General features: G+C 37.0%; 2 long non-coding RNA genes across 2 annotated transcripts; one reads left to right on the top strand and one right to left on the bottom strand.

Annotated features, from left to right (window-relative positions):
- Positions 1-14,519: 14,519 nt before the first annotated feature.
- On the bottom strand, positions 14,520-88,816 carry LOC138105840 (uncharacterized). Its single transcript, XR_011148727.1, has 6 exons — positions 88,735-88,816; positions 87,099-87,137; positions 86,735-86,775; positions 32,438-32,522; positions 23,385-23,450; positions 14,520-16,136 (listed from the first exon to the last, which is right to left on the bottom strand). It is a non-coding gene; the product is annotated as an uncharacterized lncRNA (long non-coding RNA).
- LOC138105839 (uncharacterized) lies at positions 80,032-85,975 on the top strand. Its single transcript, XR_011148726.1, has 3 exons — positions 80,032-80,149; positions 81,605-83,482; positions 84,623-85,975. It is a non-coding gene; the product is annotated as an uncharacterized lncRNA (long non-coding RNA).
- Positions 88,817-144,179: the final 55,363 nt, after the last annotated feature.

Consider the following 144,179-nt stretch of genomic DNA (forward strand, 5'->3'; position numbering starts at 1 on the left):
ATATATATTTATGAATACGTATACATCAATTAAGTCATATTATATAATAAATATAAAAAATATAATTTTACCCAGAGAAATCTGCATTTAAAATTTTAAATAAATAATCAGCATAGTACACTGGCAGTAAAACCTCTTCCATCTGTACCATAAATATATATGCTCAGATTCAACTTCTTTGTAGTATTTGTGTTTACTAAAAGATAAGCTCTTTTTAGTATCAAAAGTAAATCTATGTATGTATTTTAAAAAATTTGGATATAACACAAAATTAATTTCAAGAAATTGCAGCTATAAGTACCATATAGAACTTTAAACAACAGTGGATGGAAATTATATAATGTTTGACATTTTAAGTTCTTGAAAAAGAACATTAAGACATTAAGTCTAATGATGAATTAATGAAATTAAATAATCCTGTCTTCAAAACTTGTCACTTACTGACCTCAAACTCATCAACTTGGTACAGCTCATTTTTATACAATAGACTTAAGAAAAAAAATTGATCAAATTAAATAAATAACTTTTGTAAATAAATAATTCTGCAATTATTTTTAAATTGAGGGTTTCTTTGGCTTCTAAAAAGAGGAAAGGAAGGGATTAAAATTTGGTGGAGTGTAATTTATAAGGCTTAAATCAATACATAAAACAATCAAAATAATTTTTGTAGATAGTTTGTCCTTCACTATTGATTTCTACCATAAAGTTCTAGAACTTATAAAGCATGACCTTTCCTTGTTCAAAAATAGGAATATTTTAAAACCTCTCAATGTTAGACACTGCAAAATAAAATTAGATATTGCAAAATAAGGTGATCATCATTGTATAGAAGTGATACTGCAGAAGTGTATGAGGATAACGTTAACAACTTAATATTATGTAAATCATATGCTGGAAATGGGGAAAAAATATGCATTTCTCTTTGTTAGTTCCTGAAAAATGGAAATATTATAGCTGCATACAAGATAACATGATGATATTGTGGCTTGTGCTCTGTAAGAGCACGTGTCTTCTACGAGATTTGTGAAAATGGTGACAGTCACTCTTGAATGTTACTCGATGATCTAATCAAAGTTTAAATCTGTTCCTTTTAGAGTCTGAATTTTCTTTGACTTTCCTGACTACATTCCCACACTTCCATGACTTTACAAACAACACAGGCAATCACAAATGAGATATTTTTTTCCTTCCATGAGTATTCCAAGTGATTCAAGTATTGCATATGAAGATACACTTCCATGATTTTACCCCAGAATTCCAAATATCAAAGTGCCTTCTCATACATACGTTACCTCCAGTACCTGATCTCCACCTGTACATGTTGGGAGTTTCTTTTTGTTGTGTTTTGTTTTGTTTTTTAACTCAAAGGACTAATGTATTCTCAGTAAATATAATTCCTAGGGTATCTGTGGGCTAGAACTACAGGTTAAACCCTTAACCTTGCTAAAAGAAACCCAGTGTTCTGAGGCTTCCAACTGCATTGAGTTTTCTCCGCACTGGAGACTTCTGGTACTGCTCCTACAGCAGCACTTCTCACAGGTGACAGCCCTTAGTCCTTTCATCACAGAAGGATCCAAAGAAGTTTTGAGATATTAGAAAAAACAGTTGACAGCAGCTGATTTCTTCCAAGGAGGAGGCCTAATGCCTTTGACTGTTTTAATGCCTGGAAGAATCTCCAGTTCTTCCATTAGCAAAGAAAAAATATTTACGTTTAACTACTAGACTTTTTTCCTCCTTTGTCACTGATTGAGAAGAACATGTCAATATGGGGATTTAAAGGTATGTTTCAAAGAGGACTGGCCTAAAACACAGGGTTTTTCCCTTCCAACAGTTCTTACTGCCTGTGATTGAACAGGCCAAGACAGAGAGTGAAGCACTCCTGGAACAGCAAAGTCAATAAGCATAATTACACCTATCATTTCATAGAAGGGAAGCCTACATAGGTATGAAAGAGATTGAGAAGTACAAGGGAAACTTTCAAGGTGTAAATACGTACTATGCTAAAGAAGGTGAACTGGTGTATTTGTTTTCTGAAGCCTTGCAACACTAACAATTCCCTTTCCATCAAGAGACCTTTACACTTGGGGTTGGGAAAAAAAATATCCAGACCACCTGTTAGGAAGCCTGTGTTATAAGGCTTTAGTATTTCACCTTGTCAATGCAAATAGTTGGTTAGTTTCATGAATCATAGAACCCTCTTACCACTAATTCATTGCTCTAATGAGTGTGTATTAAAAAATAGTTTTCACAAAATAGATCTTTTCCCATACTTTGAAATTCAAAACAACAGTTCGTTCCTAAAATCAGGATAATTTCATTTGTAGTAACAAAGATTTTATGCCACTTTGGATTTATAAGTGAAACCAGCTGAATTAAATGAAAGAAATTTGCAAGTGGAGCAACTCAACATAATTACTTCAGTGCTGCTCAGCATGGCCACAGTGGTGTCTTCCAGTCTTACCAGATCCATGGGAATCTGTACTGAGACCTTTCAAAGTCAAAGGAGCTCTGAAGTACACCCAAGATGCTGATTGCCAAAAATGTGAGGAAAGTTATGCCCATGTGTCTTAGAAGAAAAAGGAGAGGATATTTAGATTAGTGAACTGGTAGCAAGGGCTGATGAGCACAAATCAGAGGAGCATATAGATAAACAGCACTTAATGAATTATGGAAGAGGCAAAGAAGTTTTTGGACAACTCAGACAGGCATTCAAGATCTGGCTGGCTATAAATATGAGCAAACTAGAGTTACGATCAATAAGGTTTCTTTAAGAAGTTTCAAATGACAGTTTGACAATCTGTTTATCAAAAAAAAAAAAAAAAAAAAAAAAAGGATTGATTACCACTATCCCCAAAATCATTTGTATTATGCTTCTTTTTGCTATTACACTATTGCTTACACCTACATTTAGTTCTATACAATGGAACTTAGGTTTAGTTTAGATATTTCAAGGAAAAATCACATATTAAGTTTTAACTACTATCAAATGTTTCATAAATGGGATGCCATACATACAGATCTATTTAAGGCATTTCAAAGAACTCTTAACCTCTCTGAAAAATATATGACTGAGAAAAAGCTACAAAAATACAAAAATCATGTTTCTAAACCATATTTAATTATACCATTTGGAAACATTAAAAATAGTTTTAAAAAGACACACTGAAAAGCCACTACTGTAAAGATTTGGGTCTGCCTAACTGGTACGTCTAGACTCATTAAATGTCAAAATACTAACTGTCTCTTATTTTCAGAACACAGAAATGTATATTTTTCATGTCACAGATGCCAGAGGTGAAAAGCAATTTAATTCCAAGCTGGCATGATATTAAAAAGAACTGCTGCAGAGATTTCAGGAACAACAAACCCACTTCAGACCTCAGGGAAAGCCTGCAGAGAAGTGTCCTTACTAAAATTTAAAAAGAAAGGCTTTGAACTACAACATGGAAACAAATACGGACATTTTCTGTGAGCTCAAAAAAATAAAAAAGAAAGGGAATAGATTATTCCAAAACGGAAATAAGGTCCTGGCACCTCAGCAATAAAAAGCTCACAGGACCAAATATGTTTAGTCTCTTCTCTTCATGTTTAGCTTCAGTTTTGACTAAGAAAATGTTATCCTTTCAGATCAATAAATCTTGGTAATGGCCTCTGCAGAAGTCAATTTCCACTTTTTTCTATACAGTAGGGAACACAGTATGAGAGACTCAAAGATTTATAAACCTTATTGTGGGGCTGGGAAGAACCGCAGGTTAAGTGCAGATCTTGCCTCATGAAACTTCAAAAGATAGTGAAAGAGGAATGAAGGGAAATTAGGGCCAAAAGAGATGCTGATCGAAAATAGAAATTTAGGATCTTCCTTCTTACACTAAAGCTCAAAAAGCCTAACAGTGGTTCACTAGGGAAAGAACCCTGAAAGCTGTAACATTTCTCTCTTTTTTTTTTCCTTTTTTTTAATTTTAAACACCGGGCTGTACTCCCAAGGCTTGGGAGCTACCAGTAGGCTGAAGCCAGAACACAACCAGCTATGTAATGACTTACCAACATGAAATAAGGGCTTCAATCTGGCTTCAATTTAAATGGAACATGTCTGCCTCCTGTGGTTTACCAAGCTCTAGTAATAGCCACCTTATCTCATATGATGTTTTCACGTGAGATGGAAAATGACACCATAGAACCACAGGGAAATGTAGTCCTGGGTCCCCATACATATGGGGGAAATGGTCTCGTTGAGACAGGACTAGAGGATGGTAAAATGCTTTGGCACTAAGCTTGGATGAGCAACTGTCCATGCAATTTTACTGCAGCCTGCCTGACAGAGTCCTGTCACAGTTGCACAGTCAGTGAAAATGGCATCCTCCCAGACACATTTGGAGCTGACTTCTGCAGCTGACCGAGGATAGTAAGCATGATATATGCAACTACCTTCTTTGCAGTAAGAAGAGAGTTTGCTTGTATAAAGGGACCACATGCCAACCACACTCTAGATCAGAGAAAAGGTGTTGGGCATTTTATTTGCAAGTATAGCTGAGCTGTACAGCCAAAGGAGTAAGGATGGCATCAAATGGGTCAGTGGGAGCTGTGAGAGTCTGCAGGCTTTAAAATGCATGTTCTGTAAAGGAAGCCACCTCTCCAGAAGACCACCCAGACAGTACCCTCCTAAAACTGGCACCTTGGATAAATGTAGGCAGTTTTGTGGAGTTTTACTGAAAAGACAGCAGGGTACACTACACAGCTGAAGGCAGAGGTTTAGGTAGCTGGGATGTCACAGAATGAAACTAAAATGAATAATATTAGATAAAATACATGCTACCTGGCCCCACCTAAATGTTAGCTCCTACACTAAGTTGGAAGGGTAATCCGTAGCCATGGGCTCTTCATTCCTGTTTCTGTTGGTCATAATGAATGGAACTAGGTGATCTCTTAGGTCCCTTCTAACCCAAACCATTTTCTGATTCTATTATTCCATTCAGTAATTGCCCGGAAGCATCAATGGAGCTTCTGGAAGGTCTGTATAAGTGACCTGTACAGCCTGCTGGGGTCCTGCATCTCCTCCCACCCAGCAGTACCTAAACAGTGGTATGTGAATGAGCACAGAGCTGACAAGGTAGCCTGCAGGGCAGCAGAAGGCCAAATTGGAATGGATAGGAGGATTTTGTCGGTTTCCCAGGTAGTGTCTGCTCTTAATTGTCCTGATATGTGGAAAAGAAATTGTTAATTCATTTCATTTAGCATGCTGTAAGACTTTAGAATTCATAGTGCAAGTTTTATTTATGTAAGAAAGAGTTGCACACAAATAGTCCTGCTAAATTAACGGTGACTATGTTCACATCTGTGCAAGCTTTATTCATATTATCAGGCTCTTTTAAGCTCTATTTGTATACAGTACTGTGAAGAATATCTTTGCAATTCTGCAAGGGGAATACATGCACTTTCATTTCTGGTTTGCAGACACTAAAAAAAAGGGAGTGAAAGAAACAGTTTGCTGCAGAAGAAATTATTATTTTACTTTTTTTAATCAAAGAGCACTTATCCTATTACTTCTTACTAATCCTAAATGCTTATCGCAAAGGCAAAAATTGACATTAGAGTTTGTCACTGTTATAGGATATGGATTACCATAAAGGCAACACAAAACATTAAGGCACAGAGCTGTTAAAAAAGGCCTCCTGATTGGCTCTACAATGCAGGCATGTTTTTTAGGAAAAACTCCAAGTATTCTGATGGGTGACCCAAGGCAAAAGACAGCAAAGAATTTAGAGCAGGGAAAATGTTGTTGTACTGTTGAGAAAATAAACAGACACTTAGGTCTGGCTTCATTTCTTTCTGTCACAGTAACTTAATAACCATGATCCACTGATTAAACACCACTAGCAAATTAGGGCAATTATATTCCTTATTCACAAAGTGTTTGTGATAGGAATGTGCAGAAAATTTTACCTAGAAAGTAGAGAGGAGAAATTGGTTTACAAGCTATACCTCAAGAATTGCTAACCAATTTTTTTCAGAAAGCAAGTTTTTTCCACTGTTTCTATTGAAAACGAAGACTGGAAGACTGCTAGTGCCTTTCAGAAAGTTATGAGCATTTTGAAATAATGAGAAAAATTAAAAAAAAAAAATTTCAGTGTGCACTATGAATTCAACTCCTTATTTTTTCAGTTAGAAATAGAGTTATAATAAAAATGTTCACCACTCATGAGATATAACAACTTGCTTGACATTGGATGAGGGTGTGGGCAAACAGATAAACAATGCAGGAGAAGTGCTAGTCCAGATTGTGGTACATATATTGAGTAGTTAGGAAGTCAATAAAACTCTTGCAGTTTCTGGCTAGCTTTTCCTTGATTTCCCCCTGAATATTACAGGGCTGGGAAAGGTATGTCCTATGGATCCAATCATCTCCAGTGATGATATATTTCCTGTAAGCTGCAACACAGGAGAAAGCATAAGGAACAAGTGTCAACTGATCCTACTTTATCCTTCTCTGTGTTCAGTGCTATACAGACAATTTTTGTGCCTTTTCACAATATATATAGTAGAAGGATCAATGACTCTGGTTCTCTTATTTGTAGAACCGTTTCTGGAGGAATGCAGGGATGATAATCTGTCTCCCCTGTAGAGCATTAGATGAAAAACTTGTAAAGAGCATCCTTAGAAAAACACCTTGTAACAGGAAAAGAATAGAGTTGGCAAAAGGAGAAGTAGGTTTCTGCCTTACTTTTTACTATTTAATACCTCAAAGAGTAAGCATGGCTATTCCAGACATTTAATGAATTATCAAAAATTACACTCCCCACTCTACCTGAAGAGTACACACAAACACACAAAGAGGCATCATATCTGACTGCAACTCTCACAGTGGACTACCACTATCTGCATTTTGAGGTTGATCACAGCAGCTCCAGTTTAACTTATATTTTTCTGCTCTGCTATATTGTTGCATGTCTGAGCTCATCTGTGTTTCATCCTAATTCTGTACTACAAAAGAACACTAAAAATATAACTAAAATTTTTTTGTAAATTACATTTCTAAGGGTCCTCTGACTTTTGCTGAATTCAGTGATATTTAAGCCATAGAGTGCTTTATCTACCCTTTTCACTCACTTCAACTTTCCCAGCAAATGAGAGAAGTAAGCCATAGGGGTTTTTTGACTTTAAAAAGCACTTATTTTCTAGAAAGTCAGAACAATGGAAACAAAGTGTTTCGAAAAGTATCTGCTGCTCACTATTGTACTTCCAGAAATAGCACAGGAGCCTGAACTGTTCCATTTCCCATAGTTTTAATTCCTTAGTTTTCTTTGAAAATTAACTTATTTCCTTTCCCACTTGTATTATGATGTCATACCACAAATTAGCTATGACAGGACATCAAAGAAATGAACAGATCACCTAATTCTCTGATCTTGACAGCAATGTGAAGAATATTTTCATGAATCCTCTATTTCAACTTTGTATGCTGTGGGGATTGTCTGACATTTAGTAAATGCTATCATCTTGATTTCCAGAATTCTGTTCAGGGTAGTAAATCTATCCCCAAACAATCCACAACATAGCTGTTTTTTCATTTCCATGCATAGCTAAATTAAAGTTTGATCTGTGTGGGCTTGTAATTGTTTTGCAGACAGGAGTGGGTTTTTTTTTGGGGGGGTAGTTTGTTTGTTTGGGTTTTTTTGTTTTTTCTGTTGATGTTATTGTTTGTTTGGTTTGGGGTTTTTGTCCCCAGAAATGTATGACCTGGGAAAAATGAGGCAAGTAACTGAAGCCTGTATGTGCAAAGGAACAGGTTTTCTTTTCATGGGCTATTTGAACACTGTCTGCCACGTTGAATATATTCTCATTCTTCCTTGCTCCAATTTTGCTAGCCACAATCTGCTTCAAACAGCAAAGTAATATTGAGGAACCCTATATTTAGTCTTCTTGTAATATGGCATAGCAGCAGGAGAGGTTTGGTCAATCAGCTGGAGCTCTGCTATTTCCTTGGTTGACATTAGCTGGAGAATCTCTTTTCTCGAGAGGTGCAGAATCTAAAAATTACTCTTTAAATGTGACTCTGATGTTAGAAGACTTCACTGAGGGGAAGCCACCACTGGTTGATTTAAAAATGCAAATTGAAAAACTTTTTGACTTCAGAGATGACACACAGAAATATGCTCCAGATTTGGAGCATGTGCTTCATCATTTCTGAAGACTGTCAACAAAACTTTCCTTTTACTACTATTTTCAGCTTACTTAAAGAATGATAAAATCACACAGATATTTCTTTTCTTCTTTGGAAAAAAACTATTCCACTTTCAGAAGCAGGATTTGGAACATCTAGTCTCCCAGGAAAAATATGTTTAGGAAAGTACAATTTTATCTGATTTCATAGTCCACTGGCAATTGCCAGCATCTGCAATAAACACTGGCCAATAGGCTTATCTGCTCAATTTAATGAAAACAAATCAATAGAAAATCCAAATTAGGTACCATAGTGTCTTAAGTAGAAGAATCCTACTACTCACACATGGCTCCCCATTCTGAATGATGCTTTGGGAATGTGAGGCAGGCAAGCTCATAGGTCGATGCTGAAAGGTATGACCCTGCTGGCCCCATATTTTGAAACATGCCAGAAGCCTGTGTACAAATAGTGCTCTTTTCCTCACTTCACAAATTTCAGCAGTTTAACAAGTCCCTGAGTGAGGCAGAATGCAAAGCCTCATCCAAAGCATCACAACAAGAAGCTGGAAACCCTCTGGAGATCTGCAGTCCGCCAGTGCCTCCACCCTGCTGATCTTGTCTAAGCTGTGCTGAATGAAGGTCAACCTTTCAATTAATGCCTATTCCACCGTAGCAAATTGCTTTTTTTTCCTTGAATTGATATGATATAGGAGACTTTTTTTATTATTAATAATTTAAAGGTTCTATCTTTATTCCCTTATCCAATGGCCTGCTTTAAAGCATTAGTGGAGAATACTAATAGGGCTACTTTCACATGGGATATGTTGGTGTAAGAGATAGTACCTATAATAAGGTTGAGCATGAGGCATAGGTAATCCCTAGATACTTTGTGATATTTGATTTGATTTGTGGTCCTTTGCAAAAGAGGCAAAACATGCTTGAACCTGATAAATGTCCTGTAAGAGAAAGAAAAATGTCTATCGGTCAGAGAACAAAATTACTCCCGAGGGGATGTGTTGCTTTAAGAAAGAATATTTTCCATATCCAAGTTATTGCTAATAGCACAATGAGCTAGGGAAAGAGACAGAGAAAGGTCAGATTTAGATGGCTCTTCAAGCTCCTTCTATTTAGTCTGTAATAATGTAGTGTAATAAAATTTTACAAAGAACAAAATCTTCCCATAAGTATTTTATTAACTATTAGCAAGTTTGGAGTGGCTTAGTTAAAACACTGCTACCTTTATGCTTTTAAAACACATCAATAAACTTCAGAAATTTTTTATTTCTATTTTCCTTATACCTTTTCCTGAGAGGAGCCTATATTTTCATTTACAGTTTCATAGCACCTAAGATTTTGGGATACTGCTCTTGCTTGTCGACAATTAAATTGTTGCTGTGAACAGCACTGCAGCTAGCGCAGTATGTCTTGCAACTGCATTCTTCAAGGCTCAGACCAATAATGGCAGAGGATATTTTTAATAAAGAGAGTAGGCAATGTTTTTCCAGTTCTATTTGTCAAATAAAACGTTTATTTCTCGTCAGCACAACCTTGACTTAGCATCCAAACTCTAGCAACTTGATGACTTTTTGAAAGAGACAACTTGAAGGTTCTTAGCATCGGAAGTTTTTTGTTCTCCATCCCTACCTGTTTGGCTTCAAGTACCTTGAAGTTTGTGGATGTTAAAACACTACATTCTTGAGGAATAAATACTCATATATCTAATAGTGTAATTATTATTATTATTATTATTATTATTATTATTATTATTATTACTAAGACAATCCTTCTGTTCCACAAGCACAAACAATTTTTTGGAATTTTTGATGATATGGTTCTCAGTGCACTCATGAAATTGGAAGAAGTTTATTATTGAGAGAAGATGAAACTAGCTGAATATCAGTGAGACTGATGCAGCACAGCAGACATATCTCACACAGTGTTGAAGAGGCCCCCAAAAGTAAGGAAACCTTCTGGAGATGACAAATAAAAGATAAGTTTTCAAAAGCATCTTTATGATTTGCATAACTGGGCTATTTCTACTAACCATTATTCAGACTTTAAAGTAGAGATCTTTCTAGATGTTTAAAGTAGAAAAATGTCATGACACAACTGGTGGTGAGACAGTATATCCTAGAAGAATATAGGACCAAAGAAGCTGTGTACCTCAGAAGAGAGACGTCTAGTACTCTGTAGAATGCCAGTCTTGCCACCCCTAGGGTAAAGCAGTATATATTCCCCTTTCCATAAGCTAAATCAATAACATTAATTACTTTAACTAATGAGTGTGTTTCCATAGGAAAAGGCTAAAAAAAGGGAAAAGTACTTGAAAAATGACAACACAGACATCTTTCACATCTTGGTGTTATGTCTTGAGGTCTTAAATCATTACAGGAAAAGAAATGACACTGATTGTCCTATCCTCCTCTTGAAAGTGGCTGTCAGAAGGACTTCATCACACAGACACTACATGCAAACTTACATAAATGCACAGAGAAGGTTTGCACTAATTTTGTAGTTATCACCAGCACCGAAAACACTACTCTTCCTTTTATTCTTTTCGATAAAAACTGCAAGCATCTCCAAACTTTTCTCATTAACCTCTCTTTTCTTTACTGATCAGCATCTTTTCCACATTGTTGGGGCCATTTTCCAAACAATTGTTTGAGGGAAGGGGAAAAGCCAAAGCAATAATGGGCTCAGGGTCACAATTGAGACTGTTCCATATAATAAGCAAACCTGAAACAGTAAACTGAGAAAGAAAGAGGGAAGGAAAAGGAGAGAAAAGAAAATGCTGACTTGGGTCAGGGGTCAGCTCTCTGATCTCATTGTCAGCGCCTCTGCCTTTTGCGTTATGGAATTTGTCTTTCATTACCCTGTCTGCCACTCTTGTCAATACACCCTGAAAAGACTCCTCAATAGGAAATTGTAAAGTTCTGGTTGAGGTAACAGGGGGAACTACCCGCTGAAGCCAGCTTGTGGCTCACTGCCGTTTCCTGGGTCTCCGCTCTGGTGCCAGTCTTCCCCCTGCATTGCCCAACAGAGCATCAACAGGGACTGTGAGGGAAGAGGGGTTACACAGCCCACCCCACCCCACTCCACCCCTTCCTCCCTGGCAGGGCATCCCTGCTGCTTGAGGGAATGTGGAGCTTTAATATCTAAGCCCCTCGAGTGCTGCAAAGACAAACAATGCAGGAACAGCCACTAACACAAAGAACATTGCAAAATCATTTGTTTCACTAAGAAAAATAACATAATGATCTTCTGAAACAAGAGATGAGGTAAAATGAAGACTCTGAGTGTGGTAACAGGAACTTTAAGCGTCATCTACAATGAAGATATTTGGTGCTGGTTTATTCCCTCTAACTTCCTACCTTTAACAGACTGGGGATTTCCGTCATAGTTGAGAGAGTTATAATCTCCCCTGACATTTGTACTACATGAACCTATACTGAAGGCTTTTCCAATTGAGTACTCAATTATCATTAGCACTGCTGAATATCCCAAGGAGAGTTTTTATTTTATACAAATTAATGAATGACTTTCAGTTTTCAAACCAAAATATCTGTACATTAAATTCCATTTGGAATGCCAGATTTTGTTTTGTTTTCAGTTTATCCTTCAATTTAAGCTATACTGTACTTAAAGGCTTTATTTTTTTTTTTTTTTTAATTGGAAGTATTTTCTTAAAATTGGTGTAATCTACCCAAATTTGTGATGCAAACCCTCAATTTGGTTATATGACTGGTGAACTTATAATACCCTTCACTGGAAACATTTGGTTGAAACAAGGAATCACATGCCCACTCTGTTTCTGAAGTTCCAGCAAACTAATTAAAGCTTTGCTTTTCCTCAATAACAACTTTTATTTAGACACAATCTAGATCACTGAATTTTAAGATGTCACTGTCCTTGGAGGTACACAGACCTCTGAAGCCACACTTAAGTCTCTGCATAGCGGTACTCGTAAATATGCTAGGATATGTCTATTCCAGTTGCAAAACACTGTCTAAGTTTACCAAGAAGAGTTGTAGTATGGCTCATTGAATACAGGCTTATTCATCTTATACTTCCTATACAAGGGACATCTCACTGAGGAGGATGCTTTAGTTTCTGTAACACTTTCTGCAAAAGTCCAAAGCAATCCAGTAGTGCTTTTCCTAAGCAGTTTAGTCTTATCAGCTTAAGAAAGTATTCTGATATCATTCTCTGTAGGTTGATTACTTTCTCTACAGTTCCTCAGTCAGAGGAAAAAAAGATATCATTAATAAATTGATCTACACCAAATTTTGACATCACCATGATCAGGAGTTGGAATAAGGGAATGAAGGGAAGATGGGAAGATGCGTGGGGTGGGGTAGGGTAGGGTAGGGGAAGGAAGGAAGGAAGGAAGGAAGGAAGGAAGGAAGGAAGGAAGGAAGGAAGGAAGGAAGGAAGGAAGGAAGGAAGGAAGGAAGGAAGGAAGGAAGGAAGGAAGGAAGGAAGGAAGGAAGGAAGGAAGGAAGGAAGGAAGGAAGGAAGGAAGTTGTTCAAGAGGGAAATAATTCATTCTTAGTGAGAATTAAGAACATGACATGAGGCCAATTTGCTAGCCTTTGGAAAAAAGGAGAGGAGACAAAAGATGTTGTCATGCTCAAGCTTGTGACATTGGTGTGGGTTATGCTCTGTCAGACATGTGAGAAGCTTCTCACAGAAGCCACTCGTGTTTCCCCCCTTAGTAGCCCCCAATTACAAACCTGGCCATCCAAACCCAATAGAGCTATTCAGGAAAAAAATTAACAAATCTCAAATGATCAAGGGAATTTCTTCATGATAGGAAAATTTGGACTGGAATTTTTCTCCCTAAAATTGATATGTTCTCATTCACAGAGAAATTATTTTTTGACCAGTCCTATTGTTTCTGTTTTGCATAGTCAGATTAGTTTATCACAATGGATCTTCGTATCCTAACAAATCCCAAAAAGGGATAGAGAATCTGAGCCAGTCTGGAATTTTTGAAGATTACCTTAGAAATGAGAGCTCTTAATTGTTGTTTGGATCCCTGAATATCTTCTCATCACTCCCCATCCTAGATGGACAACTAATTGTGCTTCAGATGTTAAGCATCATAAAATTGTCATGTAATACTATCTTCTGTACTTACCGAAGTGCAGTTACTGGAGACTGTCCATCAGTAGGACAGACAATCCCACTTTCATAGTCAGGTGTATTTAGCAAAGGTCAGTATCTGAGGAGGCTTACATAATAAAGCCCTTCGGGGGCACTGATGTAGAATAAATACTATCAAGCTCATTTGGAGAAAAAGTAAATGACACAGGTGTCCCCCTCAGACCAAAGCAAGCTGATTCATCTGTTACAAAGTAGTTCCAAATGCTGATACAAAGGTGAGCTTTGGAATGTGAAAATTTGGCTTTTTCTTTTCCTCAGATCTTTTTATGTGCTTGCACCAGAGTAAGAAGGCATAGTACTGTCTTAGAAAAAAGTACTTGAGCCATTTACCTGTATCTTACTGGTAGGTAAAAAGTCTAACTCAACTCAAAAGTCTAACTGTGCCATTTCAGTACACAAAAGTGAATTTCACCCACAGCAATTCCACTAGCCAATTTACCAACAGATGTTGTTTTACAAGGAGATCTATTAAATAAATTTGTCCTTCATTAATAGATATTATGTTATAAACTTTCCCCCAATAGCTTTCCACAGCACACTTGCTCCCAATTTGGTTGAAGTCCAGTATTTGCTATAAAGTGCAAAATACTTGGCTGCTAACTAAAAATATATAGCAAGCAAGAAACACTTTTTAATTAATATAAAAGAAGTAGTTGTATTATTAACAGTGGTACTGGGAAAAAGTCAGTTTTATTTTTCCTCCTAAATTATTATTATATGTCTCCCACTGCTGGCATTTTCTTTGAAATAATCGTCCTTTTTCCAAAAGGTAATGGATACTTTTACCATCCATACTTTCCCTTTATGAGCATTTATAAGCCTCACTGCACATACTTTATCCAACAGGTAAGGTTCTACCTTATAAAAAAGCAATTTAGCTTTATAGATTTGGCAATACTGAACACTTGGTTAAATGAAGGCTGCCTTATTTAAGAAATGGCACATCTGAAAAGGCCTGTTATCACAGCTTTAAGTCAATGTAAAAACACTATCCAGTACACTGCTTTGATATGGATGGAAACCATCGCTTCTGGCATATTCTCACATTGGTGGGTGCTGGAAATCTTTCGTATATGCTTCTGTTTAGCTGGAGAAAACATGGTGTATATCTTGAGGATGATTTTTTTATTTAAAACTGTGTTCTTTTGTTAAGGAAAACATTTGTACAGAAATTTGATATATTGATTGCTCAAGTTTTTAAGACATATGGTTTTTCAAAATAAGGGACTTCAAAGGAAGCATTTCTAGAACAAGATTGAATCATAATGAAATTTTATGGTATTAAATGTTACACTTTTCGTATTCCAATCTTAGCCAATTTAACATTCAGACATCCCAAAACTGTGTTTATTTGAAAGAAAAACAAGTTAGAAATGGCAGAAAGTGGTAATTAAATACTAGGGTTTATAATGTTAATGAGATTAACATTTTATAACAACCTCAGGTTATTTTATATTATTTTTAAGCTGGCAGAAAATAAAGTATGCAAATACTGGGGCATTTGAGGGTCACTTCAGGAGCTGTGCCTACAGTCATTTTTTATTAGCACATTAACTGACTGACTTTAAAAGATAATCTGTTAAACAGAATAAGAGTATTTAAACCTTAATAGGAGTCCTTTATTTGCATTCAGCACACAGCAGCATCTTGTAAAACTCTTCAAATTTTTTTTTTTTAGTTTTCTTTTTGGCAGGGGGTTAGTTAAAATTAATATAACTTTATTTTATTTTGTGGTTTGGTTGGGTTTTTTTCTTCAGAATGGGGTGGGGGTTCTGGTGTGTTTTTTGCTTTCAGCTGGGATTTCTTTGTCTCTTAGTGATAATTTAATTTGAAAAGGAACAGATCTTAGTCTTCAAAGCAACAATCTCTTCCTACTTTTGAAATGTTCCTGAAGATATCTAAAAAACCTTTCAGCTTATTTGTCCTGGCGATCCTTTTGCAATAACAAAGTTGGGGCAGTTTCTTACAACTCTCTATTATTGCATTTTGCAAACAATTTAGTTGCCAGTCCTTTAGAGCTGTTGTCACCCATAATCCTCTCTTGTGTACCATTGACAGAGTGACCTTCATACTCACTGGCTCATCCATCATACAATGAACTTTTCACTCTACACCATGCTCATCCCTTCCGAGTAAGGAAAACCTTTGTCCACATCCCACTTTGCCATTCACTGGAGATTCTGTACTTTTGCAAATGTGTATCATGAGAAATGAAAAAAGGAGGAAGTGGGAAAAAATCACTAGTTCAGCACCTTTGAAAGTAAGTGCAGATGGCTAGCTTTAAAGCACATCTATCATTCTCATTTGGAGCTCTTTATCCAATAGGCCGCCCCCACTTGTGCTGCCCCACTGGACAGAAGATACCTAGTGAATCAGTAACAGTGAAAAACTAATTGCCATTTGAGAAATGTGTTTTCCCTGCATTGCAGGATGCCCTGAAATCCCTAAGTTTAAGGATCCTAATGAAAAGAGTTTGGTATTTAAATCATAAGCAAACTCTTTAAATGAAACATATTAATAAATGAAGATTAATTGATACTTTCTACCTTTCGTAATTGGCAAAGTTTGCTTTCAAAATGGCTACACAAAAAATTATTAAGGACAAGGGATTCATCCTGTTCACATATTAATGTGCAGGGCCTTGAGTACTCCTTCATTAAAATATTTCTTGCTCCTCCAGAGAATAGGTCAAAACATTCAATTCTGCTGCTACTGTAATCTCAGGTTTTTAAGTCACCTCTTCAGCTGCTTATACTGATATGTTCCATACGGATATAGAACCAGCAGAGAGTATCAATAACTCTGTGGTGCCCCTGGAAAAGAAAAAAGGAAATGTTTACCCTTAAGTGAGCACATGACACAATGGAATAGAATATGAAGTGGCTTATTGGATTCCTATGACTTGCTATTGTTTTACCAGTAGGGGCTTTTTAATTTTTTTCACAGATTTTAAGAAAATTTTTAAAATAATATACATCTATTCATTCTTTTAAATTATATATGAGACAATAAATTGTAGAAAGACCCCAAGCTTAGAAAAGAGGAAGAGGGATATTGAGCTGTATAGCTGATGCGAGAAACTGACTGGCAATGGTACATCAGTGACATTTTCAGATAATGACTGTAAGTAGATTTGGCTATGTTTAAAATTTTGTTTCATCTTCTTCATGAAGGTAGAGTTATACTGCAAACATTTCACATTTGCTATTATTTTCCACAATTATATGCAAGCAAGTTGGCATTAAGTCATAAAGTTTGCAAAAAAGACAAAAACCAAAAAAAACACACCCCAAACAAGACAACAAACCTTTTAGACTAATACCCATGACAGGAAATATAATTAGGTTATAAATGCCCTGTGAACATCTTTTTCTTTTTTGCCCATTTCAGTTGAGAGTCCTTCTACTTTGTACCCTAGAATTTTAGTGTCTTTATAAACCCAGAATCATGGACTTGAACTCTCTCTCAGAGATGTTGACATAAGGCAAATTAACATAGCCTGAGTAACTTCCACCAAAGAAAGTGAGTAATTACAGCACAGGAGCAAGTATCTCACTCAAAATCATTCACTTGCCAAGGTTTTGTCAGGCCTTACACTCATTCACTGGTATTTTCTCCAACCTTGCCTCCTAGGTGCATAACCTGTGAAACTGCAAAACTTTATTTCCCAGTTGCATATATTTTCTCATCAGAAAGATTTCAAATTTAAAAATTGTGGCTTTTAGTTGTATCTAAATAGGTGAAAAATATAAGAGAGTAAAATATTTTTAATGTAAACCTTAAGTAGCAAGAGTAGTAAATAAGTTGAAGACTAATTTGGGCGTGCATGTTTATCAAAAGACAATTTTATTTTATTTTTTTTTAATTACACTCTTTCCTCTTCGCTTTAGTGTATATGGACTTTTTAAAATGAGTTTGTGTGATATATGTGTGAGGCAAGCCTGTCTTCCCTCCTTCTATGGGTAAATTATATTACTACTTTCTCTACAAGTTCATAATAAACCATGCACAGATTTGAGAGTGAGCTTCAGTGGATTAAGGAAAATTACTTGTGGTAAGAACCTATAAAGTACAAATGCCTTTGAAATATCTCTTTAGACCGTATTTTTTTAGGCCTAACTTCCACTTTGTTGGGATGAAACTGTTGCTGCCCAAAGAATAGAAGTACCTCTTAGTTACAGTGGATGCCAATGCAGAAGATATTTCTCATTTCTACTGATTAGCAAAACAAGGAGCTGTCAAAGTAGACAGGATCTGTCAGGCATTGGGTAAGAGGAAGTACACAATACCTGCAAGTGGAGTACACTTGCTTCTCTTCAATATGACATGCACTTGCACTCGCCTGAATGTTTACTGGCCAAACATCTGGGACCCTCCTGCCCAGCTCAGAGACTGAATACACACAAGAAATCAATTTGCACCTCATCAGTATAGCTGTGAGGTTAAAGTTGGGATTCCCCTCCCAATATGTTAATGCCACAACGAGAAATTACAGACGTCTTATATCTCACCTGTAGACAAAAATCCTCTTTTCAATGTCAACAAAAGCATCAGCTACTGAGAATCTTAGCTTAACCATTGAAACTAATCTCTATATAACTAATAAAAGTCAGTGAGGACTTTATCATTGAATTTCCATTCAGTTACACAACCAGCATGCAGGGTGAATAACAGAGAAGAAACAATATACTGTGGCATTTCTGAAGGGAATGACTGTAACAGGAGACCAGCATGAAGGAAAACCTTTTGCAAGTAGAAAGCATGGTACCAAACAGGTTGAGTTAATACTGTTTGTGCTGTTTTTCTGCCTTGTCTCTCAATCTTAAGTCAGCTGAGCAGCAGCTTTCTTAGTGGGAAAAAACAGGAGGAGGTCAGGCGGAATGACCTCCCTATTTTGTCTCCCAGTGGCCTGCCTCCCATTTACTACACCTTTTGACATCCTTAAGTAGATATCTCTTTAAGTGTTCAGTCAGTAAAACAAACTGCAATGCAGGCAAAGGAAAGGGGGGTGGGGAAAGAAGTGCACACTCTAGGGCTCAGATTGAATGTGAGGCATGCACAACCTGTAAATGCTTCTTATATCTTCAGCCACTGATCAAAAATAGTCTATTATTTCATGTATTCAAGAAATACTAATTTACAGTTTACTAACCAACTACTACAGCTTTCCAACTGTGTCACTGAGAGCCACTTGGGAGAAATGCCATACTCTAAAATAAGCTCTGGAGCTAAATCTCAGGGAAATCTCTATTGAAATTTGTTAATTCAGCAGCAGTATTTTGGATGTTAATAACTTGACTAATCAACTCAGAGTGAGGAATGCTAGTGTGTACTGAACAAATCCACGCAATTCACATATAAGAAATCAATTCATTGAGTAATCGTGGTAGTACATATGTGAGATGTGTTATAATGGGATCTATGGCTTGTAGTATATTATTTCAAGAGTGTTGTGGAAAAGTTCCAGATGTTCTGTAAAACTTTTAAGAGCTTTTTCAATTTTTAAATTACACATTTCTCATCTCTTGCTATTATCGATTAATTAAGCAGTTTAAATATTATGCTATGAAAAGAAATTCTTAAATAAATATCAGATGCAACTCATGCACTTTAAATAATCAGAACCATAAATTTTAATACCCTGGATGTACCTGTTTTAATCTGTAATCCCTAAAAGAGAAACTGGAAAGATGTGCATAGCATTTAGGACTTCAATAATTGGTAGAGAATTTTACAAAAAAAAAGGATTTAAAACATTCAAATATTACCATGAGCCCTGTTCAACATATCAAAACATTGCTGAATTTTTAGTTTCTCATAATTCTTACTAATTTATTCTCTGATAGTCACAGAGTTAAAACTGACAAGTTGAAGCTGACCTAAAGTTCTTATGTTAATCAGTTAATTTCAACATCCATATAAACTGGAACCCCCAAATACACAAATTTTTTCTTGAAACAATAAGTATTTTTGGAAGATCAGACTCATAAAGCTGCAATTGGGTACATACTTTCCTTTCAAGTTTAATTTTCTTGAATGACATTTCCTTTAAAAAATTTGAAAATGAAATTGTTTTTCATTATCTTTTTGTGAATCTTTCTGTGCAGCTCTCCATGCAGTATGTTTTAAAGCAACTTCCCAAATAGAAAAACTACTTTTTTTCCCAGTACTTTCTTATTCAAATTTGTCATTTGTAATACAAATCAATCCCTACTCAAAAAAAAAAAATCTCTAGGTAAACAAATTATTAAGTTGTTGTATGTTGTTTATATTAGTGAAACATGTTGTCTTCTATTGTGACACATAACAACTGGTTTGGGCAAGCCAAACTAGGTTTTAGCGCTGAATCAGAAGAACGAAACAAGAAAATATTAAGAAATCAATTTTTGTCATTAAGGTGAGCAAATATGAATGAAATGCAGAGATACCGAGTTTCAAATATGCTAATAACAAAAGAATTCAGAAAAACTAAACATCACTGATACAGTTAAAGAAGTAAGTAATTAATGTTAGCACATCGCACATACTGGGAGAAGGCAACACAAAATGTAGATTTGAAGTCTCTGTTTCCTTTGAAATTAAATCTCTGGATAACAATAAATGGCACAAAAGATCCTACCTGGCTTCGGTCAAAACATTTTAACAAACTCTATTTTTTCAGTTAGTTCTTTGGCAAAGCTAAGCCTTTCTGCAAAGACATATATATTTATAAAGCTTCTGATGGAAGAATTACAGAGGTTCGTGGCTTTATGGTATATCTGGTTGTTTTAAAACAATCTTCTTTAGGGAAAATACAGGAATTGTGTTTGCCCTATGGATCCAGTCAGCTGCATCAGCAAAATGCCACTCACCTATTAAGCCCTTCCAAAAGGAAAGGTATTTAACTCAGACTAGACAGTGTGATGACATGGCTTCCAGTGTGGCATTATTCAGCATCACACTTGCAGGCAGAAAAAGTCCAGGACAGCCCCTAATGATGGGAACATTTCTCTAGAAGCAAAATCATTATATTCTCATGGTTAGGCAGCCTGACAGCACACTGCCCATAGTTCAATCACCAGAAGATACTCTCTCTCAGATATATCCTTTCTGGAGAAATGTGGAAGAATGCAGGAATCAGCCTCCTCATCCTAAAAACTGTGTACAAAATTCTGATACTTTAGAGCATGCTATAGGAAATATGACGACAGGATATATTGTTTGGACACTGCAGATATAACCATCCCTGAAATATGTAAACTTCTTTTTTTTAATACATCTTCTGCTTTAGATGTATTAAAAGAACAGAGTTATTTTATGTTCTCTCTTTAAAATTTTGACAGTCAGCTGATCATAAAAATTTCCATTTTTTTGTCTACATTTGAAAAATGAAATTTATTTGCATACTTAGACAAGTTTACAACACATTGTGAAAATGCTCTGCTTTTTTCATGAACAGTTATTTTTAAAGCAGCTGTTCCAGTTTGGCCAAATTTAGAAATATATCCTCTGAGAGAAGGCAGGTCACCACCACCCCTCCCCTCCCCACATTTGGGAAAAATAAATTTTCCTTGAAGGAAAGTGAAAGAGATAAAAACTATTTATTTAACAAACACACGGGAAAGGGATAATAATGCTAAATAATAAAATCTCTCGCTGTGGAGAAAAACCTGGGAAAGTGCTCGAGTGTTCGAGTCCTCCCTTTGGTCTCCTCGGAGCTGGGGCTTGGCCCAGGGCCAGGCCCTCTGTGCCCGGTGGAAAGTCCTCCTGATGTGCTCTGATATTGAAGCAGTCCAGTAGAAAAGGGAGAAAATACGAAACTCCAGGGAAGGAAAAAAGTTCAACTCTCAGTCACTCTCCAGAGAAAAGAAGCTGAACAACTGGCCAAAAGCTGACTGGAAAAACAGCAAGCCGGGTGCTTCCTCGCTCCCCTGCCGCAGCTGGAAACAAAGTCCCTATCTCTATGTGACCTTGAACAAGCTGCAAACTGCTTTGAAAAAGTTTTGCTCATTTTTTCCTTCCCCCTCTCAGGCTCAGTTTAAAGGCATAGAAAGGCACAAAAATTAATTTCTGGGCATAGGGCAGCAATATGGGATACACATCATAAAGCCACCCCAAGACAGCAGCTTATATAAGGGAGATGCTACTAACAAAATTTTCTCTTCAGTGGTTAACACATTTCTTAAACTGGCCTTCTGAACTTTGTATTTTCTCTTCAAAATGTCCCATTAATTCCTATTAGGGAGCTACTAGTAAAGAAAATTGCATTTTAACTTTTATCAATCTGTATGAGTAAATGTTAACCATTCTCAGTTAAAAGCTCTCCTTTTAGCTCCACTCAAGTGAAAACACCTAAAGCAGTGCATACGTTGGCAAATCATTCAGAAGATTAATGCACTTAGGCCTGTACAAAGAGTTAGAGATGTGTATTAGCATTATAGATTTTAATTTGAAATGATGTCAGTCTTTTCTCAGCTGCATTGTAGTGCAAGGACTGCCATCTGCTTATAATAATGAATCTGACAATCCACGTAAATGTGATTTGCTGCTTCTTTTGCCAACATAATGGCCTGGATATTGATCCTAATGGTGGAGCAGTTGCTGCCATTTCATTCAATAGAAATGGGAGGAGAGGGTGAAAGAGAGAAATTTCCAGGATTCCTGCTGGAATGACAGTTAAGAACAGAGCTGTGGAGTTTTCACTATGAGAGGGGATGAGAATATCCCTTATTCTCTTTTTCTTTTCCCCTGGAACAAACCCTAGAACTTACAACTCCAAAAAGGAAACAAACAAAAGTGAAAGTGAAAATCTGTAAGGAAAAAGAACCCAGAAAAATTAGAAGATAAAATAAAGCCTCCCTGTACAGATGTCCATTTTTCCTCCTGTTTCTGATGACAATCAAGATGGCATTTGGGGGAGGAGGAAAGAGTGCTATAATACTGTAAGGCATTGTAAGGCAAGTTTGGAGCCAGGCAGTGCCTCTTCTCTGTGCTGTAAGAATGAGATATCTGAGGTGCAGCTTTTTGTCTCTCTCTAATTCCTTCATGAACACTTGCATCCTTGAAGAAAGGCATTGGATGGCAAAAGCTAAGTGTCATTCATAAATCACAGATCTCAGAGGAAACTTCTCTCCAGCTAACAGTAGATGCAGAGATTTCATGCCTGCCATTTTCATCACCTCAGTGTGGAATTTCAAGTGTCCCTCAGGATGGCTTTCCTCCAGGAAATGAAACCTTGTTTCCCAGGAAGTGCTCAGACTTGGAGCTGCCTACAAGAGAGGCAAGGGGCTATTTCCCTAAGCTACAACCATTATTATGTCTAAGTTAATTCCAACTCCACTGTTAATGTGATTTGTGGGCCCAACAGTATTACAGTACCTTTATAAGAGAGTGCATGGCGTTTCCATGACAGCCAGGAGAGGTAGGGATGGAAAATGCCATTTAAGATAACCCAGAAGTGCTTGATTGATACAAGACATAAGGTCAGAAGCTTTAAGTATCAAACTCCAGTAATACTCAGTCCGATTTTCTTTTAAAAGGGAAGTTTACAAGTAATAGCATGTCAATTTTTAATAGATATTAACCAAAGGAGATAAAATATAAAGGTGTTGTTAATTTTACCTCAAACAGTTCCTGGACAAGTCAGTGTGACTTCAGTGACTGAAATAATAATCTCCGTGGCAATTTATAGTGGTTGCTCACACCTACACTCAAATTTTACACCATAACAAAGAGTGATATATGAAGCAGCTTATACATAACTGCATTTCAGAACTGTTCCTTTACTTCCAACAGCTTTAACTACTGATTTTTCAGCTTTCATTTCTAACCTTGAAGATTGGTACATTCATAAATGGAACAGGCACTGCTCATTTCAAGATATCCTCAACAATCCATCATCTTCATGTCATTTGATCTCCCAGGACTACAGTTTTCAAAAAGTGTGCTCAAAGTGTAAAATCACCTACAAGTAAGAGCTGCAGCGTGCATGTAAAATTTTTGTAATATTCTATCAAGGCTGATCACAGAGCCTTCTGATTTAATATAGAACATCCTGGAATATCTTGCATTTTCTGCCTTACCTGAAAGAAATTTATTTCCCACAGAGCAGTGCAGCACTGAGTAAAAGACAGTAAGAGGAAGAGAACCTACACAAAAATGGTGAATGGGAAAGAAATGGAAGAAAAATAGTTAATTCCAAAGCTCTTTCCAACAAGCTTATATAAGCATAAAACTTTTCCAAAACAGCACCATTCTTACTCTCCAATCTTTTTTCTGATGATGGGTGATAATGAAAACCACCAGTGGTTCTCAGCTGACAGTCAGAAAAACCCACCTGCCCTGAGAAAAGTAGGCAAACAGAATTTGGCATAACCATAGAGAGGTGTTATTCTCTGAGTATAAAATGAAGGTAACTTATTACTAATGCCCTGTGTGACTGACATAATACATCTCCAACTGGAAAACATCTTTCATCTCAGAATGAGAAAACTGTTCTCTCATCTTCACTCCTATTATTCTCGCCCAGTGTTTCTGCTCAGGTAGCAGCAGACAAGTGGCTTTAACACAGGCTCTTCATATAGTGAACCTTCATCTTTCTGCAGTGAAGATCTGCTTTCCCACAGGTGTTCCCCAGTTTGCTCTCCCTAGAGCTGCATTTCCAGTAGTTTTCTTTTTCTGAGAAGAAAGGTCAGGTTAAAAAAAAAAAAAAAAAAGTTAAAATTTATATCACTCCAGAATTTCCCTGTGTGGAAATCATTAGGTAAAACCTGTTTGCAATCAGAGTGGGTGCTTTTAGAGGATGGGGATTGGATCTGGATGCCTTCTGTCCTCTTTGGTTAGTACCCATTAGCCATATTTCACTACTGTTTAAGCTACCGTCAGCCATCCAGATGTACATCTTTTATTTTGATTCAACCTTCTGAACTCCCCTGTTATAGGAAGAAGAACAACCATTTTAGTTAGGTACAAACCCATAGGAAGAGAACTCGTGTTCCAATCCCAGTTTCTGAGGCTGTTGGTGTGTATGCTGCAGAATTTCAGGACTAGCTTGTTTGTATCTCAATAAGCTTTTCCAGTAGGCACATTTTCCTGATGAAGAACATTAAAACTGAAATAAATATATTTAAATCTGATGAAATAAATATATTATTTTGGACATCTCTATAATTTCTTTTACATTACACCAATATTTGTGTATTCATGTGCATGCATATGAGAAAAAAAACCCCTCAATATACATAGTCTAAGCATATAGCAGATGTTTATTTATAGCTTGGGCATATGCCTCAAACTAGATAATCCAGCTCCAGGAAAGAGTACTGGGAAAGCTTATTGCATGGTGACAAACACAAAATACTTCTTCACACAAGGAAAATCTTCATTTTCCTTAAAAAATAAATTATTATTAGAGGGAAAAAATGTTCAGCTGGGATTGGAACAAATGCATCTTCAAAAATACAAGTGATGTGCAGCTCTTGATTATGAAGGTACCCTACCAAATCTCTCCCAGATGTCAAGTGAATGTAGAATCACAGCAGCACATTGTCTACTCTGAGGTACTGCCCAGAAACATCCACATTTTATAGAGTCATAGAACATTTTGGGTAGGAACGGACCTTAAATATCATCTAGTTCTAACTCCTCTGCCACAAGGAACCTTCCACTAGATGAGGTTACTCAAAGCCCCATCCAGTCTGTCCTTGAACATTTCCAGGGATGAGGCATCCAGAGCTTCTCTGGACCACCTGTTCAAGTGTCTCACTACCCTTGCACTAGAGAATTTATTCCTTATCTCTAATATAAACCTTTTCTCCGTTTAAAGCCATTGTCCCTTGTCTTATCCCCTATATGCTTTTGTAACAAGTCCCTCTCCAGCTTTCTTGCAGGCTCTCTTCAGGTACTGGAAGGCAGCTTTAAGGTGTCCCTGGAGCCTTCTATTCTCCAGGCTGAACAATGCCATCTCTCTCAGCCTGTCTTCACTGAAGCAGTGGTCCAACCCCCAGATCATCTTCATGGCCCTCCTCTAGACTCAAACTTACTGTTTTGGGCATCATTAGCATCATGTCCTTTTGAATATTATTTTATGAGAAGTGGAAGAACACCAAGACACCTAGAATATTCTTCTGCAAATTAAAACAGAAACACAGATTTTCTACCTTATGTGGAGCAGAAGGAAGTCTGGACCTGTGTCAGGTCTGAACTCTGCCAGCAAACCCCTAAGGGGCCAAAACTGAATAGACTCCATTTGTCTGACAAGAAAGGACTTCATTTTGGAGAGATTTTTCAAGGCTTCTGTCCAGGAAAGTTATAGAAAAAAAATGGTACAATGTTCAATTGTAATTGTCATTTTTTTGTGATACATCAGTAAATGTCTGGTATAACATTATACCTCCTAGCACATCTCATTCAAACCCTGCCTCTCTTCTTCAATCTAACAAGACCTCCTTTTTAGTAATCCCAGTTAAAAACACTGAGTGGGAAGAGCCCATTTTTGAGTTTACAAGTGTAAGCAGCCAAGAAGGTCTTTGTGGAGGGAAAAAAAAAAAAAAAAGTGTTTGTTGGTGTTTCTTAATCAGCAGAAAAGGAGCAGCTGTCAGCCTGCCGGAATTCAGAATTTAGATGAGCTTTGAGGCCACACTTCTGCTACCCTGCATCTGGTTTGGAAACAAAGAACAACCTGGCTTTGGTTGCTCTCATCTTGTAAGTACAACTACTGCATAGGTAATTAACACTCCATGATAAGGGCTTAGTTTTGCCTATCTTCATTCCTACTGACTCTTCCACAATGTAAATCTTCTTCCCACTTTCATTTAAAACAAAGGCTATGCAGAGGAAAGGAAGCCCGAATCTTTTCTGATGCTGAGGGGAAGTGAGGTAAATCTACTCTTTTAGTTCACTTCCTGGAGAGCACACAATGGTATATAATACTTTAAATGTATTTTTTAATCTTATCCTTAAAAGAGGAATAGTACTTCTTCCTTTCCTCTCTAAAATGTTTAGGGATTAACTGTTTTTGTGAAGCACATTGGTAACTAAGGGCAGTATTTTTATGGTATCATAGAAACATAGAATGGCCTGGGTTGGACAGGACCTTAAATCATCTAGTTCCAACACTCCTGCCACGGACAGGGACACCTTTCACTTAGACTAAGTTGCTCAGAGCTCCATCCAACTTCTCCTTAAACACTTGCATGGATGGGGCAGCCACAGATTCTCTGGGCAACTGGTTCCTGTGCCTCATCATCATCACAGTAAAATATTTTTCTTAATATCTAAAATCCAAATCTACTTTCTTTCAGTTTGAAGCCATTAACCCTTCTCCTGTCAAACACTGCTGCTACATGAGCAGTATTGTTTCAATATTAGTATTATTTGTATATTAATATAAAGCAATATTATTTGATGTTTTATATAATATGAGTCCATTTGTTGTGTCTATAAGGTGATAAGCAGAGATTCACCTCCACACAGGATTGAGATTTCTCTTACTCTTTGGTCATTTACAACAAATTAGGCAGAATTCATTCAGAACTGCTGGGTACAGGCCCTGGGGTGAATACTGGGCTTTGTGGGCAGCAGAGGGGTAGATGTGACAGACTTTTGCCCTCTGTAACTTGATTACACATGGTCAAAACAACTTGAACTTCTACAACTTCAGCCCATGAACTCATCATGAACCATGGATTTTTGAAAGCTAATGAAATCCAAAGTTCCAGCAAGAAGGACATATGAAGGCAACACTGTCAATAAGATAAAGAAAAAAATATAACAAACCTGTGATTGTTCTGTATTTTAACACTTATGACTGATTTTTTTTTCCTCTGTAATTTTAGGAATTGAACCCAAGTGCACAGATATCTTGCAATCTTGTAAATTGATTTTTAAGTCCTAGTAAGCAGACTTTTTAAAACATATTTTCTCATAAAAATGCTTAGAAGTAGGAAAAAATAAAATCCTAGTGAGACAACCAAAGTTTGTAACTTTGTTTTATTTCAGTTTCAGTATTTCACAGTCCTTTTCTGCTTAACTGTCAAGTGAAAGATAAGGCTGTCATACTGTCTGAATAACAAAAGAAATACAATTTTCCTACACTAAAGTGTACTGGCATTGTGCCACTGTTAAAATTAAATTTGTCCAATACCAGTTAGCTGCAGCAAACATTTTTATGGCAATAGTTGGCAAAGAGAAGACATCTTTCTGGGGTTTTGTGTTGCTCCATTTCTCTGAAACAATGGGAAGAATTGACATTGTCTAGTCAGTGTAGAAGATAGGCTGTCAAGTAAAGCAAGACAAATGTGATGTCCTGACTGATTATTTCCTTAGATACTAAATCAATGAGCTTATTATCACAGCAATTACATTACTAATGTAAACAGATGCTATGTGTAGAAAACTGGTTAACAATAAGGTAGGCAGAGTGCAGGGTTTTTTTCTGTTACACAAAAAAAATATTTGGAGTGTGTTATACCTCAAATAACATTCGATCTTCATATGTATCAGTCAACTGAATATATGCTCTATCACGTGGTTTTACATGTAAGAGAGATGTACTGTAAAAATGTACAAAATTAAAGTTTTACTTGTGTAGTCTTTATTACCAACATTAACGTCCTTATCTATATCAACTATTAATAAAATTCAGGGATTCTGAAATAAAAAAGAAGCACTAAAATTCTGCTCACAAATTAACTCTGCCAATTTTCTTGATGCAACTTGTTATTTAGTTTATAATGAAATCAAAGGGGGGAAAAAAGCAATATCCTGTACAACGGCTAAAATTAGTTTCATATAATTCAACTTGATTTTCCTATCCATTCTTCTATTTTATAAATAGCTATCTCTGAATTTCTAAAGCCTCCTCAGTTCTGGTAATTTTATATGTGCTTTAGATATATCTAGTATGCATAAAATAAATCACTATAAATACAACAGCATTTATAAAGAGATGTCTTTTTAGCAGAAGGCAGTTCCGAAACAATTCAATCAGCTCTTAAGCTTTCTGAATACAGGTGGGTATTCAGGATATGCAATGCATTAATCCAAAACAGTAATGGGGAATCAAAGTACATTGGTATGAGACTTCTATAAGAAAGGACCATTAACCAGTATTTGACCTAATAGCAGGACTCTTCTGCGTTATACTGTGGTCTTTTGAGTCAAAGGAGTGGAAGGAGTCTAGCAAGTACTAATGAAGAACATATGGAGCTGGTCTAGATATAACAGAGATCATGTCAGAAAACAACTTGTCAGAAAACACTGCTTCACCAAGTGCAAAACTTTAAATGGGAATGCTGAGAACAGAGCTCTCACTACAGAGAGTTTTGACTCCATTGAATGCAGACAGTGAAAAACTTCAGATTTTTTTCCCCTCAAATTGGATTAAAAACAAATGGCAGATAACAAAGCCTACGATTTCTCTTTTCACCACTTTTAGTATATATATATATAAAACAATGAAAGAAGGAGTCATATTTCCCCCTATTTTACTATTTCATGAAAAAATGGACATGTAAAGGTTCCTGCTCATCATTGCAGTTTAATAACTCCAGTTATTTTCTAAGGCCTTTTTGAAGCAATAAATCTTTTTCTGAATCATTTAGGAAGGCTCTTTAGGCAAATTGTGTTCACTATTTTCTACAAAAAGCTGAGTTCTAATCAAAAATAATCAAAAGAGCAATATTTCCTCAAAGGTTAGTGAACTACTACTTGGAACACCAGGAATGAGCCAAAAGTTCCTGAGCTACAGCGACAGGACACATATGTCTGTGAGCATTGCCAGAGTTTATTTTCATGAGATCTTGAAATGCCCCAACAGTTGGAAGTAGATTGCTTAAGATAGTTTCATTCTAAAAATCCATTACATACATATATATATATATATATATATGTTCATGTGTACCAACAACCTCAAAGTGCATTTTTTCTAGTCTGACACCTGATTCTGTATCATTGGAGAGAGAAGTACTGTCACTACTGCACCACTGAGGAGAGTGGGTGCAGGACAAACCTCAGCAACAACACACTCACACACTCAAGCATCTATTCACAGGCAGCATAAGATTTTTAGTCTTGTCAACTGCCAAGATAATTTTTCCCTGGAAGCCAGTCAAAGTAATTTTTCTTTTGTGGAGACTGATTTCCATGACAGATATCAGTCTCAGCTGTTTATAGTCATATGTACATTTTGTGCTAACTGTTATCATCTGGAACTTTTCATTCAAAAATAAACCATTTCTGTTAAAGTTTAAAAAAATCTCTTGGTAAAAAAAGAGATCAAGTGGAAGATGTTGATAAATTGCAGTCTTCTTATGGAATATCTAATACAGAATGAAATACCCTTAAATTGACAAATAAGGAAAATTACAAATGTACTTATTTTTAGTAATTAAAAAAAACAACTTGGTACGTCTTTGAAAATGTCAGGGAAGTTTCAGGTAAAAGACTCTGTCAAAAGTTACTCAGAGACCACTCCCAATTAAAGAGAAAATAATTTGCAGAAGTTCAAAAGTCATTAAGAATTCTCTATGCAATAAATAAATCTTCTACAATATAATTTTCATTTATTACATGTGGCAGATATAGTGCAACTATATCTTTTAATATCTGTTAGCTTTAATACATAGCATTGGTCTCTGTCTTTAGAGAACTTCTCTCCCTCCTGCAAAATTTAATTCTGCTGCTTTTGAAATAGCAGAACAAAACAGCTCCTTTTTAAAGATAATTTTTGATGAAAGTAATATGTCTTTGTTTAAAACAATAAACTAGGCATATCATTAGTGACAATGTCTGTTCTTTGTGAGTGAATACCTCCTTGGCTTTCCATACACTGGTTACTACTGCTGAGTTTCACTGCTCATCCAAAACATCTATGAAGAAGATGAGTCTTCACTTCCCCAGTTTTCTCAGAAAATAATTATAAGTTTGGCTCAGATAACTAGGGAAATATTGTTGCAATGTTTCATCAACTTGTTTTAAACTTAAGTGTAATTTGAAGTGAAAATCTTGAGGGAGGGGTGTCAAACATTCTTTCTCTTTTCTAGAATTTTTGAAGTCTTGAGAAAAATGTTCTAGGTAAGAGTTTGTCATTAAAGGTAAAGAACCACTGGTTCCAAAAAGAAATGTTTATAGTCGCTGGTAGTCGTTATTCCAGTTTTCCACATACATATTTCATAATCCATTAATTTCTGATACTATTATATAGGTTGCTATATGCTGCAACTTTATAACTTCATTTTTATTGCAAGAGACATAAATATTTGTTCTGTGAGAACAAAGTGAGACCAAATAGTTCTGCCATATTCAGCACTTGTGGAATCTCTGTGTTTTCTTAACATATATTCACTTTACTAATTGTATGCATTAGAATCTTTATGATAAAAATCTTAAAATTTTAAAAATGCTTTTGAAAATCCATCATTTTTATGCCTCTCAAGAAAATATATGACATTTTGTAGATGAAGCTGAATGATATTTTTAAAGAAATGGCAGTATGTATTTATTACCTCTATCAGTGGTTAATAAATAAGATAAAGGTTTTAGTTTTGTGGTTTTAATTTCTTTTAAAATCATGTTTTATTACATTGGACATAATAAATCAAATTGTTTGCTATCTCATCCACTGTCCTAGCAGTTCTATTGATCGGTGATGAATGAGTCCCCGAATTGCCTACTGTGTGCTCTATTCATGCTCACTGCATTGCTTGTTTTAGCTACGCTTATTGTGAGACACAAAAACAACCCCAAAGTAAAAACAGCAAAGCTGAAGGTGTGGGAAAATTAAGAAGCTTTGCTGAGGAAGGTCAAACTTTGGATAGGCTGAACAGATCTGAAATATTCTAGAGACTGACTTAAGGTGTGAGACATCTGCCTTTCATTTTCTTACCGTATCTTAACTCAGACAATTGCAAATCAAAAACTAGAGGTCTTTTAGAAGTTGGATCACATACTGAGGAACAAAAGGAAATTTTAAGTTGACTCAGGCAACAATGATAAACATATAGAAAGGAGATATCCTCTCCTCTCTTTTTATTGTACATATGCTCCTCAACAAAGTATTTATAAAAATAAGTCCATTTCTTCATGACTGGTTTTCTACTTTGTTCTTTCACACTCTTCTAAAGGCTCATCACCCCTCATGACATTGAAACCCCAGTGCAGCACTAGATACTCGTTGTGCTCAGAGAAGACACACCAGATCCTAGAAATGAGGCAAAGCCGAGCAGTGTTTAAATCACTTTTTCTTATTGCTGTGTATAACATAATAACAGATAATTGCTAGAGAAGCCAGTTTTGAAGCATGGCTTCAAGAGAGCTAACATAGGTTTCACTTTGCCTGAAAGATAAATTCCATTCCAACTTCCTAAAAGAACAGCATCTAGAAAATAAAACTGATTAAATAATATAATCTCTTTATTTTTCTGTGGTCAGCAAAAATGGGCTTCTCCATTATGCTCACTGTTGGGGAAAACAACCGTTGTTTCCATCAATACATACACAGGCAGCAAAAAAAGGAAAAAAAGTAGCGTAGTGTCTTGTTTCTAGGATATTTTTCTTAGAGTTGGAGAAGACACATATTCAAAGCCAAAAGCTCTAACACAAGATTTAGAATGTAACTGCAGGAAGCTTTGTTTAAATATTTGGAATCTAAAATAAAAATTAAAAAAAAAATATAGAAAACCCATCTTCTTTTTTTTTTTTTTTTTTTTCCCCTGAAGGGCTGAAAGGCAGCAGCAGCTCATCACTTCTGGAAATTTGGCTACTAATAGATTCTTGATACAGATTTTAGGAACTAGATTCTCTCTTTCACCAGTCTTTTGCCTTGCTACTGTTATTTGTCTCTTTAGAATCTCAAGCAATTGGATTTAAACTTGCAGTTGATTTAAGGTAGAACTTCTACACAGTATTCCTCTCACTCCAGTGGATTTTGGACATGGAAATGATCCATGCACTTTTGCACAGTACATGACTGTAGAGAAAAGTAGAAAATGCTACAGACAACTTGAAGCACTTCAAAGGAAAAATACAAAAGTATAACTATGAGAAAACTCAATAAAATCACTTAGAAGTTTGGAATACCAATGGCAATAATGAAGCATGAATCATGTGATAGTGGTCAAAGTTTTGTATTACTTACAATTCATCACTGTCAGAATTTTCAGACTGTTGTACATTTGTTTAAATATTTTCTCAAAGATCTCACCATTCCAGGCACTCAGACACTATAAAACACATAGAAGTTTGTTATAAAATAAGCATAATTAACATTACATTCTCTTGCATCACAGAGTAGCATAATATTTGCTGGCAAAAAAAAGAAGAAAAATTTAGAAAAAGATATTCAGATTTTCATTTATAAAAGTTTAAAAAATTCTACAGTGTTTAGAAACTACATTCAATTATCCATGTGTTACGCAATTTAATTTTCATGTCCAAGCCCAGATTACCAGCAGAGCCACTGTGCACTTCCTACAGCAACCAAAAGATGTTCACATTCAACCCAGTGACCCTCTGATGATGATTAGTCCTAAAGACAGGACTGACCGTGAGGAATTTTTTCCCAGGTTGGCCAATATTATAATCCTTGCTTTGCACAACTTGCTTTGTGTCACTGCTTTATCAAGGTGAAATAGTTTTTCCTTAAAAACATAGGTTTGATTTTCTACAGATCAGGTATTTTGGACAACTTCTTTCTGAAGGAGACATTGAATCAGAACTGGCTAAAATTCTTATAGTTTTATGTTATTCAAAAAGTAATTCCACTATGTAACCTTTAACAGCTAAGTTTAACCATGCACAGATGCAGCTGCTACTAAAACATGGAGCAGAATTCATTCCAGACAGTCATTATCCTAGATCTTTGAAGGCTATGGAGGAAATGAGTGTAGAGCTTCTAATAAAGCATTTACAAGCCAATTATGAATTTGTGTGCATTTCTAGACTAGAAAGACTGGCTACTAAACTGACATTCAAAAGAGCTAAACAGTATTATGCATAGATAAAAATAACATGAAATTCCAGCTTTTACCACAGTTATTATACACTAGTGTTTTATATTTGACATGGTAAAGTTGTACATGAAAAGGTATATTCTGCTGTGTTTACCAGGAAGGATGATTTTGCTGCTCAGGGATGCATTATTTATTTATTGATCAGGAGAAGAGCTACCTGAAACTGTGACTTTAATTATCTATCTTTGCTACCGTTGAGTAGGCACTGGACAAAGGATACTGCCCTCTTTGAAATCAGCACATAGGCTAATTTACTGATAATTCTAAGAGATCTGGGGAAATAATCTCAAATTAACTTCTCTGTTGAATACTCAGAGCACTCTGCAGAGGATTAACTGAATCCTGAAGCAACGAGTGCCAGTTGCGGTGTCATGCGCATTCTGCATACTCATTTCCATCCCAGACTGTTGAAACACAGAATATTAAGGTCAACAAAAAAAAGTCATTACCAAAATGATTTCAGATTTCTATGGCCTTTGTCTACAGACAGAAACAGTGAACTGCTGCACAAGTAACAGCAATATCAGTAAGCAGCTGTGCCTTCTTGTACTGTCTGCTTCTATCTGTGACCAGCCCAATACCAATGAATTAGCTTTACCCTTCAAGATACACACAGTGTGATTCACATTCACACTTTTTTTGAAAGGGATGGAACAAAACTCAGGTCCTAACCTGAGACACAGTTTTTCTAACTTCACCAACCTGGCAAAAAATCTTGTTCTGTGTTAATCTTATATCTAAAGACTCAAGGAACAAAAGTATATAAGGATTTAATTTTTTCCACATTATGTTCTTCAAGTATGCTTAAACAAGATAAAAAGATCACACATTTCAATTACTAAAAACACACAAGGATGGAGCAACCTGTTTTATAACCCTTTATACGTTTTATAAACAACACAAAAGTATTGAACTATTTCCTTGGCCGTAATACTCTTTATTGTCTTGATTCTTTCTCCTCTCTTTTTTAAAGCCAAAATCAAAATGTTTTGTTGTGTTGATTGTATTTTCATTGTAATTTACATTCAAGCTGATTTTGAAAGCTGTTTTAAAGTTCTAACTTAAGTAAAAAAGCAGCTACTACACAATAAAATCCTTAGGAAGAAATGTGATTTATGCAGATGAGTTTGTTAACAAAATTTACACATAAATGAGAACATTTTTTTCCATTCCGGTTGCTATTACAAAGAAACACTGGGAAGTAAATTATCTGTAGAAGAGTACAAGATAAAAAATGTATTAAAAGCTGTAAAAATGAAATTGAAATGTCAAACATAGTTACTTATAAAAAACAGGTGATGGACTCCTTGTAAGCTACCTATTAAAAAGAGTAATCAAAGTGAACTAAAATGACTTTAGTTCTCCCACTAAACTTGTGGCTCAAATTCTCCACAGCTTTATTGCCTGTTTGCAGAGTTTCATTCACTCCTAGGCAGTGCAGGCTTTCTGAAAGTTAAGGCTATATATGATAAGACTCTTCATTACTCACATACATAACATTTGAATTCTGCTACAGGATTCCACAAAATCCTAATAAATGCTTCTTGGTGCTAAGATTTTATGCATGCCATAACCAAGATGCTCTGCAGCCTGCAGAAGACGGAGATGTGGTACAAATACAGGTTTTTAATCTGTAAAAAGGCCATGAAGCCAAAACTGAGACAAGGTCATTGTGACCAAGGCTGCTCCTGGCTGCAGGGCACGTTTTCCTCAGGACCACCCCCTCAAAACTCCATCCCATTTCCACCCCCCAGTCCTATCACCCCTAGTCGCCTTCTGGTGGGGTGGTGACGCCTCCTGCCTGGGACCTGGGGTCCTGGGACAATGGGGCCAGGAGCACAAAGCATAACGCTGTGACCAAAGTCTCCTCACTGGCAGGCCTTTTCAAGCCGATGGGAAGTAGGCCACTTGAGCTGGACATGGCTGGCTTGTCAGTTCCTGACAACAAACTGTGTTTGGTACGCAGGGCATTCATGGGCAGTGTCATGCTTTTGTCCAGAGCCATGCTGACTTTCCCCAGGTCGGTTTCTGGCTTTTGCGGACAGGCAATGGTGTTGAGAAATCCACCCAAGCAGAAAGGGCCCCCCTGGCTGGTGATTTCTCACATTTAATTACTTGATTTTCCTTTCCTGCAGTCAGGAAGAAAATGGAATTACATCACGCCCCATGTAGCCTTGGAAAAGGACCAATTGTTTCTAATAGAGCCGCTGGCGACAGGCACAATACATGTGCTCCTTGTTTCACGTCGGATATTAGATCGTCCAAACAAGTCTGAGTGCTCCTGCTCGGAGGATCCTCAATAGGGAACAAAGGGGACCAGGTTTCTCCTGTGTCACTTCCAGCACCCCACAAAAAGAAAATCTTTATTTAGGCACACTTCACCCTTTTTCACACTTTCCAAGCATCTTCTGAGATTCAGAAATTGGTTTGGAGAGCAATGGTTTACTACATGGAATTAGTGAGCTGATGTTTTATTCTACTCATCAATAATTGGCTAAATGAATGCCTCTACTACTTCACATAACTGCAGACATGTCTGGTTGTAAACTTACAGTCACCAAGAAGTATGTTATGGGCTTATGACACTTGGCCCTGGGACTGGACAGCAATGACAGTTTATTAAATTAGGTACATTTCCCACAGGCACACAGATTATGTTACAGATTTTATGCAGATGCTTCACTACAGTTTATGTTTAAAAAAACCCAACCAACTAACCAAACAGAAAACCCCCAAGAATTACCATATTTAATCAGACCAGCGTTGCATCACAGTCAGTACTGGGTCTCTAAAGGCAGTGTAAGGAGGACAGGTAGGGAGAAGCACGGGTAATACCTCATATAGTAATACCTCTCCAGGATACAGCATATATGTCAAAAAAGTAGTACTTCCCTGGAATACCCTCTCCATTTGCAGTGATTTGTCACTTAATAACTTTGTGAATCAGAGTATTTAAAAACATTGGATGGGCTTCTGTCCTACCAATCTCGGCATTACTAACAAGCTCAAGCCTTGCACAAAATATCTAAAAACGCTTTCCCCAATCACTTCTCAATCAGGCAAGATGTGTGCCTGAGAATTACCTGGGTATACCTTTATTCCCAGCACATGTTCACTTGCATGCCTGTCAAAATTGATGTTCATTTCCTCTGCTTCCTAACAGGTATTCAAGATCTGAGAAGTTATTTCTTCCAGGTGCTAAACAGAGTTCTAAAATAATGTTTTCCTTTGCAACTGTTTCAAACTAATCTACGCATGGGAAAAATGTAGGCAAAACCTGTTTCTTAAATGCTAGAGATGAGGGTCGCTATTATAAGTACCAATGTTAAAATATTTCTCCTATCAATATCAGGCTCCGTGTGTGAATTGCAGAGATGAGAGTTGTTCTTTTATTATATATGTGGAGAGTATGTGACCACAGAGTCACCCTACTTCAAAAAGCAGGATTAGAATGTGATCAACCAGAGGGTATGGAGGGACATTTGTAGCAAGCAGACTTCAGCAGGGAGCATCATCAGGATAGGATGTAAGGAAGAATAGGTGGTATCAGGTGACCTTACACCTGAAATAAAAGTTACTGGACCAGTATTACTTCCCAGATGATTCTGTAGATGAGTTTATCAGACAACTTCTTATTACTGCTAATGACATTAAGGCATAAATGATGTATTATCCCTGTTATTTATCCCAAACAACAGGCCTCTAGGACTGACAATGTCTACAAAAATACACTTGTTCCTGAGCCAAGAGAGGCAGAAATCTCCAAGCTTTCACTGAGAACTTTTGGATTCAATATTAATGAACAAGGCAATATGAGTCCATATGGCTGGTGAGGCCTGAGCTAGAATTCATAGGACATCAGTCAGTGTACTGCAGGAGTCAGGTCTTATATATTTTTTAAAATAGAGTTTGTTTTAATGGTATATTAAGCCACTGATGTCAATAATGAAAGAGAAGCGACAGATGTGCCTGTGCAAATCAACTAAGCTTTTTAAATGTTTTTAAATTATTTGTTCTGTTGTAGACCTACATTACCTAACAAAAGAAAAATAGATCTGACTGGTATACATTCTAATTAGTTATACTAAATTTAGTCAAAAGTAAGAGTTTCTCTTTCATGCATGTCTTTTGATATGTTTTTTAATGTGTTCATTCTGAACTGGAATAAAACAATATATTTTGATGTTTCCAAACCAGTGGCTGCTTTTGTCAAAACAATAAAATATCAAATTTACAAAATAACAATTCTCTAGAAGAACAGAAAGCAGAAAAAAAAAGCACATTAAAAGAAATTTTACAGGAATTCATGACAAAGTAGGCTTAACACATACACAAAGTGCATTTGCCAAAACCAGATGTTTTGTCTGAAAAAAAAAAAAATAAAAAGGAAAAGAAGAAATTTATTTTCTGGTAGCTTGTCACTCAGGGAAAGAAATCCCAACATTTAAAATGTACAGGGTTGAACAGAGAAGAAAGAAACCACTACACTTTAATTGGGCCTCTTCTCCTGGCTTTCCACAATGCAGTGGTTTTGAGATGAATCCACCAAAAATATATACAAACCAAAGCAGAGTGGTGATTAATGGAGCTGGATGACTGCACAGCCACTCTTGGCAGCTGAGGCCAAGACTGTAGACAAGTTAGAAAACTGCACCATGGCCATGCTCTGTCTAAAACTAGGACATAGATAAGGAAGCTGGGTGAATATAATAGACAAGTTTTAAGTCTAACTCACATGTTTAACAGTGTTAGTGGGCAACTGACTATCCTGGTGCAAGTTAATGTTCCGTGGTGTCTGTAGAGGCTTGGTAACCCATAAAGTTTCTGTTTAGGATATGGCATTTCACCATGTCTTAAAGAAGAGAAACTCTGTGTAATACAGTGGGTAAATCCTGCAAAAAGGAATAATAACTGTCCAGCAAAAGTGATGAAACATTAAAAATCTAGGGGAAAGGATGAAGATGGATAACTCCTGCCCTGTGTGGCAGAGCGAAGACCAAAGACCTGCTTCCAGAAGTGAGATAATGGGTGCTGGGTGAGCTGGAGAGTTCCTTGATGTGAGAACTCATTAAAACTTGCCATAGCCTGTTCCATAATATGCAACTAAGATACAACTATATATATCCTGTGGATGGGTTATCTGTATCAACTCATAACCAGTTACTGATATCTCCTTGATTTTGACAACTCCTTCAGCTCAAACAGTCCCAAACAACCTTCTAGTCATCCTATCAGACACAAGGCTAAGTTCATTCCTTAATTACATTTACTCTGATTAATTTAATTTTTTTTTTTTTTGTGACAGAGGTTTGTATTGTGTTGAAATACCATCACTATCCAAAAGTTGTACTTAAGAATTCACTGTTGAGTTTTTCACATACCTGGCAGCATTATTGGAGCCTCAGAAATATAAAAATAGTTGGCTTTACATGTGAAAGTCTCCCACAATTACATTAAACATCCCTGAATTATTTTAACATCCGTATTGCTAAATCATGGTTTAGACAACTTTCTGTGGCCCCTTAAGTAGGTGTTATTTTCACAGTATGTATGACTTTGAAACAACAGCAAAGGGCACAGTGTTTTCCTGGCATTTACAGTAAAGGTGAAATTGATATGTTTGAAATGCCACAAGTAAACACAGATACTGGGCTCAACATGTAACGAAGCCCACACATCCCAAACTGACAAAGGGAGCATCAGCTTGGAGCTTGCACTATATACAAACTCAAACTATATGTGCTGGCTACTTGCTTTAGACAGCACTGCTTTCCTATGATCACAGAACTCTGACTGTATTTTGATTCAGTATTCACATTCAGTAAAGAACATTTGTTAATTGTCCATTTCAACACACAGTGAAATGCTTGAGCTCAACTGAAGGCTTAGAGCCGGTTTGGCATGTATCAAGTGGGTGCATTGAAAAGGCAACTTCAAAATTGAGGGATTGTTTTAAGTGGTTTAAACCTATCCTCTAAGACAACTTTGTTGCTAAAAAGCTGCAGAGGTTTAAAATAAAAATAACACATTCTTAGCCTGTTTGCATTTCCTATTCAAAGAGCTTGTTCGTCTTTAATCTTAACTCTTTATCTCCAGAACCCTGAATGGGGGAAAAAGACAGAGACTATACCAGAATCCTTTGCTCTATCAACAGATACATGGGAATTAGAAAATAACCCTCTGCTCATTTGCCAATAGCCTTTGCAAGTCACCTAATTAGATGATTAAGTCATTAAAGGGATATGCGCATCTGAAAAGCCTCTAGTCAGCCTCTGAAATCAGAGGAGATAAAGACAAGACTCATTTCTTTTTTCTTTTACACTGAAAAGGTAATTAATCCATTTAACTCTGCCTAGCACTGCTTTTCTGCAGTAAAAAGGAGGGACTGAAGCAGGATTGCTTTTCAGAAACACTCTTTGAAACACCAGAATGACAAATGCCTCTTTCTTTTGCATGACACATGAAGAGGTTAGGCTTAGCCTCCAGTGGTCAAAATTATTTAGACAAGAGATCAGCAGCAGTGTGTGTAATGGTGACTTTGGTATTTGGGATGTAACTACCTGCTAATTTGACTTTGTTTTAGCTCAGTGCAAAGTGTCTCTCCAGAGCAGCATGTAAGGCTGGTAAATAAAATTCTGAAGAGAAAATTATTTAGCATCATTCACTTCCTCCTATAGAGGGTTCACAGAATCATTCTTGAGCGTGTGTCACCTGCAGGATAGGGGCTGACTTCCAAACAGTAACCACAATGTGTTGTGATTTTCAGGCTTTTACTGTACAACTGGAAGTAGTGTGTTGGAAATGACATACAAACGTGTGCTGCCCTAGCAACTAAGGAAAGCTCCACATTTCAAACTGCCAACTACACTGTGGATAAACCAGTGCTCAAACCTTAATTGTTAAGATCTCCATCTGGTAAGGTTTGAGGCTTAACTTATGTGAATACATTTTGATATTTTCAGTATAATGCAACTATGAAGAAATAAAGGTCAGCAGTAAGAAATAGAGCTCAGGAAAACCTTATTCCACAATGCTGTTGTCAGGTTTTGTCAGATCAGAGAGCACAACCCACGTTGCAATAGCTCAGCCTCATCACTTCAGCAATGTGAGAGTATCTAAACACAGGCGGCAGTGGACAGAGGTCCTACACTCTGCTTTGCAATTCCTCTCTCTAGAATTAAATTGGTGAATGAGGTAAAGAAAGAAAGATTAGTCCTATGAGCTTAAAACAAGAAACTTTTCCTCTGCTTCACAACTCTAGAATTTTTCCTGGGTCTGGCTACAGGAATCCTAGCAACACTATACACAGCAAGAGGCAATGTCAAGCATGGAAAGCATATAACAATAACTAACTGCCACTGTTATTCTAAAATCTGACCTCTCTATGTCAAAACAATTCCTAGTTTTGAGACACATTTGGAGTAAAACTCATGTATGCTCACACAGTTTTTGTACTTGCAGTGCTGTAAGTTCAATTAGAACATTGTGTGATTTCCACAATAATTTTTTTGAAAAGAGTTCAGCATTGATCTATTCCCTGTTATTCTACTGTGTGTAACCCTCGCAGTGATCCAACACTGTATCCAAGAAATGTCAGAGAAATCACTCTGAAAGGTTTAGTACACAGCTTCAGTGCACATTTTTGTAGTATGTCTTGACTGAAATTTTCAGTGATGTAACAGAGACAAAAAACCTGATGTACGGACAGACAAAACTTTTCAAGTTTTGTGACCAGATTATTGTGATGTGCCTGCATAGATACATATTTTCTTGGGAGGGAGGGTGCAAAAAATGAATCTAAATCTTCACAAAATACTATAGATCCTTAAAAAATCATGAATTGTCAAAGAAGTCCAAATATTTCATTTAAGAGTCAATTGGCACCTTGATATCAAATAGATATACTGCCAGGATGTGTTCCTTTAGGCAAAATTATTATCAGTCTTCCTCAGTTGACAGCAATTTAATAATAATACCAGCATAAAGTATTAATTTCTAACAATACTATAAATACATTGAAAATTTCTTGTCAACCCTTGCCTAGAAGGCAATAAATGAAACTTCCCCCAGATAAACTGAAATATAGCTCTTAAGTCATTATTTTTCTCTCAAAAATGCAAATGGATGAGAGAGCATTCACTTAGCAAATGTTCTTTAGTTTATTCATTATTCAATAGTTTGTGTTCAGTTAAATCCTTATAGTAACTTTGTTTTTTTCCTATGTATTTATAGTATCTATATTTGAAATGCACAAAAGCAAATATCTACTTCTCACCTTCTATCATGAGACAATAGCTCTTTCTGTCCCACACTAACTAATGGGACTCTGCACTATACAATAATTTTAATTTTAAATATAAAAAGGGAACAAAAAGGCAACAAAATATGTGTCTTGAGGATGTCCTGGCCTAGTAATTTTCTAGTTTCTCAAACTAGTTTTTTTCCCTAGTTTCTTAAAAAATTTAACCTGTATAGGAATGGCCAGACCAAAATACCAAGATCAAAAGGCATTGTGGGTTATTTTAATGGTAAGACCTTTAACAGGCAAACATTAATCTGTATGCAAGTTCATTACAGTATAAGAAAACATAAGAAAACTGGAAACAGTTTTTAATTAAGCCATTATTTTGAATTCTAATTTGATATATCAACATTATTTCCCTAATCATACAAAAAAGGACAACATATAATTTCATATCTAGTATATTCTAGATTTGCAGGGAAGGGGAGAAAAGCTGAAAAACCTTAGGCTACAAACCCAGCCTTAAGCAAAAAAAAAAACCCCAGCCACTGGCTTGCTTGAGTGGCCCTTGAGAAATCCGTGAATAAACATTTTTTTGCTCTTATTATACACAATATTTCCTTCCTTCCCTATCTCAATTTGCATTACATACTTTTGACTGAAGGCAATAACAACAATACCAGGAAAAGAAACACATGTCAAAGGACATCTAGATAGAAACCTCTCAATGGTTGAAATCCTTCAGACAAACTGTAACTTGCAAATGTAACTAGTATCATACCATAAGGCAACCTAGCTCAAGCTATCAGTTAAGATATTTGGTATCTTGCTGAAAATTTCTCATGGCTCGCATTTCATCTGCAGTGAAGAATTATTTTTGACAGGACACCATAGTATATTGAGTTATTCTAACCCACTGCTGAAACATTCTTAGTTGCAAACACTTAATGAAATAGCTTTAGGCACTAAATGTGTACTTTTCCCATAAACTAGTTTTTAATCAAAACAGAAATATATGTAATAAAATGAAGAAATTAGTGTAAGGGAAACACAGGGAAAGTTGTAACAATAGTTGTTGCAAAATACAGACAACCAGAAGGGCAGGACAATTCTGGATGGCAGCTAATTCACCAGGGACAACTTCAGGAAGTAACTAATGTATCTAACTAATGTATAAAAGAGACAATTAAAATACACTTTTAGGGCTCAGGTAAAGACTTAAATACAGTCTATGTGTACATTCAGTGTAAGGAATAAATAAGCATTGCAGAGTTAGCATTGAAAATCTCTGTCATCACAAATTTCCTTCTTCATTTTCTATCTTAGATCAGCCTACCATTTCCAAAACCTTCTTAAAGAATTATCAGGTTTCTATTTCCCCCTTTTTTTCCCTGGTTGGTTTTTTTTTCCTTTCTTTCTTTTTTTTTTTGCCAGCTGCTCCATTCATACCTCCCATACTCTAAGGTCTCCCCCTGTACACAGATTCCCACAATGCAGTTGGGTAGGGAAAAGAATATATGCAGGAGCTGAAAGAGGATTTTTTCAGTCTGTCCTAAATGTTAGGTTTTAATGTTTGTTGTCTAAAGTTGTTTTTCCAGTACAAAACAAAGAAAACACCATCAAAACTATAATCTTCCTGGCTGGCATAGGTCATGAGAGCAAGTTTAATGCAAGTAAGCTGTAAGTATCAGAGTCAGGGCTAAACAGCAATGCTTAACAACATATTTCAATGCAAAAATGATTTACTGCATTTGTTGCCAAATGACCTTTTCCAGATTCAGTACTAGACAAGCTCCAGGTCATGCTGTGCAGAAGCTTAAGATCTTAGTACCCCCCCAGCCTGCTTTTCCCCAACAACAAAATCAGCAAAAGGGCAAAGCTGACCGAGGAAGTTTGGCTGCTTAGCACCAACCCAGCACCACTGGTGATGAAAGCCCTGAGACTTCTTGCTGATGCAGCTGAGCTGCACACACATGTTCCTATTTTTTTACCCACAAAATTGATGCCTATAAATTCATGACAGGTCTTCTTTAAACGCCATATCTGAAGTTATAACCCTGAAGTTAACAAAATGGTCTTTGAGAAGAAATTTTCAGACTGCACAGGATCTTCCCAAAAAAAGCATATCCATTGACTTTCAGTATTATATCATCACTTTGAAGTCAGTTGGATGATTCTCACAAAAGGTCAAATGAACAAATGAGAGACTTGCCAGGATTTATTTTAGGTGTTTATACACCATTAAACAGGGTTACCATCACCTGCTTTCCAAGACATCATTTTGCTCTTGGGATTCCACAGGGTATAATAGAGATAATGAATGGAAAAACACAGATTGTTTCTATTTTGGGATTTATCTCTGCTTAATTCAACTTTGTTCTGCTCTTCAGACAAAGTGATAACTTGAAGGAAAATGACCAGAGCTTTTCAGAGCGCAGCAATGCCATCTCAAAAAATCCTCTATCGGACCTTGGCATGCCTCCTCTCCTGTATTCTCTCCTGAATTCAGCAGGAGGTTTCCAGTATGACAACTGATCTACTAGACTTCCTACTAAACAAGCCAGAGCTTTATATTGGATAAGCCACTTTAAAGGTAGCTGTGAGGAGCCTGCCAGCCATGAGCTGCATGCAGATGAAAGTGAATAATGCAACATGCAGCATGCAGCAATATTCTGCCAGTACTGATTCCATCTACACAACAAATACTCATCATGTGCACATAGATGGCAACTGAATCAATTATAATCTTTCAAGAAGGGTAAAAACAAAGACCTACATTTTCAAAGCAAATGTCACCAAAACAGTTAAAAAAGACAAAAGCCAGATAAAAATATGAATAGAATAGATCTCTTGATTATTCTTCTCATTGTAAACTGCATGGTGAGGGGTTTTTCTCCCGTTTGAAGGGTCAGAATAAAAAGTCTGAAGTAAAAATCATGTTTAAGTTTTCATCTTTGAAAGGAACTGCTCTTGGAATGAAAAAAAGCTGATAATATTTTAACATGTAGGGATCAAAATAACAGTGCCACTCACTATCAGAAAGTAAAATACATTTGAAGCATGTTACTTTCAAACTTTCTTGCCCTAAAGAATAACAAGATTTCTAGTGTAGCTAGGGAAAGTAAATACACAATAATAAAACCACAGAAATGTCAGAGGACTCCTTTCTGGTGGGCAAACATAACACACTAGCCAACATTTACTGCTTTACACTTATTTCTGAAAGGAAGTCCCATCAACATAAAGCAGCAGTAGAGCTTCTACCACTTAAATACATTTGATAATTGAGACACAGAATACACATATAAAGTATGTATTTAGTCTATGCTCTCAGGGAAGAAAATATAGTTACAGAATGAAGAAACCCCTAAGACCTACCGAATTAAAACCATGAGTCTCACAGTCTTTTTTATTATGTAGTATATTAAGTGGTGTTACAAACTGCTTACACTGAAGAAAAAAACAAACTGTTTTTTCTTCAAGCTTTCATTCTCACTTACCTGCACAGATTAAAACAAGCAAGCAGACACATATGCCAAGATATAATTAAATAATTAACTTCATTCACACCTTCTACTTATTTCCTGCTCCCAAAGCAGTTTCCGCAGCAGCTGATAGCACCCCCTTTGGCTCATGGAAGGAATTAAAAGGTGCTCCTTCTGAAGGAACACAGTCCACATCCAGCTTGGTTGTTATTTGAAGATCTTGTGACCCACCATTGTCATGACCATCTTAGACTGAAAGAAAATGTATTGTAGTTGTGTTTGAATACTGCTAGTTGCTAATTTTATTCAGTGTGGAACTGAAGTAATCAAGTTGATGTTTGACTGTCCTATTTATAGGCTGTCAACCAAGTATGATGCAATTTTAATCTAAATAAAAGACACCAAAATATATATGCTGTGTTCAGTTATTATTGCTACCATTATGCATAATGTTTATTAACGAGACAGGGAAGGTATGAATGTCCTTTGCACAGTTTAGTACAAGGCTGAACAAAGTCAGGTTTTAGTACTACACTTAGTTATTGATGAAATGTTGCACTGCTGTGAGAAAAAAAAAAAATTTGGACAAGTTTGAACTGTTTTCCACCGAACATCACCTTCCTTTGCAGGCAACCTCAAGATGCCCAGATGTGTCTAAGAAAAAATCACATGAAAAATTGAAATAGCTGTTTTCCTTCATTTCAGTGAGATTTCTGGAGTCCACCAGACAAGATATGGCTGTGAATCATAGTCTTACAATATGAAAAATAAAAAGTAAGTCATAAAGAAGATGAGAGCAGACGTATTTTGAAAAATGACTTTCATTAAGCTTTCTTCCTCTGACCATCATTATATTTTCCTACACTTTAACAAGAGTCACAGAAATACGTGAAGTAATATGAATTCATGATGAGGAAGTGGAGAGAGATAAGTGAAATTTGCTGTTCACAACTGCAAAGAACTGCAGTCCTTCCTCCCTGTTCAGCGCCTCTCTGGAATGGAAAAACCTGTCTCTAATTTTCCACTTACTTTCAGTGGCAGATTAGAAAACATTCCCAAGTGGAATTGTAAATCTTTGACCACACTCCTTAAGAAAGTGAAGACTTCTGGTTTCTTTAAAAAATGAGTTACCCAAGTTTATAGTGAAGAGAATTGATTTTGTCACATTCTAGTATGGGCTTAATCGAAGGTATTTAAAGATTGTGTAAGAGGAATTAGCAAATTTCAAAATAATGATAAGCATGAGTTCTTAAATGAATCAAATGCTCAGTTTCATGAAACAATTTTGTAGGCTATAGCTTGCTAGCACTGCCAAAAGGCTGCTTCTTTTCTCAAAGGCATCACACACCCTCACATGTTCCCCTTTCAGCAGAAAATTATGAGATTTTCTTGCACATAAGGAAGGGTCACTGAGCAATTTCCTTTTATTATAATTTGAAATCCCACAAATATAATCTCTCACCATACTCTAGGGAACATAACAGTTTTGGCAAAATGCAAAGAAAAGGTAGAATTGAAAAAGAAAGTAAAAAACCCCTACATTAATTTCTGAAAAGCATTTGAGTGTTTTCTCCTAGAAAGACAGGAACTATCATGAGGCCAGCTTGAGATATTTGGGTTTTATTGAAAGAAACAAAGTTGTGCAAATATATGCCCAGAGAATATTTTGAGTCAAAAATGTTTTGACATTCTTCCAAAGCCTACATATTTAACTTTGGAATCATACCTTCCATACGTTAAATTTTCTTCGCTTGCTTGCTGAAGCATGAGAACTACAACGTTATTTTAAATATAAAGTTAGCACTATGCATACAATTTAGTAACACTGATTCATAGGAAGATTTAGCTTGCATTCACAAACTTACAAGTCTGTTACCTATTTCTGAGTGTCTGCCCTGAAAGACCTAAACACTGTGTTTCAAAAACACTTTACAAACAATCAGAGGTTGTTCATTGTAAATTATTTCCAAATATTTACTCAAGAGACAGCTAGTTATCCTAGGGCAGAATGCTGTAACCCTCTATTTTTAGTGAGAATATCACTTCAGTGACTACAACAATCACAATTCTCCTGGCTATGCAGAGTTGGTTATCAAGCAGAAATTGCATTTTCAAAAGGTTAAGACAGAGAGAAGGCACTATCCAGCAAATATGGCCAAGCATGAAACAGCTGTCCTGTTCATATTTTGTGTGCTTCTTAAAGGAACAAGGAAGGTCATGTTACAAAGTCAGATATTTGTGGATGTAAATATGTTGGGCATCTTGTGTCTTTTGAACACCTAGGAAAGCTTTAGAAAATGCTGGTGTAGCTCATCCTGTTTCAGACAGGTAAATGCTGTCTGCTGGTTGGGCATCCAAGGGCTCTGAATGCCTTTCCTCAGCAGTCATGTTCATTAGAATAATTTGTCCAACATTCTTGTTGTGGGGCTGTGAAATAGGCTTTTTTTTTTTGTTAGGGTTACAGTACTGTTTCTGGAAAAAATTATGCATTTTTCCACAATGTACACTACATACAAAGAACAAAAATGCAATGTGTCCAGTTGGTAAGAAGGGAGAGCTTTGTGTTATTCCCTCCTGTCCTGGTCTCCTCAGAAGTTAAAATTGGGAACACACTGCAATTTCACTCTTATCTATTCATGAGTGTCCACTAAGAAAATCAGGAAAACCAAAAAATTGTTGCATGGTTAGGTGTTAATATGAAGAAATGCACCAAGAAACTAAAACAAAGCATGTCATGGAATAAACTTCTCTGATATCATCATCATCAGTACCAGGTGAATATGTGGTCAGCTTGCTTACTTTAGGATCCTCTAAATCTATGCCTATTCTGCACATATTCCCAGAGTAGGAATGATGCTCATTATAAATATCTTTTTGCTTTGTAATGGTGCTGGAAGCAGCTGCAATGATTAAATTGTCTGTCATACTTGCCAACATTTGCTTAAAATAGGAGATGAAGCAGGCTTCTGGCATAGTTAGGCAATAATCTTGCCTGTTAATTTGTGAGATCTTTCAGGCACCACAAGTTTTTCTGCTTTGCATGTCTTTGCATCATTGATCCTTACATACAGTACGCACAAAAACTGGCAAGATTCCTAGCTATTCCATCCAGAATGGTTCTGTCCAGAAACCTCTGTCTGTGGAGGAAGACTGAAGTGCTAACGACACATATCACCTTTATTTGTACTTTAACTTATGCTTTTGCTAACTCTTGTGATTTGTTTGTTGCATCTCCTGCCAGGAATACTGGTTCAGAATACCTCAGGGTTCTCCTTGCTCAATAATTTGTACAGTAGTTTGAGCAATTTTTGTAGACCTTTGGACCTTGTTTAAACCATTCAATCCTTCAAGTAGAACCCAAAACTTTGCAAAAACATGCTTCAGAGTTGTAGTTTAAAAGAACATAATACTACCATAAGCCTGTATATGAGAACTGAAAGCGAAGCCAACAATAATGACAAAGAGCTTCATGGTAATATGATGCCAATATTTTTCTTGATGCAATCACATATAACCTCTGGATCCTAGAATTATGTTCCATTTCCGTTACTCCTGCTTTACATCTTTGTATGGGACAGTTAGTCAATGGCCTATAAACAATTCAAATGATAGATAGTCAAACATTTGGGAAATAGATCACATCTCACAGTGAAGATGACTGATCTTTCTGCAAGCTTTCAGGAGCTCCCAAGTCCTTTTGTGTGGCAGCCTGTTAACCGGCTGCTTTTTGCAATGCCACGTTTCCCTTCCTGCTCCCCAGTGCCCTTAGCCTCGGCTGCTCCCTCAGACTCTCCCTATTGGTTCTTGTACCCCAACCCCGCCAGGGACTGCCCCTGGACCCCTGACAAAACCCCCCCACGCTCAAACGATGAGGTCTCTTTACCTGTGGAGATCATGGGGATGAGGTGTGGTTAAAGCCATCTCAACCCTCATGAGAGACCCTTCTCACCTCCTGTGTCATCACTGGTTGTACCGCTGATAGCTGACCAGAGCAAGATCGCAGGGCTGTCCGATATGGACTGCGGGATGTGACCGGGTCGCACTGCCCTAGGAAACCCCCTCTGAGCTCTCAGGGAGCTACGGCCTGCTAAGCAAAATCTAGCAGTTACAATACTTTTGGACCTAAATTGGACTATGTAATTGGTGGAGGCATTAAAATTCTAAACTTCCTTTTTTGCATCCCTTCTTGCTTCATATTAATGTAGGACAGGAGGAGCACTGCCTGTAGTATCCAAGATGCATTTTCCCCCCAGTCCACCTCAATCAATACAGCAACATCCTCTCCTGTGTTCCCTTTCTTTCCTAACAATCCAGTCTGTGTGCTTTTTTTTGTCTGTGGCTGAGCTTTGCAGAAAATATTTTATCCTGCTGTATTTCAGGATGACAGAACCTGTTTCACCCTGCCCACAAATGGATTGTACAGAGCACTGCAAAAGAGGAGAGTGGGGAAGGGCATTATATACCTCAGGATGGGCAGCTGTTTCATCTCCAAAAAGAAGAATCAGTGTTTTGAAATCCTTCTCTGAAGTGAGAAGCCTGTCTTTGTTCTGGATACAGGAAAGAAAGCAGTGGTGGTGTAAAAGCCATGCCTCACAGGCCACTCTCCCCTCCAAAGACTCCCTCTGCATGCTCTGTGTATCTGACCATTATCACAATCTCTCCTCACCTGCTCCAGTGAAAATGTGGACCCACTCCACTGTTTACTTATGGGATTTTATGGTCTTACATGATGCAAACAGTTTTAGAAATGCAGAATAAAATACTCAGAGCTTCCTTTTCATGTCTCGTTCCTTTGCAACATGTTTTCTTTAGTAACAGGCAGAGTACAGAAGGATGGCAGATCAGATAGGAGAGCCAGGTGATCCCCTGGCTGATGAGGGGGTTTGGGTTGTCATTGCAGGCACCAGTGAGTGGCTGAATGCCTGGCATTTCAGAAAGAAGCCTGACTCTTATTTCCTTTCCTTGTATTTGAAGGAACTTCACAGTATTTGACAGGTCTTAAAACTGTGCATATCTGCTGCCATGTAAGAAGCTTGCCTCTAATTTAGAAAGGTACTGTAGATAAATATTACCTCAGTAGGGCTTACTAAAAGTCTTTCTTAAATCAACAACTATGCAGTGTAGTTAGAACTATATGCATGCAGAGCAATTTTAGGTTTTTTTGACATCTTCACAAAGCCAGTGGTGGATACCCATTTTCAGACTCTGAGAATGATTACATGATATCTTGGCAGGCCAAGATGACAGTATGCAGCTGGTAAGCTGTTTCTAGCTGTCATAATAGGTAGTGTTTGAAAAGGAAAAAACAAAGGCTTACTTTAATGAGGCCTACAGCAGCAGCAAACTGAAGTTATAAACACATTTGCTGCTATTTTGAAATTTTCAGTGAACTTTTTTCTTACTTCACATTCCTTTTTTAAACACATTTTGCTGTCTGCCTTTATAACTTCAACAACTGCTGTGTGCCGTCTTGTGTAAAACTTGCTCGGAGAGATTTAAAGGTTATTTTTTGTTTGTTTGTTTTTGGGGTGTTCTTTTTTATTTTTATCCCATGTCTCCTTTGAATTTTTCCTTGAAGAAAGAAACTGTTTCCTCTAAATACAACCATTTGGTTGAGTGTAAAAGTGTTAATTGGGGCATTTATTTACTCTGCCAAATTAAATTCCACAGTGATTCTACACAGAGCTTCAGCAAATCCAGTATTTTTTCTTCTGAAAGCCTATGCAGGTGGCGTCAGTACTGGATATTCTGTTTACAAATCATTAATGAAGTGATTGTGGCTTTTTTCATTTGCTCACACTTTTGAACTGCTCAGAGCGACACATTCCTAAATAGGGAACACAAGAGTAGAGAGAAGCACACAATAGCCTTATTATGGGGGCCACACAAACACTGGTAGTGCTGAGGGTTTATATTAACCCAATCAATTAAAGATGTACGGAAAGAGTTCAGCTAGTAGGGGACTGGGAAAAAACAGTACACAGCAATGAGTTGCTAGGCATGCTAATCTGGACTCCGAAATTTTCACTTAGCGCTATATCTGAGCTTTCTTCCTGCACAATAAAAGGTCCCTTTCAAAGCTGAGAGTGCTTAGCAGTGCAACCATTGGAAGTCACTGCATTCTCTGAATGAAATAAATGCCTTGCTTTAATTTCTATAAGGCTTGTGTAAATTTCCTTCAGTACTAAACCATTAGAATTCCGAAGGAAAAATGCATATATTAGGCTATACTGTATCCCTATTGTGCACTAAACATCAACTCATGCTACTGATATGGAGTTTAAAAGCTTAAATAAAGTGCGGAGCTCCTGCTGGGCAAACAAGCTGAACTGGCCCAATGAAGTAACCTTTTTGTTAAGAATTCTCATTTGAATAAACAGCATGGTAGAACTGCTGAATGCAGATGTCTTAAGTGTTCGGGCTCTTCTAGAAGAAATAAGTCTTAGTAGTTTTACACTTTCATGAACTAAATCATATTTTACGAAGGACAAGTGCCCCAATTTCTCACAGTATGGTAGAAATGAAAGGAGTTTGTAGCTAACTGGTTCATTTTGAAGGCTGCATCAAGGCAAAACAAACATACAGATTTTATTCTGTAATTCTCCTGTTGCATGTTTGTCTATGCAAACACACATACAGACACTTGAATACAGAAAGATGTAGCTCTAAAAGCCATCTAAGTTGTCCAAGGAGTAAATTAAATCCCTGTGCTCAGGTTTGGTGTTATTTTTATGTTTTGCACTTATCTGTGATAGTTTTTGAATTGGACATAGCATCAAGAGCTATGAAAGATGAAAGACTCAGCACAGCACAAAGCCTGCTTTAACATAGATGCTTTGCATCAACTTCTATTGCATTCCCTCTCATTTGCTAAGTAGATATTTTCCCTACTGACAGCAGAATGCTAGCCCTGCTTGCTTCCTTCTTCTCTGAAAGAAGGAAGGCACAGGTGATAGTGAATGCCATTGATCATGCAAAGAGCTCATAGTGCCATCTTGAATGGAATATAACAACTGAGAGATACAAACATTAATTTGGTATCCCATTTAATAGGATGCCATTGTGCAAATGGAATCGAGAGTTGACTGCCCTCAGCTGCTCAATAGATACCCCATTCTCTGCATCTATTATAGGAGGTGAATAAGCTATTAATTGTTGTGTGAAGCATTTCTACAGGCTTCCCCCTTCCCCTGTACTGTAAGGACAGCTTTTGTTTTAACTATTACTGTTGCATATCTAATAGACAAATATGAAAGACTGAGGAGGGGGAAAACAATAAAAACATCTGTCAAAAACCTATCTTTGAAAGGGTCTGCTGACTACAGAAAATGTCTTGTATGGTAAAAAAAAAAGGTAATTGGTAAAAGTTGGGGAAAAGAGAGGGAAAATTGTCAAGTCAATCAGTAAGAGTCAAGAGTAACCTGACCATATTTATATGAGAAAATACTTTCTAGTAATCAACATCTGTAAAACTAGGCATTTCCATGTTGGAAAAGAAAAATGGGCACTGTACACCAAAACTCTTAAGACAGACATTTCCTCTACCTGTTATGTTCCCATTTTTTCCCATAAAGGTGAGGTACATTTCTACCATGTTGTAATAGCACCAATCTTTATTTAATTGTTAGTTTTCTGATGTTCTCATACCAGTTTAAAGAGTTCTGTATGCCTGTGTATTTGAACTTGTCATGGTTTAACCCCAGCCAGTAACCAAGTAACCACAGACCCACTTGCTCACTTCTCCACAAGTGGGATCAGGGAGAGAATCAGAAGACTAAAAGTAAGAAAACTCATGGGTTGAGATAAAAACAATTAAATAGGGAAGGAAAAGCCACACACATGCAAAGGGAAAACAAAAAATACTTCCCATGGAAAGACAGATGTTCAGCTATCTCAAGGAAAGCAGGGCTTCATCATGTATCACGGTGACTTGGAAAGACAAATGCCATCATTCCAAACGTCCTCCCCTTCTTTCTTCTTCCCCTCCCTTTGTATACTGCATGTGACGACATATGCTATGGAATATCCCTTTGGTCAGTAGGGGTCAGCTGGACACTTTCCACTAGACCAGGCTGCTCAAAGCCCCGTGCAAAAGGATGGACTTCTGTTAGCACAACCAAAGCTCCTTATACTTTGTCAAAATGAGGTCTGTGTCAGGATTAAAGACTTCCCTCAACCAAAACTGTATAAGAACATCTGAGAACAAAATGTGTGACTAATTAAAAGAGGTGTTTCTCTTTCAAATCTAGGGACATAAAAGGTAGGAAAAAAACCACATTAAACTGTATTGTGCATTATTGCTGATTAAAAACCTTATTACTCATGGTAGGCCAATTTTCATAGCAGATAAATTTAATCTAATGACATTTAGCCCAAAAAGCTCTCTAAAGACACCAAGTTCCATCAACTTTATTTAGAAGCTGAAGTGAACTTACAGAATTGCTCCTCATTGCTCCTCCCAATTCTCTCTCTGCTCTGCTGTTGCCTGTATGGTCTGCTAATTGCTTGCAGGCAACAGCCTGTCCAAACTTCACATCTCTCAACAGGTTGCACGGCACCTGTGGAGTGAAGGAATGTTGCTAGACCAAGAATAGCAGGTTGGCCAACTTGGTGAGGTGGGCTTTAAACTGAAAGACTTGGGAAATAAGGTCTAAAGTAATAATGTTCACACCAGGGGAACAAGCCAGGCCAATCAGAGCAGCAACAAATATTCCTTAGCTGCCTCCCAAGATAAGAACCAGAAATCCAACCATCTTATATGGTATGTATACCAATGCACACAGGCTGAGGAATACACAGGAGGAACTGGAGGTCCTGGGTCTGTCAGAAAGTTTTGATATCCCAATCATATTTGATATTTCATATTTGATATTTGCTATTTGATATTTGATATTTGATGACTGAAACATGGTGGAACAACCCACATTTCTCAGAGAACCATAATGGATGGCAACAGGCTGTTTTGCAAAGACAGGGAAAAAGAGGAAGAGAAGTTGCCCTCTATATTAAGGATAACCTTGAATATGTAGAAATCAACTATGGTTTGCTTCAGTTGATCCCACTGGGGTCACAGTCACCACCTCAAGTCTGAATCCAATCAAAATAAGAAGCATAAGGACTAAATGCTAATAAAATACATTTCAAGTAATTCTAAGAAATCTGAGAAACAGCTTAAATTAGGTCAAAGTTTCTGATGCTAAGCCTAATTGCAGGGAAAAGAGCAGCTGTTCAGTGTGTCACTCATCAAAACACCTAGTGAGAAAGAAGCAGAGTTTGATTTTGAGGCTCAAGATGGGATGCTGGCATATTCCTTGTTCTAAGAGATGCTTTGATTGGACGGAGCCATCCAAAAGGTCCTACGTGACATGCCCTGGAGCTTTGAAATGCTAGACATCTCCTTTTATGTGAAAATTATGATTCTGCTGTCATCTTTTCCCGTTATATATCTTTTTCTTACTCTTCTACCTGACCTCTATTTTTTTCTTTCTGCTCTCTAAATATACCCCTGTCTTGTGATACTACCATGACCAAAAGGACACTGAAGTGGTCTGGCCACACAAACAGAGGAAGCTTTCAGATGTCAGTGTCTCAAGGAATGAAATACAAAATGCCACTTGGGAGACAAAGGTCATCTTTTGGAAGATTTCCCATACTGATATATACAGCCAGAGAACTGTGTGACAGCAGAATTCTTAGGCAGGGCAAACGTTTCTTCTCTCTGGTAAGAATTATTCACTGTTTGTTGTCTGTGTCTAGAGGGATATCAATTCCTTGTTTTTTGCACAGTTCTGTATTCCTCACCACTCAACAACACTTCATGTTTCTACTTCTTCCCCTGTTGCCCTTTCAAGCATGGCTACTACCCCTTCCCATCAGGCTCTTCACTGATATATAATGCTAGAACATTTATCCAACAAGAACTATACACAAAGGAGAATAAATTTGAACAATTCCTTCAATGGTAATAGATTTTACACAGCCCCTTAGTATAAAAGTGAATGGTATTAATGTGCTGCAGAACATTATTAAAATATTGTTGTTATTTCTATTGAAGAAAATGAGAAAAGTTTAATCTTAGATATTATAACATGCAAAATACTGAAAATTTTCCGAAAATTCATTATCAGTTTTAATTAATACATATAAATCTGTTCTGAAGTAAATGTTCACTAACAGACTTCCGTGCTGGCTTAACCTGGAATAAATTTTGCAAAGTGACACCAAAATAGATCATAATCAAAGTCATCTGACAAATGGCCAGGACTCTTGTGAGTAGGGTCAGATATCAAAGCAAAATATGAAACACTTCACAAATCTGGCACTCTTGCAATTACATCTAAAAGAAGCCTCTCCAGAATAACTCCCTGCTTCTTCCAATCCAGAAAGAGTTTTAAAAGGAGAAGGAATGGAGTATCTGATCTTCACACAATCATTACTGTGAAGACATTTTGTCATATGATTTGCAATGATATGCAGCAAGGGCAAATTACAAATCTCTAAATAAGGCTAAACTTGGAGTCTACCACAGATTGAAAACTTTGACTTGTTCTTGAGACTGTGGATGATTTGAGGAGATCCATATGATAAAGAAAGAGGATATAATTCTTTCACTTGTGAATGAAATGAAACACCTTCTCCAGTGGTGGTGTCAGTCTACGAGCAGAATAACAGAGAATCCATTGGCAAATTAAAGGCAGTTTGGAGATAGGCAAGAAAATGTGAGGAGACAAAGAAGACCTATGCCTAATAAAAGTATTTTTTTTGGTTTTGTGGAAATTCAGGTTAAAATGGCAAGTTGAAACTTGTTTAGATTGTAAATGAACAAAGAAGTATTCAAAAAAAAGGATTTATTGAAAAATAATTAATCACTTTGATTTGGATTGAAATTATTATTAAAATATGTTGCAGCACAAAAGCATGGATTTGCTTCCAGTGCAGCAGAGAAATTACGTCTGGGCAAGATAAAGAGTAACTTTCCTACAGGAGGAAGAAACTAAAAAAATGAACACATACAGATGGAAGTTCAGGAATGTGATAGTGACATGGAAAATGGCAATTTATCTGGACATGTGATTTTTTTTCTTGAATCCTAGTAAAAACTTGCATTAATAACAAAATTATATCAAAGGATTCTAAGGGAGGATTAAACCAATTGTTAAATAAATAACAAGGATCAAAACCTAAATTACTTTTAATAAGAAACTCTTTCCTTCTGACATCTATGTTAGTTCATGTGTTGTGGAGAAGAGGAAGTTGAAGAGACCTTTGGAATAAGTCATCCAATGAGAAAACAGTAAAAAAAGACATGAAGTGGTATGAAAAACAGTTCATTAAGTACTAAAACCTAAGTCAGTGTCCCAGCCAACCTGGCAAAAGCCCCATTCCTTGATATAAACAGCTTGATATAACAGCTCAGTTTCATCAAGATCTCAGACCTGAGAAGAAATATTATCAGACTTTCTGATGTACCACTTTGCCAACACAAGGACTTACATTTTAAAATTGTATTTGGTCTTGAAACTTCTCTGCCAAAAATGAAGTGGCCTTTAAAACACAACTTGCTCTGGGTAACATGTGTTGCTCAGTATGAAATTAAGGAGTTCACTTTCCACCACCTCTTTTCTGTTTCTAAAAACTGTCACTTGTTACCAACCATCCCATAACTGTGTTTCCAACAAAGATTACACTGATATTTCTGTCCAGCTACATGTCCTGCAGGGCTGTTCTGCAGTCTTCCGATCAGTAAAAATGTAATAACATTTTCACATAGTCAATATTTAATTCTGTAAATGCAACTGGTAGTTGTAATCTAGGTTATTAACCACACAGTGATTTATGAGGGAGGGCAGACAGTGGAGGGGTGCAGTGCACTAGGAAGGTCCTCTGGTGACAATAAAAAAGTTATAAATTTCATAGCTCTGCCTGAGAAATGTATTTATATCCCATATTAAGAATAGCTTTTTATAAATTTTAATGATCCATGTTATTAATGGTGCTGTCATCATTACTGCCTGTGCAAGACTGCAGTCTTTTTTTTTCCTCCTATACTTTTCCATCAGCTGAAGGTCTTACAGTTTCTAAAAAGCTCTTATTAGCAGTTTGCCAAAATCTTTAAGAGTTATAAGTCTATCTTTGTTTCATTGGACTGCAAAGACTGCAAGGAGTATTTTGCATAAAGTTTTACAGCCAAGGCAAAGGTTGGGCTAATTGGACAGAAAACAATTGCTTCTCTATCATATTTACAAAGCCTAGGTCAATACATAGGAATAAAAGTAGCACCATATCAAAAAGAGGAATTTATACATGAAAATTGTCCTTGAATAGTGTAGTATACACTGTTGGGTAGCTATAAGATAGACAGTTATTTAACAAAGATCTGATATAAATATGTGTGACACCACAGACTCCATTACAGTGAAAGTCAAGGGTAGCACTTACAAAAAAACTTCACATTTTTGCTCCCTTTACATTACTTTAGCATGCTCTGTCACACTTGGCCAGCTTTGCCAAGGGAAGGTAAACTATGGCACTGCCTGATAGCTGAACAACTTTCACATTTTTCTGACCTTCATAGAAGAATTTCAGACACAAAAGGAAGTTTGGGAACAGATCAAAAGGCACAAAAGGAAAAGAAAGCACAAGTAGCACCACTTCAGTTCTGAGCATTTCCCATTATCCAACTCTAAAACCAGAAACAGACACCTACAGCAGTCTCCTGATTTACTGCTCTCAGGGATGGAGGCAGCTTTTCTAAAACTGTCAGAAGTCTCTACAGTAGTCAGAATCCCTCCCACTGTCAGAAGTCAACAATATAAAAAGTGGTACACAAACCTCTGATCTGTTGGCAACACAGAGGTGTTCAGCAGGGAAGAAACACAGCCTTACATGATTGCACATGTAAGTCACATAGATCCTCTGACTCACAAGCATAGGTATTTTTAATCATAAAATCATAAAAATAAACCAAGCCTTATGGGCTATCAGGCAGTCTGATGCTTTGGTGATAACAGTTGTACAGTGCAGGCAGGCATATTAAAGAAAATATGGGAGTTGGAGCAAGGTCTTGTGGTGTTGTATGCCCATTGTTTAAAATATTCACCAAAAAAATTACAACACTATCATTGCAATCTCCAGACAAATGTAAGTACCTGCTGTTTTACAGATATGAGTATGGATTATGATTATTCCAAGGATGAAAAGAAATTTTTAATACTGAGCCACTATTTTCCACAATTTTTCTTCTTTGAAGAGAGCTTAATTATCATCTTTTGTCTTCCTTATTTTTTACCTACTCTGTTTCAAGTTGATATGGTAAAAGTAATTTTTCCCCTTGTCTTTCAGCTACTTATTCCTGGGATAGGAAATATGAATATTGCTACTTAGTAAAGCCAGCATTCCACTGAAAATACTGCACTTCACATTTTTACCTCAACTTGAAATGTTTTCTCACCTCACTATCTACAAATTATAGCTTGAACCCCATTCTTTTACTTTTATCTCTCTTCTTATTTTACTTCTCTCTCACATTGGCTTCAAGTGTTACATGCTCAGCCTAATTCAAGGTAAATCCTGAACAGAAAATGTAAGTTCCAATCAATAAGAATTACAAGACAAGTAAGGACAAATTTGCTTCCACAAGAGAGGAATCCCCATGCCATTCCTAATCTGAGGGAAAAAACCCAACTTCCTTTGTGCTGAAAGAAAATTCAGTCTCCCTGCAGCCTAGTTGTCCTCCTTAAGCAAATTCTGCCAACTACATCATAATATATTCCTGTAAATTTGTAAGGAAATTATTTGAAATACAACTGCATTTTCATTTGCTAGAAACTCCTCTTAATGAAATCAGCAATCGAACCAAATAAAAAAACCTGCAATTCATTTTTAATAATTATTTTTCTAAGATTTTTTTTTCAAATATGATCTGCACAACACAATATATGTTAATACTTATCTGAATATCTGATGATTGTTCACAGTAATGTAGTAGGGATATTGAAAACTATTTTGGGGAGATTGAATAACAGTGATTGTTAATGACTACTTATGTCACATGCAGGATGCCTCAGCTCACAGCATCTGCCTCTGCAAGATTAAGTACAAGACAGACTATGTATTACTAAGAAATGTCTGTTAGAACACTCTGCTAAATTAAACCTTCCACAAAAAAGTTTGCCTAAACCTCCAGAAGTAGGAAATTCCATGGCTCTTAAGTAAAGCTAACAGAATTTGACATCAGTCTGGCTCAGAAAAAAACCTATTTTGTTTTTCATGATAAGTTGCTTTCAGAACATAACACTATGCAGTGTAAGAATGCTAAAGAGTGCTTTTCTAGTTCATGAATGAGAAAAGCTTTTATTCAAGGTGAATACAGAGTGCTCTACTGATTTAACTGATGGGTATTTACTCTAACTTTCCTTTAAATTACTAAAAAACCCAGTTAACAGCATGATTTCAAAATGTAAATATATGCTTCCTAGACATCTGTATTAGTGCATTGAGGCTACTATCTTATTTTATGGAGTTAGCAGGCAAAAGAACAAATATCATAGATGTAAAGGTAATGTGCTACTGCTACTTATTCTGAAGAAAAATAAACCAAATCAAGGCAGGAGTAATGCTTCAACAATGAAAACAGGAATGCATCTTTGTGGGAACAGTTTGCTTCACCTGAGCTTCGCATTTTAGCTAAATTAAAGTACAACAGAAAACGTGATACTGGTTGATACACATGTGAAAGCTGAGAGTGGAAGAAGCAAAGGGAAAAGAAATTTCTGAGTTGTAGCATCATATGAAGATATTCTAGAAAGAAAGCATCAAACCAAAAAAAAATTGAAATGTCAGGGAACCTCATTGTAATTCTGGAAGCTCTCTTTGAAAGCTTCCAGTAGCGTTTTTAAAAGCCGAGACATACTCACTGTCTCAGGGAGTGGCAGGAGAGTTCCTATTCAGCAAAGTGAAGAAGGAAAAAATGTGATCAGAAGAAGCTGGCTTGTTTACTGGGAAGCTGCTGAAAGTGCACAGTGGGAAGCATCAAGGAGAGTGTGACTTGAGCTCATTTAAGAAAAAGTTTTCTGAGAAACAGGTGAATCCCTGATGCTCAAAGCCATAACCTTTTTTTCCAGCCAGCCTGGTTCTCACAAAGCATTGACGTCAGAGGAGATTGGTGATGCTCTCTGTCATAACAGCCTCTTAGTTACAGCAGTGGTTCCTAAACATGCTGGTCTGCTGTAAACTCTGTTTCTTGGTGATCATTGATCCCTATTCAAACTTGAGTTTCAAACATTTCTACAGCCTTGATGCAGAGCTATACCATGGCGAGTAACCTAAGGACCACATCTGGGGGGGCCTCTGGCAGAAGATCCACCCAGGCTGTAAAAGATTTACCTGGGTGTTATTATAACCACCAGGTTATACACACTGTGTTCCTCGATGGGGATGTTCTTTTTCCATCTCATACTGATTACTGAAAGAATTATTTATGTCTCTTCTACCAGTTCCTCAAAACTACTGTTCACTTGGTTATTCATGTGTTTTTCCCTTCTACTAGCAGAGTCTGAAACAGTGAGGAATATGACTTCTTGTTGTCAAGTTGCTCCTTGTTGTTCCTTGTAGAGGAATGCTGTCTAGCAGCTGTCTTAGGGGGATTAGAGCAAAATAATCTATTCAAATAGGGCTCTGAAAGTCTCACTGAAATCTTGCTTTAGCCCCCAAGCTTGCAGCCTTCCATGCCCTAATCTGTCCTGCCCTCCTGTATCTTTTAAGCTCACTTCCCTTCAGTCTTTTCTTTCTTTTTTTTATTTTATTCATCCTACTGTGTCCCTCTCCACCATAACTCTCCTAACAAATGAAAACAAGAATTCCTTTCACATTGTCAAATGACTTGTCTGCTGTGATTTTCTGGATGATTCTCCTCCATTTTATCTACTTTTTCATTCCAGATAACTACCATTTTTCTGCAAGGAATAGGGTTCTGTTTGTTAAGAAAGCATTTACACTATTTAGGATAGTGCCATAACCTAGATCACCTTTTTGAAAGAATCCTACAGTTACATGCATATATATGTATACATCCATACCTTTTCAAGCCCCAAAGGCCCTTCCTTTTTTTATGAGAATAAAAATCTGGGGTGACTTCCAGAAACTACACAAGAAATAGATGAAGAGTGCCAGATCCCACACTGGCAAGTGAAAAAGGACAGCCACAAATCCTCATCCTCCAATTAGAATGATGGAGGAGTTTCAAGACAAAGAAAGAACTGGATTGAACTAACGCATACACACTGAGGGCTGGGGCGAATGATTCATTTTTATTGTTATTTTAATGGCTTGGAGTTTTAATAAGTAACTGGAAAGAACACTGAAAGTTACAAATATGAGAAAGACTGTATTAATAAATGACAAAAGATCTGGGAAAGAAAAAGGTGACCTGACCACAAAAATCTTGTGGTGGTCCAGAAGGACCCAGTAGAATCTGTGATGGATCTCCCTTTTACTTTTTTGGGACTCTTGATATATTCCAAGAAACATAAAATGGAAAAGATTTTAAAACAACCATCAACTGTTTGCTCCACCTACTATCATCAACATCTATATCCCTGCACTTCTTGCTGAAATCCATTAAATTCCCAGTTCTCCAAATACATGCTTAACATTCTGCAGCTACTGAGATCTATAAAAGTCTGAAATGCTGTATTTTCATATAATTACTCCTAGTAAAAGAAAGATCAGGACTTGCAGATAAAAGTTTTTTATAGAAGAAATCTTAAATAGCAACCCAGCCCTTGAAAATTCATATTGATTCAAAAAACAGGACTAGGATAACTCCTTCAAATTTCATTCCTACCATTTATAAGTCCTCCTTCATACCAAGATGCATTTTGTAAACAAAACAGCAGTGACAAAAAATGGGTTTTGTGGGGTATTTTACTTCTCTTCTGTGATACCACTCTGCCTAGCTTCCAAGAGCATTTACAGAGGCTTCATCTACTGCTTCTGCTTTGCAGGTCATATGCACGTGGCAGCTCTCCTACTGCCTGAGCAGTAGAGTTTGGAGAAAGAATGACCACTGCAGAGCTGTGAGAGACAAACCTCCCTTCTACAGTCACAGACCCAGAAAAATAAGAAAGTAATAGAGCTCACTGACTGGTGCCATTCCATTCATCTTCAGTGTTCTGCCAGTTCTAACCAGTTGTTTTATAGATTAGTGTAGGAATCAATCAACTCACTGGCACTGCTGCAGTTTATCATCCAATTGAAAATGTTATAGTTCAAGTGAAAGGTGTCCCAGAAATTTCTGAGTTTAAATTTAATGTGAGAGCATGAAAATGCAAAATGTGCCACTACAAGTGAAAATTTTTGCTAAATTTTACTTTCTTGGAAATAAAGTAATTTACAAAGGAAATCTATAAGCCAATGTTATTTTGTTATATCTCAACATCTTTTATTCCACCAAAAATTTTAGTTTTTATTTTACTTACAGAATTTAGCAATTTACAATATACTTGTCTTAAATTATATTTTAAAAATTAAAACTAGTCCATACATCTATCCCAAACATGCCAATGACCTCATTCAAATCGAGTCACATACTGAGAATGCACCTGAATTCCAAGACAGATGTCTGAATTATCTACAGCTTCTTCAAATGTTTTTCTATGGCAAAGACCTCATTTTGACTGATTTCAAATCAGAATGAACACTTAGCTTAGTTATAACCATAAAAAAGGAACCTTTCTTCTTTACACTATGTGAATGTTCCAGGAAACAAAACAGATGTACAAAAACACATCTTAAAAACTGAGTTGTATTTTTCTTGACTAAATTTTGTCCCTTTATGATATAGAGATACTGTCTCATCATTGAAAAATACACATGCTGACTTTTTAAAGTCTAATCAACACTGGTTTTTTTATTATCACTTAGGCAACCCAAAGCTTCATAGAATATGCTTTATCTCTGGATATTTTGGATGGAAAAGAACTGGAGCTTGATTATGCAAATCTGTTTCCAATGCTGCGAGGGCAAGAGCATTCCACAATTCATAACACAGTTCTGCAACCCTATTTATCCAAAGTAAGGAAGCCTCATTTGTTCAGCAAGGGAATAGTGGCTACCTGCTTCTCAGCTGACATGCATTCAGACGCAGACATGTTGCACACTGTGGACAGTGACAGTGAGAAAACACTGAAGAATAAAAAATTCTAACCTAGATATTATAAGCAATCAATTCAGATTCACATCAACCTTGCTCTGACCTTAAAGAAACATTCCAGAAAATAAATGTAAAGTCTGATTCAGCTCTCACTGCAGTCAGGTGAGATGCAATCTCTCAAGTCACGGCATTTAAACGAGTGAAATAAAGCATAAAGGCAAAACCAATCAGTAATGCAGTGTATGAATTTAATATATAAATTTGGAGACATTTCTGAGAATACGTTCAGAAATGTATTCTTTTGGCTTTGGAACATACATTAAAAGAAGAAACTCATAGACATACTGTCAAATCATTCATTTAAACTTGACGTCTTTAGAGCTTGTAGCAAAACCCAGAATTTGGTGGGAATATTGCAGGTTTATCTTCTGCTCATCCTAAAAATGCTCACCCAAACGTGATCTGTGTAAACTTCAGTTTGTATAGATGCAAACAAGCTCATGCCCTCAGTGGCCTATCTCCTCTGAGCATCCTTCAGCTCCTCACAACTCCTACACGGGAAAAAGCCTGAGCACGTATCATGCTTACAGAGCAATTATCTACCTTTCAATTCACACTGTGGGAGCAGAGTTAGGAGGCAAGCCTATCTTGAGAAAGTGGGAAAGGGACTGTCAGAAGCCTGGCATGTGAAAGGAGCAAAAGAACAGGGAGAAGGCTTGGTTTAGGACTCAGACCAGAGCTTCTTCACTGGGTGAGGGCTCAGACCTCAGGACAAGGTCCGTCCATAAGCTAGTATTTGTCAGTAGCCAGTGTCAAATAAAACTACTTTTTGAAAAAGGTACCATTCTTTGCTTTTAGCTTTCTGTGGATGCTGTTGGAAACAGCCCTTTTTAAGCCTCATCTGTGGGCAAATCATCCTTAGTTATATAATCCATATTTCCTGCAAAATAAGACAAACATGGACATGTTACTTTTGACCATATGAATTAGCTTTTTAACATTTTCAGATCTCAAAGGCAGGTATAGAGTCTCCCTGCACTTCCAGAAGAGCAGTTTTAAACTCTACCCATGAGTTGAGTTAACATGAGTATGAAGCCACATTCCTTGTATAAAGAGCAGAACTATGGAGGATAAACAGCTCTGCCATATGAAGAGACTCTGAACTTATCTTGAAGGCAGAACCCATTTTTATAGCTTGGCATCTCATTTTTTCTCTGGAATAGGACTTCTCCTGTGGAGTAACAACTCATTACCATAGGAACATAACAGCTTTAGAAAGCTTTGTGCTGGATCAGCTGCAACAGGGGAGTTACTGACTGCAAAAGCCACTCTGCTTCAGAGTAGGAAAGAATCTGAATAAAATGTAGCTGCAACTTTTTTTCTTTGCACTGACTCTTTTTGGCTTTGGTTGTTTCTGCATCTGTTCTATTACATCAGTTCAGAAATGCCTCAATGACAGCTCAAATGTGAGCAGCAGGAAGACAACCCTTTAAAACTGGCAGAAGGACAGCCCATGGGTAACTTCCTGAATGCTTTATAATATCTGCAAAAAGAATGAGATCTTTTTATTATGATTATTTGGACCTATAACCAAACCAATAGTAAATATGACCAGATCAAACCCATATAATGGATCCTGCCTATTAATCAAAAGACAATTAGAATATTCACTATACTTGTGAGAACGTGCTCTCTTGATAATTATGATATTTTCTCCATGGTACTAGATAATATTAAAAAAAAAAAAATTTGGAAACCACTGCCTTCCGTGTGCTTCCAGGTGTGTATAACACTGAGAAAATATAACACAGATCTCTGGTCTCGCAAGTGTAATTCTTTATCTGTCTTCCCAGAACCATAAAAATGGTGTAGTTCATCAACATGTATGAGTAAACAAAGGAGTTCTTCCACATCATTGGTAAACTACACATCAGAAATAATCTTTATTGATTAGAAGCACTGGGATCACAGAGAAAGTCAGAGAAAGGTGTCATTTTAAAGGCATGTTTAAGTGTTGTAAACATCTCAGTTCTTGATTCTCATCCTCATACCAAATTCTTATTTTCATGTGAAGTCTCAGACAATTACCATAAGAATTTAACAAAATATTTTAAGAACTGGTGTACTAGGTAAGATCAAAGGTGCCAGTTATACCTGGTCTCTTATGGGACTGAGAAATGAAGGCCTAGGCACAAATGAATAGCGACAGCACAGTGGTACTTCCCACAAATACCATTCCAGTTTTGAACAATTTGCAACATGGGCCTTCTGAGGCAGAGGTAGTATCTTTGTGCTTTACAATCTTTTTCACTTTCATTCACTCAGCTGTTCACCTCTTGAATTCTTGTAAATATTTTAGCACTAATAACATTCTAATATTGAAGTTCCCTAGACTAGATATAGGTTGTGACAATATCATGGACATTTGCACCATTTGTTTCAAAGAGGTCACATGCTGTTTTGTGCTGACAGACCTTAGACCTTGTCTTGGAAGACTCAGCAAATAACCAAACCTTATTGCCCTTCTCCATGGTTTCATAGATGCCCATTATACATCCTTACAAAGTTCCTCCTTTTCTCTGAGCTAGAGTTCCCCTCAATTAAGCTGTTCATTATGCAGAGATATTCTGTGCATTTGATCTCCTTCAAAATGAGGAAGGGTGACAGAAAGAATCTGATTGTTCACAGCATTCAAAACACAGGGCATCTACAAGTGTATTTACAAAATAATGCAATGCTTTGTGGTTTATCTTGTGTTCTCTTTCTGGTAATCCCTAACATTTGATTAGAACTCATTGCACTACTGAGCACTTAGCAGACTTTTCACAGAACTAGGTCTTAAATTTAAGATCTTCTAGAGCAATAATGGTCTTCCCAGAGCTGAGACTCACATTGTATGTAACATTAGGACTTTTCACACTGTCAGTTTTCTCTGAAGAGTGAGCAAGAGTGATAACATTATCACAAAACATTCTTTCCCATCACTTAAGTTATTCCAATGGCTTCTGGAGGATATCCACATCTTTAATTCATTTATATTCTAAGGCATAACTCATCTTCATAAATCTGCACCTGATATCCTTAATGCATTTTGGAACTGGCTTTGGTTTGTAGAGGTGGTGAGGTGGATAGCACTTTAATTTAGTATTCCAGTCAAGGGCAAAAAAAGCGAATACAGGAGGACGAGATTTGGGCCCTTCTCAGAGGAGAGGAGAGTGTGGTAGCATGTGTAATGAGAGGACGGAGTGTCTTCTGAGTATTGACTCAGCTGCTATCATTAGTTATGAAGCTCTTATGAACAAGATCTGCTTTTCAAGTAAAAAAACCTAGAGAAGAGCACACAGAAGAAAAGAGCTATGGACAAATAGCAGTCTGTACATTGAATCTTAGCCTGAGGGGATTTTTGCTAAAAATTGCTAAGTCCAAAGCAATTCTATGGCACTTGTAAATTATTTCCCTACATTAGCCACTTTTAAGAAGAGTAATACCTGTAGGAGTGCACTCAGATTGTAAATGAATTATATTGGTTCCTTGCCAACACTACTGGGCAAAAATTCTAAATTTGGGGAAAATATGTTGCACATTTCATAGTCCTTATGTGCCTCACATATCTGGGAGTTTTGTATGTATTGTCAAGATACAGGGCAGAAAGCATTTGCCTCTGTTAAATGTATCATTTAACTTTATTCACCTGCACTCTGCCCACACCACTCAGGACTTTCCTGCTATTCTAGCAACAGCTGAACAGTTTCAAACCCCTATTATTTTCAGAAAAGTGTCTCAGGTGAAAAATGCCAACATCCTCAAAAGATCTCTGAAATAATCATAATAATGGCAACAGTGGCAAGGTAAGGTAAAATTTAAAGATGTATTCCTTGATTCCTATTTTTCATTGGATGAGAAGAATTTCTGAAGAGTTAATTGTAAGCATTCAAAAGCCTTTACAAAACATTGCTGCAATACATAGCGTAGAGTACACAACTCTGTTCAGGTTCATTCATTGCTCAAGAAGTGGGGAGGAATGTGCTAAGGATATGATTGTATTTTTCCTGGTCCTAGAATAATTATTGTAGCTGATAATAACTCTTTATTATAATTGCACTTGAGTAATTACCGAGGTCACAGACACATTGAGTGAGGCATTGTATGAACACAGGGAAGCTGCCCCTGTTTTAAACAGCTTACAATTAAATTAAACAAGATGTATGAAAATGACAGGAAAGAATAAAATTCACAAACTGAATAGCATGATTGCATCAAATGTCAACCTATGACTTCGTTTCTTGGGGTGAATGGAAGGCTATTAAGCATGGGTATAGCACATGGAAAGAATGGAGCCACCAGAAAAGACAGGACCACTAGTGACTGAATGACATGAAATAGTTAGAAATAAATTCAGGGAAGGGCAGAGACACACAAATGACAAGTGTAAAAGGTTTGCTGTGCTGTGTCCACACACCTGAGACACTGTAAAGCTGCCGCCTATGAAAATGGCTTAAGAGGAACTGCTCTCACACTTTCACATGAGGGGCTGTTCAGGCATGCCCAGCCTGGCACAGGCTCATTGCCTCACACTCAAAGGGCTCTTGCAGCCTCCTTGGGCTACCCCCATATACAAGAGTCAGTCATACCTTCTGGCAGATATAGAAAGGACAGGAAAATATGAGCAAGGGATCCATGGGAAGCATGCATTCATGCCACCTGAACCTGCCATATCCTGCCTTCACTAGAATGTCCACTGCCAGGACCCATTCCCATACCCATCTCCTTTCTCAGAGTCCAGGCATGCCCAAAAGGTGCAGTGTCCTTGAGCACAGAAGAGGCTTGGGTAAGTGCTCCATATTTTTTCAGTTGCGTCCATGGCAGGTCAGAAAGGTGCTAAGCAACTGGAGGCACACTGTTCCAATAATGCTACTCCACCAAGGCTGTCCTTGAGAAAGTCAGCAAAAAGAACCCAGCTGGCCCCATCTCCAGCACGCAGTGATGTTTATGGCATGGACAGAGACATCCTTAGTGCGAGCCAAGTGCCAAGTTTGCGTCTTGGCTGGGTTCCTGAAAGAAAATTTCCCAGACCAAACTTCTGACCTTGAGAAGCCAAGCCTACAACAAATCCATAAGATTGAATCTAGTCCTTCCAGGGTCATGGGCTTTGCAGTGTCTGAGACATACCAGCTTCACATGGCAGAATTTTGAATCTTGTGTACTGCAAGGATAGTTGTGCAACCTAAAAAGCTCCAGTGTTGTTCAGTTTTTATCTGTTTTGTGAATGTTCTTCTGCAGACTGGCTCAGATACACAGATGCAGTCAGGCCAGCATCTAATAAGGCACTAACACCACCCTGTAGGGCAGCTGGCAGTAGGTATGGCAGGTTCAAGTAATCATGCACCAGAAACATGGATTGGGCCCCAAGCAAGTGAACATTATCTACCTTCATAAACTAAGCAAATTTTAATTACCTGACAACATCAGTCACGATGACCAGCTGTTGGTGTTAGAGCAGGAATTTCAGTGGTACAAACTGTGTACAAACTCTGTACAAAATGGAGCGAGCTTAGTTTGGGAGGAGGGGGGCAGTGATGTAGAAGGACTGGCCTTTCCACCAGCTTTCCACTTTTCATGATACGTGGCTGCAGTCTGCTTCTGCTTCAAGTGGGTGCATGTGCCTTTCCAAGAAACATTGTCCTGGGACCTGTTTGTGGAGCATCAACTTTTATACATCTTCATTAGCACACAGTCATGTCTTAAGAAAAACAAAACCACAGGTTGTGCTAAGATGTAGATATTTAAAATTATTTATTTATCATTCAATTTGCAAATAAAAACACAACACTTTTGGCTTTTTGCCCCATTAAATAAATAAAAAATGTTTATTTTTCTCACACCAGACAAAAAATATTGTTCTGAAGTACAAAAACAGTTTTTGTTCAAAAAAAGTCAAACATAAAATTTATATTATTTTGCCATATCCCTTAATAGAAAATTAATGCCATATAATAATAACAATAATAGTAATAATAACATTATCATCTCAGTCTTCAGATGTCTTTCTATAGTTTTAAAAAAATCCATTATTTTTGTCACTCAAGATGACAAATATGGTTTCTTTGTGGATTTGTTTAGTTGTTTATTTCATGGAGATGACTAGTTTTAAGTGGCACTGAGTTTAGCATTACATATTCAACGAACATTTATTGGTTTTGGGAAAACTGCAATTCTTGGCATATTTTCTTCAATTAGATCAACCATAAACACATGTTATGTGAGTGTGTGGTTATTTGGTTCATTTGTAAACATAGGTAATAAAATGTCTGTATTGCAATACCTCTGTGTGCAGAGTATTTGTATTATTTATTCCACTGGAGTTTGCTCATTAATCATGGTGACAGCTGATACTTTTTTCACTGGCATGAGATATACAGTTGTTAAAAAATTTGTTAGAAAGCTTAATATTGTCATTTATGATATCTGCAAAATAGAGAGAACCTTCATGGGAAAACTAATATGACAAATATTGATACCAGTGGTAGATGTCTTTTGTCTCACAAGTAGTGACCTCTTGGAAAGGCACTAAGGTGTTAAATGTGAAGACCACAGACTTTTAAATGCATAATGCATGTGTACTCAAGAAATTCTTTACACATAAACTCAAAATTATTTAACCGACACTAGATATCCTAAAGGGTGGGAAGGAGCAAAATTCTATTCTAAATAGGATAACATATGCATACAAACATGTAATAATTAATTTAACCAAACATGTCTTAGGAAAAAATAATTAGAATTAAAGAATCAGCTGACATTTGAAGAAAGGGGTGAGGCTGTAAACTGTGATCTGGTAAGGACATACCACCATTGTGAAACAGGGGTAAAAATCATATCTGAAAACAGATAAAACTTCAGAGCTCCCCAGCTGGACAACAGGAAACAACCATAAAGGAAAAACTCTCAGATTAACCAAATTTAGATTTCACTTTGACAGGACCCTCTATATTAAATGTTTTGTATAATAGCGCTACAAGACAAATGATAAAACATTTGGAGCTGGTGACGTCCTCCAGTGTCCTGAGGTGGTTGAAAATCAAGAAAATTTTATGGAAAAAAAAGCTCAGTGACTCTAAGAGACAAAATTAAACTGTCAAAGGAAGCCTCAGGGTCAAATTTGGAAAAGTCCTGATTTCTGTATGAGAAGCTGAAAAAGAAAAACAAAAGTAGCCTCTTCCCTGTTTCAGTCAAGCTCTTGTCACAGACAGACGTGACCACTCTAGACAGACTTCAGCCTTCCCAGGCTGCTTCCGTGCTAGTGTGACTATGCATTTGGGATCAGAATCAATTTCTTTGGACACTTATAACTAAATTCAAACTGTTAACAACTCTCCAGCTTATATTTTCTTTACTTTAAATGTATCTTGGGGTGTTACTCTATGAGGACTATCAGGAATTAGAGTACTAACTAGGAAATTTAGTACCAGCTCATACTGTACTTCATACATCTTCAAAAGTGTCACCAGAAAGTTTCACCTGTTGGAGAAAAACCTGTTTTAATGCATCATGACCACAAGAGGAGAGAAAGTGTATGCTAAAGGAGCCAAGAACCCTATAATATGCATACTCAGAAAACTCAGGAATTATGAGAGTGTGAGCTTTAGTGATCTGGCAAGTGAACTGTTTAATCATTATCAATTGCCTTTAGTTAAGACAATAGAAAGTCCCTTTGTGAATACCCTCTTTTATTCTTTTGTTTTTTGCAAAGAAGTAAGTCGTGTGTAAAGAGAGATTTGGCAAGAGACTAAGGAGACACACATTTCCTGTAAGTAAAACCTACTATCTTACCGATGCTGCTAAAAGACTCAGAGTTTTATCCTTGAATATATATGCCACTGCTGTTTACTTTAATGGGAGATATGTGCCATATTCCAGTAATCAACCTTGGCATTTGCAGAGAACTCCAGCTAGGAAACCAAATGCTTGTTTCATAGTTAGGCTGCCCTTGCTATTGTTGGAGAGATGTAGACACCAGCAGACCATACACACTCTTTCCATTTTGCTTATTTTAGAAGTGTAACTGGTTTATGACATGCTTGAAGAAACCTCACCTCCTGTATTAAACTCTCTGAGCACCAGTTCTTACACTAAAAACTCTGAATATTCCATCATCTTATTTTCTTTCAGGATAGACTGACTTTCAGAACATACTCTTAAGATTTCTAGCACAAAATTCAGATGCCCCATGTTCTTCAAACATGAAATTACAGGGAGAAGAATCAAATGGAAGGCTTATGAAAGTCTCTGAAATTAGTTCTGGATTAATCTTGGGGTTTGTGAAAGCCCAAGCTCTCACCCTAGGCTATTTATTTTGTCATTAAAATTCTGGCTGCATTCATCCCTCTTTATTTCATATTGGTTTAAAACAACTAAAATCAAATATTTTTTTCGTTGTATTAAATTCCACAGTCCATCAAGTTAATATATTAATTTGTCATATCTATATTCAGGTGGGAAGAGACTGGAGAGTAGGTACAAACAATTCATTTTTGAAGGAGAAAGGCTTCATTCCCTAGAGATAGCATAGCAGGTATTTTGCAAGTGGAGGCATACTATTACTTAAATCCTCAAATACTTTTGTCTATTGTCTTCAAAAGTAGAACATGCATTAGCCCATATTAATTCAACCTCACTGTGACCCACAGTGACATATCACTGTCCTTAATCTTTATAAATGGCTTTTTCACTCTGCACCATCAAAAAACTTTCTTTTTGCTGATCAATACAAAGTGTATTTGAAAAGAGCATTATCTGCCTTTGAAAAAGCCTTCTGCACAATCAATGGTCTTCAGAAGCAGATGCTGATCAAGCAAGCATAGGCAACATTGTAGAAAGCTAGTAAATACTGATCCCAATTCAGAAAAGGAAATTGCCTTGTAGTTGCAGTGTCTGACTTCATTTAGCTCATAAGTTTACTGAAGGTCTGATTGGCTGATCTGGTAAACACTACAGTGCATCATCACTGAACTCTGTGCTTGTGTGAACAATGCTCTGGTTTTCCATGGTCACACTGTGAGATAAAACTACAATTAAAAATAATTTCCAAAATGCTGATTTTTGTTGTAGAAAAACATGACTAATACTAATTGTTCACATGATTTCAGAGTGGATTGAAGCAAGCAATACAAAAGCTCTGACACTGGCATATTTTATGAATTTGTAATCCTTAACTAAAAAAACCCAAAACATAATATTCAAAATAAGGTTTGATCATTTTTATATATCAATCACCTGAACTCAACCGGTTTGACAAAGTTAAAGACTCAATTAATTTCTTTGTTTTCTAGGATTTTATTGGTAGAACCTGGCATTTATGAGAGCAGAAACAGCATTCCATGGTAGGCCTAGATCCAGCCAGTACTACTCCACCAGTGCAGACAGAAGGAAAGATGCAAGGGAACCTCAGCAGATGACCTAAAGGTCCATACAATGCATTACAGTAAAACTTGAATTATTCTAGATTTATGATGTTGTTTACAACAGAAATCTTGTTTAGTACTTCCAAATTGTGAAAGTCACATAATTAGCTGTCAGAAAAGTGCACTGATCGTCATTCTGCAAAAGATATTTTAGCTTACAGCATGGTATAAATCACAGGAGGTGACGGTCATATCCTGTGTCACTGAAGTCAATAGGACTTAACTGATATTCAGTGGCCTATCTGAGCATTCCTTCAGATTATTGTAGGAAAGGTTGTCCCTCACAAACATAGGGCAAAAATACACTGATTGCAGGTCTAAGATTCAGAAGGAAATACACTAGTAAAGGTGCCACAAATATGTGATCAGCCTACTACTCCAGTCAGCTTGCTTGTTCTGGAGTAAGAACCAACCCCAAATTCTCAGCAGTCAGAGGATGGACCAATTATCTTTGAGCCAGACACAATGCTGGGCAATAAGTGACAGGACAATACCATGACACCATAAGCATTTTGTGTCAAATAGTTATTCTCCATCATGGCTCTGTGCTGGAAGACTGGGATGGGATTGATGAAGTCTATGAACAACACAAATACACTTACTCGAAAATTTACTCAGAAGAATAAGGATGAGAAAGGCAATGGCCATTCTTCCTGTCCAGCCTGAGGCTGGGTGAATTCACTGGCCTTCACTGGAAAATCATCTTTATAAAAAGGCCCAAATGGACTTTTCACAGAACATGTGTCTTCTACTAAACAGGAAAAATAAATTCAAAATTTAAAGACTACCTCCTGCATCACAGAAGTGTATGAAAAAATATTTTACTCTATTTTATTTTTTAACAGATTTACAGACATTAGTTACTAAAAAACTGCAAAGTACTTTCATCTGTACTCTCAAAGATATGTCACTACATGAATAAAACTTTTAGATTTTAATTACTTTTAAGAACTTAAGAAATTCTGAAGTAAAATTCAAGACATACTTCGACCCCAGAGTTTTGACCTAAGTTGAAAGTAATAATACATCATCATCATTATCATATTAATAATAATAGTAAAAATCCATACTCTTTAAACCTAGCTCTTGAACGACTTAGACCCAAATTTCCTAAACTGAGAGCCTAATTTTCCACACAAATACAGTAATTAGATATGAAACTGGTCATGTAGCATAATGTTGTCATAGTGTGGTATTTGGTCTATATTAGGAGGTAAATCAGGGAGCAATTGTGTGGTTTTACAGCCACTATATATTTGGAGGGTGGGAAGAGTAGTTTGGGCTGTCCAGATCATCGCTGAACAATGGATCTGAAATAGGGTTGTTTCTAGTATATATGTGGAGGACAGAATATGACAGGACAATATTTTTCACTGTCAGTTTGTTGGCTGTTAAGAAAAGCGCTTGGTTTGGGTTGACAAGCCATATGTGATAAATGGTGCATAGTTTTGTAGGACAGTATTTTCTCAGCAAGAGGTGAAAGGCTTGTCTTATTTTAAAAATGAAGTGGAATGACTTTTTTTTTTTTTTTTTTTTGCAGAATGGTGGTCTGATGCCAAGGACTATGGGAGGAGTTGTAAAAATCCAAATACGCGTATCCACCATAATGATGTCAACCACTTTTTAGCATTATTAGCATTATTTTGCAATAATGCTCAGAACCCTCATTGGAATGAAGACCACATTGTGATCTACATTTGTTCCTGTTCAGCCCAAATACATAATGAAATTGGGTTCTTTGCTTACTGGAAAAGGCTATTGTTGCATCTTTGCTGCTGACTCAATATATTACAAATATACTACCAGAGAAAAGTCCCATATAACTGCAGTTGCCAACTACACAGTAACATACATGGCTTAATTTATGTCTCCTTTGGCACTGGTACTCATGACTTACACAATACATGTAAAGGAGGCCCATCAGAGGGCTCTTAAACTATTTTAGAATACTAATCAGTCCCTACACACTACAGCTTTTATGCTGTTTACAGTAAGCTACAAAGGCAGAAGCAAGCTGCAAGTGCAAGCCTCAGCCAGGGCAGCAGTCCTTAGTCCTGTACCATTACCAGCACCCACCAAATGCAAATCTAAGGTAATTACATCCTTGATAATCATCAAGTATGTGACAACACAAATCCCTAAAATAATAGCTGTTAGTGAAAAATAATTCCTATTGCATGGAAACTACTGCTTCCCTGCAAGATCCCCTCTTCCTAAGCAGCACCATTCAAAAACCCCTCAGTGAGCTCAGCATGCTCAGAAGAGCTTGCGCTGTGCAGGTCAGAGAGCACCTCCACCACATCCCAGTCCCTGACTGTGCCTTGGTGGAGGCACAGGGCCAGCATGTTAACTTGTCAGTCTTCAAAAACTGAAAAGAACAAGTAACAGCAAAGGATACTGCAATATAAGAACAACTGAGAGGGAGACTGCATCAAATCCATGTATTGGGATGGTGCTTAAAAGATCAGCCACCAACAACATAACTCGAATAAAGAGCAGCACGGTAGCACAATGAAAAACTGCCAAAAAAAAAAAAAAAAAAAAAAAAGAAAAGCAAAAAAAAAAAAAGCTAGGTATGCTACATTGCTATGCAATGTAATATGCCCATTTTAAGGCATGACTGCAAGCTCCTAATTAAGAGTTCTATTTCTTTAGCCCCGGACAAAGTAAAAAAGTGAAGTTTAGCACAGTAACTTTTTGCTTTAAACTGAGCAATGAAAGTTTGATCCCCTGACATAAACGACAAAATCCTCTAGGCTTTCACAGCTTGGTGGAAACAGCCAAATCTGCATTCAACTTGTTTTTCACATTTCCATCATTGTGCAGAATGAAGCCTTGCGGAGCCCAAGGGACATGTGTTTAGCTGCCATTCTGCAGCGCTTGTAGCATTTTAACTTCAAGCCTCTGGGAAAAAGCCGCATACCTATTACTATGGCTTTGGAGTTTAAATTGTTAGTTGATGTGTCCTGTTTAGCAAATCCAAAAAGCAGTTTGTGCCTGAAAAATAGACCAGGGCCCTGCAAGAAGAGAAGTGGTTTGGCTGGTTGTTTTTTAAATAAAAGCCTAAAGAAGTGGCAGTCAAAAGTAAGTAATCAAGTATTTGTCCCTCTTGTCTGCCTCTGAATTATTTTACACTTAAATTGACTCATTGCTGACATAATAAGTTTGGCAAGGTACAGTGCTCACCTATCTGACCTTCTGTATGAAATATGCTTATGAGACTAAAAAGGAGACAGGCTGACCCATTCTTCTTTCAGTGGGGTTTTTAAATATAAAAATAAAAATAAAATAAAATAAATAAAATAAAATAAATAAAAATAAAAAAAACCAAATCAAGGATAGAACCCCTTTCCACACTCTCATATAAAGCTCATTATACATAATCAAACAGGATCAGCATTTTGCAAGCAGAAAGTCCATTTTACTTTTCTCTGCAGGTATTAACAAGGAAATACATATAAAACTTAAAACTGTATTTAGTTTTATATGTTTGCAGACAAGTGTGTTTCTGTAGGCTTGGATGGGTATGTTGTTGATTTTCATTATATATATATAATCTGCCATCCATTTACTGTATATTTCATAGAAGAAATAATAGCTGACTTACAATGCAAAGACAGTCAATATACTTTTTAAATCTAAAGAACAGCCTTCATAACTGAAAGGATTAACATTTTTCAGTTTGTTTTAAAACACTCCTTCTTAAAAAGAAGTCTGTTCTTATGAATAAGTTTATGTTGGCCAGCTAGACTATTATCTGGGGAACAAATGTTTCCTTGTGAACATGAGACAACTTGCAACTTTTGTTACAGTATTTCAAATAATGGAAAGTAATAGTAAAATTGCTGCAATAAACGGAAAGAAAATCTCAATAGGCAAGTCTGTTATGCAATATGTATTCCCCTTGCTGTTCCCTCACTGGTGCCAAAAGCATGTCACTCAGGTAATTTGTTTTAGACCCTTAACAAGACTTAAAAGCAATTATTATGAAACACTGACACAACAGATCTCACCAACAATTGAAGTTTGACAGCTTGTGAGAAAAGTCTCATGTTTATGTCATTGGAGATGTGATCCTTTTATGACCTCCTTTTTCACTGCCGTGAATGATAAACTATCGCTTTCCAGTAGTTCACTATAGCTGAAGGCCCAGTGTACTGTACTTGTAAAGGAAATTTTCAGTTGGTTCTCTGAATCAAATAAAGCTGGAAACTCCTTTGGTCTCTTTGACTGATCTAGTTTAGGCTTTATGATATGCTCTAACTGTGTAAGGAGCTAAAAACCTAAATATATCCACACTGTGCATCCGTAAAGAACTGTAGAACAAACATCAATAGAGATACATGTGTGGGGCTAACACACATACACTTACTGGTTGAAAATAGCTTCACATTTGCTTTTCTAAGGAAACTGAAACTTGCATGTGAGAGAGGGAGAGAAAGGACATGTTAATATCTACTGCAATATATTTATTTGCCTTGTTTCAGAGTAGAGGTTGGAGGGATTATTTAATGGTCTATGTTCATTCCAGCATCTGCAAGCACCCAAATCAAGCACTCTTAATCCACATTTCAGAGGCAAATGGAAGATGATGTGGTAAGCAGGTCTACATATTCATGCTGCAAGTATTCATCAAAACTCACCTGAATCAGTTGGAATTGCTGAGGAGCAGTGGAATAGAAATAATCTTCAGGCAGTGGGTTTAGAGCTCCCTACACTCCTGCACTTAGTTTGAACAGCACTAGACAAAACCCATATTCCTTTCTTTGCTGTTAGGTAGCTTTCTTAGTGAAGATAAATTAAGAAAAAAAAAATAGAACAAAAACCCACCAAACTCACAAATCAACACCACACCCCCTAAAACAAATAAACAATCCACCAACTTTCTGACAGTTTGATATATTTGTGTACTCACATCTTGGTTTCTTCTTGTGGGCCGTAGAAAAGCTGTATGCACAGCTTCCATGGTGTATAGCTCAGCTCCATGTTATATATCATGCTGCACTCAATGTGAACCTCATGAGGCATTCTCTTCTACCTAATATTGTCACACATTAACCAAACTGCAAGTCTTCCTAAAAGAATGCTTCATCTTAAAATTTTGATCACTCTGTATCTTAAGCATATGCAAGTAAGAGTGCACGTCTTTGTTTAATGATTCTAGAAAGGTTAAGATTTGATACACATATGTTCTAGGTCACGAAGTGATTTAAAGGACTTCAGATTAAAGTATCTTTCCTCTCATTTGTGTATTCTGACTCTTTATTTGCATTGTTTGCACAATAGCAGAAAAACTTGAGAATAAAAACTGTTCCATTTTAATTAGTATATTATGCAGCTGATAATTTATCATGGGTGTTACTTAACTGGTACTTTCACAACACCAATCTAACCCATGTTCAGCAGCTTTAATAATGGTTTATAATCTCAAACAAAAGGATTTTTGTTTCCATCCAGATTTTCTTCCCTATTGCTGAAAGGAGACCATGGCAAGAACTTCTTTTTTTTCTTTCTATTTTAAGAAAGGAGTAGAAGTGTGGTCATCATGAAGAGTAGATGACATGTTTCTAAATCTTAGATGCTCAAAGAGGTATTTGGTCTCTCATGCCCACATGCCCTTTTAGAAAACAATGACAGTCATATTTAATTTTAACTACTACCACAGAATATCAAAATATGACCAGGCCCAGTGGATACCAGGGCACCAGTTATGACATGATAAAACTTTTTTATAACCCAATGTTTAAAACCTATTTATTTTTCCTTTTGTTTAGGACTGCAGATCAGAACACAGTTTAATTGCAATCTATAGAGAAACCAGCTGTGATCATATCTAGGACCTTTCAGTAGTACCATATAAGCATAAATAAATAAATAATTATAATGAATGGCCATATTTTTGTTCTAAGTAAATAATTATAATTAATTGCCATATTTTTTTTCTAAATATTAGCTGAAGCTAGTTGCAGAGGGCAGAACCTTAACCTGGACATATATAATGAGACAAGATTAATATATTAATTGTGTAAAAGTCGCAGCTAGTAAGTAACGTTAAGAATCTTGTGATTCTAGAACACATTGACTGCATTTCACCACATCCTTAAAACGTGCTTAATCTGAGTTAGATTACATCCCAGTTGAGAGGAAACCCACCAAATACATCACTCTCAGGTCCTCTCTGTCTGACCTTAGGAGAGCTTGGCCTGCAGGACAGTCAGATAGAATCTGGACTCTCAGAGGTGGGATGGAGCAGGCAAGTAAGTGAAGGACTTCACGTATGTTCCAGAAAACCATTGGTATCCTCTGATATTGCTGGGACACCTCGACATTCAGTCATGGTTTTAAATCAAAGTGTAATTCCATGATACTTATCTCTTGGAGCAATATGGTTACAGTGTGCTTAATGCAATCACTTTTGTTCACCCTGGAAAACTAAACACACATGCTGACTATATACCCCAAATTCCAACACAAGTCTCACTAAACTTCAGGCCATCTGCTAACCAGAGAGGCCTGAACTTTTGGAATTATGTTCTGTTTCTCCTTTTGTTTATATTTATATATATGCAAAGCCCTGCTAATTGTGTCAGAGAATAAAGCGTAAAAGCAACAGCAAACTCAGCTTGAATAACAGTTATCTAATGATCTGGGAAGTAATAGTGTGTGCCTTCTGCATCAGGAAGTTTCCAAGTCTTTGACTTTTCAAGAGTTGACAGAGTAGCAAATTGGTGCAAACTATTGTAATTTTCACAAAAACACATCTAGTACTTTAGTGACAGCCTGGCACACTTCAGTGGCATGTTGAAATAATAAAACCAGTGTCAGGAACACCTTGCCTTGAGATTATTTTAGACTTTAAAGATACTAATGCAGTTTTACCAGTGAATTCCTTGTTGGGAATGTAGCCTTCTGCTAACCTGGGGTGGTCTTAGTTCTCTTGTTACTACAGTTTAACATCTCAAAGGTCTGTAACAGAGATTCTTCTTCAGTCTCTCAAAAAAAGCTTCAAACATAGCTGTTGGGATATTCCCAACAATATTGGCATACAGGTCCGTAGCTATGTTGCTAAATGGGACTGAACACGATTCTTTAAGTGCATGTAACTAAAATGTTAAAATCTAAATGATCCCTCCACATTTCTACTTACACTCCATGATGAACCTTTGATCAGTGCCCCTCCATACATCTGCTCCTCTCCTCCCATTATTATTTATCTTTATTTTATTTATTGCCATTGAAACTAGCAATCTCAAGGATATGAGGTGTTTAATGTCTTGCTCATTACTGCAAAACAAATGCAGGTTTGTGTGAATCACCATCATTAGCAGAAACGAGAGCACTCCTAATTGCAAACAATTACCCAACAAGTGTTGCTCTTCCCCAAGAAACCTATTAAATGCTCACAGTGGAGCACCTGGCAGCCTTCTGAGACTTCAGTTTCCGATGCAAATGGAGGCTGTCATAGAATTTGGTGACTTTCATTCAGTTGTTTTAGATAGGTGGGTAGAATTGATTTAAATGTGTCTAGAAAGAATGCTCACAAATGGCACAACTTGTCAGAGTTACCTGCATTCTTATCCCACTTATTCCAAGTGGTTTTATGTTTAGTTGGTTGGAGGTGTGTGTGTTTTGCTTTTTTTTTTTTTTTTATATTTGGGTTGGTAGTTTGGTGGTTTTTGGGTTGGTTGGGTTTTTAACAACAAAACAAACAAAAACACCCTAGCAATCTATCTTCTGGTTCTAAAGATCTCTCTCCAGAAGTCATAATATTGGCATGTCCTAGTCACGATGCCCTGCAGACAAACAAAGCATCTTGGTCTTCTAGGGGCATTAGCAATCACATCTTTTATCAATAATTGAACCCTGAAATGGCTTAGGTTTCTGTGCAATTTATGACTGCCTCCTTGATCCTAGGTATTTCACGTCTGGAGAATTGCATCATAGTATCACACCTGAAAAACAAAATGTTGTGTTTTCTATTTTTGTAACCCCCTAAGGATACAAGTCATAAGAGCAGGCTTTCACCCTCAAGGTTATAGCAACAGTTGTATTCTTCTTGTGCAGCACCTCAACCAGGTGATGGACACAGCAAAGCTTCTGCCATTTAGGAGTTAATGTAGCTGGAGTGTGTGTATGTGTGTGTGCATGCACTAATTATAGATCACAGCATGCACTAGGATGCTAAGGAAGTTCAAAGAGAATATTAGATCCCTGACTCCAGCAGATGCACAGCTCTGGGGTATAAGAAAAAAATGTGTGAGCAAATCACACAAGCTTCCTGAGCAGCTAGAAACAAACCTGGAACCCTGCAGGCTATTGTTGGATTTGTAAAATTGACAATAGCCTCTGCAACTTGTAATTTAGTCTTGTTTTTCATTATTATTAAGATTATTGTTTCAGTTTACTGAGCTCATGAAAATGTAAGTAGAGAAGAATGCAAGGAGTCTCTGCCAGTATTTATGCTATAAAATATTAACCTGTTGACGCCTTGCATTAAAATGGATTCATTTTTAGAGCGAGCATAATAGTTCTATCATCTTTATGAAAGCATTATACCCTATTCTGAAGTGCCTTGAAAGTGCTCCTTGAGTTCTGCATTTCTAAACTCAGTTTATACAATATTTAGAATACATTTAACACACACAACCCTTGCTGTTTGAAGACAACTATATCAGGCCATAGAGCTGGTGGCTGCGATGTTGCCTTACAGTTGTTTGGGCAGGGCAGTAAAGTTTAGAAATACTCAGTGAAGACTTCTTTCACTCCTCTAATGTAAACCATAGATTTTAAGGCCAAATGAATTCATTTTGCTGTAACCATCCAGTTAATCTTAAGGAATTTCACACAGTCAGTAATGGGATAGAGAGATTCATTCCCAGTAGGGCATCCATTATTGGGCAAAACTGACCTCCTCACTAATAACAAGCCTGTCTTTCATCTTGTTTTCACTGTAGCACAATAGCTTGGAGAAACACATCTTCCAGAAAGAGATCCAGTCCTGAACTGAAGACGCCATGAGAAGGAAAAGCCACCACTTTACTCCAATAATCTGTTTCAAGGACTTCTCAGACCTACTTTGAAATTGTGCGCTTGATTTTTCAGATGACTTTGCCTTGCCTCAGCCTCCAGCCATTGGTTCTAATTATGCCTCTCTCTACTAGATTAAAGAGCCTTTAGTATCCTACACTATCTCTCCTGACATTACTTTTACAGTGAGATCAAACCACCTCTGACATTCTTAATACAATAAGCAGAATGATCTTTAATGTTCTTGTAGTAAAATGTCTCTTCCTGGGCCTCAAATAATTGCCGTGGGTTTTCCTCCAATTCTGGGCACCCTTTAAGATGTGGATATTAGAACTGATTGCACGGATATAGCTTTGTTCACTACTTCCCTGTTAAGATAGTCAAGGAGCACATTCTTGGGGTTTTGCCTCAGTTTTGCCATTCAAATACTCCAGTGTCTGGATCAGTTGCTTCTCAGGATGAGACTCCCCATACTGCAGCTATACACCGTGCTCCTTGACATGTAATTGTCACCACCTCAGTGGCAGTCTGGTAGAGGGAATAATCACCATTATAGTGACTTTTTTTTCTTATTACATTTAAGTAGAATTTTCTGGTTTTCAGTTTGTGCCTATCACCTATCACCACCTCAGTGGATACCACTGAGAAGAGTCTAACTCCATTTTCTTTGCTCCTTTCTATCGCACCTTAGTAAGATTTGCTCCTGAACCTTCCCTTCTCTAGCCTAAGTGATCCCATCTCTCTCAGCCTCTCATATGTCAGAGGCTACAATCTCTTCAACATCTTTGCAACCCTTCATTGGCTTTGCTCCTGCATGTCCAAGTCTCCCTTTCTCTGGACATCCTAGACCTGGACACACAACTCCAAATGTACTCTCAGCATGGCTGAGGAGAAGAATCACCACATTAACCTGCTGGTGAAGCTCTAATGCAGGACGGCTACTGCTGGCTGCCTTTGCCACAAGGGCAAATTTCTGGCTCACATTCCACTAGGAGCCCTGTGGCCTCTTCTGCAAGGCTACTTTCCAGTCAGTCAGACCCCAGCCTGTTCATGGGGATGCCTGGAGTTTCATTCCTCCCCAGGGGTAGGGCTTGGCCTTTATTTTCTTTCATTCATGTCTGGAGATTCCCACTGGCCCACTTCAGCAACCTCTCAAGATCCCACTTAATGGCAGTGCAGCCACCTGGTGTATCAATCACTTCTCATGTGCAAATCTGCTGAGGGTGCACTCCATCCCATCATCCAGGTTATTAGTGACTATGTTGAACAGTACTGGCCTTATTACCAACCTCTGGATTAAAAAACTAGTAATGACACTCCAGCTGGCCTTCATGCATGTGACCCCCAACCCATCCACCTTTTATCTACTGTCTTTTTATCTCACTATTATGCATCACGTTGTCATGAAGAAGTCAGAGATGGCAACACAGAAAGCTTCACAGCCACTGCTGTCTGCCAAGTCAGTCATCTGATTATAGAAGGCTATCACATTCTTCAAACATGATTTCCCCTTTCTAAAGCCAGGCTGATTACTCCCAATCACATCTTGTCCTCCTTACATCCAGAAATACTTTCCAGAATTATTTCTGCATCATGCTGCACACAATCAGCAAGGCTGATTGGTTTGTAGGTCTCTAGAACCTCCTTCTTGCCATTCCTGAAGATAAGGATGATATTTGCTTTCTTTCAGTTGTCAGGAAACTCCCCAAAGGCCTACAGCCTTTCAAAGATAAACAAGAGCAGCCTCATGATGACATCAGACAGCTCCCTCAGCATTTGTGGATGCATCCTATCGGGTCCCACAGGTTTGTTTATTTCCAGTTTATTTAGCGTACTTAAGTTGATCCTTCACGAAGGGTAACGTTTTCTTTGTCCAGACTCCCCGGTGTCCTCAGGGACCTGGGATTTCTGAAGCCTAATTTTATCAGTAAAGGAGTGAGGCAAGAATGCTATTCAGTACCTCAATCTTCTCCATGCCCTTGATTACAAAGATCACTGGAAGAAACGGCTACAACCTTCATAAGGGCAAGAAGCTTGCTGTGTCTTTTTCCTTCTTGATTCACCAACCAACCAAATATAGGGTTTGACTTTAGTAAACCAGACTGCCTAACATGCTAGAAATATGGCAAAATAGAGAAAAGTATTTTTAATTTAAAATGACAAGTATTATTTTAGTTCTTCTTTTAGTCTGGAATGTTCTTAAAATGTAAAGAAAATTAAAATGGGGACTAGGAGAAAAAAATAGATCAGAATTAGATAAACAAATTACAGTATTTGGGATACAGTGTTCTGCATTAGAAACCATCCCTAAGCTGTGACATGATCAGCAGAGTAGCAGCATGGCTATGCTAACATAAACATTTTTTTAATTAAATATTCAGTTATATAAATATAAAATAGTGTTTTGTATTTCCTTTCTTGAACTATTAACACAAGTAGACTCTCACAGGAAAGCATGATGGATTTAAGTCTTAGAAATTAAAGCAATTTTGAGTAACCCATACTGAAAATGCTGAAATCACAAAAGGAGCATCAGAACCACCATATTGATCAGCCAATTGGTAATAAATATTTTCTCCAACTAGGAGCAGTAGTGGGCACTTGGCCCAAGTTAAGAAAGGCTGGACAGTTAGTTTCTAATGTGAATGGACTAATGTTTCTGGAGTGCATTCACCCTTTTTTATATTCTCTGGTTAGACTCTATAACATGCTTTTTTGTGTATGTAGTTTAAATCTGCTTTCTGATAATTTCTTTGGGTGCCCTGAGAACATCGTACTAAAACACTGAAAGCTGCTTCCTATCCAACCCTCTCCCAATTACTCACAATTTTATCAATACTTACCATAATCCAGTTTAGCTACCTCTGCTAGAATCTGAAAGGAATGGGTCTACTAGAGGTAAGTTGCTCCATTCCTCTGAAAAAGGTTCCCTTTCTCTGCTACAGAGACCAAAAACATGGCAAAACTCAAAAGGAAGACATTCTCGTGGACAAGATGCACACCCTGATTTCTACTACTTAATCTAAGCAGAATGAAACATCACGCTTTCAGCACGGGTTCAGGTGTATTCAACTTTTTCAATTTTGAATTCTGTCTTTTCATCTTGACTTATTAATTTTTCAGATAAGTGAGTCCATTTGACTGTGTTTCCCAATATCCTGGCATGCACATGCAATTGCTGGGAGAAGGGCATTGTTTTTTTAAGTCCACCTAAAAGTGTAACGTCTGGCTCTAATTCACTATTCTCCCATGAAGGCCATGGGGAGGATTACATTTCTTTCTTCCCTATTCCCTCTTTCCTAGCTAATGTCTGCTGCTGTCACACACTGCTGATAGCAGCAGAGCGAGATGGGTAAACCAGATCAAAGAGAAATGTCAGCTCCAATTTTTGTCCATAGGATTGTAAAGTAACAAGGAGTTAAACAGAGTAATGCCTTTTTTCAGCATTTACATTTCATAGCTGGTACTTTTTTGCCATACATCTCACATTAAACAGCTTCCTAGTAAGTAAAAACCAAATTTCTTACCCTCCATAGTGTCACTGAGTTCAAAAAGGTCTGAAAAAAGGTAGCACAAGGCTGAATTTGACTCTGTGCTTCAGAACTGACAACCTGGCGTAGCAGCCTGCAGCAGCAGCACATATAGGAAGAATTTCTTTCCCTCTGTGGATTGCTCTTGCAATCCTTGACTCAGCCTTTGCACACATTTTCTCTGGAAATCAAACGGGAATTTACCGTATGGAACCAATGCAGAATATGCAGCTGCGATTTTCAGGTTAGATAACTGAATGTAATCAAAGAAAGGAGTTTTGCCTTTCCCTGCAGCCAAATCTGCATTCAGCGATGGAAAGGCTGTCCTAGTTGCAAAATACACTGTAAAAAACAGAACCTATCATCACAGCATTAAAAATGTTACTTGATATTCACACACTGAATAACTTCAAAAGGAACAGTAAGGAAATAAAAACAACCTCAGCACCTACAGTATTTAATGGCAGTGGTACTCGACCTATGGAATTCATTCTTCAGAGGCCTATATAGAGCTTTTATCATGGGTCTGAGTGAGAAATCGTATGACATGCTGGCTCAGTTCTGTTTCTTTTCAGCTATTCTGCAAACTTGTTGGATGATATCTTTCACCATTTCCTTCCATTTATGTATGTAAAGTTTCTTTTTTCCTCCTTGTAAAAACATACAACCTACACAATCAATTACTTTGCCCTAAGACACAAATTGCAGAGTGCCTTCAGGATTTCCTTAGCTGTTTTTGATGAATGCATTCATTCATAATTTTTAATAAAATGGTCACATGCGTTTCTGTATTTCTGACTTGTGTGCCTCTTGTGATTTTAAATGGCTCTTCGATTGTTAAAGGTCGAGTGCCATTGCTCTAAGGGGCGTATTTTCATTGCGGTGCACGAAGAGTTATGCACGTCAATCTTTAATCAAGATGAAAAGTCCTCCTAATGCTCTCTGCTCACAAGCTCAATGCACAGCAAAAGAAAACTTACAACAGAATAGAAGTTGCAAGTTTCAAAAAAAAAAAAAAATCTGTGTTGGTATATTTTCATCTAGTAAATCATTAATAACTTCATGATTCATTCTGAATTATTTTATTCTCTGAAACCAATGCCATTCACATGAGTAGTTCCTAGAGAAAAGCCTGTGTCGCCATGTAAAAAAATAGTTTTATCATGAGGCAACTGCTTTTAATAAATAAGATTAGAATGTACTTTATGGCAGCTTCTGAGGAAAAATTACAAATGAAATTATGCACATGGGGATTAATTCTAACTTCCAGGAAAAAAAAACATAACTACAGATAAAATTCTGGGATGTAATAAAAACCATGCATTTGAAAGAGCATTTCTCCCACACAAAACCAATAAACAGACTCTTGATCAAGCTGACACTATGGCTATATATGCTAACACACAGAACATCCCATGGAACTGTCACAGGTAACATGTGCATGCAAAAGCCCTAATTCATACTGCAGCAGCCCTGTTGATTCAAACAGACAGACCCAAGAACTCCATTCTTCTTTTCATGCCTTACCTTATGCTCATGTCTATAAATGGATCAAATTTCTTATTTACCTAGGAAAGGAAAAAAAATTCTGTAATGGATTCGCAATCAAGAAAAAAAAAATTCCAGTGGTTTTCCTTAGTTTTGAAAAGCCAGAGAAACAGAGTATATAGCATTTTTTTTTTATTTGACTGATTTGATATCTGTTTTTTATACAAATGACCACAGAAAACACATTAAAATTTGTTTCCTAGTGTGTGAAAATATGCTAGATTAAAATGGATGGGGCTTTTTGAAAGTAATTTATAAGAAGAGAATACAGGAAGTTTTTGAAAAAGAAAAATATGAAAAAAAGGAATTGAAGTACAGGGGGAAATTTATTTGGACTACTCACCTAGGTTTTGGTCAGATCAGGTTTGTGAAATTCCATTTTCTGTGAGAAAGATAACAGAACATTTAATGCAAAACTTTCTGAGGCCTCTTTTAATGTTAAAGTAAGATCTCCCTTGTTCTGGTAGCAAAAACTAGGTTTTTTTTTGAGTTAATTTTTCAATAGGAATATTGGAAAAAATGAAAGCAGTACAGATTTGCAGAGATGACTCTTCCACCTTTGCTTACCTACCAAAACCTAATTTCTGGCAGCTTTTCTGAATTCATAATTTTGTTACGGAATAAAGTTACTACTAACAGTGAGGAGAAATTGACTGGGTTTTTCTTAGGTTTTTTGTTTTGTTTTTTTTTCAGGTAGAGTGGATTGATACACATTATGAAATTCACTTACTTCAGAGAAAGAATTACACTTTAGACCACAGCAAATATTAAAGTTAGCACAGTGCAAACAATCTTTTTTTAGACTGAAAATATTTAAGAAAATTACTATAATATACCATCATTAGATTTTCAGTTTTGTTAAATACATTTAATTGGGGATGTCTTCCTAACAAAATATTTCTTAGCCTTCTTCCTAAATATTTGATATTGTATCATGCAATACAACTATTGAATTAATTTTCTCCCCTGATGCTTTTGCAATTCTGTGGGAACAAAATGATTTTTTCAAGTGCCTCACACAGCTTCCGTTGGCTTTAGTTCCCTTTAAACGTTGCCAACTCAGGCTGCACAGATTTGGATCTTCCCTTTTGTACCTGTTATTTTCAGGCTTAACCCTAATTTCAGTGTTACAAAATTCAGAGCTATAAATAATCAGTTCATACTTCTAACTGCAGAGGAGCTCTGTTAATCCTTTGAGAGCCACATCTTTATGTGCCTGAACACTTCTTCAATACTTTATTTCCTGTTGTCAAGCTGTGATACCCAACACACAAAACATGCATGCAAGAACAAGCAATAAATACCAGTTTGCTAAAACTCTCCCCCTCTCCCTCTGGTAAGAAATGCATGTGCCCCGACTGGATGTACATGTGTTTTCCCATGTGAGAATACCCTCTCTAACAACAAACAATCCATGTTTGTCACTGCCATTGAACTGACTAATCCAGGCAGTATAGAAGGCGACTTATATATCACAAAACAATGGGACTAATTTGAGTGACAATCACTTAAGCGGAACGGGCTCCTCAGCGGCATAAGGCAGCACGGGGGTCCAAACTGAAATGCACCAAGAAACAAGGGGGGAAAAAAAAAAAAGGGGGGGAAAAAAAGATAGAGGGATAGAGATCGCCCAGATAAGAGAAAGCACTAGCTGGAATGATAACTACAAAAAAAAAAAAAAAAATCCTCATCAACAGTGCTTTCTTATTCTAAACATGTATATATACACATATATACACACATATAATTTTTTTCCTTTTTTTTTCTTCTTTTTTTCCCCCCTCTGTATGGTCAACACACCCTTGATTACTTTTTCCTGGGGAAGAAACTCGTTTGCCACTCCTTTCCGGGGCAGATCCCCCTTTCCCGCACCCCACCGAAGCGACCCTCGCCGTGCTCCTGCGGCGGGCGGGGGGTTCGGCTCGGGCAGAGCCGCGGGGGCGAGCACCGGCTCGGCTCCCCTTTGAGGTCTCACTTACACCTTCGGGTTTAGCACCGCGGCTGACGCCGGCCCGGCCCGGCCCGACCCGACCCGTGCGGGTGCGGTGCCCGCTGCCAGGGCCGGGCTCGGGGGCTCGCCGGGCTCCGCGGGGCGACGGAGGCCGGCAGCGGGCGGGGGCTGCCCTGAGGGGCCGGCGCGGCTTCAGTGGAGCTCTTGCACCCCCTACAGGCCGCCCGCGGCGCAGCGGGCGGGGGGCGGCCATGGCGGGGACAGCAGCACCGCGTCGGCCCCGTGGAGAAAGAAAACCCCCCCTTCAGTGGCATTTCCTCCAGCCTTTCCTGCCGTCCGGAGCAAGCACTGCGAGCTTTTACCCTTGTTCGAAATGAACTGCAGGACAGCGGAGGATTCTTGAGGAACAGGCGCACAGGGAGGAAAAAAACTTCCGGGCGGCAGGGTGGCTCACAGCTAAACCCCGTGCTGACAGGAACTACGAAATAAATAGGAGAAGGCCGTTCACATAATAATAAATAAATAAATAAATAAATAAATAAATAAATAAATAAATGGAAACGGCCAGTTTCCAAGCCAATGTCAAGGGGAGAGAAAAAAAAAAAAAAAAAAAAAAAAAAAAGCCAAAAAAGCCTGATACAGGGCCTGTGTGGAAAAAAAACACAGCCTGGGAGACACCTGATTCCTAAACAGGCATCTTAGCAGAGCAATGGTCCCACAAAGGATAAGGAGGCTAGTTGAAGCAATTCCCATCCTCCTTTTGGTGAATCCAAAATAAAGATGTCTACAGATGGGGCACATTTGAAAAGAAACTGGAGTGTCCCATCTCAGGCTGAGCTGGCTGTAATCTGTCTGTCCGTGAGACATCTCTCACATACACACACCCAGAGTACTCAGCCGGTCATCCCTGCTGGGTACCACCGGGGCTTACAATGGGCACCAGTGCCAGGAAGTAGGACAGGCTCACCAGCCTGAACACTACTCCCCCTAAGCAGCCTCTTTCCGGGCATACTAAAGCCATTACATCTCTATAAAAATTGGGTTTGAACCATTTTGTAGCCTCAGTTGCACCACATAAATCTTGTTTGACTCAATTAGCTGCAGTCAAGTTACTGGAGACTGACACAGATTAGAGTATTGTAGGGAAAAAAGACATAAAAATGAAAGAGGCAAAGGGAAAGCCTCCAAAGGGAGAGTTCACTGTGTGGGCCAGTTTCCAGTTTTTAGGCAAGTGAAATTACAGTGTTTAGTGTGGCCTTCCTGTTTTTGCTCATCGTGTCCCATCCTTCTTCACCTGAACAGTAGTTCTTTCTACCATTTTTATTAGATATATATTTACATTACATACAGGGATACAATTCAGACCAGAATCATAATTTTATATGGCCAATTAACAAAATTAGTATTACTTTTGAAAGCTCAGAACAAATCATTGCTCCCATGTCTTCAAATGCACAGGTTTCCCATCTATCAGGTTTAACAGAACATGAAAGGAAACCGATGTCTCCCTCATACTCACTTGTCTCCAGAGGTGGGGGGGCTTTTTGCTTCATGATGATGTAGGGAGACTGAGAACCACCAAAACACCTTTCCTTCTGAGACAGCTGTAGGGGAGATCCACCACGCTCCCAAAATTTGTTTTGACTGATACAAACCAAGCAGGGAGAAAATATCATAAAAGTACCCTGTCTTTTCCTTACAGTCACAAAGACTGGACTTCATGTAACCATAGGTGGAGGCGGGTTTTTTAACTAAATGGCTCTGTGTACTCGGGTTTTAGTTAAAGCAATAAACACCATCCATCTTCTCATTAAAAAATTCAGGGCTGAAAATACTACCACCTCTTATCCTTGGCTTACTGGTACACAAAAATGTATGAAGGCTTCCTTCCCTCAATTACACCTCCTCAAGATAACATTTCTTAATTAACACCTTAATTAGCACTGAGAGGCTATGGCCTATAGTTTATTGGATCTATTTAGCTCTCCAAGCAGCTGCATTGCTTTTAATCAGCAGCGATATTTCCCAGAAAGTAGAAACAACACTCCTTTTCTAAATGTGCTGCAATATGTTTCATCATTTATCTCCCCATCCACCAAGGGGAATCCTGTGTAAAGGCATGCCTTATACTGGAGCTTTTGCTCTTCTCTGAATACCTGGAATTGTTTTTTCCTGACTGACAGTAAGAAATTAATTTCAACAGCAAAGGCTTGGGCAAGTGAAAAGACTCACCTCAGTTTTAATTCGTATCCAAAGGTTGTAGGAACTCGGGGTATTCACGTAGTGACTGATAGGGTGTTTACATACTGAGGCGAAGACAAGATCTCTTCAGTAACCTGATTAAAAAATGACTGAAAAAGCATATAAACTAAGTGTGCAGCACAGTTTGTCTTTTAACTTTTGGTTATCTCCAATTTAAACTAAAGACACAACAATAATGTTTTGGTGTTGCTGGTATGAGCAAGTTGGTATTACAATTTGGCCTGACCACCACAGAAAACAGTGGGCTGCTACTCTCAGCTAAGCAACTTCTGCTCTACCCTTGCAAAAGCAGGATATGCCTCCATGCTGCTAGGTTTGACAGGCTGTGCTAGTTCCTAAATTACAAGTGAAGTAGGATGCTGTTGGCGGGGTGGCCATTTTCAGCAGAGCAAATTACAGTCTGCATCTGAAACACAGCTCTTCTGAAATCAACCAGTTTCAACAGGAACAGAACTGAACTGTATTCCTGCTGGTATTTCAATGTAATGACAGTCCCTAATTTTCCCAACCACTAGAGCACTAAGCATGTGCCCTGGTAATTGTCTACTTTTGCAGCCAAAAAATCCCACAAAGTCAGCACGAGATGTGCATACACAGCATACAAGAGAGTAGCAGGCAGAGGAGCCTGAGAAGTGCTGAAAACAGTAAGAGCCTAAAAACACTAAATTGATTTTAAAAATGCGCAACATACTATCTTTTTCTGGGGCTTTCCCAGACAAAGTGCCTAGTAACTCACTGTCGATAAAGCACTGACAAGCGTTAAAATCTATCATTTTGTCATTTATGACAAAAGTTTAATTTATATTTTTATATTATATTTCAGTATCATTCTTCTTTCACTTTGGCTTACGCCACTTTCATTCACTTAGCAACTGTCCTGACCAAATCAGCGTAAATGACAGAAACCAGGTAACAATTTATAAGGTTGGGTTACTAATCCCATAGGAGTCTTACTTCAGCTGCCGTGCTGAGAAATTACCTCTCAATAGACCCACATCAGAAATACTGAAAATGTGACAGAAAACACCAAGCAAGAGGGCAGAAAAGAACATTTGAAAGGAACGTGTACTGCTAGGATTTGTGGAACTTTAATAGCTTTCCACCTCAATTTTGGCCATCGTGAACTCAAGCTGAGAGAAAAAATATATCTTTTTAATGAGTTTTACAACATGCAAGTTGCTTTATAATATATTACATAATGATGTAAGTGCCATAAAGAAAGTTGTGTGCTGCTCTGTAAAATGTATTAGATCATCAATATTTCTAGTTTCGTACTGAGGAATTAGAAATAATGATGAAGATTAGAGTTACAAGAATTAAAAAAATCCTTTGAATTGAACCATTCAGCCATCCCCAGGGAAATACTAAGGAATTTGTAGGCTGAGAAAATAGGTAAGTTTATAGGTTCTCCTTAGGTGAAAGAAGTCATGTTAACATCATAAGTTTTATACAAACTTTCCATATGGTGTAGTACCCTCTCTGCTTACCCCCAGGTTTCATTCCCTTGCACCCTCTTTGTGTAGCCCAGTTGGAAACACATTTATTAAAAATGATCCATCAACTTTTATACAGAAGGAGGTCAAACATCTTTCAGTAGCGTGATTCAAAACAAGAATATCCATTTAATCCTCCTGCAAATGACAGGCCAGGAGAGTTTACATTGGTAAGAACAGAGGCAAAGAAAGTTTGAAAAAGATTAATCCTTCCACTTAGTGCCACGTTTTCTTGAAGTCACCCCCACTTTCTCTTCACAGCCCACTTCTGTGGATGCTCTAAATTACTGGAGAGGAATGCAGACACCTGGAGATGTCTTCCTTCCAAATTTTTTTTCTTGTTTTTCCCTTTGCTCAGACATGTGTTTTCAACTTTTGAAATACCTGTGTGACTGCTGTGTACATTAGGCAATCAATAAGCTAGACCCATTACTGAACGGGACTAGAAAGGACTCTTGTATAGTTTTTTGACAATTTGATTAGAGAGGTTCAGTATTTAGCTACTTCTGAAAGGCCAGCTTGGCACATAAGTGCCCAAATGCAGCTTCAAATCTGACACTGAGCAAACTAAATCATGCTGGCTGTCAATAAAACATAGATTTCTATGTTCCTTTTTTTTTTAATGGGACTTAGTTTTAATGATATTATGCAAAAACCAGGCTGAGTCTAAAGTGATTGAAAGTGAAAATAGCAAGATAAATGTAGTGATTTTCATCATATACAACTCACTGTGCACTAACACCAATGACCACTGTAGGTGCACAGAAGACATGTTGTCTGGATCTAGGGTCCAGGATCAGGAACCCTGGCAAAGCTGTATTAAAAACTATGCCTACTTTTAAAGTTAGAAAGCAGCCTCTAGTGCAAAAGATTTGTGTTCTTTATGATATAATGAACAGAAGTTGGTGAAAGCATATGAGGTATAACAGAGCCTGATGAAATTATGTTTCAGTCTGCATTGTTTTCATTTAAAATAACTGCAATTTCCAAATTCTTAAGCTTTGTTTAGAGTGAGAATGTAAATCAACATAAAACTTTTGAAATGCTGATTCATGTGGAAACATGCGAAGAGTGGTCCAAAGTTCTCAGTATCTATTAGTGAATAAGTAACTTGATCTGGCCTGGTAAGTTTTCCAATTTTTATAAGGGGCAAAAGTGGCTTTTGCCATATTTGAAGCACTTTTTGTTGCAAGTCTCTAATTTTTGTGACAAAAGATGCAAATAAACTGCAGTAGGTAGAGAAGTCTGACTGATGCTGCAGAAGCCTAGGCATCTAAAATGATCAAGTTAAAGAAGACCTAAGAGGTACAGAGAACGAAGGAATAAACATTAAGTTAGGAATCAGAGAAATAAATCTCTTTGCTTTCAGCAGGGAGTGCAGTCTCCAGGCTGGTGTTAAGCTCAGAAAGATAAGGCTGTTATGGATATATTCCTCAGGCATAAAAATTAAAGGAAGTAGGAGAGCACTGAAATGGCTCTTTAATGTCTAGTGTGATTATAACTTTGCACCTGGCCTCACACATTTTCCGTCCATCATTCTTTTGCCTAAATCAAATGCAACACAACAGCTACATACTGTACAAGCTTTAACTGTCTCATTTCAGAAGAGTCAGAAATTATATTATTTACAGTTTATTGGAACAGTTGAATTATTAGATACCTTGAGTGATTCTCCAGACAGCAGCTGTTCCATACCTGTCTTGCTGCTCCCTCCCAAAGTGAAATAAGTTCTTAGAATAATTGCATAGGTTCTTAGATGTGAAACAATGCTGACACTCGGGAAACCCGGTGCTGACTCCATTAGCATTATCTTAGTTCATTTTGTTTTCTAATCAAAAGATCCCCTAACACACTAATATTTTGTCTTGCTACCAAGTAACTGATAAGCAACATAGGTCAAGAGCAATGCATTATTAAAGTTGTCTGAAATGTCATTTCTCACTTCGTGGTTGTAGCCACTTTGATGAGTGCACTTTCAGCACTAAAATATCAGGGATTTTTTTTGATGATGTCGTGTTAACCATAGACCTACACTGAAGTTTTGTCAAATCAAGCATTAGGTTGAGCAAGTTTGTGAGAGAACTAGGGAATTCTTTCTGCTGGGAGCTTAGCCACAAGATAATAGTAAAACTGTTCCAAGTCTTCCTCGGCATTTTTCAAGGAGTTTCAAAAATGCCTCGTTATCTTCAGATATTTTAGGGTTTAATTTTCTAACATACCCTACTAACTATTCATTACTAAGGAAAGAGAGATACTTTAGGGTGAGCTGAATTGCCTCCTTGGTCTCCACTGGCTGTGCTGGCTAAACAGTAGCTCACTAAGATAGGAGCTTCAGACTCCTGCAGTACCCCTAGACACCTTCTTGCGGATTTTCCTTCCAATACTGAAGAATTTTAACCCAGAGAGACAGGTCTCACTAACGGAGTCCCAGACTAAACTCAGCATGGCTAAAGTTATACAGTTATCTTTTCAATATGGAAATGACAGAAAAACCTCTGAGAACCCATCTGACAAATTTATTCATACAGTTCAGACATGATGTGTGGAATGGTCCTTGTTAGGGGTTCTTTCTTTAAAGGATTGCATTATGCATTGGAGGGGTTTGCAGCCACTGGGAGCTGGCAGAAGGGGGTTTTACCCCTCGCGTGCCGACACAAAGAAGCCCGGAGGTCAATGCTGAAAGCCCTCTGGAAGGCAGCACTCAGTGCCCAACACACAGTGAAAATGGGGTAGAGCTCTTCACCCAAAAGTCGCTGTTATGCAGGCACGCAGGCAAAGGCAAAGAAGTAAAGAGAGGGGACTCTCTGTATGTTCTCCACGCAGGTTTATTCCTGTGAAAAGACAGGCACAAAGAGGCCAATTGGTGGGAGGTTCCAAGGGTCTTATACTGGGTACAGAATAGGTGGGGAAAGGGATCTCAGCCAATGGGATAGCGACAAGCAGTGGGACAGGAAGGGAACCGATGGGAACAACACATAGGAGGGACTCAGGGAAGGATCCAATAGGGCATCAAGGAACAAGGAACTCTCTAGAACTAATACATATTAAAGAAGGAAAATGAACATACATAATTTCATACATAAAACAAGGCGACAAAATATTAACCAATCAGGGGAAAACATGCAAAAGGCAAAACAAGGGAATCATGGGTTCTCACCATGACTGAAAGTTACATGCTAAACTTGGGTTGCTAACCACCACAGCTGGTTGTCTGAGTTCTCCTCAGAACAAAGAGTAGCTGCAGCCACCTGCACCGCTACCATGCATGGGACATGTTACATACAAATAGATTTTTTTATATCTTGGGAGAGCCAAGAGATGAAACATGACTCTAAGATTAATAAAAGTAAGTGATGTCATCACTGTTCTAGACCGGACGCCTTCCACTTTGACAACTCCTAATGGTGCTAAAGCAAGTGCTGAAAGAGTAGAACATTTCTGTAAGACATTACATATCCTGTAACAAAAGAGAAAGGAAATGAAAAACAAAAAATCCATAACAAAAGAGAAAGGAAATGAAAAACAAAAAATCCAGACAGCAACAAATTTACAGTAATACCTTTAATAGCTAATCAATTAAGTTGTACACAGAAAAGATTTTCTTTTTAAGAAACCTGCTTCACCATCTGTGATATCATGCTGCAGAGGTTGGATGGCTTCCATCTCAGTAGAAGGGGAAACCAGTGTTCCCGGAGACAGGCTGGGTAGGCTAGTCAGGAGGGCATCCAAAATGCAATATATATACTTGGTGCTTTTAAAGGACTGAAAATAATTAAAAGACATATCAGGCCAGAGAAAGGAATCAAAGAGAGAAACGTAAATGGCAGTTTGGAACTGTTTAACAGCATTTTACTGGGTGTCCAAAAACCACTTCCATACCTGAGAGAAAAGGCTATGTGGATTTAGAAAAGAACCTGGTTTAGTGGGGAAGGGAAGGCAGCTATAAAGAAAAGGAACTAAAAAGTAATATAGAAACAAGATGAAAGTAAAGGGGAGGAGAAGAGGAAGGCAATGAATATAAACTAATAACTGCCCAAAACTGAGAGAGAAGCAAAGAAAAAAATTAAAAGCAAAAAAAGATCATTGACCAAAAGACCTAAGGTATAGACAGAAGACCTTGTCTGATATTAGTTTAGGAATAAAGGGAATCCTAGTGAAGGAACAGAACCATTATCAGATGGTAATGGGAGGAGTATAAATAATAATACAGCAATGCAATGTGTTGTGAGGAGAAACGGGGTGAAGTATTAATCATCTCATGATCAGGACATATATTCCACCCCCATATTAAAGCAAGGAAATGTTAAAAGGTCTCTAAAGTTGGGCATTTTGAGATCAGTAGCCTTAAATATTTGCTTCAAATAATTTGAAAGCATTAATTTTTCTGTATTGTTATCATTGCTTTTCAGTAGTTCTTAAAATACTGAGGTTTTTCTGAAGGCTAGAAGAAGGCCAGTGAGGTACTGATATTTAAACAGGGAAAATTGGATGATGTCAGTAACTGCAGGCCTGCTGTCATAATAACACTGGAAAAAGATGATGGGATGGCTGATAGGAGACTTAATGTACAAAGAATCAAAAGAGAGTAAAAACCCTAGTCTCAGTCAATATGGGTGTATCAGAAATAGATCTTATCAAGGTAACTTAATATATTTTTAATAAGATTAGAAATTTGGTTGCTGAAGATAATCAAGTTGATATAGGGTACTGAGGTTTCAGTGAGGCATTCCATTTATTACAACACAACGCTTTGATTAAGAAATGAGAGCAGTGCAAAATCAACATGTAATATATTAAATTGATTAAAAACTGGCAAACAGTAAGTCTCAGAAAGTGCTTCTAAGCAGAAATTATCATTAGCCTGTGCTTCTAAATGGGGTCTGAAAAAAACTAGTTTTACACTTTATTCTATTTTTATCAATGATATAGAAGACAACTTTAAATAGCAACCCATAAAAGTTTGCAGCTGGCAGAAAAGCAGCAGGTACAGGAGATAATAAAGAAGGCAAGTCACTGCTGCAGAGCTATCTGGCTTGCTTGGCAACATGAGGTCATTTTAATGTGGAAAGTTGTAAAAACCTACATGTATTCACAAAGAATGAAGGATATATTTATGATTGGGGGACTGTACTGCATAAAGTAGTGATGATAAAAAGGACTCTTGGGGTGAAGGCAAGGTCAATGGGAGATAATCAGCTGAACAAGAGTTGCCAGTATGATGCTGCAACAAGATGAACAGAAATTTGATAACACAGTGCTCTTTGATCTATCAGACAAAACTATAATAAGATCTAATCGTTAGAAGTTAAACCTTAGTAAATTCAGGGTGAAAAGGGAAATACATTTTCAGTTAGTGAAAGTATATATATCTCTTTTAATGTATGTGATTTTAAAATATTGCTCGGTGACTTGCTTTTTATTTTATTCATTATTTTTCAAAAAAAAAAAAAGAGGCAAAAAGGGTGATTCAGGCATGGCTTATGTTACACAGAAGACTGTACAAATTCATCTCACTCTGTTAGTATTATTCCTGCATTTTCCATGCGCTTGGCTAATGCCTTCATTCACACTTTTAGCAATGGTGAAACCGCTGTCATTCTTGACAGGTAACTCCAGTTAATGCACCTCTGAATAACCACCATGGTTAATCACAAATAACTATATTTTCAAACTTAGGTGGGGATTTGAAGTGTTATCAGTAGTGCTACAGGTGGCATTGTTCTAGCCATTCCTTGCTGTATAAATTGAAAATAGAAAAATAATCGAATTCATAAAAAATGTTAAAGCCTCTTTTTTTCCATTTAAAAGCTTAGCACAAGGTCTGGGGGTCTTAGTTGACATCTTTGCTCTGATTCCTGCCTTCAAGACCATCTCCAAGTGCTTAAAAAACATGTTGGTTCTGGGCACAACCCTCCCAGTAGACTTTGTTCTGTCAAAGTGCTTTGCTCAGCTTGGAATTCACAAGCCTGTGCCATTTGCAGCAAGAGACAACTCACTGTCTTGCCATCCAGACAGAAAATTCTGGAGAAGTTTGACTGGGAGCAGTTTTCCCCAGAAATGGTAGGATCTTTCCGCTCTCTACAAGAAGGACTGAGTCCCTGCTCTTCCTTAGTTCCTGGGAAATCACAGTGCCAGCCCTGTGTAAAAGACAGCAGCTCAAAATCTTTTAGCAGGGTTTCGTCTAAAAATTTGAATCGAGATACAAATTAGGCTTTTCAAATAGGAAATAAAGTTTTAATCAGCCACAAGTACTCTAAGTGTTATTAAAAATCATGACCTATTTACCTTATTAAAAATAAGAGACTGAAAGCATTTCAAAGTCATATTTAAGCCTCCTGCTGACATTGCTATTCTGAAATAGGGGGACTTTATTATGTTACTTGGACGAGTGTTAAGGGACATTACTGACATTCTCCATAGTATATAAAAGTGGGGAAACAGCTAAAAATGTTTTGGTTACCTCTCAGACTTGCAAAGAGAAAGTATTAAAAGTTAACAATTAAATAAGTGGAGTATTTTCTTATTAGAAAGAAAATTAAAGTTGTTCTTGACCTGCTATTTCAGCCTTCTATCTCAATATAGAGTGAGGGGAAATTAATTATTTCTCTGATATCTGGAAGCAATTTTAATAGAAAAAGAAATAGAATGAAAGAAAATAAATAATTCTGAAATGGCAGTTAGAAATCAGATGTGACGTAGACACCAAACAAGATTCTGGGGTCAAGCCATACCAGGCCTTCCTCTAGTACAAATGAAAGGTAATCCACAATTATGGGCTCTAATTATTTAATAAAATGTTTATTTGTATTTCTAATTCTCTGGGTGAAATTCAATCTCCTGCACTTGTATGAGGCCAAAGTAATTGGGGGTCTGTCTATGCATTGGTTGTGTAAAGGGACTGGTGAGGTGAAATTCATCCTTCCCAATCTGAGGCTCATGACTACTCCGTGCCGCTCCAGTTCCCCGGCCAGCTGCTCTCATCTGTGCCTTTGCAATGCTTGGGTGGCAATGAATGGCAGTTGCAATCTCCCCAGGTAGTTTATAAGGCTTGGAGCTGCTTTTGGTGTCCATGAGTACAGTTTAGAATTTCTCTAGGCCTTCCTTGACTGAGTATCTATCTAGAGAAAAAAGTGCTTCATACTGCATGAGACTTAAAAAATTCAGAAGGAGGACATTTTTCTGATTGCATCACAGGTGAGGCCACTGGTGCAGCAACAGCTTGGAACATCCCTGATCTTCAGGGCATCAGACATAAGAGCAGAGATGTTCTACATTCACTCACAATGGAAAGAAAAAGAGACATCTAAACAAAAAGGGTTTCTGATATTTTTAATGTTAATTCCTTCTCCATATATGTGAAATAGACAGAGTCTTTATTTTAGTATAAATAAGCAGTCAGCATTTTGTTTTTGTAAATATTTGTGAGAGAGGAAAAGGACAGACCAAATCTATGTGGGCCTGATTTTGGGTGCATGTGTGTGTATTAAAATTGCCAGAGTCAAGAAGAGCTGTGGGGATGAATGATGAAACTGAAAATTTCCATTCACACTCTCATGTAAGAGGAGATTTGGACAGAAACTAAACTCTAATACAAATAAAGTTTTGGTTTATTTTACTGTAAAATGTGCAAGAGTTAATACAACATTTTGGATGCTTTGGTGAATGTAGTGGCCTAAGTCAATCATGTGCTATCAAGCCTGCAAATTATGGGACATTCCTGTTACCTTGCACGTGTGAGGCTTTCAGGCCAGTTACAGTTTCAGAGTCACTGAGGATTTCCTCTTAGACATCAAATCCCCCAAACAGGATGTGAATGATGCTGTGGGACTGAGCAAGATCTTGTTTCAGTCCACGTGGAAGAGTCCTAAATGCACACTATGAATGCTTTTGCAAATCTCTGACAACGATCTATACATTTATATTCTGCAACAAATAAAATGCTTCTATCAGCCCATCAGAAGAAAATATTCAATTAGACCACTTATTTTAAAGGAGATTTATATGTAAAGCTCTTAACATGGATTCCCAAATCTTCAAAAAATCCTTCTCCTTTCTCTATTGGAAAGAGAGGAGGGGAAAAAAAAGTGACTGAGTACTTTAAATGAAGACTTTGAGCAGGCCCTTCTTAGGGAAAGTTGTTTCTTACTGAAAGCCTTGGTGAGTGTCTAATTATTTCCTTTAGAGCCACTTTGAATTGAACCATAAGATTCCAATGTGTATTGAATTTAAATTCTACTTATGGACTCTGCTTCCTTTGATTCTGCATTTCTAGCAAGGGGAGCTCCTTACACCACATTAATCATAATATATGGAAGGGCTTCTGTGTTTGCTTCTGCAGTGCACTAAGTTGTCCCTGAAGATAAAAAAAATCCCCTTGGAAAAAAAATCTCATTCTAAATGAAGATTTAAATTGAAATTATTGGAGAAGTTAAGAGGAAAAGATATGCCCAGTAAAATTAGAACAAGCATTTAAATGGTAGAGGGTATCTTTAATTATTTTCTTCCTTGGCATTGCAGAAAATCCCATGATATGATAACTAAGGATACTTTGGGGGGTTAAGAGTCCAACAGCAGAAAAGCTAATGGGATTTTTTTTTCAGATGGAGGTTAAAGTGATGGTGCTGTAAGTAGGCTGTCAAACTATCTCAGCTCACCATCTGCTACATATTAATTTACAATAGAGAGATAGGTGAAGTGGGTGTTACTCTTCAGGAGCTATATAAATGTGTAACTTTCTCTCAATTAGTATTCATTTCAAATGAAGAATAAAATCCCAGGAAATTCAGACCAGAATACAAGCCAGGCAGAATTATATTTAAATGGTAATAGTATATCTGTAATACACAGCTAGAGCTGCAGTGTATTGCCAAGAATAGAGTCCAAAAGGCTAGGGTAAGCCATTTACCATTAATGTCATGAGATGTCTTTGTTTTGGATAGGTATTCAAAATGGGATAGAAGAAATGTGTGTTTCCAGAAGGCTTCTAATTTTATTTTTTCCCCTTTTATTTTACTGGATATAAGTGTTACAGTTTTAATTTGAAGGAAAATGTTTTTTCTTTAAAAGTATTAATTCCCTGTTGCACCAAATCAGATCAAGAAAAAGAAACAGCTACTTAAGAAAAACAAACTCTTTCTCCCATTCCTTTGTGAATCATATACTAGTTGAAGAGAAATAGAGGAGAACTCCTAGTTTTTGTACATATGAAGCCAGAAGCTACTTGTAAAAGTGGGATCAGATTTACCTTTCTCGCCGTAATGGCAACATGGAGCCCTATCCCATCTCTTGGACATGTGAGACTTCCTTCAGGCTAATTCCCTTTCTCTCTGAATGAGACTGAAAATAATTTTCTTGATCTCAAAGGAAACAGATCAAACACTGAGTGTGAAAATGAGGGCTGTGTACAGTTTATAACTCTGTTAGAGGTACCCACTAAAATGAAGTGAGATTCTTCTGTGGTAATTAAAAAATTTGTATTAATATTTATAGAATAAAGTGTTCCTTTAAATTCATAGATACTATTTTTCCTGGTCTCTTTAGCATTTACTGTAGCATGAAATATTGGTTAACAATTAGCAGTGCTTAAGTGAAAATGCTGTTCAGGCTTAGGCTAATCATAGCAGACCTGGCCTTGTTTTCTGTAGAAGAATCTCTTAAATCTTTATCCCAAGTTAGAAGCGCATTTATTTTCCTCATTCATTCAATGCCCAAAGAATATATGAATTTTCCACCATGAGAGGGTTTTTTTGTCCCACAACCTGAAGTTTCCCCAGACCTCCTCCTCTTCCTCACTCATGAAAGAAAAATACCAAATTCAGGGCAAAGTAGAGCTATGCTCTATCATTAACTATTCTGTATCTCCTGTGCAAAGCCAGGGTGGTGACAGTGAGTGAGCAGCAGAAGGCAGGGGACATGGCTGTGACACTGGAGTGTGGGGGTACAGTACTCCTGCAGACCAGGGCTATAATGGTGCAGTTCACCTCGGAGGCAAGTTTCTTTATAACACACAGCCATCTCCTGCTAAACGTCCAGAGCAAAGGTGGTGTGCTCAGCCATAATTTAAAGGACCATGACATGAAGAAAGGGTTATGATGTTTAAGTTATAGGCCATCCAAATGTTATAGGCCCAAGCAAGTTCCTATTAGCAATAACTCAAGTCCACTGAGGAGATTTGACATTCAAAACTGATGAGCACTAATCCCTCGAGCCTGCTCCGACCCAGCCACACTCAGGCCACTTGGTAACCTGAGTGACCCAGGAGTCAAACCATGATAACCCTCTTCAATTTAAAGAGCAGCTTCTCCCCATCTGTCTGAGTTCTGACTCTGAACAATAAATTTCCCAAAGAGCATAAAGACCCATCTAGTGTATATCAAATCAATATCATTGTGGCTTGCAGCGATATCTGAGGCTACAGTTCACAAAATAAACTAGGCCAGGGGCTGGATTTCTGCCCTTGGCAATCAATCAGACTCACTGGGTCATAGATTTTAGTGTAAATTAACACAGCAGAAACAATCACGCTCCCCAGATGATGATATAATACAGTATTTGCTTTTCTTTTTCCCCCCATTTCACTGCTCATGCTCGGCAGCTAAGCTGTACTGAACAAGAATAATAAAAAGCAATGATTAGAAAGGTGGTGGTAATCATAAAGCAGAACATTAATATTCTCCTGACAAATGTATATAAAATGCACATAAAATATATACACAATATTAAAAGGAAAAAGGAGAGGAGAAGTGGTGTTAAGTCACTGATGTTTCAAAGGTGGTACTTTTGCTTAAGAATTGTGGAAGTGATCTTGTAAATCAGTGTGAGTGGTTATCATTTTCTTTCATTACTGTATTTGAATCCAAAGATGCTAAATGCTCCTCTATTGTCTGCATCTTCCATTTCCCCTACATGGTGTGGAGCATACTGACAAGTCCTTTCTCCACTTACAATTCGGGCTTTCCCCAACGTTTGCCTGAGCATTGCCAACACTTTTCCCCAGAGGAGCTTTAATTTTTTCTCTTTAGTATGTCATTGTTATAGGAGAAGAGGCACCTGGTTTTTCCTGACACCCACCTTTATGCAAATCTCATCTTTTGAAATTTTCAGAGAATGTGCCACATATGAAAGCCTTGCAGGAATTACTATAATCTCTAATTATTCAATTGACATAAGACAGTGTATTGTATTTTCTGTCAGAACCTCAGGAAGAAATGTCAATATTTTCAGCATTAGCAGGACATTTTTTGAATTATAAGCACCCATCTTCTAATGTTATCTCAAGCATCTTCACAAAATATTTTACAGAAAGAAAATGTGATACACATAAAGATGTCAGCTGGATGTTTAATTTAATGCAACAGAGAATTATGGTAAGCAACTCTTTCATTCTTTAAGTATTAAAACCTTTACATTACTGTTCAGATAGTGTAATTCTGGTCAGAATGTATTTATTTGCAAAATACCTAATTAGATTATACAAACAATTTTTTTTATATATATTAAAATACTAATCTGTGTACAAAAGCTACATGGTATGGATTAGAACTGTGTGAGAATAATAACTACCGTGCAAGAGTGGTTTCTGTTGAATAGTCAGAATAATAAGGTTTATCAAATAACAGTTATAAGCAGGAATTCATTTCTTAGATTAAATTTATCCACTATTTTCTGCCAGGGGCATAAAGAAACAGAAGCTTCAAAGGTAGCTCTCTTCTGAGATGATTGAAGGCAAACTGTACCTCCTTTAGTGACAAATCTACTCTTCTGTTCTCTGACTAAAGAAAGGAGCTGGATTAAGAGTCTGCGGAAGGGGGAGAATCCCTTGTGTGTGCGTTGGCGTGTCCAACTCAGGAAAGCTCTTAAGTAGTTGCTACAGGGTGGAACTGAGGTGGAACTGAGGAATCTGACACCCCAACGATGCAGTATGTATTCCCTTTCCTGTGCAATGGGGGTACAAGCTGGACTAGCAAAATATAGTCATTAGAGGGCTGCACAGTGTCCCTTCATGGTAATTGTGAAGGAACCCCCTTTCTCACTATCTCAGTGCTTATCTTATTTGGTGGATAATTCCTGTGTGGCTGAGGACTTTTCCATGAAGGGAATAAAATTTCTGAGAAAGACTAAGTGAAATTTATAGGATTAGTGACAAATAACTGAATAGTAGGTCTGAGATGAAACAATATTCTCCCCCTCAAATAAAACCTCAAAAGCAAAAAAAACCCACAAGTGACTCAGTCTATAGACTGAAGAAGTATATTTTCTCTTTTCACAATAGTCCACCTATGAACAGCTGAGTTACAACCTCTTGCAAGTTACTATTTTGGTTTTTAAGTTTAGATTTCTCAGGAAAACTCTGGTTGTGTGCTACTAGAACAACTGGTGTATTCTGACAGCAACTAGATTACCCATTTTTCTAAAAGCCGATGTAGGCCAAGATTGCCTTGAGGTTGCAACCCTTATGTGTTTGTTCACAGTGATTCTATGTTTAGTTTAAGTAGTTGAAATTAATTTCCTAATGTCCAAAATTAATGTAGTGATTAGCTCTATGTTCCATAGAAGTTACTGTTAAAATAAACTGCTGATTTTTTACTTATTTTTTTTTTAAAAAACCCCAAACTTTTATGTAGAAAAATTTAGCTGAGAAGGTTCATAAGGCCCTGGGCTCCATCTCAGAAGGAAGAATGCAGAAAATGTCTCAGCAAATTTTATTTGATCCTTTGTGAATCTGTATTATGCTGTGGACCTTAATTATGTTGTGGCAGGGTATTTTTCATGAGACTGCTTCTTTCAGAGCACAGGCTGGATGCACACAGGAGCAGAATTAAGATCTCACAGGGTACTATAAATCTCACCTTGCCCAACTTGCTCTTTCTGGAGTTTGCCACACAAGCATCATTCCTCTGACCTATTTTCAAGCATTTTAAAACAATAACTTTGTTGCCTCCATATCTTTCCCTGCATTTTTATTTCTTTTAGTGATGTATACATGAAACAGCTCTGGATCTTTGGAGTGCTGCAATGATAGTACCCCCTAAATAAGGAGCAAGTGCTATCTGTCAATATGCTGTGTTGTGCAACACAGTAGGCCACATGAGAGGTCTGCATTACATCATTTGTGGACTTTCCAGGCTTCTAATGTCCTTTCAGTGAACCTGAACTGAGTGTTGAGCTTATAACGAAAACTGAAACCCAGGGAGTTACTTGTGGTTTAGAATTTTTGCACAGCTTCAATATACACATACTGGGAGTCATTGCAATAGGATAAAGATGTGTTTCAGCCACTTGTGAGGTAGTAATGTTAATAGGTAAGAAATTTACTTCCTAACATAAAAATTTTTAATTTCTCCATTTTAGAGGTTTTGTGTTGGTTTTGTTGGGGTTTGTTTTGTTTGTTTTGTTTTTTTAATGAACATGGTACACTTGACACAGGGCATCTGTAATATTTTTTGCAGTTCTCCAGTTGTAGAAAAAAGGCATGGGTTGCAAAAACTATACTTATAGATACTATTCTATAGATGTGTGAGTGTATGATTCTCTGTGTTTGTCTGTATGCCTGTGTATAAAAATAATGAAATATTCACTGGGCTAAAAGAAAGAGGGGAAAATTACAAATAAATCCTACAGTCCAGTGGTCAGGGTACTCCCCTGGAACGTGGGAGAATGTAGTCACAGTCCCTGTGGAGATGAATGTTAATTATGTACTGGAAGTAGAGCACTTTCAGAGGGAGAGATTAAGAGGTACCTATTCACTAGCTCATGGATTAAGGCATCTTTGTGGGAGATTTGTGTTCAGAGCCAACTGGGATTCACTAAAAAGGTGAGAGCTTCTAGGCAGTAAAAAGCTCATCTCCATGGTTTGAGACAGAAACTCTCCTCCTGACCACCAAGCTTTGACCTTGTAAGTGAGATGAGTACATCTTGCTTTTTAAGCCTGTGATGTCTTGAGTTTAAGACTAGCATTGCAGCTCAGGTCTAGCAAGACTGTGACAGCCCTTTCTATGAAAGTCAGGGGTCTGGAGCATTTCTCTGGTAGAAGCAGACATATAAGAAATGCAGATACCTACAACATAAAGGAAGGTGGTGATGACATAGCATGGAAGGAGGACAACAGGAGAATGGGAATCTGAATCTTGTATTTGAGTCTCCTAAAAAATAGATGGTTTTTCTGTACTCACCCTAGGGAACATAGTGTTATTTTTTTCTTTCATTTCCAGTGTACACTCCTGGCCCTGTCCTCTCCTCTGTTTTCCTTGCCACAATTATTCCATGCCTGACTTTGGAAGTTAATTGCTTTAAGGGCCATTTTCATGGAGCTCCCTTTGTGATGATGCTGCCTTGGAAGTCATCTTGGTATAAGGCCATTCTTAGGTTTCATTAGGCCTAAGAGCCTATTTTGCTTTTGCTGGCTCCAGGAAAGTCAAATGCCCATGGAGAGGGGTCCCAACATTATGAGCCAAATGACAAGTTGAAGGAAAGGGTGCAGGAAGCAGTTATTCTTTCTCCTACCTGCAGCTGCCATGTGTCAGGGTCCTTTCTTTTCACACTCAAGTTCAAAAACTTTCTCTTCTAAACTGTTACTGTTTCTGTGTTTTGTGCTTCATTAGCAATTCTTGAGATCTTTCTCCAAGCCTTTCCTAACTGACTTCCAAATATAGCTATAGAGAAACTATATTTACATGTAATAACACACCCTGATAAATATGTAGAAGTTGCAGTCTTTAAAAACAAAAAGGTCATTCATCTTTTGTCTTAGATTTGTCATGCAAAGGAAAACTTTATAAATCCAGACTGAAGAGCTGAACAGGAAACACAATGGAAGTCCTCGTATTTCTACCAAACTACCCAGCTATCTTTCCTGTTTGGATTTATTTTTAAATTCACTTAAGTGTTAAAATATTTAACCAATTAATGGAAAATAGTTTATCCAAATGATACTTTTTGTTTCCTTTTAATAGGGAAAAGTACTTCTTATATTACAAAAGAAAACAGTTGCCAGACTATTTAAAGGCCAGTAGATCTTTACATCTTGAGAGAAAACCTGGTGCTCTCAACTTTTATTCCTATTTTCAAAAATTTATATTCAGATAACTTGGATAATCCTTAGGAAGACAAACAAATGCTATGTTTCTTACAAGACCCAAACATCCGATAAATCATTTGGGACTGAGGTAGTGAAAGCAATGCCAAACTGGGTTAATTTGGAGATTGCCCCCCACAGCTAATTTGACAAATGGCACTGAAATTTAACTGGTATCTTTTTCTATGCATGCTATTTTTGTTTGGTGGCTGTAAGAGTTATTAGCATGACTTGTTTCCTTCATGTTACTGCTTTTCATAAAGTTAACTAGTAGAAGTGGTGCCAAGAAAGAAAAAAAAATATTCAATTGGTTCATGGTTGAAAGTAATAAAATGATATAGTAATAAAATGGCAACAATCCTGCCCTTACAAAATTAGCAGGTACAAAACTAGATTTGGTTACAAACTGTATGCAAAATATACAGCAATAAAGAGAAATGCATATTTGCCCATTGTTTTACTGAATGTCATAAACAAAGCCAACTAAAATTCTGGGAAGTAATGCTCTGCTTGTTTTTCTAAGTAACACTAAGAAGCTGCTTAACTTAAATGGTATACCATGAGAAAATAGTTTCTAATTATTTTAAGTAATATTTAGATCAATTCATAATAATCTTATTATCTTTCATGTTTATGTCAGTATTAGATTACTTTCATGTTTGTTTAAGCGCTTTTGCTTTTTAGAATGTTGGTTTCAAAGGCAAATTGAGCATAGTTAAAATAATCAATGTCCTTTGTGGTTTCAGCATATGCAAAGAGTTGAAAGGAATCTAGTGCTTTCTTATACAAACTATTAAGCTTTTACTGAAGAAAAATAGAATTATCTAGCTAATTATATCATTCATTATTGCTACCTGCATATAGTCAGTAACTTACAGTCTATTAAAGAAAACTATGGTGAAAGAGATATGCTGTGAGAAAGAATAGCAGCTGGGCAGCCCCAATCCCTGTACAGCATTGCTCAAAAAATGGTCTGTGTTGGCTCATGTGAATGACTGGGAGTAAACAACAGTGTGGAGCTGAAATTACTGGATTTCACCTGGGAAATTTCATACACTATTTTGCTCTGCCACAAACTTTCGTTATGACCTTCAGCTGATTATTTCACTCTGTCTGAGCTCTCGTGTAGAGCTAAAAGGAGCCAAGGTGCTTCCTTTCTCTTGTCCGCCTACAGCTGGACTGTAGGAAACCTGTGGTGGGGGTTATACCTGTTCCTTTTGACGTGCTGGTGTAGTACATAGCCTGGTAGGGCACCTGTCTTGGCTGCAGCCACTCTCCCAGGTTGTACAGTGAGTAATGATACTAATCCAACAGGCCGTCTGTACATGAAAGCACTCATTAGCTTCACTAAGATTTCCACTGGAGCCATAATTGCAGCAGTGAAGTGCTGACAATTTCTCAGCATGGGTCACCTTCTGAAATATTTAGTGGGAGTGAAAAATACCTGAACTAATTGCTAGTGTCTTATTCTTTGTTGTTTTTTCTTCACATCATCCTCCTGTGCTTTGTGCCTTACTGTCATGAAAGGAAAATTAACATTTTGCAAGGACTCTGGGGGCTCCATTGCAAAGAAGAAGCAATAGGTGTAAAGGGTTGGCAACACTCTACAGGGTGCTCTCGCTCCTACTCTCCTCCTGAGAGAGGTGCCTGAGGTATGCTGTTGTTCCTGCTGTTTATGCATCTAGGATTTTTACTGACAGAAGAAACCGAAGCATGGAAGGAGAAGGATTAAATTCGTGTCCAGGGCACAGCTGAGCTTTCCCCAGATACAGAAATACAGAAACACTATATTGGGACTAGACTGGTTTTTTTAAAGGTCAGCCTACAGATTTTTGCAGTTTCTCCATCTCAAATGTGAGCAATGTATGTCCATTACAAGGTACCAAACCATCATAACACCAAATCTCTGTGCACAGAGAGCATGCATGAGATAACACATTGATAAAAATATATTAGCTGATCCTACTCAATTTTGAGATTATTTTGTTGTTTGTCTTTTGCAGTAAGAAGACACTTCAAATTGCTCTTTCCAAAATGGTAGTAGAATATTTTCTTTTCTTAGAAGCTATCTTTTTAAGCTTCCTTAACATTTCAGCTGTCTTTGTATAAATCACTCAAAAAATATTTCTACTCTGATGAAAGCATAGAGCCTGCTTTGCAAGACCCACAAGTTTGACTTGCTGAAAAATGACATTTCTTTTCTTAATACTGGAACGCGACGTGCTATTGGTATGTGGCAAATTTTGTTGGCTAATTGATCTATGTTCAGTGGTAATACCAGTTCCAGTCAGAATTCCAGACCATTTGGTAGATGGAAAAATATGCAAGGAGATACTCACCTCAAGGATTTCAGTATGTTTCAACTAAGATAACTTTTGCATTTGTATCCATTTGCATCTTTTTGATGAGCCCAGCTGTAAACTGATTTATGAAGTTCAGTATTTCCAGAAGTACTCTACATAATGACAGGTGCTGATACTGAGTTATTTAACAAATATTTGTCACCTTCTCTTTCTGATTCTTTCTCTGCTCAAGGGGACTTCTAATTCTCTGATTATTGACCAGTGACACTTCCTAACACTATGTAAGAATGGTACAAACCCTCCACTTCCGTTTTAACAAGGGTGTTCATGTGTGTAAGAAAACTACTTGGTAACTGTACCTGTCATTAGCCAAAATGTCCAGGTCTGCATCAAAATCACTCCTGCAATATTCACATGTTTTGAGATCTAAGGTTTCAGGCCACACCACTGAAAAGAAAGAGGGTAGTTCCTAAAGTGCAGAAGATTCCCTCTTCATTTGAGAAGGGCTCTGCAGAAAAGTACAGATATTAGATTCTGAGTATTCCTGTTGAATTCTACGTGGATTTGTTCCTCACAAAGCTGGAAATAAGTGAAGCTGTTAATCTGTAATTAGTGAAGCCCATAGGAAACCATGATGACGCAGACATATATCAAAACAAATGAAAACTTGAAACACTTAGCAGAAATAAACTGCATGTGGAAGTCAACAACCATACTCAGCTATGAAACTGCATCTGGAAAATTGTAAAGGAGAGGTTTTTGGAAATTGTAATTTCATCCTTTTTGCTGTAATGGATTGTAGGAAAGTTATAATTACCATGAACTACTCGTGCAAGATTATGAGGTGAGACAGAGGTGAAAAAAATAAATGAAACAACCTGAGGAGCAGAATTTTCAATAACCAGTCGGGCTAGAAACGGGTGGTTATTAATATAGAAGTCAGAATAAGTAAGTAAAAACTTTTTGTCATAAAATATTTGTAATATGCTAAGATAGCAATCTGAAAATCAGAAAATACTGATTACTTTGTGATATCCAGCATACAGTTTGAACTTATTTAGGAAAAAAAAAGCAATCATACTTAACTTGATCTAGATGTTCTAAGGAAAAAACATAGAGGGGAAAATATATACATACAGGAATCAAAAGAGAAACTAGATTTTTTCTGATAAAATATATTATTTAACTACAGACTTAGTAGCCAAAGGCAATTGTAAATCAGGAAACAAAGACAATAAATATTCTGTTAACTGGTTATTCTATATGATAAAAACAGGTGTAAAAGAGGTGACTGGCACAGAGCATTTGATTGAGTGAGCTTCAGTGGGACCAAGAATTTATTTCATGTCCCAAGGAACACCAATCAGCAATGAGATTCCTTAAGGAAAATTGTCTGTAGAAGAACAAAATTTTTAGGTCATGCCAGTTCTAATGATTTTGTCCCAAATATGGAAGTATTTATTGTCCCTTTCAAAGTTTATGTTCCTGGAGTCAGATGTTTTCCTGAGACCCTCATCCAGCAATTAAAAGAAAAAAAAAACAACAAGCAAAAAAAGGTTTACATGTTGAATTTTTTTTTTTTTTTTTTTTTTTTACTTCAGTCTCATGAATTCTGAATACTTTCATTTGGCAATGAGGGAAGAATAAAAATTCAATAAAATGTTGCTTGCAAGAATAGAAGACTAAGAATCTAATAAATGATTAGCATGTAATTTAATAATCAGCCTAATTCCAGAAAAGACCAAATAAATGTTATATAATAAAGAAATAAGGGAACACTTGCTTTCTTTCAAACACAAATTTTAACCAAATGCAAGGAAATAATTTACTACTTTTATAATAAATTTTTGGGATTCACTTTTGCAGTACATTTTATCCTAAATAAATACCATACTTATATGTATGATTATGATGCATAGAAGTATAAACAGTCATAAAATCATAATTTTATAAAGAATACTCTCTGGTATTGCATTAACTAAGGTAAAACTAGGAGTGCTAGTCATACTTATACTTCAAAAATATAATGTCTCATTAGCCTGAGAAAGAGTAAATTATTCTGTTGTGATAGAATTTGATAAGTATAGGTATTTTTTTTGCATTAAATGCCAAGCATTTATCCCAGTTAACTTCAGTTGCTGAACTGTGTTATTCCTGTCTTCGATCAGTTGTTAAGGAGAGAAAAACACATTAGCAGTGTTTCAGATCATAGCATGTGTTAACTTGCACTGTGAAGTTTATTCCTCTCCACTGCCATAGGTCTGGGTTTCCAGCTTAGAAGGTTTGACTAGAGGACCTCTTGATGTCTCTTCTAATCTCACTTAATTTATGAATTACTCTGTGTTCTTTAGTCACCTCAAATAAGTACCCAAAGGCTTTCTCCACTTAATGGTTTAGTTCAGCTTCTGAAATTTCTCTCTCAGAGTTCTCCCCATTCCTGTGTTTTAGTTCACATTGGAACAGACAACTTGGGTGATACAAAACTCTTCAGATGCACCCGTGGGAGTGCACTTACAGGATTACAGTTGCAACAGAGCATTCGGCCCATGGGGACCACACCAGACCTAGTCCAAATTAAAACACACTAGAAATACATACAATGAGGACATCAGTCCCCAGTACCAACTACTGTGCTCTGCAGATCCCCCCCGATTGCTCTGTTACTTGTTAATGTGGAGACAGACAGGGCTGGCAGTAATGAATCCAAGCTTCCAGGCTCAGTGTGCAAATGAATCCACAAAATGCAGACCAAATATTGTTATTATCTGAAAGTGAAGAAGATTCACGCCAATAGCAATTTAGAACTTCCAGTCTGTTTGCCCACAGAACAGGTCAAGCACCAAAATACTCAGTCCTTTGACAGAGTTCATATGGGACAACAGAAATAATTTGGCAAAATTTTGCTACAGAATTCTGCAGTTTTCAAAAGATTAATTTTCCTTTTTTATTTCTTTTTCTTGGAAATGTTTCACAGACTCTGTACAACTATATAAATACTGTAAGTATCAAGTATAAATTTTCTTAACCTTCTAAAACAGACATTATTTATGCCAAGCATAGCCACAATCATTATGAAAAAATCAAATATTGACAGCATTTGAAATAAAAATGCTTCATATTACCAGCAAGACTAATTGCCTATGGCCTAATCTACAGAAATAAATTAAATGGCCTAATCTACAGAAATAGATTACTAGAAATCATGCCTCGTGCTAGTAAACATTTGAGATCGCAGGCATTCAAGCCTCATCTGAAAAACTCCATTCTTAGTGTTGCTTTTCAAAAAGGAGCAGCAGTGCTGAACATCTTACTATTTCACCTCTAAAGTTACTGGACTGTGTCACAGTAAGAGTAATCAATATTGGTTAATAGGCCAGATCTGTGTTATTACTATTCTTTACAACCTTGACATACTTCTTTTTATGTACAGATTGCCTATGAAAACTTGGGCTTATATCTTGTCTAGACAATGCCTTACATGGCCATTCAAATTAATAATATGCCAGAATTATCCTATGCTTAATGCAGCTGTGCTCTGTATTGACTCTGAAAATTAAATTTACTTCATGGTGCCTATTGACAGCTGGGTCTCAAGCATATTTAATGGATTTAAATGGAGTTTGGGCTATGGCTTATGCCTCCAAGCAAAATGTTAATAGCTAATAATTTTCATTAAAAGTGAGAGCGTTTATCTATAAACGTTGCATTTCTCAGTATATGAAGTCAGCATAAAAACAAGTTTAAGATCACCTTTCAGTTCACTCAAAGCACCCAGAAGGAATCAAGAGAAAATAAAAATAAGCTGTTTGCTGTCTTTAAATGCAATTCGTTGGCTTATTAACAATGTATTTGCAAATATGTGTTAAGGGAATCCTATTCTAGTTGAGAAAAATAGCTTTAGTTCCAAGAAGGCAGAGACAATACCTCAAGTTGCATCTGAACATAATGAAAAACCTCATACATAATATATTTATTGACAGCCCTGGAAATTGAACTTCTTTATTTATTGACAGCCTGCACACAGCATAGGCAGTGCAAGTTTCTCTCACTGCTAAGCAAACATACTTTTTACCTGGACAGAAGAAACTACTTTTTCTAAAGGAACTACAATTTATTCACCATATCCACTTGTTCCCTGGACTCTCTGTGAAATGTCAGAAAGGGTTATAAGCCAGTTTCAATTCTGCTGGTCACTTTTCTGCTCTGGAATATGTTCTCAAGAGAAACAGAAATACATTTTCGTCACGACTAATATAAGATTGACTTCTGCTACTAAATCTACAGTCAGTTACACATCCAATTAGGTAAATAACCAACCAACTTCCTGTTTATAATTAATATCAAAATTGATGGTTTTGGTTCTAGTAGCCACCAGGTAAGCAAGTAAAATTGGCAGGTTTTGCCTTCCCCCTCCCCCGCCATGAGAATTTCTTCCCACAGATCCTTTGTAGTGTTACAGTGCAAATGAAAGCATTTGTTTGAGATAAAGGCTGCTTCCTGGCCTCCAGTCAGGATAGACCTCCATAATGTCAGGATGAAGGACTGCAGTACATTTTGCACAAGACTGTTTGCTAAACTTAGAAAATGGGCAGCTTAGGAGAGACTGCACTGGGCTTTAGCAGAAATCAAGGCAGGCCTGAAATCCAGGTAAAAGTTCCACATGCTATAGCAGGCACTGTGAAGTCCACTAGCAGATCCCTGCCAGTTCACCTTACATGTAGCAAAACCATTTCTATTTAGGACCTTCCAAAATGTGTTGTGTGCAGTAAAAACCACTGAAAAATGTGTATTTCTTTTTTTTGCTTGTTTTCTCTGTTTCCCCACAGACTCTTAACCCATTCAATATAAAAGGCTGTGGTAAGATTAAGTGGAAAGAAGAAAGCATACATGTTCTAGAGATGTAATACCTATACATATATATAACAGAGAAATGTTAGACATGCACACACACATATATACACACATGCATGCACATAAACTTACAGAAACATCCATAACCCAGAGAAATGTAACAGAAAATGCATTAAAAACCAGGAAACAAACATGACACCGGGCTCACCTTCCTAGGAACTGTCAGAACATCTGCAGTCTCTGATACGCATTGCAGGCAGCAATGAAACAAAAAAAAAAAAAAAAAAAAACAAAAAAAAAAAACAAAAAAAAAAAACAAAAAAAAACACAAAAAACCCCAACCAAACCAAACCAAGCAAGTAGTGGAAGAATGTTAAAATGATTAATCAAAGTTCAGGGTATATTATAGATAAAAGTTAAGGGTGGGCAGTGACATACAGGCCAACACACCACTCAGCTGCAATTAAAAAGAAAGCAAGAAAGCCTGATGTTACCACCTGGCACGTACTTCATAGAAGGGAAATCTTGTGTGATATTCCATGGTCTCAGAAGAGACATGTGATGTGAAGCACATGTAGAAAGGCCTGACACAAGACCTTAATATAATTATTTTCTTCTTTAGATTCGTTCACCTTTAAGTTCAAGAATTTTAGGGATCAATACTATCTTTAATTGAAAATGGCTTTTTGAAGACAAATTTCAAGAAAATTCTTCCTCTTAGACTTCCCACTGAATTCAGTCCCAATGAGAAAGAAATTTTGCTTCCTTACAGAAGGACATAATTTTGTACATCATGGTTCTTTCAAATACCCCAAGATTTGAGAGATCCGATTGAATTTAAGAGCTTTTTAAGCCAGAATCTCATGAGTGCAGCCCCATTTCCTGATGACAAAGCTGACTACAATTGCCTTTCCTTCTACAGCATTTTTTTCTGCAAGGAACCGCGACAATAGTGTGCCTCTTTCTCTGAACAGTGCTTGGATTTATCTTTTATTCTCTCTGACTTGTTTTGATTGCTGACAGTCCTGCTACGTATTTTCCCTTTCCAAGCATCTGCACAGATCCCAGCTTCATGCAGAAGTCCAAAGGGCACAGTCCCCCACCTCTTTTGTACTGAGGAGCATTATTTGTAACCTGAAATGTATGGCTCTTTCTTACATTAAACAAATTAAGAAACTATTGAGGTCTGTCTTATTGGAAAAGGAGAAACTTTTAACTCATGAAGACAAAAGTGAATTTCTTTCAAAACTCCAACTAAAACACTGGATGGACAATGTATTTTCATGCTGATAAAATGTTGGTATTACTTATGATGTTTCTTGATGCCAAAAGTTTCTCTTCCTGTAACTCTAAGCAAACAAAAGAACAAAGATTGTTTCAGAAATGCTGTCAGAACTGTCCAAATTGTTCGGTTACAGTTTTTCATTCTTCAGATAAAACCCGGGAAACTCAGCTAGTCCTCCCCAACACAAAAAAAAGTCACTATTTTTTCCCTTGTCATGCACTTACCTTTAGAAATGCATCAAACTTTTCAAAATTGTTGTCTTTAAATTTTTGCTGGTGCTGATGATGGATGAAGTGAATCATATAAAAGTGAATATGTATTCCAAAAGAGTATTTTAAGAGCAGATTCATCCCCCTCACACACACACACACAAATAATCAGCAGGTGTTTTCCTCCTTTCTTTTCTTGTTCGTTCCCTTCTCTCTTCTTTCTTTTCTTTCAATGGGAAAAAAAAAAAAAAAAAAAAAAAAAAAAAAAAAAAAAAAAGCCCTGTACTCCTTTGGGGCTTACCTTGTGAGGGAGTGTTAAAGCAGGACTAGAGTCTATAGATTGCACACATTTTAAATGACAGGATTCAGGAGTCATATTTTTGGCTTGTGGAAGTAAGCCTGGTTCCTAGATTTTACACAACAGCCATAGTGTGACACTCTGTGACTCGAAATTTCCACGACATGTATACTTTTTACCATAGAGACAACTAAGACACTCCTTTCATGCTATTTTGTTCTTCCATAGATACAGAAAACAATAGCTAAGAAATTTTAATTAATTTCTATAATACACATACTGATAACATCCACTCATGGGCCATTTTTAATTTTGAAATAAAAGAAACTAAAGAAAATAATTTCCTAATAGCTGTAATAGACTCCTGCTAGAATACATAATCTAATGAACTACTGACAGCACTGAAAATTTTGCTAATTGTTAGCAGGTTTTTCTTCCCAATACAAAAAAGTCACTAAACTATGAGAAATAGTAAATACATAAATCATGTTTATATTTCATCTGGCACAAATTTTAAGTAGTCTGGGGAGAATGGATGATGCTGTATGAAGGAGCACTTCTGAAAAGCAGACTAGGACATGTGCTGGTAGTTTGGATTTTCTAATGAAGTGTGCTTTTATATCCCTTTAAATCCTCCTAAAAATTAAGTATATTGTTCATAATTTTACCTGCATTACTTTCAATCTCCAGATGGATTTTATTTGCATAAGAGTTCCCAGGAGGGCTTTGCTATAAAGAAGCCTTACCGAACACATTACAGAACTAATCATTTCTTTAAACAGACATTTGTAAATAAAATAAAATATCTATACAATATGTCATATGTGAAAGGTTACCCACTGTGCACAATAGCAAAATAATTTAGTTTTAAATAAATGACTTTGCCTTAATTAATTATGAGGTGAACTGAGCCTCAATTCTTAACATAGTTAAGGAAGAATACTCCTGCCAAAAAGCAGATTGTAAAAAAATATGAGGCTGAAAAACACTTTCCCTTCACTAACTAGTGTAAGCCTGAAGTTTCTGCAAGCAAGGGAAGCTCTTTGAGTCAGCTCTCAAAGCTGCTTTGTAACACTACATGACAGGAAAGTGGCTATAAAAGCTACAGAATTGACAATTATGTGATTTATTCAACTTTTGAAATGGTTCCCCATCAGGAAGGAGAGCCTTAAAAGGTAGTAAGGTGACAAAATCAACAGGATTCAATCTCTAACTCCTGGTAACCTTCCAGAGTGAAGTTCAACACCACATTTGAGATACCTTTTTTCTAGTAGTACCTGTAGTAGCCTGGACAAGTGTGAGATTGGAACCCTAACATTTAAATTGATACATATAGGAGCAAAAGAATTGACAAAAAAACCCATGAGATATCTCTCTTGATTATTTTCCACCCTGAAACTTCCTTTAAGAATCACTATTGTGGCTGCCATTTGGAGCTACAGTCACATCCTGTAAGCAGGTTCACATGGGACTGTTGATACCTCCAGGGACTTCCAGTAAATCCTATAAACTCTTCAGAGAGCCAGAATTACTCATGTGCATAATTATCTGAGGGACAGATAATTATCTATTACTAGTTTCCTTTAAAGCATTAATTTATAATAGTAACAGTGTATCCCTTTTAGTGGAATATTATTGCAATTGGCCTAATATGTGTTTTTTATCTTTTATCTGCTGAGGCTTGAGGGATAGAGGGAGGGAGGAAGGAGAGGGCAGAAAAACAGTAAACCGGTGACTGCTCTTATCTTTGACATGCTGTGAATAGACAGGATATTAGACTAATACCCACAAAATCACAGATAAATTATTATCTTGTCTTGATTACTACTGCCCTTTAACAGGCTTCTCTTTTTAGCCATCGACATTAGTTCTAATTTATTTGACACAAATTTTAAGGCCTTCTGCCAAGAGGAGAGGAAAAGCTTCATGAAAATGTTCTTAGCATAAATTTGGGACATCACTTGTAAAATGAGTTGATAAAAAGAAAGAAAGGTCTTTCTACTGAAACCAGAGGATCTCCCACCTTAAAGCAGTTCTGGTTTATATATTTTACCATGTATTTATAATAAAGACTTAACTCACCTTTGATGTGAACTTCCTAGCAAAAGCTGAGGCTTAGAGACTGTCTATATTATAAGCACTTAATCATAAAGTACAGGAGAGCACACTGCATACCTTCATGTGATTTATTTCCTTACAGAATAACCTTTAGGAAAAAGAAGGCTTTCATTTTTTCTCTTGTGTTTCTGTGCTAATTAATTTTCAAGAAAAGTCAACACTTTATTTCAGCTGCCAGGGAAATTATTTGCCTTGCCGTAGGAAAATGTATCACTGTATTATGATACTCACTTGCTATTGGCGATGTTCCTAACAGCCTGGAATGTCTGTGAATAATGTTAGTGTTACTTTGTTACGTGTATTTTATAAAGCATTTTTTTAATATTTTTGGATCCATTTCTGCTGAGTGATATGTGCTATTCTTTCATGGTTACACAGGTTCAACTTATAAGCAGTTAATTTGGCTTGAGTTTTGTTTGCTTGGTTATACCGTTTTGGTACTTCTAATGTCGAGTACATAAAAAGCAAATGCATTAAAATGTATATATTTATTACCAAAAGTTAATGGGTTAGGAGGAAGGTGTGTGCCCTGGATTTTCCAGTCCATCAGTGGATTTGCAGTAACAGAAGTTATTGTTTTCTTCTTCATTTTGGTTGGTTTCCACTTTATGTCACTCCTAAACAGCTTTGTGTGTAATGAAGCTATTGTTCAGTAACAGGAAGCCACGTTTTCCCTCCTGCCATAGCTTGTTTGGGCTCTGGTACCTGCAGTCTTTCTCATGTTCATGAAATTTCATCTTATGGAGTAATTTGTGTTGGGAGAGACCCCAGACACTCTTTTGCCCCAAACAGGGCTATCTTCAAGATTAGATCATGTTGGTCAGGAGCTTGTCCAGACAAACTTAACCATCTGAGGACTCTAGTTTTAGAAAAACAAAAGTGGGACTCCTTGCCAAGACACAGATTTAAGATACATAGTGTCTACTTCAAGACAACTTATTCATTACACTATGACTTCTGCATATCTATGGTTCTGAATAGGACCAAGTCAATAGCAACAAGCACTTTAATTAATATTATCTGAATATTTCATAAATACTTGAACGTAAAGGTCTAGAAGGAAAAGAGTGAACATTATTAGTTGACTAAGAAGTTTTGAGTAGACTACTTGTCCTTTTTTAGGCATTCATTCAGAGGAAGCACTCATGAATACTCTCATCAAAGCAGTCTTTTCTCCAGAACTAATAAAATATATTTCTACTCTAGCCTTAATTCTGAAAAGACTCAGATGTCTGATTAAATTCAGGGATTGGGACTAGTTCTAATGAAATAATCCACCTAATAAAAATCCCTATGAAATGAAATGAAGAAAATAATTTTGAAACCCTCAAAAGTAATTTCTACTTTTATCATGGAACAATGATCTGATTGAAAAAAACAGAAAAGTAGAGATATTAATTCTTGTTTTCTAAATTTTCTTTACATGTATATCATGACATTTTCATCTGGCTTCTGATAAAAAAATCAAATTTAGGTATCCCTAAAGCTGGTGAATTGAAATTTCCAGCCATCTAATTGGAAGCTACCTGTGTGTAAGGAGTAAAATTAACAGAAGGGTTATTTAAAACAACAAAAAAAAATCTCTTTAAGATTTAGCTCAAGGATGTATGAGTAAGAAAGGCAATTTGCTACAACTGCTAACAATAATATATTAACGTTGAGATATGTCACAGTTAACGACTGGAGTTTTCAAAGACAATTGTTTAACAACTTTGTGCAATAGGAAGCAAGACGGTTTGGAATAATATTATTTATTTGGATTAAATACTACATAAGAGAATTTTGCCTGAAGTAAAATTACACTAAATAGAAAATAGAAGCTGACTGTTTGACTTCAATAAATCTAAAGGTTGAACAGTCAAACCCTAACTGAAAAACACAGAGGAAACATTCATCTGGTTCTTTGTTAGAGATTCCTTTTAGAAATTTGCCAGAATAGTCATAATAAGAGGTGTAATTAAGCAATCAGCCTTTTTAGAGATACATCTATAATTGCAAATAATGAAGTGTCTTATTGTGGATTATACTTCATGCAATTCAAGAAAAACAACTGTAATTGTAAGTAAAGCTTATGGCATCATACCTCATGTTTGCACAGGTGTGATGTTTTATCAGACTGAAAGTTTTCTTTAACACAAGAACAGTATGAAAATACCCTACGGCATTGCCGGAAGTAATTGAATGATTAACAAACAAGTGTATTCACCTGTTTAGAAACAGCTCTCCATTCTTTGTTTGCAGTGTTTGCACTCCATCACTTAAATCAGAGTGCTTTGCGTATGGATGTTATTTTAAGCCTTTTTGTACTCATCTGGCTGGTCAGGGTTTTTTTTGTATTATAGACAAATCTACTGCCACTAGGACCCAAATATGTGCGTGGACCGTGAAGCCTATGGTGGGAGTAGACAGCCCACATTGTCTCCTTATGTATCAGTGTTTCTAGGTGGGGAGAAGTGTTCCTGTTGAAGGAACTGATGCTGATCCCACTCAGGGATCCAGGGAGAAGAAGGGAACAACAACTCAGGAGAGATTCCCAAACAGCTCTCCTCTGTGCTAGTTGGTGTGGGCCAAAACTAGTAAGAAGCTGTTTTAGGAGGAAAAGTGCTTGGCCATCATGCAAACAGTCACATCCCCTTTCCAGTAGCACACAGCACCCACTTAATCCATAATATTCCATGCTTCCACACTCAACTTTCTGGTCCATGGTACACCTGATGAAGGAATACCTGACTAACATTCTTACATCTTGCTTATAATTGTGTATACTGCCTCCTCTCCATTTTTCATCACAGAAATTCCCTGGACATTAACAACTCTGGTGGGAAAGCAGTTGTATACCTTTTGCTGCCTCTGGCTCATGCTATAGAGCAGTTTTGAGTTTCTTTTCTCGTCTGCAGTGGAAGAGCCTGGAGACATAAAAGGGCATCTAGAAATATGATCTTTAGCTCTCTGTAATAGCAGCAGGGGAGCAGAGGACTATACTTTTGGAATCAGTACTTAAGAGAATCTCATTCAGTGGCCAGTGCTGAAGCAACGTGGCTTGTTGTTTCAGTCTATGGTCACCATCCTTTTTAAAAGTAAAGTACAGTAATAGTGGCAATTATTGTAACTGTTCTTGCATTGGCAAATTTTAATTTTTGCAGGATCCTGGCCTTGAGTTTGTTTGCAGTAAGTCAACTGTTTCACAAAGGTAAAATAAGATATCCTAAAATTATATATGCAATCTTTCCAGAAATAAAATGTGGGCCTCAATAGTCATAGTATTTACAAAAAGGAAATATTATAAAATACTTTATAAGCACAACAGCATTATACATTCTTGATTTCCAGTGGTTAAAAGTTGACCGTACCTGATCTATGGCAATAAACTGAAATGTTTAAACCCCTGAAGTAAAGAATGGTATTTTTCTGTTACCTTTATTTTATGTGCAAACTTTAGGCCAGATTCCTAGCTACTGTACTGTAGGTCCTTTTCCCTCAAAATAGATTTATTTTTGATAGCATTTTATGACTGCATCCTTAGTTAAAATTGTGTTTTCAGGATTTTTTTTTTGGTTTTTTGCTTTATATTTTTTTACTTATGGGGAGAAATAGTTGAAGATCATTCTGATATTTTGTTGCTTGTGTCTGATGGTCTTTTCTTCTATCTTTAAAAAAAATATTGTTTTAAAATTTAGCAAATGTCATGTCTTAAATATGATATTACCATTAGACAAAGACTTAGCAAGGTAAATAACTCTCACTAATACACACAAACATGCACACACAGATATAAGAATGTGCAGCCTTCAAATCTGTTACTGATTTTCTCTCTGTCTACCACTGCGCCAAGCTTTGATCAGTTCCAAGAGGAGGTGCAAGTATAGAGGGAAACAATGATACACCTGGAAGGGTTGTGCATTTAAGGGACTCCTTTTATTAGCATTACTTCAGAGCTGAAATGGTCAGGGAAAATTGTGAAGGTTTGGCTAAATTATTTAGCACTTTTCATTTAAAAATTATTTTCTGGTGATATTTTTTTCTGAGAGTCCATATCACAGATTAAGAACTAAATGAGCTACAAACACAAAACAAAACTGCTATTTTTGCCACAAATGGTTTACAAGAAAAATATTGGAAATTCCCCTTGCCAATGCTGAACTGACAGCTAAACCCTCAGTGTTAAAGACCAGCTCAATGTTTATCTTTCCAGAATCATTTCTGTGAATAACATGGTTAAAGCTGACCACAAAAAAAGGAAATTTAATACAAGACATTTCATTCCTTATAATATGTTGATTGCTAACTTGCACCTACTTGAACAATTAAATCTGATAATAGTCTTTCACCCCCTTCTGAAAATTCCTGGAGCACCAGCCTGTTGACATGAATGATCTGACTCTATCATGTTGTAAGTGCAGCATAAACTCCTAATGTTAGAGTGAGACAAGAAAGGGATCTAAGATATCATTAGTTCAGCCATTTTTTCCATGTTCTTAACACAGCTTAAAGGAATGTAAGGAAACTCAGTGGAGCCCTGAATCTAACATGCAGTCTGTATTCCTAAACTTGGAAAGTCTCTCTTGGTGGGAAAAGGAGGTGAGAAACTGGAAACTACCTACAAAAATGTTAATAAAATTGTGGAAAGAAATAATTTGTTGTGCATATGTTGTTGTATGTTCTTTTAAAATATTTTAATAACAACTAATTGGCCAGTTAAATTAATATGGGTATGCTGAGCCAAAAAATTTCAGGCATGCGAAAATAAGCAGTTTAACTACATCACGCTGAAATGAAGAAAGAGTTACTTGCTGCACACCACAAACTATGAAAATGCCAACAGTAACAGAGAGTGCGCTTAAAAGGAACATGTATAAAGGATCATAAACAGTAATTTAAACAATTTTTACTCTACACAGTTCTATTTCAAGATTAGGTTAATTGAATGTGAAATGTTAGTTTAAGTTGAAGAAAAAATGATAGATTAAGATTCACAAATACTTAAGATATGTGAGTTAAGGAATATTGGTATAACTGTAAAATAAATTTGACCCAAGAGCATGCAGATAATCCTAAGCTCCTTTATCTTCTGGACCTTTGGGTTTAGTGCTTTATTTTTTATTTTGCTTTCTGAAAAATAGATTTTAAAGATTTACATACTTGCCACAGAACAATATCTTAAAAATGTCTGGATAAAATTATGACTTAGAGGAATTCAGTCATGATAGGCCTTGTATTGAAAAATATGCCATAACAAATTTTAATTCATAATTGTTATTGAATAGCAAAGACAGATTTAATTATCTCCATTATTGACCTGTTACAGGCAAGTACTTTATGCTATAAATCCACACATTATTGCCAAAGAGCAGGCTGAATGCGTAAATTCTCTGCCAGTTCTCTCAGCAGATCCTTTATGCCAGAAAACTTCTAAAGGAATAAAATATGTCTATCTTCCTCCAGTTCACCTAGCTATAATGCAGACACAGATTTGTCAGGGTTGCAGGCCACAACAAAATAAAATTATTATTTGGGGATTCAAGCAGGTTAAATAAGTCAAAAACTGAAATATTGTATAAGCCCGATTAAAATTTCAATGGTGATAAAGGGGTTTAGATAGGTTGTGGCACTGGACATCAATTACACTGAAATCCTTCAGCAGATCTGCCATTCATACCCATCTGTTCCATAGTCATCTAAAGGAGTGATGACACTATGTGAAAACAAGTAAAATGTGGGATTCTTATTTTTGCTGGAGGAAAGAAAAGGGGGCTATAATAGCAACGATGACCTTGGTACAGGACATTTCCCAGGGAATTGATGACCGCCGTGGACCATCAACTCTCCTAGCTAGTCATTAATCCCCAGGAAATGCCCTGTGTCTGCCTTGTTATTGCTTAATTCAATTATTTGTGGTTGTGGCATATATTCTGTGAATATTTTATTGCTCAATCTGCTCTGCGTCTTACCTCTGCTCCTCTTAAAGTCCATCTCAGTTGTGCAGACCGGCTCAGCTCAAGAGCACCTCACATTTACCAGAAGAGACTATGGTTTGCACATTTCTTTGTGCCTGCTATTTCATTAAGGTATCATAGCTTGAACAGAGTAATAAAAATTGTACTCTTTATTTATCATAGGAGTTTCATAAATTGTAATGAAGGTGGAATCAGGTTTTATTGGGCATATACATTGCATATATACAATCACTATAACAAAACCAATTGATCCTACTACTTGAAATGGCATCATTATGCTAAGATTTTTAGGTTTGCTGGAATGGTAGGATGCTAAAATAAAGGTAAGAAATGGGATGATGTGATTCCTTTTTTTTAGTTTGGGTTTTTCCTACTGCCTTATATCAGTCAGTTCTTGTTTCTATTTCCGAGGATGCAGCACAATAAAGCATTTAAACATCAGGTTTGCTGTTTCCTCTTCAATACTGTTACTAAATGTTTATTCCTGTCTTTATTTCTGTGGGGAACCAGAAAGATAAGGGAGCTGGATTTTAACCTGCAGGGAAAAAAAGGCTATTTTTAACCCCTACAACCCATTTCACCAAATAGCCCAGCTAGTTTTAAGCTCTGATAATCCATTTCACCAAACAGCCTCACCAACAGTTGTACCAGCACAATGGAGGGTCTTGTCTGGAGGCAGGAAGGAGTGGTGAGGAGTAAGGACGGCTTAGCCAGCCTGCCACGGAAAGAAACACTCCTCCAATAACAGTCTGAGAGTTTTATTCTCTTCTACACTAAAGGCCTTCACAGTGCTTTGGCTGTGTGAAGGAGACATTAAATAAGCCTAAATACAATCTATGTTTATTTAACTACTAAAAATGGAGCATTAGGACATTTCTGAAGGAGTTGAAAAGCATAGGTGTACAAATGGACATTATTAGACAACATCTGATCACTCAATAACATCGTGTGCACAGAGGTCCATGGGATCAGATGGGATGTGTGCAAGTTTTAAAGCTCATGGCAATCAAGCAAAGTTAATAAGAACTGGAAAAAAGTGAATGGGCACTGTAAGAAAGCTGAAAAGTACAATAAAAATACCGACTTATTGGAGCCAATCTAGTGGAGGAACCAAACTGGTTTACAGATGGAGCATGTGACATCTTAGGAGGGGCTGAGAGAACTGGGTTTATTCAGTCTGGAGAAAAGAAAGTTAAAGGGAGACTCTATTGCAGTTTGCAATGGAATTGATCAGAGCATGCAGATAAAAGAGCCAGGAAGTTCTCAGATGGGCATCATGACAGTCCAGAGGCCATAGATACAAGTTAAAACCTGGGAAATTCTGGTTAGATATACAGAAAATTCTTTATTGTCGGGGAATTCAAATAATAATGCATTCTGATCAGAGAAGTTGTGGAGTCTCTGTCCTTGTGGGTCTTCAAGACTTGATGGGATAAGACCCTGAGCAACCTTTATCAAATTACACCTGCACTACACCTTTATCAAATTGCACCTAAGCAGGGCTTGAACCATATGACCTCAAGTTGTTCCTCTTAACTTAAATTATTCAATGAGTCTATGACTCCAAAGCCGTATTTGAAGTAATGTGAGGACAACATTTCAAGCACAGGTATCTAAATGGTATGGATATAACTATGTAACATCACTGGAACTAGTGTATCTCTTTCCCTTTATTCACTAAGAGGCTATCCCCAGCGAGAAAAATCTCAATTTATAGCATTTCCATTAAGTGCTGTGCTATCAACACTTTAATGTTCATGTTAATTTTAGTATCTTAAAGAAAGCTACCCTTGTCTGTTTAGTCCTTAATCATATTGCCTATAGTGGATTGGCATGCTGGCATGCCATATACTGTAAGACTGAAAAAATAGTAATGTCTTATATTTGTGCTTCTGCTATACTCTTAGCCTCCAAAATCATGAGATCCAAACCAAGATTTTTGGAAAAGTGGTGGCAGTTGTTTTTGCCTTTTTCTTGGTATCATTTTCACACAAAAGTAAAAACAGAAGTGATTTGCTAGGAAGTAATACTGTTTTACTTCAAGACTGAATAATGTTAGAGTACCTAGCTTCCTTGAGGTCCTTTGAAATAGTGCCTAGCCTACATAGTTTTTCCATATTTTATTGTTTTCTTGCTACAGGCAACCCCAGTGATGGTCTCTACTCCTGCTATGCAACCTTTCATTTTCAGAAGAGTCAGTGAACTACCTGCAAGTCCTATCAGAAATTTTGCAAACCCTGTGCAGGTTTTAGATTCAACCCTTATGTTTCTCATAACTTTATGAGTGATGGATTCAAGAATGACTGTCTGACCCATTCCATTTGAGGCAACTAAACAGACAAAAACCACAGGGATTTCAGTTTTTCATAATTATCACTTAAGAGGCCAGGTATTTGAAGTATAGGATTGGAACTCAAGATTTATACTCTGGACCCAACTCTGCAATTTATTTGTGTGTGTCTTCTTGCATCTCACTGTGCATTACTCAGTTCCCTAGCTTGAAAAAATAGGGGAAAAAAGCATTGCTGATCCACTTTTAAGCTATACACACTCTAGTAGTGATTTTTTTCTAGTTTTTAAATGTTTTTATTGTTTATAGACAACAAAAAGGACAGATACACATATGAAAATACTTCTGTCAGAACCAGTTTGTGATTTGTCTTCTCAAAGTGTTTAAAAATAAATGTTAATGGCATGTGTAAGTCAATATGAAGTTTTAGACACAGACAGACAAGACTGCCTGTACACACGCAAACAGAATAGTTCCTAAATTCTTAAATGCTGCACTCCTTTGATAGCATAACCATAGTTAATGTTGTGTCAGGGTTTCCACTATAAACCCTCTCTTTTATTACTAGGCAATAAAATTTTACCCCAGGCATGAAGTACCAGGTCTCAGCACAGCGGCTGACATTTTTATATGTACACGTTTTCACACACATAAAAAAAAAAAAATTAGTTTAGCTACTTTAATACATGCAAGTATAACTAATATAAAAAAGTTTAAGATACCTTTCAGTTGAAGATATATAATGCACATACACACATATACACATATACATTGTGTAACTCCAAACAGCTTGTCCTTGTTACTGTAAGAGTGCTAGAGAAAGACAATACAGAATCTTCAACTAGGAAACATGCAATCATTACTAATACCTAAAGAAAAAAACGTGTATGACCAGATATTTGCTTGAAAGTTACTTTGCTCAAGTAAATATGAGCCCTCACACATGGCTCTACCCACCATGCCACCAGCATTCCCCTCACCCCTGACATGATACACTTCATTAAACACAGAAGTGCTTTGTTACATTAGGGGGTTTAAAAGAAGTGGAAAGGAAGGCTCCCTGCACTTCCTATGAGAAATGAACATTGACTTCCTCTGAAGAAAATGTAAATGGATTTGCTTAATTGGACTTAGGGCACTGGAGCAATTAATAATAGATTGTGTCATAGTAAGGGCTTTGTTTATATTTAAAGCAATAAATTACAAGTATTAAGTTTATATTTATTCCAAGTTAAACTCATTTGTAATTGACATGTTACTTAGCCCAAGGCTTTTAAGATCTTTTAGTATAATTAAATTAATAGAGAATTATAGATCACTGCATGATAAACAAACAGCATGGACTTTAATATGACAGATATGCAGAGAACAGGCCATGTAAGTAGATCATTATTATCGTTTTTACCTTCAGCAAAAATATAACTGAAACAGTAGCAAAGATTCAGTGCAAACAATGGTGAATGTAAGGATGGTTTCTAAAAAAAATTCTTTTCTTTTTCTAACTTGATAGTTAAAAAACCATATTTTTCAGTGTGATGCCATATTAGCCAGTGAAGCAAGCTTTCCTATCCCACTACTCCACCATTGTCCTTCTTCTGTTCTCATGCCAAATATTTTGCATTATATTTTTGAAGAGGTCACACCATGTAAGGAATCACTAAAACTTTGGACATTGGATTTTCAAGGGTTCCTTCTAGTCCTTTGTCCTCCCTCCCCCCTATAAGCTTAAGCATACCATTCCCAACAGACCTTTGTTGAAGCAATTAATGAGGACTCTAACAGCTGTCATGGAGAACAGTGATGAAGATCCCGCACATGTCTTGGCAATTTATTTCAACATCTAAAAGTCCTGAAGTTTTATATCTAACTAAAAATGCTTGGTAAATAAACTCTTTTTATTCCTGTTTACTGTGGCCATAGAGAAAAGAGAATTCTGTTTCTCTTCCATCTGTCTTTTAAGGCCAGCATGAGTAAAACACTCTCCCTGTTCTTTTCTGTGCATGACAAACATTAAAGAGCAGAATTCTCAGCCTGTCTGCACAGGATCTGCTTTTCAGATCTCTGGCTGTTCTCTTTTTTCTCCTGCAGAGTCTCCCACACTTCTGTCAAAATGCCCCACACAGGATTCCTCCTGAACACTTATAAATACTGAGCAGAGCAGAAAGCTATACCGTATGTTTGTTCACTGTGCTCCTTTTAATCTTCCCAGGATAGTGCTTATCTTTTTCTCAACAGCATGACATTATTGACTTGTGTTCCACTTGTGATCCACTAATACCTTTAAATCCCTGTCTATTGGCCTGTTGCTCAACCAGTTTTTCTAGATCCTGAATTTGTTTGGCTGATTAGGCCTGTCTATCTTCACTGTTTTACTTGTGCCTCTTGAACTGCATTTTGTTTTTCTTCAGACCATGCTTTCAATCTGTCAAGATCCTTTTGAAATGAAATCCCATCCATCAGTATAATGCCATGCTTTCCATCTCAGCATCACCTACAGATTTAATTGCTACTCCCTTTTCATTATTCAGGTCATTAACAAAAAAATAGTGCCAAATCCTGATATGCAGAATCATAGTCAGTGCTTCCCAGTAAAAAATACTAATTATCAAAGATTTTCCTATTGGTTTTACACTATCCTAAAGTACACTTAATAAGAGACTGTTTTCTTATAAACATATAATGAGATACAGTATCACAGTTAAGATTTTACTAAGTCTAAAGTTAAGATATATATGATATTTTCTTCTTCTACTCTTTCCATTTTATGACTCTTTGTCATAGAATAAAATTACATGTGCTTGACCTGATATGTATTTTAGTAACCCATGTTGACTACTACTCATCTCCTTGGTTTCTTGCAGGTAAACAGTTTCATCTGTTATTCTAGGATGGGGTTTTTAAGTTGAATAGTTCATAACTCTCTACATTTCTCTCCCCCTATTTTTAAGTTATGTACCATGTGTCTTTTTCCTATTTTCCATACCACATATGGCCTTGCAGTTTCTCAAAATTGAATGCAACAACCCTAAAAGGGATATTTTGGATTCCTGAAATAAATCCCAACACATTTCAGGACCAAATTTTAATTTTATTTAAAAACAGTGTAATTCTCTGACCTATTCCTTCTGTATCCCTTCAGCTTCTGGTTTAATCTAATGACTCTTTTCAGTTCCCGTAGCTGACCTCCTTCCCCTCTACTACCATGGGCACTGCAGTGTTCTCTCAACTTCTCTCTGAAACTCATTAGAAGACCAGAAATCAATGGCCTTCAAAACCTTTCTGCCGCAAGTGGAGTTTATGCTGTCAGTTTATAGTGTTAGAATAGATCTGATTTGGGATACTTCACCTCTGAAACTATTTGTTGCCACATTCTGTAGATCAAAAGGTATGATTTGTTAACTTATAAATTCAGTGTTTGCTTTACACATTTCCTCTGCTCCATGATAAAGCAAGGAATTCACAAATCCTTCTGATGACGTCTTTCTGCCCAAGAGTTAAAAATGTATGCTATTTTATCCTCTAGCACTTAGTGGGCATTTCTCTTTTCCAGCTTGTCTTACTTTTTGTAAATGAAAGCTATATTTCACATTAAGCTAAAATCCATTTCTTGTTTACCAATTCTATTCTTGCATACTAATGTGTCTATGTGTAATTATATGGATATGTAAATATACGTATATTTTTAAATGTATATCTAGTTTTACATATATATATGCTTACTAGCATATGCATTTATATAAATTGTTCTCTCATCCTCTTTTTCTTTTCTAAACTCTCCTTTGTACAGCTTGTCCCATGTTAATAATTCTTTACTGTATCTTTCTACTCTGGATATCAGTTTAGTTGTGCTGAGGTCTGTATTATTTGCTGCACGATGTGAGTACATTATTTCCTGAACTAATCCCAGACCTTGGAAAGTCTTCCTCTTTTCTGGTACTTTCAGTCCCAAGTAATGACCATTGAAGGAACAGGAAATTACTTTCTGTGTTGTTGCTCTTGCTGTTTAGTTAATTGATTCCAAATAGCAGAAATCATATCAATTTACTATTTTTTATGAGCCTCACTTGTCTGTATCTGTGCAGTATGTCTTTTGTAGGGTTGGGTTTTTTTATTCTCTAGATGGCTAATTGTACACTTGTACTCAAAAAAATCTTTGGGGGGTCTTGACTGGTCATATTTTTTAAGTCAGACCTACTTAGATTTTATCAGTATTATTTATTGTGTATATATATATATAATATATTACTATATATATATTATATATTACAATATAGACATCTGTGAATTAAAATGCTATTCCTATTTGATTTGGAACTAGGTATTTTAGTACGTTATTGATTTTTGTCACTGATATTTGTCATTGACTATGGTATATTAAGGTCTTCCGTTCTCAGGTGTTACGGCACCCTGAGTTTGAAATTTTTTGTATTAAAAAACTGACCTTTTTATTTGATGGTGTTTGATCAAATTTTTATACTGGAAGACTCTGAATGAGGAGATTACTTTAAATGCATGATCAGTTTTTATTTGAACTTCATTGGGGGGGAAGGAAGTGAAATGTTGGAGTTACAATCTTCTTAATTGACTGTGAGAAGATGCTAAGCACAAAGGTAAAAATCTCTAGACTGTACCACTAAAAAATAACAGAACATATTATGATGTCTCTAATTTAATGTGTAGTTGAAATCATAAAATTCTCTTATGAGATTAACAATACTGAAAGGAACGTGTGAATATTTGTTTTCTTTAGTTATGAAAGTTTTCTTTAGTTTGCTTTACTAGCAAAAGTGAAGAAAAAAAGACTTGGAAGTAAAGAGAGTTATCCTTGTAAATTTATCAGCTCTACTCATCATGTTGCACATCCATGTGCACTTTTAATTTTCTTATGAGTTGTAGTTTCCTGCACATGAGGGTCTCTAAATAAGCACACCCCTCTGGGATACACTTCTGTCATTCCAGCATAGATTGTTGTCACACAAAATAATTTCATATAGTGAAATTCACAATGAAATTACAGATTAAATTAATTACTTCATGTGTGCCATAGACATCAGTGTTAATTAAATAACTTCTGAATAAAAAGAAATCTAACTTTTTAAAAAGACAGATTCAATGATAGCAAGTTGCTTTTGTCATGTGCTCAGAAAAAGAGTATTTTCACTTGCTCACTCCCAAAATTTTATAATTGCTTTACCTGCCATGCTTAAGTAATGTTATTGAAATATACTGCAGACAATCCTTTCCTTTCAGATCAAGAGAGTTGATAACTGATATGAGCATCAGTCTAGAGAGTTTTTTTTCTCATCATCACCTCTTTAAAGACAAGCACTAATTCCCTAGTATTTAATTTTCCAAACAGCCATACAGTACATTGTTTGGCTAGCTAGCAATTCCCATCTCTTTTCAGCAGCTAAATCATTTGCTTTGACTGGTATCTCTCACTGATATAGGCTTAAAAGCACCCTGTGGCTAATTTGGTTGCTAAATATGCATTTAGTGCTTGATTTTGGTCTCTCAAGTTTGAAAACTGTAATCTAAATGACTCTGCTAACCTCATCTTACGATAACTGTTATCCTTCTGGCTTACTAGAATTAGACTAGGAAGCAAAAAACCTCTCAGATATTGCTATGTGATAAAGACTGACCTGACTCGACTCTCTAATTGTTACTGGCAACTATGTGTAAACCTGTGTCATAACTGAAACTAGATTCTGGGGAAAATTCCAGTCCCTTGAAAGATAATGCAAGTCTTGCCCTTTTTCATTTCTTGTGGATAACAACATCTCATACTGACTCTCTGAAATGGAGTTGTAGACATAGCTATCTCCTTCAAAAAATGGCCAAGAGCATTCACTGTGTCTTCATGCTCATGGTGATCTTGTGTGAAGCCAGGTTCTGACCTGCTGACATGCAGAGCATGGACTAAGTTTTTTTAAATGTCATTAACAATGTCAGGAATGTTGTCTTTTTACTATGTTGGCGTAACCTGAGAAATGCTGCATAACTTGGTTTAGGACCTATGACTTAAAGAGCTGGTCATTATCCGCACTCAGTTTGATTCTCACTAAGTTGTCTATAAAATTTTGATAAAAGCAATATGGGAAAAATGCGTCAGCTGTGAAGTTACACATCACTGTGTCCAAATGGAAAGACTTGCATTCATGCAAAATCCCATGTAAAACGTTGCAGGATTACAGTAGACCACAGAAGTTAAGTAATAAACTCTCATTCTTCCACTGAAATGTTGCTATATGCAATTTTTTACTGATATTTTCTCACTAATGTTTTTAATGGAAAGATATTTTTAAAGGCAAGCAGAGAACAAACAAGATGATTTTTCAAAGTATTGCCAGTATGCTTCTGACTCCATCTTGCAGTAATTCAGTTTTCTAAATAATTCCAGTTGTACTTATTGGAGCAAATCCCTGCAGAGAACAATGGGGTTGGTTGTTTTGTTGACTGCAATTGTTTTATATGTGGGTTGTTTCTCAAACCTCACTTTTGGGCAGGATAAGGAGTGGTTCAGAGAAGCCCCTCTAATGAATGAGTTACAGATGACTGTAAACCACAGGTATTAAACCTTTTCAACATGGAGCTTTAGTGACTCAAAATGTTAAAACAGAGACAGAAGAAAAACTGCAAACATATCCTAAAAGCTCAATGAATTAATTGTCTCAATTAGGTAATTTGTGGCCAACCTCAGTTTCAATTTTTAACATATTTGGGAATGTGGGTGAGTTTGTAATGCAGAAATAACCAAACAATCTAATATCAAATGTACTTTTTGCAAAAGATATAATTGGCTGTGGGGCTTTTCAATAGCATAGTCTTAGGAAATACAATGATGACTGCAACATTTTCAAGTTTTAACAATCACTCCATGTAGCAAAAGGTACTTGGTAAAACACAAAAAATTAATTAAAATAAGGAGGAACACATTGCAATAAAAGAGTTGCCTTAAATACATTTGCTTCCATTCACAGCTGTGTTCAACTGATCCCTTTTGCTTGATTTTCATGCAGCATCTCCTGACTGCTATAACAGTTCCTTACATGCTAAAGTATTTAATGAATTTCATGCAGTTCATCATGATCACAGAAGAGCTAATCCAAAAATAGTTCTAGGAAATACGGTACCTTCTCTAGCAAAGTCTTCATGCAAAATAAAATATAAATCTTTATTGTCACTGCTACTGATTGACAATTTTAGTGGGAATCAAATCATGCAGCAAAACATCCCTGGGATGCTACTCACACTTTGGTACTTTTTTGACAACTTAAAATTAGGTAATTAGCTAGTTTCTACTGTGAAATCTTACTTCCCTGGAAAATATGTATATTTCTTTTTTCTAGAGTCAAAGGTAAATCTTAGATTAAAATATCTGAGATATTTGTCCCATTCTGTGCTTGTGGATGGAGGCAAGACAACAGATAGAAGATCCACACAGTTCATTATATTTTACCTGTCTTTCAGACCTCGAAAACCTCATGAGACAATCAATCCATAAAAATGTCGTATCTTTTTAGCACATCTCTATCTGCAATATTACTTATTTTCTTTTTTATGCACTAAATTCAGGAAATATTGAAATGAAGAATCACCTCAAAAATCAAGGAAATTTATTTTACAAATGTCAAAACACAATGTGGGACTTTACATTCTTTTCTTTCCTCTAAAGCTCCAATTTTCATCAAATAAACAATGAACCAAAGAAACCTTTCTCAGTATCTAACATCTAAGATTTGTGTCAATCACAGAAAGCTCTCCTATAGTTCTTTGCATGGAAGATAGTACATCCTATCCTCTCCTAGCCTGATTAACAGAGTTACTAAAACCTTCAAACATCTTAAGGAATTTGGACACCTAATCTCCAGTTATTTTAAGTCAACTGATATGTCCATGAGGGAACTTCCAGTTCCCTACATGGCCATAACTTACACATGATCCTTTCCATGTTTTTCTTGATTTCTTTTCCCTGTGAAAACAGAAAGACTAACACCTGGAGAAAACAGCAGGATTAGTGGTGCACTGTTTGAAAGGCTGCAGCACACTGCAAGTGTGTCTTTTTGCTTTTCTCTATTAGTGGCTAATAACTGGCCACTGACAGCTTCTGTCCCAGTCTCCATTCATCCAGCTGCTATTCTCATGCCCGCTTCCCCTGGACTCAAGTGCACTGTACTGCCTGCAGATGGGCTATACTGTTTGTTCATCTAAAGAACTCCCCTAATATTCTTTACTGCAGATGGCAGAGCCACTTATTTTTGCAACCTGGACTTTGTTTTTCATCTTCTGCATTCTCTTGTTGTTTCAGTGTATCAGTGGTGACTTCCAGGACTCACGGTGTTATGGCTGCCATTCTCTCGAGTGGACCCATTTCTCCCATTCCAGGACATATAACTGATTAGCTCTGTTGATTAGAAGCCCATACAGAGTCATGGATTCACTTTAGTAACACAGTCACGTCTTCTCTGATGCAGTTTCAAAGTTTGTGTATACAAAGGATATGAAGGCATCTCTTTGTTTTGGCTGATGAATACCTGGCAGGATGACCAAGCGGCACTGAGGGCTGTGTGTACCATTTTGACTCGCACATCAACATCTTTCATGCTGCTCTTGAGTGCCTTCTGAACATTAAAATTAGAGCAGTAGCCAATGTTAGAACTTGAATTTCAAAACAAATTAAAATGACCATGATAGTATCCTGTTGGATATTGATGTGTCAATTTTTTCCCCGTGAATTAGAGAAGTTCATGATTTCCATCATAAGCTTGACTTGTGAATCACAAGCCAAGTACTGTCAGAAAATTCACATTTTGCTGTGCATAGCCACAATTTCTTTGTTGCAGTTGCAGCCATTGTGTTCACGACATAACAATAGGAAGTACAATGTCCATGCCATGAGGAGTGAGTCCACAAAAGAAGTTTGGGGAACAGAGCACCACGAGGAGCACTTCACGAGGTCTCTGACTGGTAGCAGAACACAGTATTTGCCTCCTATTTCAGCCCCTGCTCAGCTGGCCACTTCAGGGGCAAGGCATTTGGATGTCTGTCTGTCTGTTGCTCCATCTGTGTTGCCTTGTGTGCTTATATATAGGGATAGCATCCTAACTCTTGGCCTCTTCCTTTTTGTTCCATTCCTCCCTTCCTTCTCTTCCCCTGTACCTTACCTCTTTACACAGCCATACAGACTCTTGCCTTACATGAATATTAAATCATTACCTTAAAATTATTTCCCTTTGGAATTAATATTGTTAATTCTTACATCCTATAATTTACTATGGAATAATGCTCTAACTCGTGAATCTTTAAATAAAAGAGATATCACTGCTCTGCAGAGAAGGACTGCAGAAGCAGAAATAGAAATTCCCCATCCTAAATCTTAATTAAAAATTTTATTTGTACAACGCAAAGTAATATTTCAGTAGTCCTCTATTTGTTCAAAATCTCTTTATACAGGTTTTCACAGCAAATTAATTTGTATAACACAGGAGGATTTTGCTACAATTGTGACTAGACTAATGTCATTTTGGATAATCTTCATAATATCTAAAACTTCAATCTCTCCCTGAAGAACAGAAGCAGCAGGAAAAAAGAGAAACTTCCCTCCTCTGTGGCTTATGGAGCTATTTACACTGGTCATATTAAGCACTGCAAATAATCTATTTGGTGAAATTAGCCCTTTCTGTTTAAGAGATCAGAAACCAAAACTTTTATGTCTATGGCCTTGTGTTTAGGACACTCTCCCAGAAGGGAAGGACAGGATAAAAAGGTGCAAAGAGAGGTTAAAATTTAGCACTGCACCATTTGGCAAAGCATTTGATGGTGAATGTACTGTAAACAGATGTTACAGTCTGGAACTGTTACATATCAAGTAGTTCATAGAGTCTGCATTCTTACTGAGGACTTGTTTGATGGCTAAGGAACACATTGTGTTCACTAATTAGGTAATGCAACCTTTACTAATTAATTCCACTTTCAGCTGAATTAAATAATTGCCATCAAAAGGAGCTTGACCAACATTTTAAAACCACTAAGTGATGCTGTGTCCAAGGACTGTAGGAAAGCTTCAGCTGTTTTCTGGTTGTTTATTTCCAGATATCTGACTGGAGGAACTATCAACTTCATAGTCTGTCCTGCTTTTAGCACAAGGCTGGATTAGGATCCTTGGAAGGTTCCTTCCAATCTGAATTATCCTATGATAATATGAGCTGGTAGTAGAATATTGTTCTATTAAAGTTATTGTAGTGTATGCTAATGATCTATTTTTATATAAAGGTAAATATATATATATTAACAGTTGCTATTTTATGTTAATGCTCTTCTGACTGTCAACATATTTTGCAGCATTCATTAAAAATAGCTGAGAAAATTGAACCCTTGATCAGAAGAATTATTTGCCTTTACAAGGATTCTTATCCATACTAAGAATTTGTTAGAGGCCCACAACAAGGTCTAAAAATAATGACTTATATCAATCCTGTAGTTTTTGAAAGTTATCTCTGTTAATTATTTGAGGATTTAAGTAGCTTGTTAGGATATCAAGATTTTTGGAGGCTAGAAATAACCCTCTGCACCCAAACACTGCAGTATTATTTATTTTTAAATACTCATAATTGAGGTCCTCATGAGTAGAACTCTGCCTACTGGGAACTTCTCAGTCTCTCTGAGACTGGTGACTAAACAAGATGTTTACTGAAAATTAAATCTGTGTCATAAAGCATCTTTTAGAAATGGTTTCAACATCGGCTTCTCCTGCCTATCTATTAGGCAGATAGGCAGGTTTAAGTAATTAAACTTGGTTTAATTGATTACTTGGTTTAAGTAATTTTTGTCTTTGAGAGGGAAGACAGATACTGTAATTTTAGTAAGAGTTCCAAAGCACTGCAGTTATTTTCAAGCCCTCAAATATAAGTTTTTCTCTTTTTCTTTTCTTTTTAATTTCCAATCTAAAAAAGTTATTCATCTCTTCCTTTTCTCATCTGGTTCATCTCTTCTGCAGTAGCTGCAGTGACTGGGCTGAAGTCAGAAGAATTTAGCTAACAGAGTTCAACAAGTTTATGGTGTTAACAACAGGAAACCACCACACTAATCTGCAGATTGCCTGCCTTCACATATAAGGGCTATTCATGAATTCATACTGCTGTTTTCCTGCATTTCAGAACTTCCATTGTTTTATATGGGAGCTTGGAGGCTGGTTTAATTAAAGTGATCTCAATAGAAGTACAGTATGCCAGATGTACATTATAAATATAGAGCAGGTTATGTAATGGTAAACCATCAGGAAATATATGGGAATGGTTTGTGATAACTCATTGTTAACTAAATATAAATCCTAATTTATTTCACTGTTTTAAACTTACTACTTTTTTTTTTAAACTAGCACAAATGAATTTTCTTTGTATTTTTACTTTTTCCTATTTTTACTATACCTATCCCATGGGGAAAGTCTGCTTCAAATTAGTTCATTCTGGTGAACAGGTACTATTCAGTGTGAATAAGAATTGTAGCATTTGGGCTGGATCCACAGAGAGACTAAAACAGGGTATGCTGTTATTACTTCTGCCCACAACAGAGGTATTTTAAAGCCATGATTCAACTGCCACCTAATTGGCATAAAGACAGAGAGAAATTTATTTCAATATTTATATTCTCAGCATCTTCAAAGAATATTGCCTTTCTTCAAAATATCTACTTTTCATTATGTTGAACTGTTCAACTCTGTTGTTCCATGATTCACCAATTAAGTATTGCCTCTCCTAATTTACCTCTGTGGCCAGACCTACAAAGCATTTTCAGCGTTCTTGTGACATAAGAGGCAAAGATAGTGAAGTTCTCATTCTTACCTCTTTTTATCATCTTCTTTCATTGCTGAAGCCCCATACACATACCACTGCAGTTCCCTCTCGCTTTCTCTTACTGAAATTCACTGAAACAGGGTGTGTGGAAGCCTCCATGCCTTGCATTTGGAGGAAGACTGCCTCTTCATCTCACATGCAAAAAGGTTTTTTTGCAGCCCTGGTTCGGGACACACAGCATCAGCTTTCACTGGGTTCAAAGGCAGAATGAAGTGTATATTCTTCAGGTACTTGCATACTACCATATAAACAAAACTCAACCCAGAGAGTCAGTTACCACACAAGTCATGATCACAGATACATGTTTCACATATGATTTACTTTTTTTATTTTTGAAATCCCAAGAGCAACTTATTAAATAGTCAACTGTTTTCAGGTTTTGAACTATGCTAATTCCTAAATTAATACACTTTTTGCATTTCCTTTTAGACTGTGCCACTTGACTAGCACAGAGGCTTTAAATGTTGAAATAACTTTTTATAAGCCACATTTTGTATCCAAAAGGAAATATTTCTGAAAAGAAACATGGTCCTATATATTCATCCAGTGCTTTTTCTGTCTTTTGACTAATTAACAATTTCACCTGATAGGCATTTTCAAAGCTGAGTGGGCAGGAGGTGTAGAGCAGACAAATTCCACTGTTTGCTAATTAATTTCTCTCTTCTTAAGATCACTAACAGAAAAATCAATGTTCATCTAGTGCACGTTCTTTGTAACCTGCAGTGGTTTAGCATAATATGTTGAAAGATTACCCAAATGCTATTCACAAAGGGGAAAAGATATCAAAAGGTCACTTCACAAGCAGAAGAGTAAAAAATAAATATTTCTCCAAGTGTGGAATTTTCTTTCTGAAGAATTTACACTTCACAGGAAATATGCATCCTATACTCCTGCAGAAAGGTCCCTAATTAAATCCTCCCTTTCAAGGAGCTCCTGCAGTAGACAGAACACCTCAGAGTGGAAATGAGACACAACTCCTTTAACTTTATCACCACAATTTAGCCTATGATTCCACTTGCTGTAGTGGGTGAAACTGGAATAAACTAGAGTAATATATCAGGCTTGTCTTGTCTGAATTGTCTTTCTAAATCCACAACAAGACTGGAAGGAACTCAAAGTATGAGCCAATGGGTGTGTTTGGGAAGTGATTTTCAACTTTCAGGTGTCTCTCTTCAGCATCACACATGCAGTGATGTTTATTGCAAGAGATTTTTATGAATGATTTTAAATCATTTTCACGAGTTTTGGAAAACCATCTTGGGCTTCTGAAATTAGCCATAAAGCCTTGCATTTATTTGCACGTGGCCTTCTAATACACCATATATTCAAACTGCTTAGAAACCTCAAAATATCGCCATGTCCTTTTTCATTTCTCTGAATCATTTCAATTGCAAGGAAAGAAATGTCCCCGTCCCACTGTCTTCTATAGATACAATTCAATTTATATTAAAGTCTTCTATAAGGCATCACTGTTCGTTTTGGCAAAAAGGGGGGGAAAAAAGTGGAATTCGATGTTCAAAAAGCTAGAAATGTGTTGTTTTGGATAAACAGATTTTCTGTCATTACTCCAGGCAGCTGTGAGGTGGGCTTGGGCAGCTCTGTCAAAACAGCTATGGCAGCCAAATTCTACAGGTCTTGACAAATGGGAAATGATGGTGAAGCCAGTCAGAGGACAGGCTATTTCAGCACATTGCTGCTGCACACTGGAACCTCTGCCTATGCTAACACAAACTATTCACCACCAGTCTTTCCCAGCTTGATCTAACTTTGAAAATCTGAAGTTAACACCACCTTCTGCCCACACTCGTGATTTTATTTAGACAACTTGAACAGGTTTAAGTACAAACCGCCTCCAGAGGCTGCTGGGATGTGCACATTGCAGTCACCAGCTCTGGGCTCACAGTGATGCTTCAGAGCTCTCTGGGAAGTCATTGATGCATTGCAAACCCTCCAGCAGCCCTCAGTGGTTTAGCCTTGCTTGCTCACATAGCCTTGGTGCCTGGCATTCAGTGAATATGCAGGACATGGAAGAGTAGGAACCTGATCATATTTATGAGGCAGGAGAAGAACATCACCTTGTGGTGATACATTTACTATTATTTTGAATTTGGTATTAATGTGTAGCAACACATTGAAAACAAATCAGAGACTATCACTGATCCCTGCAACAAGACACATGGGTGGTTCTCAGTAGGAGGCTTTCAGGTGCTTCATGGATATGCACCTTCCCAGGAAGTCTGTGAAGGCAGCATCTGTCTCAAACCTGTCAGACTCATTCATGTCTTAGCTTAAATATTCTGCTGTAGCACATTAGTCCCTGATTTTCTTCAGGCTGGCAAGAAAGGAGAAGAGGGGGCAGGAGAGGGAAGGCAAGGAGGTGTTATGTAGAAACTGGTAATTGCCTCCTAGGTCCTAGAAGTAGCATGCCAGGGTGTTACAATCATGCATGATCATGTAAGATTCTTGTCTTGAAAACCAAAAAAAAAAAAAAAAAAGACAGCTACTTCCACAATTATTTCTCTTTTTTTTTTTTTTTTTTTTTTAACAAGTGGGAATTGTACTAAACCCTTCATCTTCAGACAGCAAGAGAAAGCACAGTCCTAGGGCTGCTGAATACTCATGCTGCAAACAGTCACCAGAGATGGTGGAGTCCCTGACTTCAAAGTGCATTCTCTGCATTTTAGAGGACAGACTTGAATTTCCATCCCTACTGTAGATGGTTTTCCCTGCCTCACTGGGACTCTGCCATGTTACCTCAGTATTTCTACATTCACTGAGACCAAAGGAAAGATATTTACTACACAGCCTTGTAAATTCAATCACTCATCTGGAATGAGAGACACTTTGAACCTTTGCTTTCCAGATGCTCATTGGAACTGAGTCTGCAATTCCTGCAGAAGACCCCAAATCTTGGCTAAAGCATTCACGTGATGATTCATAGTCAAGTCTTTGCTTCTGTCATTCCAGTCTACAATGGTGCACAGGCCTCATTTGTTGCTAACGTAGTTTACTTAGGAAATGAAAAAAGGGAGATTCATATCCAAAAGATTTATCTTTCAAGTACTTGTACTGGTTCTTTCTAGTACTAGAGACAGTGCAGGAGGAAATGGCTTCAAATTGCCGCAGGGGATGTTTAGATTGGATACTAGTAAAATTTCATCACTGGAAGTGTTATCAAGCATAAGAATGGGATGCCCAGTGAAGTATTTGAGTCACCATCCCAGAAGGTATTTAAACATGTAGATGCAGCACTTAGGGACTTGGCAGTGTTAGGATAACAGTTGGATTCTACAGCCTTAAGGGCCCTTTCTAACCTCAATCAATGATTGTATTTTGTATTTAGAGAATTCAAGGTACTACAGGTTTTTGGAGAAATTTGCACTAGCAGCATTCTTATTTAAAAGAGAAAAAACACCCCAAAATGAAGGAAGTGGTAGTAACACCCAACACTGCCTACTAATCATATTTGCATAGTCTCATGCCTTACAGCCCAAATACATAGTCCACACAGATGGAGGGCAGCCTATGAGTGGTGCCCTGAGAGGATGATTAGTTTAACTGTATATATCTAAATACACTTGCTTTGGTTTCCTAAAAAAGCTCAGTAAGATCACAGTCTTATCACACATGTCATCATTTGAAATTGACAGGCACACCACTCCTCTTTGAACTAAAAGCTTTGAATGTTAATTTCCCAAATTCCCACATCACCAGGAAGATGAAATTTAATCTCCCCACACTCCCCAGAGTGGACTGAGCTGGGGATTTCATTTGTTAGAAGAATCCCGGACCTGTATTTTTTGGCGGAAGGAAATGACAATGTTTCAGTGTAACACTGTACTGTGCTTGTTCCTCAGGGGAGGGTTTGTGTAGAGTGTTTCAGTAGCATTGGGTCATTTTTTAAACTCAGGGGCCATTGCTTTCTTTAGGGTCATAGCATCTAGTGACGAGCCAGCCTCTCACACTCAGGAACAAAGAGTTGGTAAAAGTCAGATAAACAGTGGCTCATGGACACTGCAAAACTTGGGACAAGAAAAGAAGGAGTTAGTGGGATATCAACATGGGTAAAAACCTTCTGCCTGAGAAACTAGTTAGTTGTCTGTGTGAAGCTGAAGGCTGCAGATTTAAGTACAAGAAAAATGAGGGAGTGACTGCAAATGAAAAGAAGACCATTTTGGGGTCCATCATAGTAAATTGATGTCATGTTGAAGAGAAAAAAATCCTACCAAATTTGAGCTATAATTAACAGCTTTTAACAACCTCTAATAAGGTGAATTTTTAATAATTTTTCAAGGAGAAAAAAATAAGTCATTTTAATAAACTTTCCAGGGGAAAGCCAATGTGGGTATTTAACCTGCACCTAGTTCTGTCCCTGCAGAAATTATCTTACCTCTTTGGGGAGTGAGCACTCCACAGTGGTAAATGACCATGCTATCTTTTTCCATAGTCCCATATGTGAAATAGCTACATTTTTCCCCATGATTAATAAGATAGTTCAAATAAAGGTTATGTGTTTAACTAAACCTCATCAGCAGAGTTATGAGACACTTATTTAATATTTTTTCATCAGAAGCGACATGCTGTTCTAATTTGCTGATTGCCAAATTATGTCATCCAGCTAAAGAGGGGGTTTTTTTGTAGTTTGGGTCTACAGAGATGTCTTTTTACAATAGAAAAACGGGAAAAAACTATCAATATTAAGGAAAAAAATGATCTAAACTACAAAATATGGTTATCAGACATTTCCAATAAATCACTCTATTAGATTAATAAATATGTTCTGAGACTGCACATATCATTCTTATACACAAGACCACAATAAATTAATAAATCTCCTACTGGTATAGATTTACTGCATAAGCAGGCATCAGGCTAGAGAGGTTATACAATCCTCACCTTTTTGCTTTGCTGGGGAGAAAAGTGCATGGGAAGAAACTTTTTACTTTTTCTTCTCATTTCTCCCTTTTTTCTCTCTCACATCAATAGATACAACCCAGTCACTGCAATCTTTTGAAAGGCTTGTCAAGTCATGTCATTGGTTTGGACATCTTGCTACCAGCTGTAGAATGGATACAATTAAAATGTGAGGGAAGTGATAAAACTTTCCCTATAGAGACTAGAGTGCAGCATAAAGGAATCAGCTGAGGGTTTTATGATAATAATTTTGTCTAATGCCTGCACTGCAGCCTGAAAGGCTGTGCAGAGCTACTAGAGCAAGATATGTATGAAGCTATTGAGCTGTGACACCACCAGGCCTGGTGAGGGCAAGTTGACCACAGCTCACCCAGCTGGGACATTTCTCACTCCATGTGTTGTCTCTAACTACTGGGTTATTTTCAGAAGGTTTTCAATGTGATTTTCAAGGTTTATCTTTGCACCAGAACACAGGACAAATGTATTTGGGGTGCTGATTGCCCCATGCAATCCAGAATCAGTGCTTGAGGATAGGGAAGAAGGGTCGCTGAAGAGCATCCTAGTGCCA

Source organism: Aphelocoma coerulescens, chromosome 2, assembly GCF_041296385.1.
Source record: "Aphelocoma coerulescens isolate FSJ_1873_10779 chromosome 2, UR_Acoe_1.0, whole genome shotgun sequence".
In the NCBI taxonomy this organism is placed as follows: Eukaryota; Metazoa; Chordata; class Aves; order Passeriformes; family Corvidae; genus Aphelocoma; species Aphelocoma coerulescens.